Source organism: Phyllostomus discolor, chromosome 6, assembly GCF_004126475.2.
Source record: "Phyllostomus discolor isolate MPI-MPIP mPhyDis1 chromosome 6, mPhyDis1.pri.v3, whole genome shotgun sequence".
NCBI classification, from domain to species: Eukaryota; Metazoa; Chordata; class Mammalia; order Chiroptera; family Phyllostomidae; genus Phyllostomus; species Phyllostomus discolor.
The window spans coordinates 159105931-159220110 of NC_040908.2; the positions used below are offsets into that span (position 1 = coordinate 159105931).

The following is a 114180-nucleotide window of genomic DNA, read 5'->3' on the forward strand; positions in this document are numbered from 1 at the left end:
TTACCTTAAGAACATGGCTAATGATTTAATCAAAAATTGTATGACAGTTTGTGTGTCATTCAGTTGGTTTTCAAGTGTTCAGCATTATAATTGTCCTTTTGGGGCAAGTATTTGTTCCTTTGTATTCTTTTTGGAAATCTAAATTCTTAATACATGTTCATCTACTTTCGCAAAATTCTGTAACCTAAAATGAAGAAATGATATGAGATGACAAGGAATATAATTTTTCTTTTAGAGTATTTCACTTAGATAATGTTGATTTTGGTCAGTGAAATTACAACTGGATAAAAGTTGCCGTTAAGTTCAGAAAGATCAGTAACTAAACATATAAGAGTAAGAAATAATCATCACACCTAGACAGAAAACTTTTATTTAAAAGTAAATGAACCCAGGAAATCAGCTAGAAGTTATAGAAAAAAATATTTGCTTCATGGGCCAATGTTTGTTTAAACATGAGTCAGTGTGATACAGGAACCTGAACTGATGGTGTCATTTTTAGCCCGTAATATAACACCAGTGGAAGGGTGCATTTCGTTCAAGTGTGTTATCACATTCATTTATTTAATTTTTTATATCCACCCCTAGAAAATCTGAGTCAGTCTGAAGGACACATAATCTGCTGCTAATTATATTTTGTACATTATTTTAATTCAAGCTCCAGTTTCAGTATGTTAACATGAGCCCATTAATGAGAGAGGGAACCATTTGGAATCAAAGACTGAGAAATCCTACTACCTTTTCCTAGAAAACTCTGGTTGTTAAAACACTGCATTCACTTCAGTAAAGTTGTTTTCACTGTTCATATTGCTCATTTACATATTTGTCTATTTATTATATTTTCAAAAGTATACATTGTAAGTAATATATAAATCTTTGCTTATAAAACAATTCCCCAAGTGCAGAAATACAGAGAGCAAAACATGACACTCTCCTTCCAGTTCCTCCTTCCACCCGATTTGCTGTCTCCCCCAGAGATAACTGTTGCTCTGGTGGTCCTTCCACTCTGTGCCTTTTCCTATACACTTATGTGTTTTGTCTATGTATGCTTAAGAATTAGTAAAGTCATCCTTTGCAAAAAAAAATAGAGAACAAAGCACATACTAACAATCTTCTGGGAAAGATCAAGTCAGGACTACCTAGAAGAATTCTCAATAGCAGGAGAAAACATTATCATATAATTATTGGGAGATTAAAAGAAAGGAAACAGAAACTACTCATATCAAACATCAGAGAAGGCAGAATTTAGTGTGAATCCTGTGTCCTGAAACAAAACTATGGAACATAAGTTGGAGTACTTTAACCACTCTCCCGATGAACTGAACATTTTTGAGCTACTCTGACACAATAAAATCCTTTCAATACTTCATTTCATTTTTAAAATCTTTTTTTTAAATCTCAGTTTTGCTGCTTTATTTAAAATTGAAATTCTGAAATTCTGAAAGATTTTGTTGTGTATGAATCTGTCTCTCACTGTTTGGAAAGCATTTGACATTTTCTGTGACTTGAAGTGCATCAGCATTTAAAAATATTGCTCCCCAAAGAAATTACATGTGTGATTCTTCAATATACTATAATAGTAATTGCTTTGGGGATGACCTAAACATATTACTATATAAACTTGCTGTTTTCTTCTTTGTAATTATTTTATTTTATTTTTATTGTTGTTCAAGTACATTTGTCTCCATTCCCACTTTCCATTCTTACAAAATAGATTGTAAAAAACACAGTTTCTTTTAAATGTAAGGAATGCCATGGTGAAGGATGACATGACAATTGATCAATGAGAGGGTCTGGTGAAGAATTGTGTAGGTGAGGTCAGAACAAAAGAGACAAAAGTAACAAAACAAACTTTGATAAATGTGATGCTGTCAATCTGTGTTTGTAACGCTGTTAAAAATTACTAGGAAAAGCTCCACCCCAAAACAGCTCTTTTCATCAATTCGATTGAAAACCCCGGTACAAGGAAAATGACATAATATCTGAAATTTGAAAGTGTTGTGCTCAGCTCCATCATTAAAAGTCATGTGTGATGTTTTAGCTTCCCTCCACAATTACTCCTTCTTAAAGAGCAGTAAATTAAATGGCGAGCAGATGCAATAATGCACAGACACAGATGAATTAGATAGGACTTAAATATGATTCATATAATTAAATGTGATTTAAATATGATTCATTATTAGATATTAATTAAAACAGTATTTAAAACAAGTTTAAAAAATATGTCAATTTTTATTATAATTTAGCATGCACATGTAAGTGAAGTTGTCACTACATATATTCACTTTTAAAATTAGCTAATATTGGTCCACAACACTAATGACATAACTACATCATTGGAAAACAGAGGTGACCAGAGCTTTGAACTAGATATCTTGTTTTTATCTACATGTAATATTTTAATTTTGGTGATGATTACTTTGCACTTGAACATTTCTCTATTGGATAAGTCTAATGAATTTTACCATAGTTTTAGTTTTTCCTCTGTGCATTTTTCTTTGTCTGGATTAGAACATAAAGAGGATTGTGAATTGTATAATTTATTAAAACAACCGCAAAATACACACAGGTCACCATGACATATTTTTCTACACTGAAGTGGGCTTCATTTTGCACTGAGTAAATAAGATAATGAAAAGTACCATTGTAAATACTTTCCTTAAATGTATCTCACAACCATCATTTTCTGACAGATGGGTATGAATGAAATTCATAGGACATAAGGATAGGGCTCAGAGTTATAATGAGAAAATTACCATGTCATTAAAGAGTTTAGTAATATAATATCAACTTTTATGAATGAAGGTAAACCACTTCCAAAAATAGAACATTAATACTTGGCAGAATACTACAGAATCCTAGGCTCAGTATTGAGGCACCGAGCCTTCCACAGGAGAGAGAGAATGCCAGCAGCCACTGCCAAGCTGAGGGAGAGGACTTCAGCACACACCACTGTCTCACCTGTGTAGCAACTCCACTTGAGAGAGTACCAGAGCCTGAGTCACTCCTAGTCACCCTCAGGGGGAAGGCACTTTTCACTGTCCCCCGTACACCCATGGCTTCATTCTGCAACTGACCTCCCCGCTCTCCCCCAAAAGAAATACTCAGCACATGGACTTGATGTATTTGGGTTTTTTTAAGCTATTAAGACTACTGAAACCTTAGGAAATAAGTTAGTGATCTGAAGTGGCTTCTACATTACATAGATACCTAAAGAAACCTACAGAATTATTATTTTCCTCATTATATGAAAATAATACCCAGCTAGGGAATGCATCAAATATTTTCTTGCCTTTTATTGGGAAATTTACTGTTTTGGTACTTCATGGTGCTCTGACATTCTTTCATCAGAATAATGAAAATATGTACTCTATTGGGAACATTCTCAATTTCCTTAAGAAATAAATTCATTGCTTTTTTTATTCTAGGAAGCATTGTCGCTCAATTCTTAGTCTCTGCAATCATCAGACTGTGATGGACTCAATTGTGCAATCAATAGGCAACAACTAAAGGGCTTAGCACTGAGATTCATAACATATATTTGACCCATTAATTTAGATCTTACCTATTAAAATATTCTGCATACTTTCTGAAACTGCCTCTTACCTGTAGAACAAACAGCAAATGCATGTTAGGTACATTACAAATATGGTTTATTTAGATCGCTTATATCAACCTGTTTCAACTTTGATAAAACCCACAGGAGATGCCCCAATGGGAATACACCCCAATTACCTTCTGGCTTAAAATAACAACATGATAATTTATTCAATACAGAAAATAAGCAGGTCTGGAGTATTGTACTACATGTTGATATTTAGAAAATCAATACAGATATTTTTGGTTTTGATCAACTAATACATATGCACACAAACAGTAAACACCCATAGGCAAACCTAGGACCAAAATAGAAAATTTTAACATAGGTAGAGAGGGAGGCCCAGTAAACATTTTATTTTTCTTCAGTTTTCCAGAAGCACTCCACCTTTACCCAGGCTCAATCAGAGTGTCACAAAAGGACAGTGACAGAATGATGTAGTGTGAGAGGTCCCTGAGGACCTCTGAAGCAGGTGGTTCATGCTCCTGTTAAGAAGGTCAGGCCTTCACCTGGAGGGAAAAAGTGCCCAGAAGAGTAACAGTTAGTAGGGCAGGTACAGCAGGAAGGTGAGGGTTCAGCAGGGAGGGGAGCTTCTGGAAGATGTAGGACTGAGAAAGTTGTTACACGTCTTCTTGGAGAAATGTCTGTTCAGGTCCTACACCCATTTTTAATTGGATTGCTTGTTTGGGCTTGAGTTAAATAAGTTCTTTATGTATTTTGGATTTAACCCTTTATCATAGCTGTTGTTTGCAAGTATCTTCTCCTATTAGCTGGTTGCTTTTGTGTTTGTTGGCAATTTTTTTGTTGCTGTGCACAATCTTTTTAGTTTGATATAGTCTCATGCACTGGTTTTATGTCCTTTCTTCCCTTACCTTTGGGGTCAATTTCATAAAAATACTCCATAAGAGTAAGGTCCATAATTTTATTACGTATGTTTTCTTCTATGTAATTTATTGTTTCAAGTTTTACATTAAGGTCTTTGATCCATTTCAATGTAAAACAGCACATTAACAAAATAAAGCATATAAATCACATGATCATATTAAGAGATGCAGAAAAAAAGCTTTTGACAAGATACAACATCCATTTATGATTAAAACACTCAATAAAATGGGTATGGAATGAAAGTATCTAAACATCATAAATGCCTTGCAGGACAAACCTTCGTCTTATATACTACTCAATGGTGGAAAACTGAGAGCTTTCCCTCTAAGATCAGGAACAAACAAGGATAATCCACTCTCCGCCACTGTTTATCCATGTATGACTATGACTAGGTTCCTCACCACAGCAATCAGGAGAGAGAAATAAATAAAAATCATCCAAATTGAAAATGAAGAAGTGAAATTGTCACTTTTTGCACATTAAATGATTATTTATATAGAAAATCCTGAAAGACTCCACCAAAAAGTGCTTAGAAACTATATAACAGCAGTACAATTTTGCAGATACAAAATCACTATGACAACTCAGTTCATTCTTATATACTAACAATGAAATTTAGAAAAAAGAAATGGAAAGGCAGATCCATTTGCAATTGCAAAGAAAAGAAAAAATACTTGGATAAAACTTAACAAAGGATATGAGGAGTACATACACTAAAAATTACAAAGCACTATTAAGAGACATGGGAAAAAGACAACAAAACAGTGGAAAGTTATTGAATTAACATAGTTAAAATATCCTATTACCCAAAGTAATATACAGATTAATGCAATTCCATCAAAATCTCAATGACACTTTTAAAACAAAATAAAAAGAAATCATAAGACTTGTAGGAACAAAAAGTACCCCAAATAGGCAGGGCAAACCCTTAGATAAGGAACAAAGTCACAGGTAGCACCCTTTCTGACTTCAAATTATACTACAAAGTGGCAATAGTCAAAACAGCAAGCTAAGTGAATGAAGCCAGTCAGTGAAAGACAAACACCACATGGTCTCACTTGTATGTGGAATGTAATGAAGACAACAGTAACAAATGCTTAAACACATGAAACATAGTGACACCTGCTGGCAAGGAAGGGGGATGAAATATGGTGAAGTATTAACCAAAGAGCATTTATGCACAACACATGGGCAAGAACAACAATATGGGCATTGACTCAGAAAGAGGAGAGTGTGGGGTTGGGTGGAGAAGGGAAAGGGAGAGAAAGCAGGAACTACTATAACAGCATAAACAATGAGAAATAAATAAACTTTTAAAAAAAACACAGTATTAGCAGAAAAACTGACCCACAGAACAATGGAACAGAACTGAGAGCTCAGAAGTAATCCCAAATGTGTGTAGTCTAATTATTTTTGACAAAAAGCCAAAAACATACATACAATGAAGAAAGGAAAGCCTCCCCAATAAATGTTGCTGAGAAAATTAAAAAGCCATACACAAAGAATGAAAATAGATTGCCATTTGCCTACATACACAAAAATTAACTCAAAATGGACTAAAGGCCTAAATATAAGACTTGAAATAATAAATTTCATAGGAGAATTCACAGGTACTAAACTTATAGACATTAGTCTTCCAGAATATTCCATGAATATGACCCCAAAGTCAAAGGGACATACATCAAAGGCCAACAGATATATGAAAAGGGCTCAACTTCACTAGCTATTAGGGAAATGCAAATCACAGCTGCAATGAGCCCCCACCTGGCACCTGTCAGAATGGCTATCATCAACAAGATTAGTAATAACAAGTGTTGGAGAGGTTGTGGTGAAAAAGAAAAGCTTTCATTCCCCGCTGTGGAAATGTAAAGTGGTACAGCAGCAATGGAATGCAGTGTGAAGGTTACTCAGAATTTAAGAATAGAGTTACCATATGACTCAGCAACTCCTCTTCTGGCTATATCTACATGGATATTTGAAAACACTTATTTGCAACAATATATGCGTCCCCTGTGTTCATTGCAGCATTGTGCACAGTGGCCAAATCATCATAAGAACCGAAGTGTCCTTTGACAGGTGATATGATAAGAAGGTGTGATACATCGGTACAATGGGACACTGCTCAGACAGGAGGAAGGACATGACCCTGCCATTTGTGTCAATATGGAAGGATCTTGAGGACACCATGCTGAGCCAAATAAGTCAAATAGAAAAAGTCAAGAACCATATGATTTCACTCATGTAGAATGTAACACTGAAAACAATAAACAAACAAATTAGAAAAACAAAAACTCACAGATACAGCAACAGTATGGCAGTTACCAGCTTAAAGGGGGGTGGGATGTTAAAGGGAAAAGGGGTCAAATATATGGTCACAGAAGAATATTTGATGTTGGGTGGTGAGCACACAATTCAATATGCAGATGATATATCATAGAATTGTATACATGCAACTTACCTAATTCCATTAACTAATGTCACCCCAATAAATTTAATTTTAAAAAGTGTATAGCCTAGTGCTAGTCTGTAGACTGGTGCATTGGGTCCTTAAGACAAGTCCTCATGCAAATCAAATTTTGATCTTTGTCTCTGCCTGTTGTCTATATTCTAATGTTCTATTAAACAGAATGCTACCATTATCTGTACACTGTCCCATCTCTGCTGTCAATAATCATGGTTCAGGTATTCATATCTTATCTCCTCTACTAAATGCCAATCATCTTAACTGTATGTCCCATACCACTTAGAAGTGTAGTCCATTACTTTAAAAAGTGATAATTTTTATTAAATCACTGTGAATTCATTTAGAGCTTAGGCTTTCAGATTATTTCATTATGTACTTGGTTAGAGGATTCTGAGACAAGTAAAGAGCTTATATTCCCAGAGGAGCCTGATTTCAGAGAATTTAAGTCATCAACCCATGGCACAGAGCTATTGTGTATCAGAGCTACAGATCTTTGTTCTGTGTATTCAATTTCTTTTCCAGTCTTGCTCAAATTTTTTTTCCAGTGAAATGTCAGTTTATACTATAGTCCAAAGTGCATTTATGTAATCATTTGATCATATTGCTTATTGTTCCACAATTATCCTCTTGTTTACTAGGTAACACAACAGTGATCTTGATACATTTTCTGTCCCAGAGGAGAATTAGTGTCTTTTCTCTGTGGAGTGTCTCTGTGGACTTCAAGAAGAGCTTGAGAACCTGGCATAGAAGAATCCAAATGCTTCGTGCTCATACACATCCTCACTGAGTGAGCAGTTCATGTCCACAGGTAAGAGGAGGGGTTTTCCATCGTCTAAAAATGTCAGGTGTTACAATCCTGAATCTCAAACTAGATTATCTGCTTTAATATGTAAGTCTGAGGTCAAATTTCTAGTTAACTTAGAGCTCAATTTAAAATTGATGGACCAAATTGGGAAATACAGGGAGACTAAGAAAGGTAGAACATATTATGTCAATCAATTTGTAAATTAGAAATCAGATTTAATTTTCTTGATGGAAGATAACAAATTAAGGCAATAGAAATAAGGGACTATTTTTTAAATGTATGAAAATTATTAAATGAAGAAAAAATTACCTATCAACTAACCATTGGGTATATAACATTGTGAAATCATATTTTTTTCTCATGAAAGGACATAAATGAATTAAACTCATTTTGCTAGGTTGCTAATTGATCTAGAAGCCATTTAATTTGTTTCTTTTTAATAAATATATAACGTTTACTTGAGCTTGTGATTTTGTAAATGAACTCAGATACAAGAGGATGTTATTTTGCCTTGTTTCTGGGGGGTAACATTTCCAAATTACAGCATTTCACAATGAGACCGTTTCATGGTCACCTGAAAAGAGCTTAGTTGGAAGACAGAAACCCCTGGGCTTGAATCCTGGCTGTGCTAGTAGCTGTGAGCATGATCAAGTTATACGTCAAGCTGGTTCCCAGTTTTCTCATCTATAAAAGGGTTTTGAATCAGTTTGCAGGTTGCTGTACAAAACATAAGGTAATGTGCACGAAAATTCTACCACCCGCAGCCACTTCATGACGTGTTGTAGCTCTATGATAGCTCGGCTTTGTCTCAGGCTTAGTGTTTGTACCACCATTCTCAGGGCTGGATGGTGACGTTTGCTTGCTGACTGGGTGAGGGGTGAGGAGCTCATTCGACTTTAGTTTTCCAGAATGATCGTGTTTTTGTTAAACTTTGAAATCTCACCTATGTCTCTCTAATGTCTATCTCTTCAAGTGAAATTAGTTGATGTAAACACAATCAGTTCTAATGTCCTTAAACATCAGTTGACAAAATGCCTGTTTGAAGAGTATCCTCAATGAAGTAGATGAACCTCACAATCTTGTCTATCATCCCTCCCATTCCCTACAGTGAGGAAGCTAATTGCTCTAATGGAACATAATTTAGATTAAAATATACTTTCATTCATAAACCACTACCTTGCACTACAGATGAACTCAGAGAAATCAAGTTATGAGAATATTATTATGCCCAATTATGAAGAATGTAAGCAAACATGTTGTTCTTTTACTGTGCTGCTTAGAGTCAAAATACAATAACAAAATGTATTTTAAAGTTCTATCTTTTTAAGGGTCTTGATACCATAGAATATTGGGGCTCACTGGATATAATCTCATGAGGAAGGTATTTAAATATATCTTAAGTACCATAATGAAAAGCATATGTATAACTAAAAGAAGAATACTTAGCTTCTGGTCTGGTGATCAGTCACTGCTCAAGACTTTGAAGAAAAACTAATTTCATAACTCCCTGTTCACATGTTTAGTTAAATAAAATTTGGAAGCCATGTATCCATGGATGTATCCTTCACATAAAATAAACACACTTCAATATGCATTGTAATGCATCTCATAAATAACACTCTGGAATCACACCATGTTCAAGTTGTTGAACAAGATATTCCTGAAAATTTGAATCTTAGTTATTCTCCAGTTTGGGGAAATAAAGTACCTTTTTCAAGGTTATGCTGTCACTAGATGCTAATCTGAAATTTTTAATACAAGGTTTTAGAGTACAAATATAATGTTGTTAAACTTACACAATTGCATCACTCAGACACATCATTAATAAAGGTTAGAGCTGTGCTGTTGCTGAAATTTCTCCTGTGTGTAACAGTCACTGTGTATTTTGTAACGGATACCTTTCATATACTACATATTGATACATTTTCTAAAGTTGCTTGCACACTTTCTGTTGTTTTCACTGTGCTTCCTCTGATCTGCCTGATGCCTGTTTTGTCCCTGAATCTGTCCAGGCAAACATGGGTGAGAGAGAGAGAGGGAACAAGAAATTTTGTTAAACAGAAATAAATTTGTTTAATTCTCAAATAATATACTAATACATAATTATATTATTAATTGATTTTATCTTACTTTAATATTTCAAAGTAAACTAAAATTACTATAGACATCTGTGTGTTTGTGTTTTCAAGAGTATAGTGGTCTGTTTTACACAGAAGTTGAAATTTAGTTTAGTTGTATTTTTTTACTTTAGAATCTCTAAGGATTAAATGAGCATTTTGTGTGGGGGGCGCGATTTGTATCCCCACATTTAAAAAGCTATTTAGTCTTGATTTAAAGTATTCCACATGGATCTGGGAAGACCTTTCTGGAAAATAAAAATATGCAGATTTCTCATTTTTTTTCTTGATGTGTGAGCATTGACAAAATGTTCTGCATCACATGTGTAAGTCACTGGTATGTCCCTGGGCCCACACACTGCGGTTTTTCACTCCTTCCACCTGTGACACGCTGAAGGGAAACAAGAGCCACACTCCCGAAATCTTGCTCCTAGATGTGGAATGCTGCCTTTCACTGTGTTTAAACTGTGAGAATTCAGCCCAGGTACAGGTATGCTTCCCTTTTTTGATGTACTGTCTTCCTTTTCACATTTTGCTGAATGAGAAATGTGTAGAGGCAAAGGGAAACATGCTAGAAATAAAACACTACCTTGTGGCTCTTGTTGTAATTTTGCTTTTATAACCTAGCTTTTATAAATGTTATAAGCTATTATTGGGTAGTTTTTCCTTTATAATAATTTTAGTGACTCCTTAAGAAACTGCAATATATTGAAACTGTCATGATTTATTTGTGACATACATAAGTCTTAAAAGTGCACCCAAGCATTTTACAAGACCAATGAGTATATAAATAGAAACACCTTTCACTGGCATTAACTTAAATTGGAAAACTATTGACAATGTAATAAACGGTGCAGTCCTAAATAGACAACTTGGTGATAGGTGTACCAACAAAGAAAACTGAACAACCAAACCAAACAAACCAACGTTCTATGATGACTTGTGTACAAGGTGCCTCCCCAGTGTCAGGAAGGACTAGTGGAATGGATTCCAGTCAAAAGAGGATATACATGGCTTGGTGGGAAAAGGCTGGCCCAACATGACAAGTTGAAATGTAAGTCTAATGTTACTCATTTTCTACTCATCTGGAAATAATCTAAAATAATTTTACATTTTTCTCATGCAAATACAATACAATTCCAATTGATACACAATCTTGCCATATAAGTGCAGTTGCTTTCCTTTTAACAGTTGTAAATGTTAAGGAAAGGCATCTCAAACACAATGTAGGAAATCTAGAGTTCTTTCAGATGTATCCTTTCTATTACAATTGTGGATTAAATCTTCTGTATTTGTTCATCTTGTGAATGTTAAAATGATGGGATATGAAACTAGGTGGAAGTAAATTTGACAGAAAATAAATTGGAAATTAAACACATAACTTGAGATTTTTAAAAACATGACAAATTTATCCAATCATTTAACCAAAATTTCTTGAATTTAACAGGGTAATGCATTTAATGGCCACAACTTCTTCATCACTGGTATTCCCTCACCACCAAGGATTTCGTAAGCCCTTTAAGAAAAATCAAGGGGATAAAATGCAGTACATGTATTTTTAACAATACTGCTTTAAAATCTAGAAATAAAAACAAAATGTCACAGTTGACTTCAAATTTTGATTTACGCAAGATTCACACTAAAAATGTCACTGAAGTCACTATGTTTATATTGACGGGATTCACAGGTGATTTTGAGGTGCAAGTCCTTCTGTTTTTACTCTTTCTAGCTATCTATCTTTTCACTCTGATAGGCAATTTGGGAATGGTCATATTGGTCACTATGGACTCTCGGCTGCACAACCCTATGTACTATTTTCTGACTGTGTTGTCCATTTTGGATGCCTGTTATTCTTCAGTGGTTACACCCAAAATGTTGGTCAATCCTGGATGAAAACAAAGCCATTTCTTATTTTGGGTGTGTAGCACAAATGTTTTTCTTTGCTACATTTGGGACCACGAATGCTTTCTCTTGGCTGCAATGGCATATGATCGCTATGTGGCAATCTACAACCCTCTCCTGTATACAGTTAGCATGTCACCCAGAGTCTATGTGCCACTCATCATTGCTTCCTACATCGCAGGCATTTTGAATGCCTCTGTACACACAGTGGCCACCTTTAGCCTATCTTTCTGCGCCTCCAATAAATCAGACATGTCTTTTGTGATGCCCTCCTCTCCTTGCTATTGCCTGTTCTGACACTCACATAAACCAGCTTCTACTCTTCTACTTGGTGGGCTCCATTGAGGTGGTCACCATCCTGATTGTCCTGATCTCCTATGGTTTAATTCTGTTGGCCATTCTGAGGATGCATTCTGCTGAGGGACGGAAAAAAGTCTTCTCTACCTGTGGCTCCCACCTAACAGGAGTGTCAATTTATCATGGAACCATCCTCTTCATGTATGTGAGACCGAGTTCCAGCTATGCTTTGGACCATGACATGATAGTGTCAACATTTTACACCATCGTGATTCCCATGCTGAATCCCCTTATCTACAGTCTGAGGAACAAAGATGTGAAAGAGGCAATGAAAAGAGTGTTTGGGAAAAATAGGAGTTTCAATAAAGTATCTTTTCACAGTTAAAAATGAATTAAAAAATTGAAAGTATGTTCTATGCCTCAATATTGAAAAAGATATGATGAACATGTTTGTTTTTCTTGCCAGAATGGTTATCATCAGTAGATCAACAAACAATTGTTTGCTAAGATGAGGAGAAATGGAAACCCTCGGGCACTGTAGATGGGAATGCAGGTTGGTGCAGCCTCCGTTCAAAGCATTATGTAGTTAATAAAAAATGTAAAGATGGAGCCCTGACCACTGTGTCTCATCTACTTGGGCATCACCCCACAGACTGAACAGTCTCCAGTTAGGTTCCCTGCCCCGTCACGTGCCTGGGTTATAGGTTCCATCTCTGGCTGGGACATTAAAAAGAAGCATCCAACTAATCTGTGTTTCTCTTTTGCTTCAATGTTTCTTGCACTGCCTCTCTCACTCCCTTCCCCTCTCCTAAAAAAGTAATAAATAAAATCTTTTTACAATCTAGCTTTACAAAAACTTAATATTAGAACTGCAAGATAAAGCAAGGATAAGTGGTAATGGAAGAAAACAACGTGCAGTGATGAACACACAATCCAATTTACAGATGATGTAGTGTAGAGCTGAATCCTGAAGTATATTTAACTTTCTTAAACAATGTCACTCCAATGAATTCAATGAAAAATAAATTAAAATTTTTAGAAATTGAAAAATATTTTTAAAATATAAAAAGGGAGCTGCCTTAAGACCCAACAATTCCACTTCTGGAAATATATCTGGAGAAAACTAAAATGCTAATTTGAATAAATGCACCTCTAATAATATATGCACCTCTATGTTTATTGCAGAGTTATTTAAAGAGCCAAGTTTTGGAAGCAGCCAAAGTGCTTATCAGTAAGTGAGTGGATAAAAAGTTGTTTTAGTTTACACAATGGAATACCACTTGGCCATAAAAGACAAACAAATCTTACCTTTTGCAGCAGATGGATGGGGACTGAGGGTATTATGCCAAGTGAAATAAGCCAATCAGAGAAAGACAAGTACCATATGATTTCACTTTTATCTGGAATCTAATGAACAAAATAAGGTAACAAACAAAGTAGAAACAGATTCATAGACACAGAGAACAGACTGACAGTTGTCAGAGGAGAGAGAGGTTGGAGGAATGGGTGGACAAAGTGAAGGATTAACCACTACAAATTGGTAGTTACAAGATAGCCAAGAAATGTAGATTACAGCACAGGGCCTATAAGGTCTGCTCAGAAAGCATCCATCCATGTAAAATTTAAAAACAGAGACATTTATTGACAAAGATACAAGATAGAAGAAACATTGTAGGTAGGACAATGATGTCTCAATCCTCTTCAAAGGAGGCACCTTGGAACCTTACACAATTCTCCCAGTGGCCATCAGCCATCCCCTCATATTTTCCTGAGTCTCATCAATGGTCTGAAACCTCTTCACTTCCATAGGTGATTTTAGTTTTGGGAAAGCCAGAAGTTGCAAGGTGCCAAATCTGGGTGGTAGGGCTGAGTCACTTGGGTGATTAGATGTTATGCAAAAAAACTCTGCATGATATGTGATGCATGAACAGGAATCATCTTGAGATGAAGCTGCCAATCACCAGTTCCCAATCACCAGGTAGCCATTTTGATCATATTGCATCTCTCAACCAATGAAGAATTTTGATGCACTACTATTTATTCATTGTTTGGCCTGGAGAGTATACACATGATGGAGAATGCTTTCAAAATCAAAAAACAAAGTGAACATGGTCTTGATATTGCTGCAGCTTTTCTGCTCCTCTTCTTGGACCATGGAGAACCAAGTGACTTCCATTGGGATGACTGGTCTTTTGTGTCTGGATCATAACAATAGACCCATAGTTCATTTCTGGCTGTGCTTTTCTTGAGGACATCTGGTTCATTGGTAGTGGTTTGAATCAAGTCATTAGCAACTTCAGCACAATGTTCCTTTTGTGTTGGTAGCAGAAGCCATGGAACAACTTTTGCCACAACAGGTTTCATGGCAAGATCTTGTGTCAAAATCTAGATGCAGTAGTTTTTGGAATCCCCAGGTCAACTCCTAGTTCTTGCACTGTCAGTCCCAATCTTTATTGATTGCAGCTCAAACACATTCAACATTTCAGGCGCTGTGCTTGTTGCAGGCCTCTCAGAACACAGGTCACTTTCAACAGATTCCCAACCATCTTTGAATCCTTTGTGCCTCACTTTCCTTTGTGCAGCAGTCATCGCATCCTCCCCAAAAGCCTTCTGAGTCATCTGAGTAGTTTTTGGAGAGGAATGTTCAAATTTCATGCAAAATTTGATGCAAATTCATTGCTCTACTCAGTCATTTTTTAATGAATTGGCCACACAGAACACATGCTCACTCAATGGGGTCTACAATGCCCACTGACTAGTGCAGTGAGGTCATCACTATTCACACATGCACCTTCCAGTCCACTCTCCTTGGCTGCCAGGTTACATCAATGTCATAAACTATTCTTGTTATAGTAACAATGGCTGTACTTTTTCCAGACAGACCTCAAACAGTCAATGACACTGAGATAAATATTTACAGAGTCAGGTGGGTACATGAAGCTGAAAGGACCACTCTGTCAAGTACATGATTGTCTAACCACTTTGCTGTACATCTCAAACTACAGCAGAATAATCTTAAGTATAAATGATAGTTGAAAATTAAAGAAAAAGAAAGAAAAAATGTGAGAAAAATTATAATGTAGCAACAGAAAAAGAACTCACTAAGAAGACACACTTAAAGGAGGGAAATAAGTGAATAGCGAGGTGAGAATTCAAATAGGAAAAAAGAAATGTAAGAAAACTGGTGGGGGGAATATATTGTGAAAAGAGATGCTTTGTGTTTGTTCTGCAAAGGGGCTTTGGATTTAATAATTCTACTTTAGAGAAATATTTTTGTTCTATGGTCTAGGGAGATTCTTTTGTTGAAAGTAAAAGGGTTTTCACCAAATAAAAATAAATTAAAATATCAATTGTAATATTGGTGACTGTAGTAATCACAAAAACAAAAGGAAAGAATAAAGGAAAAAAGAAAGAAGGAAGGACAACTGCCACTTAAAATTTTTCTTGAAGGACACACACTTGCAATGAAAGTGAGGTCTGTGGGCAGCAGGGCCACAAATGAGCAGAGCAGGTATGCTTTTCTGTATCTTGGCTCCTGGGTCCGGGGACTAAGGAGTGGGAGCACCTGCATGGGTAACAGAGGGTGGGAGGGGTCAGAGTAAAACAGAACCAGAGCTGGGTCAGGACCAGGCCTCTAGGGAAAAGTGTCAAGATGAACTGGGGCTCAGTTGTGGGAAGAGCTCAAACTGCACGCTTGGTGTGCCTTACCCTCCAAATTGTGCTTATTTTTTGTCATGTTTGAGTTCAACTATGATCTTCATAAATGTTCATGTCACTCTTCATATTGTGAGAATGAAAGAATGGATTCTGTTTGTGCTTTTGATGGAATAATAAAAGACAGTGAAATGCACCATCACAGAAAGCATGGTAATGACACCAAGAATTCGCAAACATTATCTGTGGTCTCCAAACCACAGGCTGTACTTAGAATTGCTGCCAACACATAAACCTAAGGAGGGAGCAGAGTGCTTTGATCCGGGGTCAGATACCAATAATTCTGTGGTAAGTGTTATATGAACTATAGTTTCGGTGTCAAGCAATTTATAGATTCAATACAATCCCTATTAAAATACCAGTGACATATTTCACAGGTATAGAACAAACATTTCAAAAATGTATATGCAACCAGAAATGACCCTCCATAGCTTCAGCAATTTTGAGAATGAAAACAAAGTAGGAGGGATCACAATACCTAATACCAATCTACATTACAAGGCCACTGTAATCAAAACATTCTGGCGCTTGCATAAGAACAGACACATAGACCAATGGGACAAAGTAGGGAGCCCAGAAATAAACCCATGTTTCTATGGTCTACTAATATTTCACAAAGGAGCAGAAGCATACAGTGAAGTAAAAATAATCTCTTAAAAATAGTGTTGTGATATCTGGACAGCCACATGTAACAAAGTGAATCTCAATCACCAACTTACACACCAATAAACTCAAGATGGATAAAAGACTTAAATGCATGTCACAACTCCATAAAAATCCTAGAGTAGAACACAGTAAGGATAATCTCAGATATCCCATACAGCAATATATTCACTGATAAGTCCACTACAGCAAGAGACATAAAGGAAAGAATAAACGAACGGGATCTCATCAAAATAAAAAGCTTCTGCATGGCTAATGGAAACAGCATTAAAATGAAAAGAGAACCAACTGTATGGGAAAACATATTTGCCAATGATACCTCTGAAAAGGGTTTGATCTCCAAAATATATACAGAACTCTCATGACTCCACTCTAAGAAGACAAGCAACCCAATTAAAAAGTGGGTAAAGGACTTGAACAGATAGTTCTCCAAGGAGAATATGCAGAGGGCCCAGAGACATATGAAAAGATGTTCAGTATCGCTAGCTATCAGAGAGATGCAAATTAAAACCACAATGAGATGCCAATTCACACCAGTCACAATGGCCATCATAAACAAAGCAACGCACAACAAATGTTGGAGAGGTTGAGGAGAAAAGGGAACCCTAGTGCACCGTTGATGGGATTGCAGACTGGTGCAACTACTGTGGAAAACAGTATGGAATTTCATCAGAAAATGAAAAAAGGAAGTTCCTTTTGACCCAGGTATTCCACTGCTGGGGTTATACTCTAAGAATGCTGAAACAGCAACCCAAAAGAACCTATGCACCCCAATGTTCATAGCAGCACAATATACAATAGCCAAGTGCTGGAGGCAACCTAAGTGCCCATCAGTAAATGAATGGATCAAAAACCTATGATACATTGACCAGATGAAATTCTATGCAGCAAAAGAAAGAAGGAGCTTCTACCCTTTGCAACAGCATGAACAGAACTGGAGAGCATTATGCTAAGTGAAATAAGCCAGATGGTGAAAGACAAATACCATATGATCTTACCTTTAACAGGAACCTAATCAACAACATGAACAAGTGAGAAAAATATAACCAAAGGCACTGAAATTGAGAACAGGCTAACAGTGACAGAGGGGAGAGGAGAGGGGATTATAGGGGAAATGGGTGAAGAGTTTACAGGAACAATTTTAAAGGGCACATGGACAATAATAACGGGGAGGTGGAAACAGGGGAAGGAGGTGGGAAGACTAGGGTGGTGGGGAGGGGTGGAGGGAAAAGGCAGAAAACTGTACTTGAACAACAATAAAAATATTAAAATATAAAAAGTAAATAAAATAGTTGGCCTTCTGGAAAAACTGATTCCAAAGACACAAATAAAAATATTTTTAAAGTAAACTCCCAAAAGAAAACTAAGGAAAAGCTAGACTTTGGACATGACAATGATTTCATGGTTGTGATACCAGGACACAATAAACACAGTCATCAAAAGCAAAGTTAGTCCTGGCTGGCGTAGCTCAGTGGATTGAGCACGGGCTGGGAACCAAAGTGTCCCAGGTTGGATTCCCAGCCAGGGTACATTCCTGGGTTGCAGGCCATAACCCCCAGCAACGAACATTGATGTTCTGTCTCTCTCTCTCTCCCTCTCTCTCCTCTCTCTATCTCTATCTCTATCTCCATCCCTTCCCTCCCTAAAAATAAATAAATAAAATCTTAAAAAAAGAATAGATGTATAAAAAAATTTAAAAAGCAAAGTTAGTTAAGTGAGAATAATGAACTAAAAACCTGTACAAAAAAGGAAAAAATGGAGTGAAAAGGCAAACTACAGAATGGGAGAAAATATTTGGAAACCACTTGAATAGACATTTCTCAAAAAAAAGACACAAATGGCCACAGAGAAATATGAATACAATATAAGATCTGACATAATAAATTGCACAGAAATAATCATAGGTACTAAACTTATGGACCCTGGCTTAGAGAATATTTTATGAACTTGACCCCAAAGGCAACGGAAATAAAGGCAAGTATATATAAATGAAAGTATATCAAAGTAAAAAGCTTCTACACAGCAAAAGAAACCTCCAAAAAATAAAAGGGAGTAAGCTATATGGAAGAAGATATTTGCAAACAATGTTTCCAAAATAGATTAATATCCAGAATATAAAGAATTCATACAACTCAACACATAACAAACAATCCAATTAAAACATGGGCAGAGGACTTGAACACACACTTCATCCCAAAAAACATCATACATACATACATTCATACATACAGACAACAGAAATATGAAAAGATGTTCAACTTCACTAGCTATTAGGGAAGTGCAAATCAAAACTACAATGAGATACCACCTCACACCTGTTAGAATGGCTATTATCATAATTAAGAGAAAAATTAACAAGTGTGGAGAGGTTGTGGAGAAAAAGAAACCCCCATTCACTGCTGGTGGGAATGGAAACTGCTAGTCACTACAGAGAACATTATGGAGGTTCCTCCACAAAGTAAAAGAGAGTTATCATGTGACTCAGCGACCTTTTTTCTGGGTATCGACCTCCAGTATTTGAAAACATTATTAGCAAAAATATATGTACCCCTATGTTCATTGCAGCACTATTAACAGTGGCCAGGACCTGGAGACAAACCAAGTGTCCTTGGAGAGATGAGTGGATAAAGAAGATGTGGTACATAATACAATGGAATACTACTCAGCCATTGGAAAAAATGAAATACTGCCATTTGTGACACTATGGATGGACCTTGAATTATTAGGCTAAGTGAAACAAATTGCTCAGAAAAGGCTAAGAACCCTGTGATTTTACTCAAATGTGGGACATAAAACTGAATCTTATAGACCCAGAAAACAGTATTGTAGTTACCAGAGAGATGGGAATTAGGGGAGAATAAAGGGATAAAGGGGGCCAAATCTATGGCGACATGTAGGAGACCATACTGCATCGCATGGGCCCAGCTCGCACTCAGAGATGCACAGGATCCATGCCCACAGACAGGTTCTCCCATGGAGAATCAGGCCTGCAATGTGCCTAGGCCACTTTGAGTCTTGCTCTTGCTAAAAACCTCCCTCACCCTGAATTGAGGACATTTACTGCAAAGTAACTTCCTAAAATCCATACTAAACCTTCCAAAGATGAGTGTAACCCATTCAACCTCTTTTGCCTTTTCATTAGCAAGTATCCCTCTTCTGTGATGTGATTAGTGGCATTGGCTCCTTGGTTTTCTGTAAAAGATAATCACCTAAAGTGAACCTGTGCATAGTAAATAAGGACCATCATGTAATGTGCCGAGAAACCAAATAAAGGCCAGCCACAGCAACGCTCAAGGCTTTTGCTCCCCTTGAGAGAAAAGGCATGCTGTCCCTTGTCCTCCCAGTAGTCTGTGTGAATGTCACATTTCATCCATAATGACATGAACACTGCGGGCCGGTGTCTGCATCAGTGACAGAAGATGATTTGACTTTGGACAGTGAGCACACCATGCAACATTCAGTACATGTTTCATAGAAATGTACACTTGAAACCAACATAGTCTTATTAACCAATGTTACCCTGATAAATTTAATAAGAAAGAAAACAAAAAGAAATACAATACATACAGATGCAAGTAAGAAAAAACTTAATGTCACTAATCATCTGGAAAATGCAAATCTATAGCACAATTGTACTCAGAGGCCAAAAGACTCTGATTATTAAATAAATATCAACATGCAGTAAAGTATTCCATAACCATTTTCTTTTTAATTACCAAGTAAGTCATCATGTTGCTCTCTTGAACCAGAAGATAATTGGAGCCTATTCCCCTTGGGGAAATTCTCGTGGTTTTCATTAACAGTTGAGTAAGGGAATATAAATGATCTAAATTACTGTGTTCATAGTGTATCTAAACCCACATTTGCTGATACACAGGTAAGAAGAGAAAAATTTATGTCACTTGAAAAATAGTTCATGAAGTGTGGCATAAAATTTTAAGGTCAAATGTTAGAAAATCTCCAGTACTAAACACTTCAGTTGCTGCCTACTGCAACTATTGAATTTGTCGAGTTAAGTAAGAGTTTAACAAATTGAGTGTATGTTTTCATTTTTATGATGGAAAAAGACAGATCAGATTAAAGCAAAAATAAAGAAAACATTAGACCTCTTCAACTACCTGGAGGCTTGTATTTGCTCTAATGAAGAAACAATCTACTAGCCTTTATTTTCCCAGAATTGTGATACAGAATTCATTTTAAGATAATGCTATTTCATAATGTTTGTCTAGTCTTAATGTTTAAAATTCATCTAAATATATATCACAAATGATATTTTATTTCACTGGGAGTGAGAATAGGAGAGGCCAGCTACAAATGAGGCCATGATACTACAGGAGACAGTGTAACACTGAGAAATGAGCACACACTCTGAGGGAGATGCAGGGTTGATTGCTGGCTCTGGTACTACTTAGCTGTGAGAGTTGCTAGAAAGGTGCATAACCCCATGTTCACAAAGCTCCATTTCCTGCTGCTATGTACTCAGTACATGGCTGTATTTTTTCTTTTGTTTGGCCCACGTAGTGTTCAGTGCTGAGGCAACGACTATACTAGGATTTTTTTTTTTGCCTTCTTTAAAACTTTGTTTTAGATTGTTCCATGTATCTATCTATGCACTCTGTTTTTATTTTGTTAATTAGTTTATTTTGTTCATAGATTTCACATATAAGGGAGTTCAATGATATTGTCTTTCATTGACTGGCTTATTTCACTAGCATACTAATCTTAGGTCCATCTATGCTGCCTCAAACGAGGTTGGAGATCTTTCTTTCTGTGGCCCATGTAGTATTCCACTGAGCTTTTTTATCCACTCATCTAATGATTGGAACTTGGGCCATTTCTGCATCTTGGCTATTGCAAATAACACTGATATGACCATAGTGGGGGCATATACACTGTTGAACACTGGTTCGGTACTCCAGATATATTTCCATAAGTGGGTTTTACTTGTTGAAAAGGCAGACTGACAGCTGTCAGAGGGGAGCAGGAAGGGAGGGACTGAATGGGAGAAGGTGAAGGGATTATCCAACAACAGACATGCATAACCCATAGACACAAACAGCAGTGCAGTGATAGCCTGGGGGAAGGAGGGGCCAGGGCAGGGTGAGGTGTCAAAAGGGGGAAAAATGGGGACAACTGTAATAATCTAACAATGAAAAATAAAATTTAAAAAAAATTAGAAAACTGGTTTTGCATTAATTTTAAAAGGCAATGCTTTGTTACTAAATTCTCCAAGAATCAGACATCTTCTCTTTATACCTCTAAGTGCTTTCAACATATTTTAATATTGACTTAGCTATGCCCAGTATAGGTTTTATTTTGGCATCTAATTAAATGTAGCTGAAGTATTTAACACTGTAGTCTTTCACTATCTTACCCAAAGTGAAATCAAGCTCACAGTAATGTAGCAAATGGAATGGTGAGCTGTGTGGGTAGAGAAAATAATTATAATCAAAATATAATTTGTTGAATTTCATCCTGAAATAATATTTCAGTGTGTGGCAATAATCACACAACAAATATATTAAATGGAGACAAAAAGGAACTATCTGGCTCAAGGCTCTGGTCATATATTTTTATGGGTTAGGCAAAGTATTAGTTTTGGGACCTGGTATTTGCTGTTTTAAAAATAAATACATCTGATGACAAAAGATCAATTATACAGTCATGTTAAATTTGCAAACAAAGATGATGTATTTAGAAGAAATTGTTTCATACATTTATTGCTCCACTCATTTGATTAATGTACCTGGCTGTATACTATCCTATCTGCTTGCTCATTCAAACATATTGCTATTTGAAAGAAGAGTGAACTTTGAAGAAAAAGCCTACACTGGACACATGAGTTGGACATTGAATTGTGAACCTGGCCAGTGAACACATACTTTGAGATCAAAATTTTTTGTCATATGTCTTGCATCACTGAATTGATGACAGGAATTGTATTGAGGCTAATTTTGTCCTGTGACTCTTGTTCATATTTTTAAAAAATAGATTTTATCTTATACACCAAAGTTTACTTTTATTTCTTAAGTTTGTTTAATTCACTCATGGGACATCATCGTTAAATAAATAAATAAATAAACCTTGATTCATTCTTTGTATGGATCCAAGAAGATATAATAGAGTTAGAAAATTTTAGCAATTAACTCATTAACAGTAACATTCCAGGACACATCTACTCTATAGAATCCAAGCTAATTCAATAATTCTCATCTTTACAGAATTGTCAAGAATCAAGTTTATTAACATATTTTGTCTTTTAATTTTACTCCAATATTATACCATAAGTAAATATTAACATTCTCATTCTAGGAGACCAGCTTAGATCATTCACTTTACACCATTACTGAAAAGTCTAGTATGCTGACACCTCTAGTCCAATGCTCTGGACACTGATGCTACCTCACGTGTGTCATTGTCAAAAAAATTATTTTTAAAAAATTTATTTTATTGTCATTGTTGTTCAAGTTGAGTTTTCTGCCTTCTACTCCAGCCCCAGCCCACCCACCCAGTGCTTCCCCGCCTCCCTCCCATTACCAACCCCCTTAGTTTTTGTCCATGTGTCCTTTATACTTGTTCCGTAAACCCTTCCCCTTTTCCCCTGAAATACTCTCCCTTCTCTGCTCTGGTCATTGTCAGCCTGTTCTCTATTTCCAGTGTCTTTGGTTTATTTTACTTGTTTATTTGTTTTGTTGATTAGGTACCAGTTAACGGGTGAGGATCATATGTGGTAAGGGGAAATTATTTTTAGACAATCACATTGTGTTTTAATGTGACTTAATATGACAAACAGCTTTAAAAAGCAGTTGTAAACTAACCAGTTGACCTGATGGTTTTGCAAATGACATGGGTTCACACACTGAGTGGACACCCATCTTCTCTATTTAATTTTGCAGTGAGTGGCATGGACACTTGACCCACTGTCTTGTCAATGTCTTCTTATGTGTAAGTGGCAATTTTTACATTGCAAAAACATAAATATGAGAACATAGCTCATGTTCCCTTGTGTCACTCAGTCAAAGTTCTATTTATTCTTTTTGTAGTAAAGAGTCGTAATTGTACAAATATCTTTACATTTTTTGTGAGGTTTCAACATGAAGAATGTTACTGAAGTTACTACATTTGTACTGAAGGGCTTCACAGACGATCTTGAACTGCAAATTCTCTTCTTCTTTCTTTTTCTGGTAATTTACCTGTTTACTCTGATGGGAAATTTAGGGCTGATTGTATTGGTCATTGGGGATTCCCGGCTCCACAACCCCATGTACTATTTTCTGAGTGTGTTATCATCAGTGGATGCCTGCTTTTCCTCAGTAATTACTCCAAATATGTTAGTAGATTTTCTGTCAAAGAATAAAGACATTTCACTCCTTGGATGTGCAACACAGATGTTTCTTGCTACTACTTTTGGGACCACAGAATGTTTCCTCTTGGCTGCAATGGCATATGATCGCTATGTGGCAATCTATAACCCTCTCCTGTATACAGTTAGCATGTCACCCAGAGTCTATGTGCCACTCATCATTGCTTCCTACTTCAGTGGCATTTTGAATGGCTCTGTACACACAGTGGCCACATTTAGGCTACCCTTCTGTGCCTCCAATGAAATCAGACATGTGTTTTGTGACATCCCTCCCCTCCTTGCTATTGCCTGTTCTGACACTCATACAAACCAGCTACTACTCTTCTACTTGGTGGGCTCCATTGAGATGGTCACTGTCCTGATTGTCCTGATCTCCTATGGCTTCATTCTGTTGGCCATTCTGAGGATGCGTTCTGCAGAGGGGCGGAGAAAAATCTTCTCTACGTGTGGCTCTCACCTAACTGGAGTGTCAGTTTTTCATGGAACCATCCTCTTCATGTATGTGAGACCAAGTTCCACCTACGCGTTGGACCATGACATGATAGTGTCAACCTTTTTACCATCGTGATTCCCATGCTGAATCCCCTCATCTACAGTCTAAGGAACAAAGATGTACATAAGGCAATGAAAAGAGTGTTTGGGAAAAATACGTTTATCAGTTAAGTATCTTTTTATAGTTGAGAACAAATGGAAAGAAGAGTGATTACCTGTGTTCAATATTCAAAAGATATTTTGGAAATGTTTTGTGTTTGTTTGTTAATGTATTACTGTCTTCTTGCATATTTTATAATAAAGATCATAGTCAATCTTCTGCCTATTCTGTCTTTAGTTTAAACAAGTTATGCTCTATTTTCTTCTTAATATGTTCTTGCTGATATATGCATTTACACATATATGTATGTGGATTTTGATCCTGCCAATATAATACAAAAGCAAAACCAGCATATATGTATGTAATCATTACTTTAGAAAGTTGTAAATTGTTTTTTCTCCCCATGTAACATAGAGGCTCTAATATGTGCAATTTAAATACTATTATGATTTACCTGACTAACTTGATCACATACCACCTAATAAGTAGTAACACCACAGCTAACATTAGCCCAGACCACTTTCCAGGAAATCATTGGTATCTGATTGCAGTTTAAAGCACTCTGCTCCATCCTTATGTCCATGCATTGGTAGCTGTCTAATCACAGCCTGTGATTTGGGGACCATAGAAAATGTGTTCAAATTCTTAGTGTCATTGCCATATTGTTTGTGAAAGTGCATTTCTCCCCATTTTGTTCTTTCATGCAGACCATAGATATTAAACCCATCTTTCATATCATAGAGAAGACAAAGTCTAAGCATTAGCATTCATCAAGATCATACTTAAATTCAAAAATGACAAAAGAAACACAAGTCAAAGGAAGGTGCTACTTGCTGGCAGATTGGGTCTCTTCCCAGAACTAAGCCCTAGCCCACAGTGGGATTTCTTACAGGCCTGGTTTCTGACTCAACTTTCAGCTCTCTTTTATTCACTTCTGTCCCTCAGTAATGTCCTTGCATGTGCCACCATTAGTCCAGGCTCAAGAACCAGTGTACAAAGTAAATCTTTCCTATGCTCATGTTTAGCCAGCTTCCAACAGACCTTGTTTTCATTGCAAAAGTATGTCTACATCAAAAAAAAAAATAAGTTGTAGTGTTCTCCCTTCCTTCCTGCCTTTATACAAATTTTATATCTATTTTTAATGATTATCTTGTTAAAACATTCTCTTCCTAAAGAGGTGTCTTTAAAAAAATAAGCAAAATAATCTCCTAGAATTATAGCCCAACCTAAGAATATTTCCCTAAGTGGAATAATTATGTTTAAATAACACCTCAACAATCATGCATGATATGTTCTCATTTGTTGTCCCTCTTAGAAGGCTCACTCTACATGCATCCCTCCTTAAAATGTCAAAACTAAACCATAGTCACTGATACTCATTATCCTCACATATCTAAACCATGCACATGATAATGAAGTTGACTCTCAGTGTGTGTGTTGTGTGTGTGTGTGTGTGAGAGAGAGAGAGAGAGAGAGGAGAGAGAGAGAGAGATTTAGCACTGAAAGGATCCTTAAACACAGTTAAAATCACAAAGATGGATAAATTTTTGCTTTACAATTGTAAATGACTGAATAAAAATAATCACAAATACAGCAAAAGAATTAGCCATAGAAAGAGAAAATAGATACAAGTATTCTTCTGTTAAATTAAAAAATAAGTTAAAACTTTATAGACTATGGGTAAAGATGCTCATGGACATTTCATAAAAGGAGCAACCTATAGGCCAATGAATATATTTAACATTAATAATTATTTGGAAAATATGAATATAAAATGATGTAAAACACTCCACATTCATAACACTGGCAAAAATTGAAAAGTTTAGGACTATCAAGTGAGGAATAAAAATATGCAAACTTTATTATTATTCATACAGAGAAGATTTAGAAGCAACTAAAAATTCCCCTCTACTCTAAATGCTTTAACTAAATATAGCAATGAAGATAATTAAATCTGAAAATAGGATGACTGAGAAATATATATACCAAGCACAAAATGATGTAAACATTTTAAATCCAGATATAAATTTTAAAATCCAATTAAATACATTTTAGAACCATATAACTAACAATTATATGTTACATGTGCATACATTATATGTACATATTCATGCATACATTATATTCATTTATATGTATATACATTATATAATGCGCATATGTGTATATTGTATATACCAATGTATCCAAAAGTAAGAGTATTTCAATAATGTAATGTATTTACACAAGAGTAAATACATTCTACTTAAAAATTATGCATAAACCTTAGGACATATAGTAGGTGAAATAGCTAGTCGTGGAAATACAAATACTGCCTGAAACCTTTTACATGAGGCATATCAAACAATCAAATATAGAAGTGGAGAGTAGGATGGCAGTTGCCAGGGAGTGGGGGAAGGAGAATGGCTGTTGCTATTCAACAGGCATAGTAGTGAAAGAGCTGTCTCTAGATTACATCTAGAAATATGTATGCAATGGTGTGCCTATAGTTCACATTACTGTATTTGATACATAAAAATTTTTGTTAAGAGGGTAGATGTCATGTTAAGTGCTTATACCACAATAACACTAAATAAAATTATTTGGAAACAGAAAAAGGTTGAAATTGTTAATAGCTGTTGCCTCTAGATGGGTTGAGGGAATGGAACAGGTGAGTTTGGGTCAATAGAAATTTAGCTATATGCAGCTGTGTATCACTTTAAAATAATGAATCTTATAAGATAAAACTATTGCTTAATGTGGGTGATAAAAACATGATATTTATAAGGTTATTTTTCTGTGTGTGTGTGTGTGTGTGTAGACATGTGTCTGTTTCTTAAACATATTTTGAAGGTGAATCTTGTGATCCAATTGTAGTACTATCTTTGAGTTTTGTGTGCTTGACCAAGGTAAATTTATTAAATAGCCTAATCAAGACTTAGGAAATGGAAAATAAATAGTAAGACTTAAATGAGAGATCAAGTTGTAAAATGAAGCATCGGTAGAGCAACAGAAAGCATAAAAGAAATAGTTTGAAAAAATCTTCACAATGTTATAGGAATGCTAAATAGATGGGAAGTTGGCAGAGCTGATGAGGAATGAAAGTCGCGCTAACTGAGAAGAGTACAGACTGTGCCTGTGGTCCAGGAAAGGCAATATCCAAAGGACATTGGAGAGGAAGCCACCATACAGCCTTCATGGGGCTATCAGAGCCTGGAAAGAACCCCAGTTTAAATGTATATGAAAACTTGAAGTTGGTAAAAATCTTCATAATTTCCTCTGTATTGGTCACAACTTGTCCCTTCCTTTATTAATTCTAAAGCTTAGAATGTGCCATAATGTCTTAAATATACCAGCGTGAAGAAAGATCAATTGTGTCCTGCCATAAAGAACAGAATGTTCTAGAGAATGGCATGCATGTTATCACTGCTTCTTTACCGAAGTTAAACTTATATTAAAAGTAGATTATGGCTCTGAAAATGAAAAACTCAGTTTTTATTTCACAGTTTGTAGACAGCTGTTGTATTTATTCATTGACTATTCATCATTTCATTAGTCAGTCTTTTGAAATATCTTTGGAACATACACTTTTTTCTCAGTATTTTGGCAACTGTTAGTACAAAGGCAAACTATTTAGACTTATGGGCTAGGAAATTTTACACAAAAGAACATAAAAATATTATAATATTTAATTACAATATTTATATATGCTTGAGGAATGATCACTGGATTATATAAAAACACTTTCATTTTAAATAATTTAATCAAAAACTGGAAATAGATCAGGTTCCTGATGGATGCCTTATTAATTTCAATAAACATTAAACTCAGTCTTCTTATAACCATTCATATTTTTAATTTATGTCATATACCAAGTGATATTTATGGCAAATATACCAGGCTTGTTTTAGACACAAGAACAAAGGCTTTGCATTCATCTACTCCAAACATTTACACTATAATTGGACTTTGGGGCCAGAATCCTGTGTTTACTAACTGCTGGATTTTTTCCCTTCCCAATGGCCAGGAACACTTCCCAAAGATAGGGGCGCAATTCAAAACAGAGGGTGGAATCATTACATGTGATTATCATTCAATATGATTATCTCAGTCCCTAGGCTATCTCCACATTTTTTATTCTTTGGGTGAAAGTTTTGCATAGAGACCTGTTTAATGAGCTTTTTACTTGTCTTCCCTTCCAGGGGAATCAGGACTTTATCTGGGAATTCTGGTTCTCATGTTTGGGGACTGGGACCATACACAAACATACTTCAGTGTGAAGATCTGCAGGGACTTCAGACACTTGTAAAGCCTGTTAGCATGCTTCCTGCAACAACCTTTAAAGGGAGTCTCAGCAGATCTCTGTAAATTGGTAGGTAAAGCTGAATACTATTCTTATTACTAATTCTGGATGTGTGGAGCAAGCATCTCGGAAATTTGCTAATTCAAATCAGACACAGGACTGAAACGATACCTGCTCTGTTCTCTTTTCTCATCTCGCCCACTGATTGCCAAGTGGAAGTGATGGTAATAGACTTGTGAAATAGTGTCCAGCATCCCTACTGATAAATTAGACTGCATGAGCATTTATAGAGAGTGATGAATAGTCATTACAGAGAGTAAGTTTCACCTTAATATAATAAGAAACGTTTTTTTACCATAGAACTGGCAGAATTGATGGATGTGTTAGAGGGCACTCTATCATAAAAGCAACTGCCTTTACAATATGTCTTCAAGGAAGACTAATCCACTTACTTAACATTAATAAAAACCAGTTTGTCTCCCTTTCCTGCTTTTTGCATTGCCCAGGGCATAAACCTTAGGATGGAAAGATTCACTGATGTTCACAGTCTCTGTATTGCTGGTGAATATGGAGAGCTCAAATCACACTGCTCAGTTTTAAAATCATATCAGATGCTGTTTAGAGATTAATTTGCACTATTCTTTATTATAATTACAGGATAAAATTATTAAAATTAGGTATATTTTAAATATTTTATTTGCCGCAAATATATTGTCTTGGTAGACCTATAAGATGTTCATATTAAAAACAAATTAGAAAAAAAACATTTGTAAAGAAGTAAAATTTCCTTTTTCAGGAACACTGGTGTATCAAACAAGATTCTGAAATAAGAGAGAAAAATGACAAATGGTCACCAAAATAAGGAACAACACTGTGTAGCTTTGCCTTCAGTTATATTGCAGTAGAAGAGGAAATACATAACAGGTAGGATATACACATATTCTCCATTTCAAAAGTTAATTGCACAAACTCATAATAGATAATCAATCATTGCTATTGTCGATGCTCTTTTTTTGGTTTTTTAAATTAAGGGTAAGTATACTGAATATATTATCTCAAAGTAAAATATGTATGAGTTACTTGATTTGTAAAAGAAACAATTATTTTTTAAAGATTTTATTTTTTTCTTTTTAGAGAGAGGTTAAAGGAGGAAGAAAAAAAGGAGAGAAGCCTCAATGTACAATCAGTTGGTTACCTCTCACACACCCCTAACTGGGCAACTGGCCTGCGAGCCAGACATGTGTCCTCTCTGGGAATCTAATTGGTGACGTTTCAGTTCACAGACCAGTGTTCAATCCACTGAGCCACACCTGCCAGGGCACAGATGATATATTTTGATGAGGGAGTGTTACTACAGTGTTTTCCACCAAAACTTACCTATGCAATTCTTCTTGAATGCAGTAGTAGGAGTCAAGATATGGGACTGCTGGTTCAACAGCATCAGATTAGCACATTAGACATGTAGCTGATGGATGGGAGTAAGCATCTTTAAAACAAATAAACACCAGAGTTTTAGGAAAATGAAATTGTGGGAGAGCACAGCCTGACTTTCTTGTCCACTACATAGCTGGGTATCTTGTGATCCAGTTTATTGAATATGCAAAATTATAATTCACTTGCTATTTCTATGTCAATGATAAAAGCCCTCAGTAAGGTAGGATGAGTTTCCAGGGCTGAAATAAGAAACCACATTTGAAAAATCATTCAAAACATGTTAATAACATTAACTACTGGTAAGAATTAATGTGCATGTGTGGCAGGAAAAGAAACTGCTCTCTGTAACACTTGCAAGTTTTGTCGGTACAAAAGCTGAGTAAAAGTTATTTTTAGGTAAGGAGCAGGCTAGCAGACATTGCTATGTAATGTTATCTGAAGGCCACTAACCTTGCTCCTGCTTCTGAACGCTTGCTTTCAGCAGCTGGTTCCCCCTCCCTTTCTGCCTGTGTAACTAGTATATAAAAGGACTCCAAACCCAGCTTTTTCGGCTCAGGATTTGGGAATTAACCCCCTTTGATCCCCCGGGGAATAAAGTTTGTGCTTCGTTATCTCCCCGCGTGCGGGTGGATTTTCCACAACATTTTGGTGCATTGGCCGGGAAACCCCTCAGGCGAGTAGGTATTTTGCCTCCAGTGAAGGCGATGGGGGAGTTGGTGGGGGAGCCCTGCTGCAGGTGAGGAGCACATGCCCTGGTGATTCCAGGCTTCCCAGAGCAGAGACTCCCGTGCCTCGTCCCGACTGATCTAACACCCAGGCCTAAAGGAGAGACGAACCACGAACTGTCGGAGGCACCAATCAGGAATCGGTGAGCCCTGGAGACTGGACCCAAGTACCCGTGGGGGGGCACTGATCACCCCCAACCAGAAAATTCAGGAGTCTGGGCCAAGACCCAGACCATCGGACTCCTACTCGGGGGAGAACTGTGTGACTGACTCCGTGTGAATGTATTTGTAACTCTACGGGCCAGCTAGGCTTACGGAGTCTGATTGGGCCACCCTCCTGTGGCAGGCATGTGAAAGATCCCCTTTTCCTTCATTTGTCTGCATCAGTTGGGAGAATTCATCATGGGTTGGGGGACTTTCTGCCACAGTACTATATTGCATGTATGTGGGAGCACTGATATTTTGGATAAAATGGAGGACGAGCCAGGTGAATTTCCCCCCCCCCCCCCAGGGTGGAGCGTGTATCGTTGTCGTCACCTTGGATGATGGGTCACGTGAGAGCCCCTCCATCTTGGAACTGGGCAAGGTGCCAGGCCAAGGGCTCTCTCCAGACTGCATCCATCTAGTTCTCTGTGTAACTGGTTCTGATAAGAATGGTTCTGAAGGACATGTACTGAAGTTTAAGGAAAACATCTGGCCTGTAGGGTGTTTGCAGGGTCTGAGCTTCAGAAAACCACAGAATGTCCCTAAAAATCTAGGCAATTTTAGTGGAAGGTACCTGCAGTGCCAGGGACTTTCGGCTGTCCTTCCTAAAGTGGGAAAGGAACCAGGATTAAAAGAATAATGGTTAAATCTGAATAAGTAAAATCATGTATAAAGAATGTAAAGTTTTAAACCTGGAGTAAAGGAAACCTCAACTATATGTTTTCTGGTTTTGTGGGGGAAAAGAGCAGTGTTGTTTCTGATCAAAAACCCTCTGTACTTAAAATCTGTTTAAGGTTGCCTGTAACCGGTTGGGGAGGATGCCTTTGCCACTTGGGACCCAGGAAGGGTCATTTGGGGCTGATGGGTGCTTCAGCCAGAGGCAAAGCAGCATGTCTCTGCCAAAAGACGGGGCCTGAGGAAGCATGTCTCTGTGCGAGAGAATGCCTCTACCTGTGTACTGTTCTGGAAACTCTGTGTTTTGCGTTTTGCTCTGCATCTGCTCTGAAAAGGAAATGAAGGATTCCAGGGAAGATTAAAACTTCACACTCTGTAGAAAAGTAAATAATTTATATATTTAATATATATAAATGAAGAAGGTCTGTGGGAACTGTAAAGATAAATAGAAAGTAAGAGTTTTTGAATTATGTGGTATTAGTTAATAAAAAAGTATAAGGCATGGAAATACACTCTTGGTGGATGTCAGAAAATGTATGAAAAAATAAAAGGATTGTAAATGTTGCAAAAGTCTGTAGAAGTAAAGGTTTTAAGAAGCCCAGTAAATATCAGAAGGGAAAAGATTTTCCTTCATGCTTTGTGTTTTTCTCCCTACCTGATCCCTCCAGAACTTGGCATTCTGAAGGAGTAAGCGAAAACATAAGGTTTCTTTGCATAAGACCAATAAGACCAGTAGTTAATAGTGGTTTTGTTAACCAAGACTTTGACTGGAACGTCACATCTGATGGAGGCACGTATGGGTTCTGGTCGTCACCAGAAAGCCCTAAGGAACTGGGATTGACTTGTGAAACTAGAGTAAGCCCACGAGAAAAAGCCTGGTACTTTGATTGCTTGTGCAGTTCATGGCAGCCTTTCCAGGGAAGGAACGAAGGTTGCTTTCATGAAAGATGGCCAAAAAGGAACCTGTAAGCACAATGAAAACTTCAAGGATCTGAGTGAAACAACTGGTACAGGCGAAGCCAGATGGCGGATGTGTGGCTCTGCTTCTGTGCCCTGAGGGGCGGACTGAGGAGTCAATCTGAAGGTTCCCTGTGTGAGTTCCAGCAAAGCAGAATCAAGAATCATAAGTAATCCAGGCTGTTCTTGATGAGTTTATGCAAACAAACAGTCAAAATAAAAAAAAACAGAACTCAAAGTAGTCCCTTTAATAACAGTGAGGGTGATCTTAAGGAGAAAAATTATGGTTCAAGGAAAATCACAGTGCTCAGTATTAAACATTAGTATAGCCCAGCTAACTGTCTTAACAGTTTGTTTTCATTTGAAGGTTAAAACTGGTTTTGTAATATCATCAAAGATGTACAATTTACAGGTATGAAGGACCTGTCAAATTGCCATTGCTGAATGTCATTGCAGGAAAGACCTTGCAACTGAATGCCTTCCCAAAGACAGTCTCACAAGCACAGAGACTGGTTTGGGGACTATTGTGTAAATTAACCTGTGTGTTCTTCTGTTTTCATAGGACATATGCCTATGACTTCATTGACTGAGTGACTGGTTGCAATATAGGCCTCACTTAAGGAGCCCATTTTTCATCATCGCCCCCTGGAGCTCAATGGTTTGGCTAAACTAAGTGGTTGGGTTAGTAAGCAGTTTAAGCGATCTGTGGGCTTCACTTTAAAACTGATTTTCCCTTTTCTGTCTTAGTGGCTTGAACAGGAAAGGTTTAGATATCTGTAAGGAGGGAAATCATAATATATTCCCTTCAGCCTGAGTAAAGTATAATGGACCACAAAAGCTTTGGATAGGTGTAGCATGTCTTGTACACCTTCCTCCAGATAAGCCATGCCTAAGCCCATGCCTTTGTCATTTAATAGTTATGATTTAATTGTGCCTTCCAACTCTTTTCAAATCTGTCACCGCCAGAATATAACCAGGATGCCAACGGTCCAGTAATGCCAGCCTTTGGACACCAAGCTTGTGACTTCCTGGTAACAGCCAACTGACCAGTATTCTGTAAGGTCCTTCCCCTTACAGAAAGGACTCCCTCCGTGCTGCACCCCCTTTCAGGGCACCCCAGACCCACGGGTAGGTAAAACAATGACCATTTCCAGCCGGAAGCAGTTACAAGAAGATGAGCCCTTCATCCATTGTCCTTTGAAAGAATTTAAAGTGGGTGTATATCTAAAATGAAAAATTGTTACAAGGTGCAGCTAAGGGGGGGGGGACCCCAAATGGGCATTTGGGACGGGGTCCAGAACTCAAGGTGTCTAGGAAATTTTAGGATGTCTTCACCCCTTCCCCATAGGTGTAAGTTGGGGGAGGGACACACAGAGCAAAATATGCGGGGCTGTTTTGTACAGCACCAGCTTTGCAGTTGACCCATGGCATGGTCATTTAACATGCCTATAGCCTGCGGCTGGTCACTTGGATATACTAAATGGCTGTGGCCATGCTCTGGGCCAGGGAGATAAAAAAGACTCCCCTGCCTAGGATATGACTGGGAGGCAGGTCCCCTGAGTGGGAGCTTGAAGAAAATTGGCTCCATAACATGAGGCCACACCTGCCCAGACCCATGATAACAGCCAGACGGGAGCGGGTACTGGCCTGTCCAGGATCTGTGGGCTGTCTATGAAGCAGCTGACAGCCACTGTCAGTGGTCCCGAACCCATGCACCCTCCCGAGCCAGCTTCCCCCAACAGCAACGTGGTTTACCTGCCTTAATCTGAAGGATGCCTTCTCCTGCATTCCTGTGGCACCTTCCAGCCAACCCATTTTTGCCTTTGAATGAAAAGATCCACACACAGTGGTCAAGACTCAGTTGACCTGGACTAGACTGCCCCAGGAGTTTAAGAACTCCCCAACCCTATTTGGGGAAGCCCTAGCAGGAGACCCCTCGCTAAAGGGGGATGGACCTGACGATTCTGAAGTACATGGATGACCTCCTCCTGGTGGCCCCATCCCAGCAACGGTGCTGGGGGGGCATGCTCTGTGTATCTGAAGTGCCCCTACAGGCATGTGCGCAGTCCTCTGTCATGGCCCTTCACGTAGCTCCGTCAGGTTCGCCTACCCCAGTAGCCTACAAGCTCCCCTAGGGCTCCGGCAATGTCGCCAGGTGCAGAGCTCAGCAACCAGGCTTGCCGGAAGTACTCACAGTGTGATCAGGGGCGAGGACAGAAAATGACAGAGTTGCCAATGCCCTCCAGAACCTTGTCTGATTTCTGAGGAAAATGCTCATTCTCCTGAGGAAAAACCAGCCTGCACACTGTGGCTGTGAAACTTGGCCCTACTACCAGGCTTTGGAGGGTCCGGACATTAAGAAAAGGCCTTCCAAAATATTAAAAGGTGCCTCAGTAATGTTCCTGCCCTTGAACTGTCAAAGCCGGGGCGGCCTTTTAATCTGTACACCCACAAGAGAGACAAGGTAGCCCTTGGGTCCTGACCCAGCCTGTCGGACCATGGCAACACCCGGTGGCTCACCTGTCTAGGCAGTTGAACCATGACGCCACCGGCTGGCTACCTCGTCTGAGGGCAGTCACTGTTGCCATAACCCTCTTGCAAGGGGCATAAGTGGCTGTCAAAACCCAGACTGACTCAATAGCAAGGCATCCTCCAAGGAAGCCCGAGGATGCATGTTAAGACCGTGAAACAAGTCAATCCAGCTACCTACTTACCGGCAGAACTTGGAGAGCTGGACCATGACTGTCTTAGAATAACTAAAGAAGTCCACGCCAGCCGGCCAGACCTCCAGGACCAGCTCCTGGCCCAATCTGATGTTGATGTCACCCACTACATGAATAGAAGCAGCTATATGGTTGAGGGCAGGAAAGTCGCCAAGTATGCAGACCAGAAAACTGGACTGCCCTGGACAAACTTACTGCTGCAGGAGTCACCCATTGGATCTACTACAGCCGGGCCAAGACAGCAGCAGATGCCAAAGACCGAGGACTAGGCCTGTGCCAAAAACCAATGCTAAGACACTGGAGGATGCCAACCATTAAAAAAAAAAGGACACCAAGAAATAGACCATTGTTCCACAGGGTACGTGACTTTAATTGGCACCTTCGCAGGAGCATTGACAATTGGACTAGTGACTGTAGCCCCTAAGGAATGGAATCCCTGCAAATTGGGTCATCCTAGAAATAGTTTGTCTCTGTTTAATCTCTGTATTTGGGTTTATTGTATGCTTTGCTTGCAATCCCTCTGCACTTAAGGAGGAAAGGTATACCAGACTGGAGTAACATCCAGGACCATAAAGTACCAGACACGGAGGTGTCAGGCATATAGGACCCTGCATCCTCCGGACCTTAGTCCAACACCTAGGGCTACAGTGACTAATAGGGCAGCCGCCACAGTGCTAGCCCTCCAGTGGTTCCAACACCAGTATCAGCAGTTGTAACCCTCCCAAGGACCTCAGCCTTATAGCCAGGTATTAGTGATGCTAAAAGGGATACAACACCTTATAGCATCAAAGGGGGGAATGTGGCAGGAAAAGAAACTGCTCTCTGTAACACTTGCAAGTTTTGTCGGTACAAAAGCTGAGTAAAAGTTATTTTTAGTTAAGGAGCAGGCTAGCAGACGTTGCTATGTAACGTTATTTGAAGGCCACTAACCTTGCTCCTGCTTCTGAATGCTTGCTTTCAGCAGCTGGTTCCCCCTCCCTTTCTGCCTGTGGAACTGGTATATAAAAGGACTCCAAACCCAGCTTTTTTGGCTCAGGACTTGGGAATTAACCCCCCTTGAGACCCCAGGTAATAAAGTTTGTGCTTCATTATCTCCCCGAGTGTGGGTGGATTTTGAACAATACATGTATTGTTATTGAGAGCTGTGCTACCTAACCTATATCTGTGCATTATTTCATGTAATTCACATAGTACAAGAATAGAAACACTTGGAAAAAATCACACAGCTAACAATTACAGACCCAATAGTCAACAAGCCAACTCACCAACAAAACAAGCAAACAAAACACATTAAAGGTAAACCATAAAACTCTACCATTAACCAAAATCTTATACATGATGCGTGGGTCACTGGCCAGCAGTGATCACGGAACGCTGCGGATGGCTCGTCGAAACATGAGAAAAACATACACAGAGACAACCAGGTCCTGTGGGGGAATAGGAGCAGCAGGGCCACTCCTCATGTGGGGAGCACCTTGCCCACCCTCTCTCCTGGAGGGTGCTGGTTGGCCACCCTCCCTGGTAGGGAGAGCGTGCCGTTCCCACTCCAGAGAGGCTTTTTATTGGCTTCATTTGAATAAGAATTCAGGTAAAAGCTCATTACTCATTGCTCATTGCTAGGAAGTAAGGATCAAACAATAGATAACAAGGAAGTCTGAGGGCCTATTTTGAGTCAGGGTCAAAGAGCTGTAAGACTTTTAAAAAACTAACTTCCTCCTTGGACCCTTCTCATTCAACTGAGAGCATTCTAAACAAAGAAGGTTTCACAGGATGTTACATGTTCTTTCTTACGCCTGATCACCGGGGGAACCCGCTCTTTTCGGCATGGAGATGCACCACCCTGTCATTGTTTCAGGCTTAGGTGGAGCTACGGAACTAAGGCAACCAAGAGATAAGGAGATTTTCTCCCAGACATTGAGAACTCAGGCTATGTCAAAGTCGAGGAGCAAGGGTCCATCACCCTCTTTTGCTGTAGCTCCCAAAGTGCTTCTTGGGGGCCTCTCAGGTGATCGTGCCTGTCTTAGGTCATGCCCCCTTGGGGAATCTTACCTGTCTCTGGCTAACCGACCAAGCTTTGGGGTTCAGTTATGAATGAAGCAGCAGAAGCAGTGCTCCTGCCAGGGAAATAAGCTTTCTCCTTGCTGGCTTACAGTTCCAAGGGTGTTCCCTTAGCCTTAGCCTAGGCGGGGGTTTCAGCTTCTGATACCAGGCAGGGCGGTTCCCAACATAAACAGACTCTTTGTTTAACCTAATCCCATTAAACCTCAGTAATATTTCCATTAGACATAGAAATAATTACGTCTGTTCTCTAGGACTCTCCTGCAGAATAATGAGATCACTGCTTCAGAACGCCTAGCACCACTCTGGGCACAGAGTAGGTGCACACTAAATAATGCCAGTGCTCTCCCGCATTCACTTCTCTATCCAACTAAAACACACTGATCAACCTTTAACAAATCAAAACTGTAAGTAATAACCAAAAAAATCAAAACATGCTTTAAACTATTTAAAGAAAAGAAGTATAAGCTGAAAAGGAAAGGAAGGGCTACCAGAACCAAAGAGTAGAGAAAAGTCTGAATGGCCAGAAGTTAGAGTGATAGCACAGGAATGGATTATTTGGTAAAAGAAAGGAAGCGGGATTCAGTGACAAGCACACAGTTTCTGACTGACACTGAGCAGAAGCAGCACTGAGGTGTAGTCTGTCTGTGAGCAGCTGAAGCAGAGCAGTGCAGTGGAAATTGGTGAGGAAAAACCCAGGAGACTAACAGGTTCACATGGAAATATTGAAATTTCCAAGGATGATGTTGATGAGATATGGGGTGGAGAGGAGGTCTGTGGCAGCTAAGGAAAAGTACATGGAAGTCACTCTGGCTCACCTGGTTCTTATAGGTAACTGTGTTTTATCTTTGGAAACATAAACATACACACACTCAGAGGCATGTGTACGTAAGTGAACATACATAGGAATGTATATACTCAAGAAATCACAAATATTAATATAATTAATATATGCATATCAATATTAATACATATAATGAAATAATGTGCATTCACCCAATACAAACTCTAGCCAGCAGTGAATAATAAACCAGTGCCTTACTCAGACAGTTCTAAGAGTCTGAAATTGGTCTCGGGAGAGTTCGTGTTTTAGGATTTTGTGAAAAGATTGAGAAAAACAAGATGTGAACAAAAAAGCTGATAAATACACAGATGGCATATGACAGATTCATATACTTGAATCATATATAACTTTATAAACCAATGTCACCCCAATCAATTTAATACAAATTTTATAAAAACACATAAAAGCCAATGACAAACAACAAAAAAATCAAGAAACAAACTGATTTTAAATGAACCTTTTAACCAGCTGGCATCAAACAGAGAAAGCACCTTACTGTCTCTTCATCTCTTCATTGTCCCCATTCACTGATGAAAGCAACAAAATCAATGTCACCAGGGAATCTCTCACAGGTGACTGAGTTCATTCTCATGGGCAATTCAGACAGCCCAAAGCTCCAGATCCCACTGTTCTTTGTTTTCCTGGTCATCTATGGGCTGACCGTGGCATGGAACCTGGGCATCATCACCCTCACCACTGTCGGCTCTCGACTTCAGACCCCCATTTATTTTTTCTTCCAGCACTTGGCTGTGGTCAATCTTGGCAACTCTACTGTCATTGCCCCTAAAATGCTGGTTAACTTCTTGGTTTCCAAGAAAACCATCTCCTACTATGGGTGTGCAGTGCAACTGGGTGAATTCATACTTTTTGTTGGGGCTGAGATTTTCACACTTGCTTCAATGGCCTATGACCACTACGTGGCCGTGTGTAACCCCCTGCACTACATGGTGGTGGTGTCTCCACAGGTCTGCCTTCTGCTGGTGTTCCTTATACACTTCTGCAGCCTGACCACAGCACTGACTGTCTCTTCCTGTGTGTTCTCTGTGTCCTACTGCTCTTCCAATGTGATCAACCATTTTTACTGTGATAATGTCCCTTTATTAGCAGTGTCGTGTTCTGATACCTACATTCCAGAAACTGCTGTGTTTACCTTTTCAGGAATCAATTTGTTTTTCTCTGTGATTATTGTTCTGATATCCTACTTTAACATCATCCTTGCCATCTTGAGGATCCGTTCCTCTGAGGGGCGACACAAAGCCTTTTCCACCTGTGCTTCTCACTTGATGGCTGTCACTGTGTTCTATGGGACTCTCCTCTTCATGTATTTGCAGCCAAGGACCAACCACTCACTAGATACTGATAAAATGGCCTCGGTCTTCTATACCCTCATGATACCAGTGCTCAATCCCATCATTTACAGCCTAAGGAACAAGGATGTGAAGGACTCATTGAAGAGGTTCCTATGTAACCCATTGCAATCACTCAAACTAACGTAAATGTAAAACTATCTTCATGAAGGGTTTTCTTTAGCTTCTGACAATCCCACTGTTCAGAGGCAACTACTAGTTTAAAATTCCATGAATTTTAATGGGAAAATCATTATCCCTTTTCTTCCAACCTCAAACACCCAATTTTTCCTTTAGAAAAATGTATTAGTTGACACAAGAAAACATAGTTATGTAAGCAATACACAGTAATATTAAAATGAACACACTTTGCAACACAGTTACACTTATTAAACGGTTTTTATAATTTCTAAACAAGGAAGAGCAAGCCTGATAGCTAGTGGTGAAGGCGCACATGGGTGACTTCTCAGAAAGTGATTGAATGAGACCATCTTTCCTGCCACAGGTATCTTTTGTTCAGCTGTTAAAAGTTTTATTGTTTTTGTAGCATTTTTCCTTCAATTTCTCAACTTTTTGCAACCATTTTTGTCTTGAGCTCAAAAGAAATTTGTATCACAGAGAAAAAATGAACCTTTAGAACAAAATAAAACTGAACAAAAATGCTTCAGTAGACATGCAAACAAGAAACAGGACATGCGGCTAAACAAAAAAAATATGTAAAAGGGGATTTTACCTTTTTAAGCCTTTCATTTTATCTCTTCATTTGGGGGATGTACACAAAAGTGAAGTGTTGCTATTTATCTTTAAGTAACATATACTCACTCTTTCCAAATTAAACTCTTATACTAAATGCTGTTGTGTTGAATTTTAAGCAATCATAACAATAAACACTTCAGCATTTTTATCACTGTCGTTTGGAGTGAAATGTTAGTAAACAAAAAAAGTTGTCCTCAAAGTGACACCAATTCTTAAGGGCACCCATCACCTCCACCACTGCCCCCACTGTAGACCCTCAATACCTGCCCTACCTCTGTACATGCAACACATTACTCACATTTAGTAAAGAGAGTGGGCGTGACATATAAGTCAAGATGATAGAATTTGTACCAGTTCAGAACCTTTTCTAATTGAAAAGTAAAACTGAGAAACTTTAAGGTTTTCCATGGAGATTTTCTACTCCAGAGCCCCTTAAGCTCTGGATGAATTTGGTTGGAGCACTGATGGTTTCTCACTGGAAGTCCACAGGACTTCGTATCAGGTGTCCAGTTGTCCTAATTTGCATAGATCATGGCTGCTTTCTGAAGGGTGGGTTCCACTACCACCTCCGTGAAAAAAAAAAGTCCTTTCACAGAAATCATTTGAAAATGAAGGAAACTCACTGCAGATACAGTGGAAGAAGGCCAGGTAGAGGTTATGGGGTTGCATCAGGCCTCCTGCTCAGAGAAACTGAACTCCTGAATTTCCCAGTTGCCTATCCTTGTTCCCCAGCCTTACAGAGGAACCACTGTGCTGGCTCTCTCTCTCCTCTCTCTCTCTCTCTCCTCCTTCTTGCCTCTCCTTTCTTTTTTTCTCTATATTTCAATTATGGCATAATTTTTTTCTATCCCTCTTACAAATAGAGCTATTACTTTATGGAGCTTGAGATCCTCCTATAAATTATATCCCCAGTTGTGACTTTCTATTATTCCAAGCTTCTCTACAGGATTGGTTTTCTCCTTTCAATACTATAAAGACATTTGTATAAACAACCACCATTATCTATGTTGGAGCAATATTACTGAAAAAAGGGGTTGTGAAAACAAGTCTTTACTTCATCTCATAAAATGTACATGAATTGGATTTAACAATAATGTTGAACTAAATTCTAAAATATTTATTTCTAAATAAATATCAGAATATATATTATTACGTCAGTCTAACTACAATAGCATTTTGGGTTACAATGGTCAGAGGAGGTTACTAACAATAAAAAAACACCACTTTAGAAAATATCTCTCTCAAAGATCCAATACAATATAAAACTGAATGATAAAGGTAATTCATGTTTCCACAATCATAAAACATGATTATATTAAGAAATGGACACATGATATTTATTTTATTAATTTAAACCCCATTACGAAATAAACTGAGTAAGAAACTTGAATGATAACATATGGATACTTAAAATATTGCTTCTTAATCTCTGAATAATCAAAATAGCTGGTTATTAAGTTAGAATGCAGTGTTTGGGTGGTCCCTTATCCAATAAGACTAGTATGTTTATAAGAAAGGATAATAGCACACAGACACTCAGAAAACAATATGTGAAGACACAGGGGGAAGATGGGTTGTGTATGAACCAAGGAGAAAAATCCCAGAAGAAATCAACCAGCTTTAACTTGATCTCAGACTTCTGCATTACCAAATTCTGAGAAATAAATTCATGTGGTGTAAACCACTAACTAGTCTATTGTACTTTGGACTGCTGAGCTGAAAAACTAATGCAGTCACTATCAGTGTATATGTGAATATATGTGTGTGTGCTGTGTTTCTGAGAACGAATTAAGAAACAAATGGATGATATAGTTTTCCTGCTTGTGTAGAAACTGCACAGATGGAAGTTTCACTGTGAACTTAAAAAGAAAAGGTGTATGAATAAGAAGACACTAGTGTGCTAAAACAAAAAATTTTATTGTAACTTTTTGAGAAGACAAAAAATATCATTCTTATTTTATTTATATTTAATGGTTAGAGAGAAAATGTACTTTATTCATACACCCATTTTTCCCAAACACTCTTTTCATTGCTCTTTCACATCTTTGTTCCTCAGACTGTAGATTATGGGATTCAGCATTGGAATCACAATGGTGTAAAATATCGACACTATCATGTCATGGTCCAAAGCGTAGGTGGAACTTGGTCTCACATACATGAAGAGGATGGTCCCATGAAAAACTGACACTCCAGTTAGGTGAGAGCCACATGTAGAGAAGACTTTTCTCCGCCCTCTGCAGAATGCATCTCAGAATGGCCAACAGAATGAAGCCATAGGAGATCAGGACAATCAGGATAGTGACAATCTCAATCGCGCCCACAAAGTAGAAGAGAAGAAGCTGGTTTGTGTGAGTGTCAGAACAGGCAATAGCAAGGAGGGGAGGGACGTCACAAAAGACATGTCTGATTTCATTGGAGGCACAGAAGGGTAGCCTAAATGTGGCCACTGTGTGTACAGAGGCATTCAAAATGCCCCCAGTGTAGGAAGCAATGATGAGTGGCACATAGACTCTGGGTGACATGCTGACTGAATACAGGAGAGGGTTATAGATTGCCACATAGCGATCATATGCCATTGCAGCCAAGAGGAAGCATTCCGTGGTCCCAAATGTAACACCAAGAAACATCTGTGATGCACATCCAAGGAGTGAAATGACTTTATTCCTTGACAGAAAATTTACTAACATATTTGGAGTAATTACTGAGGAAAGCAGGCATCCACTGATGACAGCACACACAAAAATAGTACATGGGGTTGTGGAGCCGGGAATCCCCAATGACCAATACAATCAGCCCTAAATTTCCCATCAGAGTGAACAGGTAAATTGCTAGAAAAAGAAAGAAGAAGATAATTTGCAGTTCAAGATTGTCTGTGAAGCCCTTCAGTACAAATGTAGTAACTCCAGTGACATTCTTCATGTCGAAACCTGATCAAAAGAACTTGAAGATATTATAACATTACTATTCATAGTGTTCTGATCAAATGAACAAATTTGAGACTCAGTTAAATGACCTATGTCTTCACATTGCTCTCTTTTTTAAAAATTTATTTTAATTGTTGTTCAAGTACATTTTCTGTCTTTTACTCCCATATTTATTTTTTCAGTGAATAATTTCTCATCTGCTCTTCAAAACCAGGACCATGGCCAAGGGTCAAAGGTTGATGCCACTCACTACAGAATCAACTGGAAAATGTGGGTTTTAAACTCCCAGGTTCAACTCATGTTATTTAAAAACTGTGAAGTCAAATTGGTAATTCACCAATGAATTCCATTAGTTGTTTTCCTTCTAAGAGACACTGAAACACAAATAAACAACTAAAAAACATTTTATATCACTATGGCATTATTTTTATCTCAAAACAAAATAAATATTGAAAGTGAACTTATATTACTAAAAGTGAATCTTTAAAATAAATTTAAATATAGAATGTTAAATCAGTTTGACACACTAACAGCATAATGAATTATATTTCATGAGTTACACTCTACAATCTTCACACTCCCTTATGTTATTGAATAAAAGATAACTCCTATGTGGAATCTAAGGAACAGACTGAACTGACAAGAAGACACAGATAGTCTCATAGATGGAGAGCAGATGACAAGTAGTGTGGGTGGGATATTAGAGGGTGCAGGGATTGAGGGTAAAGGGAAAAGGGCTCATGGACATGGTCAACAGTGTGATGATTGCTGGGGGAGAGGATATAAGGGAATGAAGTGGTAAAGGAAAAATAGATAAAGATTAAATTAAAATAATCCATATTACCTTAAGAACATGGATAATGATTTAATAAAAAATTGTATGACAGTTTGTGTGTCATTCAGTTTGGTTTTCAAGTGTTCAGCATTATATTGTCCTTTTGGGGCAAGTATTTGTTCCTTTGTATTCTTTTTGGAAATCTAAATTCTTAATACATGTTCATCTACTTTCGCAAAATTCTGTACTCAAAATGAAGAAATGATACGAGAAGACAAGGAATATAATTTTTCTTTTACAGTATTATACTTAGATAATGTTGATTTTGGTCAGTGAAATTACAACTAGATAAAAGTTGCAGTTAAGTTCAGAAAGATCAGTAACTAGACATATAACAAGAATAAGAAATAATCATCGCACCTAGACAGAAAACTTTTCTTTAAAAGTAAATGAACCCAGGAAATCAGCTAGAAGTTATAGAAAAAATCTTTCCTTCATGGTCCAATGGTTGTTTAAACATGAGTCAGTGATACAGGAACCTGAACTGATGGTGTCATTTTTACCCGTAATATAACACCAGTGAGGATGCATTTTGTTCAAGTGTGTTATCACATTCTTATTTAATTTTTTATATCCACCCTAGAAAATCTGAGTCAGTCTGAAGGACACATAATCTGCTGCTAATTATATTTTGTACATCATTTTAATTCAAGCTCCATTTTCTAAATGTTAACATGAGCCCATTAATGAGAGAGGGAACCATTTGGAATCAAAGACTGAGAAATCCTACTACCTTTTCCTAGAAAACTCTAGTTAAAACACTGCATTCACTTCAGTAAAGTTGTTTTACTGTTCATATTGCTCATTTACATATTTGTCTATTTATTATATTTTCAAAAGTATACATTGTAAGTAATATATAAATCTTTGCTTATAAAACAATTCCCCACGCGCAGAAATACAGAGAGCAAAACATGACACTCTCCTTCCAGTTCCTCCTTCCACCCGATTTGCTGTCTCCAGAGATAACTGTTGCTCTGGTGGTCCTTCCACTCTGTGTCTTTTCCTATACACTTATGTGTGTTTGTCTATGTATGCTTAAGAATTAATAAAATCATCCTTTGCAAAAAAAAAACAAAACTAGAGAACAAAGCACACACTAACAATCATCTGGGAAAGATCAAGTCAGGACTCCCTAGAAGAATTGTCAATAGCAGGAGAAAACATTATCATGCAATTATTGGGAGATTAAAGAAAGAAAACAGAAACTACTCATATCAAACATCAGAGAAGGCAGAATTTAGTTTGAAACTGTGTCCTGAAACAAAAACTTTGGAACATGTTGGAGGACTTTAACCAATTCTGATGAACTCAATGTTTTTGAGCTACTCTGACACAATAAAATCCTTTTCAATACTTCATTTCGTTTAAAAATCTTTTTTTCAAATCTCAGTTTTGCTGCTTTATTTAAAATAAAAATTCTGAAAGTTTTTGTTGTGCATGAATCTGTCTCTCACAGTTTGGAAAGCATTTGACATTTTCTGTGACTTGAAGTGCATCACATTTAAAAATATTGCTCTCCAAAGAAATTACATATGTGATTCTTCAATATATATAGTAATATAGCTTTGGGGATGACCTAAACATATTACTACATAAACTTGTTGTTTTTCTTTTTATAATTATTTTATTATATATTTAGATGTTGTTCAATACATTTGCCTCTATCCCCCCTTCCATTCTTACAAAATAGACTTAAAAAACACAGTTCTTTTAAATTTAAGGAATGCCATGGTGAAGGATGACATGCCAATTGATCAAAGAGAGGGTCTGATGAAAGAATTTATGTAGGTGAGGTGAGAACAAAAGAGACAAAAGTAACAAAACAAACTTTGATAAATGTGATGCTGTCAATCTGTGTTGTAATGCTGTTAAAGATTACAAGAAAAAGCCCTGCCCAAAACAGCTCTTTTCATCAATTCCATGAAACCCCCGGTACAAGGAAAATGACATAATATCTGAAATTTGAAAGTGTGTGCTCAGCTCCATCATTAAAAGTCGTGTGTGTTAGCTTCCCTCCACAATTTACCCTTCTTTAACTAGCAATAAATTTAAATAGCAGAGCAGATGCAATAATGCACAAACACAGATGAATTAGATATGTAAAATGAGCATTTAAAACAAGTTTTTAAAATATGTCAATTTTTATTATAAATTTAACATGGACATGTAAGTGAAGTTTGTCACTACATGTACTCACTTTCAAAAATTAGGTAATATTGGTCCTCAACACTAATGGTATAATGACATCACCGAAAAACAGAGGTGACCAGAGCTTTGAACTAGATATCTTGATCTTATCTACATGTAATATTTTCATTTTGTGATAATTACTTTGCACTCAAACATTTCTCTATTGGATTAAGTCTAATGAATTTTACTATAATTTTAGTTTTTCCTCTGTTCACTCTTCTGTGTCTGGATTAGAACATAAAGAGGATTGTCAGCTGTATAATTTATTAAAACAACACCAAAGATACACACAGGTCACCATGACACATTTTTCTACATTGAAGTGGGCTTAATTTTGCACTGAGCAAATAAGATAATGAAAAGTACCATTGTAAATAATTTTATTAAATGTCTCTCACAACCATCCTTTCTGACAGATGGGTATGAATGAAATTCATAGGACATAAGGATAGGGCTCAGAGTTATAATGAGAAAATTACCATGTAACTTAAAGAGTTTAGTAATATAATATCAACCTTTATGAATGAAGGTAAACCCACTTCCAAAAATAGAACATTAATACTGAGCAGAATACCACAGAATCCTGGGCTCAGTATTGAGACACCGAGCTTGCACCGGAGGAGAGGAATGCCAGCAGCCACTTGCCAAGCTGAGGGAGAGGACTTCTGCTCACACCACTGTCTCACCTGTGTAGCAACTCCCACTTGAGAGCGTACCAGAGCCTGAGTCACTCCTAGTCACCCTCAGGGGGAAGGCACTTTTCACTCACCCCCGTACACCATGGCTTCATTCTGCACCTGACCTCCCCGCTCCCCCCCAACAGAAATACTCAGCACATGGACTTGATGTATTTGGGTTTTTTAAGCTATTAAGACTACTGAAACCTTAGGAAATAAGTAGTGATCTGAAGTGGCTTCTACATTACATAGATGCCTAAATAAACCTACAGAATTATTATTTCCCTCATTATATGAAAATAACACCCAGCTAGGGAATGCATCAAATATTTTCTTGACTTCTATTGGGAAATTTACTGTTTTGGTACTTCATGGTGCTCTCACAATCTTTCATCAGAATAATGAAAATATGCCTTCTATTGGGAACAGTCTCAATTTCCTTAAGAAATAAATGCAATTCTTTTTTATTCTAGGAAGTATTGTCACTCAACTCTTAGTCTCTGCAGCCATCAGAGTGTGATGGATTCACCTGTGCAATCAATAGGCAACAACTAAAGGGCTTAGCACTGAGATTTCATAACATATATTTGACCCATTATTTTAGATCTTACCTATTAAAATATTCTGATACTTTCTGAAACTTCCTCTTACCTGTAAAAAAAACAGCAAATGCATGTTTAGGTACCTTACAAATATGGTTATTTAGATCGCTATATCAACCTATTCAACTTTGATAAAACCCAAAGGAGATGCCCCAAGGGGAATACCCCAATTACCTTCTGGCTTAAAATAACAACATGATTTATTTAATAACAGAAAGTAAGCAGGTCAGGAGTACTATACTACATGTTGATATTTAGAAAATCAATAATAATACTTTGGGTTCTTTGATTAGCTAATACATATGCACACAAACAGTAAACATGCATAGCAAAACTAGGACCAAAATAGAAAATTTTAACATAAGTAGAGAGGGAGGCCCAGTAAACTTATTTTTTTCTTCAGTTTTCCAGAGGCATTCCACCTTTACCCAGGCTCCATCAGAGTGTCACAAAAGGACAGTGACAGACTAATGTAGTGTCAGAGGTCCCTGAGGATCTCTGAAGCAGGCAGCTCATGCTCTATTGAAGGTCAGGCCTTCACCTGGAGGGAAAAAGTGCTGAGAAGAGTATCAGTTTGTAGGGCAGGTACAGCAGGAAGGTGAGGGTTCAGCAGGGAGGGAGCTTCTGGAAGATGTAGGACTGAGAAAGTTGTTACATATTTTCTTGGAGAAATGTCTGTTCAGGTCCTCTACCCATTTTTTGCATTGCTTGTTTGGGTTTGAGTTAAATAAGTTCTTTATGTATTTTACATTTAACCCTTTATCATAGCTGTTGTTTGCAAGTATCTTCTCCCATTTAGCTGGTTGCTTTGTTTGCTATAGTCTCATTCACTGATTTTGTGTCTTTTCTTCCGTACCTTTGTGGTCTTTCATAAAACTCTCATAAGAGTAAGGTCCATAAGTTTAGTACCTATGTTTTCTCTATATAATTTACTGTTTCAAGTTTTTACGGTCTTTGATCCATTTCAATGTAAAACAGCACATTAACAAAATAAAAGATATAAATCACATGATCATATTAAGAGATGCGAAAGAAAAAAGCATTTGACAAGATATCATCATTTTTGATTAACACTCAGTAAAATGGGTATGGAATGAAAGTACCTCAACATCATAAAGGCCTTACAGGACAAACCCTCGTCTCATATCATCCTCAATGGGGAAAAACTGAGAGCTTTCCCCCTGAGATCAGGAACAAGACAGGGATGTCCACTCTCGCCACTGTTATTCAATGTATGACTAAGTGTCCTCACCACAGCAACCAGGAGAGAGAAAGAAATAAAAAGCGTCCAAATTGGAAATGAAGAAGTGAAATTGTCACTTTTTGCACATTACATAATTCTTTATATAGAAATCCTGAAAGACTCCACCAAAAAAGTGTAGAAACTATAAACACAGTACAATTTTGCAGGATACAAAATCACTGTGGCAATTCATTGCATTCCTATATACCAACAATGACATTTCAGAAAAAGAAATGGAAACAGCAGATTCATTTGCAATTGCAAAGAAAAGAAAACAAACTTTGGAAATAAACTTAACAAAGGATATGAGGAGTATATATACTAAAAATTACAAAGCACTATTAAGAGACATGGAAAAAGACACAAACAAGTGGAAAGGTATTGAATTAACAAAGTTAAAATATCCATATTCCCCAAAGTAATATACAGATTTAATGCAATTCCCATCAAAATCTCAATGACACTTTTTAAAGACATAGAATGAAAAAGAAATCATAAGACTTGTATGAAACAAAAAGTACCCCAAATAGGCAGGGAAACCCTTAGATAAAGGAACAAAGTCACAGGTAACACACTTCCTGACTTCAAATATACTACAAAGTGGCAATAGTCAAAACAGCAAGCTAAGTGAATGAAGCCAGTCAGTGAAAGACAAACACCACATGGGCTCACTTGTATGTGGAATGTAATGAACACAATAGTAACAAAGCTTCAACACATGAAACACACTGACAGCTGCTGGCAAGGAAGGTGAATGAAATATGGTGAAGTGTTAACCAAAGAGCATGTATGCACAACACATGGGCAAGGACAACAACATGGGCATTGACTCAGGGAGAGGAGAGGGTGGGGTTGGGTGGAGAAGGGATAGGGAGAGAAAGTGGGAACTACTATAACCGCATAAACAATAAAAAGTAATAAACTTTTTTTTTAAAAATAACACAGTATCGTCAGAAAAACTGACCCACAGAACAATGGAACAGAATGGAGAGCTCAGAAGTCATCCCAAATGTGTGTAGGCTAATAATTTTTGACAAAGAAGCCAAAAACATACATACAATGAAGAAAGGAAAGCCTTCCCAATAAATGCTGCTGAGTCAATTAAAAAGCCACACACAAAAGAATGAAAATAGATTGCCATTTGCCTACATACACAAAAAAACTCAAAATGGACTAAAGGCCTAAATATAAGACTTGAAATAATAACTTTCATAGGAGAATTCACAGGTACTAAAGTTATAGACATTGGTCTTCCAGAATATTCCATGAATATGACCCCAAAGTCAAAGGGACACACATTAAAGGGCAACAGATACATGGAAAGGGGCTCAACTTCACTAGCTATTAGGGAAATGCAAATCACAGCTGCAATGAGCCCCCACCTGGCACCTGTCAGAATGGCTATCATCAACAAGATTAGTAATAACAAGTGTTGGAGAGGTTGTGGTGAAAAAGAAAAGCTTTCATTCCCTGCTGTGGAAATGTAAAGTGGTACAGCAGTTATGGAATGCAGTGTGAAGGTTACTCAGAATTTAAGAATAAAGCTTTCCTATGACTCAGCAACCCCTCTTCTGGCTATATCTACATGAATATTTGAAAATACTTATTTGCAACATATATGCGTCCCCTGTGTTCATTGCAGCATTGTGCACAGTGGCCAAATAATCACTTAACCAAAGTGTCCTTTGACAGGTGGTAGGATAAGAAGGTGTGGTACATCGGTACAACGGGACACTGCTCAGACAGGAGGAAGGACATGACCCTGCCATTTGTGTCAATATGGAAGGATCTTGAGGATACCATACTGAGCAAAGTAAGTCAAACAGAAAAGGTCAAGAACCATATGATTTCACTCATGTAGAATATAACACTGAAAACAATAAATAAACAACAAGGAAAACAAAAACTCACAGATGCAGCAACAGTATGGCAGTTACCAGCTTAAAGGGGGCTGGGGTGTTAAAGGGAAAAGGGGTCAAATATATGGTCACAGAAGAATATTTGATGTTGGGTGGTGAGCACACAATTCAATATGCAGATGAGGTATCATAGAAGTGTATACATGCGATTCTGGGGAGCCAAGAGCGAACGTCACTCCAGCGTCCCGCGCGCCTCCTCCTCGTTGCCCACCGCAGCATTCCGGAGCTTGTTTGTACCTGGCGCGCCCGTTTTGCTGCGGCCAGGACTCGTGGTGGACAGTATGTCCTCCTCGGGCCTTGCTGTGGAGGAGGAGGAAACAACTGACCATCCTGCATTCGAGAATGTATCCGAAATTTCAGGCCCCAGAGAGGAAAGTGAGGACGAGGAGGAGGACGGGGTCGAAGAAATGGAAAAGAGTCTCCTTGTGGAAGGCAAGAGGGAAAAGAAAAAAGTTGAGAGGTTGACAGTGCAAGTCTCTTCTTGACAAAGAGAGCCATTTGCAATTGCACAAGGAAAGGGGCAGAAACTTTGTGAAACTGAAAGGATACATTTCTTCCTGAGTAAGAAGAAAACAGATGAACTTAGAAATCTACATAACTGCTTTACAACATGACAGGCACAGTGTCCTCATTAAAGAAGAATGTGGGTCAGTTCAGTGGCTTTCCATTTGAAAAAGGAAGTAGTGAATATAAACAGAGGAAGAAATGTTGAAAAAATGTAGAAATGCCATGCTAAAAAACAGCTGTGAAGTTCTTGATTTGGAGAGATCAGGTGTAAATAGTGAACTGGTGAAGAGGATCCTGACTTTCTTAATGCCTCCAAAGCCTTCTGGCAAACCATTGCCAAAATCTAAAAAAGCTTCTAACAAAGGCAGCAAAAAGAAACGGAGCAGTTCTGGAATGTCAAGGAAAGCGAAGCGAACCAAATGTCCTGAAATTCTGTCAGATGAGTCTAGCAGTGATGAAGATGAAAAGAAAAACAAGGAAGAGTCTTCAGAGGATGAAGATAAAGAAAGTCAAGAGGAGCCACCAAAAAAGGCATCTAAAAGAGAAAAACCTAAACAGAAAGCCACTTCTGCGGGTAAAAAGTCTGTAAAGAATGCTAATGTGAAAAAGGCAGATAGCAGCACCACCAAGAAAAATCAAAGCAGTTCCAAAAAAGAAGTGAATCTGAAGATAGTTCAGATAATGAGCCTTTAATTAAAAAGTTGAAGAAACCTCCTACGGATGAAGAGTTAAAGGAAACAGTAAAGAAATTATTGTCCGGTGCTAACTAGGAGGAAGTTACAATGAAGCAGATTTGCACAAAGGTATATGAAAATTACCCTGCTTATGATTTAACTGAAAGAAAAGGTTTCATAAAAACAACTGTAAAAAGCTAATTTCTTGAGATAGAGGACCGAGACAGATGACTTGTTCCATGGACTGAAAGATCTGATTTATACCATTATACCAGCAAAGAGAATGTATTTCCTTTTATAATCCTTGCAAGCATTGTATTGATAGAACTTTCTGATTTTTTTTGTCTTGAGTCTTACGTAAATTTGAGTTTGCCATTTTAAATTGCATTTCTGTGCAGTTTTTAGTTTAAAATTTTGCATGGTAGTTATTGTTCCTTGCTTTTATAGTTGTATTTTGTACATTTGGGGTTTCTTCATATAAGATTCATAGATTCTTGAACTGTTGTAGTTTTCACTGCAGTTAATATTAGCTTGTTTGGGACATGCTTTTAATTCAAGTAGAACAGAAACTATTATAACTGACATTTATATATGCAGACACCAGTGCAGTATTTAGTATATGAAATATTTTGAATAACACATCTGTCAGTGTAAAACTTCAGCGGCAGTGTATTCATCAGTTGTATCAGTATACAACTTCAGTTGTCCAGATGACTAAACTGGAACTTCTTCCTGCATGTACATATGTGTCAATTTGTCAGCATGACAAAAGCAACAGATATTATTTTTATATTTTGAAAAACAAATTTGTTGTATATAATTTTTAAAAAAATTTCTTTGTGTGCAGATCAATTTTTAAACATACATGGGTAGGTATCTTTACAGTTATAAATTGTGAAATGTCAGTGTTCAGCCAGATGGTATCACGGAGCAGTAAAAGTCAGAAATCAGAAGAGAAAACACCGAAGGAACAGATAATTGTCTGCTTTGCCGGGAAAGTGTCATCCGTTTGTAGTTTTAGTGTCGACTCTGCAACAGTGTCTGTGGACGTATATTAAGGACAGCCCAAAATCAGAACCTGAGAAATTTGGAAAAGGGTGGGATTAAGTACACATTAGGCTCATAATATATGACTGATTTTTATTAACTGCTTTTGCCCATATGAAATGCCGGTATTCACAGGAACCCTGGACCTTTTAATTATGACAGTAAGTACTCAATGTTAATGCCAGAAGATAATGTGTAGGCAGTAGTGCGTTTCTCTGAAAAGTATTTCTCAAAAATGATAATAGGCTTGCTTTTAACATTAAAGAAATTTAATGTATTTGTGCAATTAGAGCTGCTGGGTTTTTTGGCTAATCAGGATTCTAGGTGATCAACACATGCGGACCACCCCTGAATGAAACTAATTTGTTTTTTAAATGGTCTTACTCGGTTTATTAAGTAATCTTTGAATTTTAAAATAAAATGCTGCTTATGAGAGGATTAGGTCTTTGATAAACAGTTGAGTGTTTAAAATAAAATTATCTTTGCATCAGAGAACAGAAATAGTAAAAATCTGTTAACTGTTAATAGGTATTTTCACAGTTTTGACTTGTTTCCTGATAAAGTTGTTGAAACATTAAAAAAGGTACAAATGAGTGGAATAAACTAAATGAGACCTAAGGATTTGCTTTTGATTTTAAATATTTAATTCTTATAAACTTTGTCAATAAAAATATAAACAATGGAAAAAAAGAATTGTATACAGGCAACTTACCTAATTTCATTAACCAATGTCACCCCAATAAATTTAATTTTAAAAGAGGTATAGCCTAGTGCTAGGCTGTAGATTGGTGTATTGAGTCCTTAAGACAAGTCCTCATGCAACTCAAATTTTGATCTTTGTCTTTGCCTGATCTCTGTATTCTAATGTTCTATTAAACAGAATGCTACCATTACCTGTACACTGTCCCGTCTCTGCTGTCAATAATCCTGGTTCAGGTATTCATATCTTATCTCCTCTACTAAATGCCAATCATCGTAACTGTATGTCTCATACCACTTAGACTGTAGTCCATTAATATAAAAAGCACGATAATTTTTATTAAATCACTGTGAATTCATTTATAGCTTAGGCTTTCAGATTATTTCATTATGTACTTGGGTAGAGGATTCTGACACAAGTAAAGAGCTTATATTCCCAGAGGAAACTGAATTTCAGAGAATTTAAGTCATCAACCCATGGCACAGAGCTGTTGTGTATCAGAGCTACAGATCTTTGTTCTGTGGTATTCAATTTCTTTTCCAGTCTTCCTCAAAATTTTTTTCCAGTGAAATGTCACACTATACTGCAGTGCAAAGTGCAATTATGTAATCATTTTGATCATATTGCTTATTGTTCCACAATTATCCTCTCATTTACTAAGTAACACAACAGTGATCTTGATACATTTTCTGTCCCAGAGGAGAATTAGTGTCTTTTCTCTGTGGAGTGTCTCTGTGGACTTCAAGAAGAGCTTGAGACCCTGGCGTAAGAAGAATCCAAATGCTTCGTGATCATAGCACATCCTCACTGAGTGAGCAGTTCATGTCCACAGGTAAGAGGAGGGGTTTTCCATCGTCTAAAAATGTCAGGTATTACAATCCTGAATCTCAGACTAAATTATATGATTTAATATGAAAGTCTGAGGTGGAAATTTCTAATTAACTTAGAGCTGAATTTAAAATTGAAGGACCAAATTTAGGGAAATATCAGGGAGACTAAGAAAAGTAGAACATATTATGTCAATCAATTTGTAAATTAGAAATCAGATTTAATTTTCTTGATGGAAGATAACAGAATTAAGGCAATAGAAATAAGGGACTATTTTTTAAGTTTAGGAAAATTATTAAATGAAGAAAAAATTACCTATCAACTAACCATTGATATAACATTGTGAAGTCATATTTTTCTCATGAAAGGACATAAATGAATGTAAAACTCATTTTGCTAGGTTGCTAATTGATCTAGAAGCCACTTTAATTTGTTTCTTTTTAATAAATACATAACGGTTTACTTGACCTTGTGGTTTTGTAAATAACTCAGATACAAGAGGATATTATTTTGCCTTGTTTCTGGAGGATAACATTTCCAAATTTGCAGCATTTCATAATGAGACTGTTTATGGTCACCTGAAAAGAGCTTAGTTGGAAGACAGAAACCCCTGGACTTGAATCCTGGCTGTGCTAGTAGCTGTGAGCATAATCAAGTTATACGTCAAGCTGGTTCCCAGTTTTCTCATCTATAAAAGGGTTTTGAATCAGTTTGCAGGTTGCTGTGTACAAAACATAAGGTAATGTGCACGAAAATTCTACCACCCAGCAGCCACTTCATGACATGTTGTAGCCGCTATGATAGCTTGGCTTTGTCTCAGGCTTAGTGTTTGTACCACCATTCTCAGGGCTGGATGGTGACGTTTGCTTGCTGACTGGGTGAGGGGTGAGGAGCTCATTCGACTTTAGTTTTCCAGAATGATCGTGTTTTTGTTAAACTTTGAAATCTCACCTATGTCTCTCTAATGTCTATCTCTTCAAGTGAAATTAGTTAGATGTAAACACAATTCTAATGTCCTTAAACATCACTTGACCAAAATGCCTGTTTGAAGAGTATCCTCAATGAAGTAGATGAACCTCACACATCTTGTCTATCATCCCTCCCGTTCCCTACAGTGAGGAAGCTAATTGCTCTAATGGAACATAATTTAGATTAAAATATACTTTCATTCATAAACCACTACCTTGCACTACAGATGAACTCAGAGAAATCAAGAGTTATGAGAAATATTATGCTCACAATTATCAGAAGAATGTATGCAAACATGTTGTTCTTTTACTGTGCTGCTTAGAGTCAAAATACAACAACAGAAATGTATTTTAAAGTTCTATCTTTTTAAGGGTCTTGATACCACAGAATATTGGGGCTCACTGGATATGATCTCATGAGGAAGGTATTTAAATATATCTTAAGTACCGTAATGAAAAGCATATGTATAACTAAAGAAGAATACTTAGCTTCTGGTCTGGTGATCAGTCACTGCTCAAGGCTTTGAACAAAAACTAATTTCATAACTCCCTGTTCACAAGTTTCAGTTAAACAAATTTGGAATCCATGTATCCATGGATGTATCCTTCACATAAAATAAACACACTTCAATATGCATTGTAAGCATCTCATAAATAAGCACTCTGGAATCACACCATGTCAGTGTTGTTGAACAATATGCCTGAAAATTTGATGAATCTTAGTTATTCTCCAGTTTGGGGAAATAAAGTAACTTTTTCAAGGTTATGCTGTCACTAGATGCTAATGTGAAATTTTTAATACAAGGTTTTAGAGTACAAATATAATATTCTTAATCTTACACTATTGCATCATTCAGACACATCATTAAGTAAAGGTTAGAGCTGTGCTGTTGCTGAAATTTCTCCTGTGTAACACTCAATGTGTTTTGTAACAGATACCTTTCATACACTACATATTGGTACATTTTCTAAAGTTGCTTGCACACTTTCTGTTGTTTTCACTGTGCTTCTTCTGATCTGCCTGATGCCTGTTTTGTCCCTGAATCTGTCTGGGCAAACATGGGTGAGAGAGAGGGAGGGAACAAGAAATTTTGTTAAACAGAAATAAATTTGTTGTAATGCTCAAATAATACACTACATAATTATATTATTAATTGATTTTATCTTATTTTAGTAATGTAACTATTGAAAGTAAACTGAAAATTACCATAAGACATTTGTGTGTTTGTGTTCTCAAGAGTATAGTTGTCTGTATTTACATAGAAGTTGAAATTTAGTTTAGTTGTATTTTTTTACTTTAGATTCTAAGGATTAAATGAGCATTTTGTGTGTGGGGGAGCGATTTGTATCCCCACATTTAAAAAGCTATTTATTCTTTGATGTAAAGTATTCCACATGGATCTGGGAAGACCTTTCTGGAAAATAAAAATATGCATACTTTCTCATTTTTTTCTTGATGTGTGAACATTGACAAAAATGTTTGTTTGTGTTACAAATGTGAGTCACTGGTATGTCCCTGGGCCCACACACTGCGGTTTTTACTCCTTCTGTCTGTGACACGCTGAAGGGAAACAAGAGCCACACTCCCGAAATCTTGCTCCTAGATGTGGAAGATGCTGCCTTCCATTGTGTTTAAACTGTGAAGAATTCAGCCCAGGTACAGGTACGCCTCCCTTTTTCTATGTACTGTCTTCTTTTTCACATTTTGCTGAATGAGAAACAGTCTAGAGGCGAAGGGAAGCATGCTAGAAATGAAACACTACCTTGTGGCTCTTGTTGTAATTTTGCTTTTATAACACTAGCTTTTATAAATGTTATAAGCTGTTATTGGGTAGTTTTTCCTTTATAATAATTTTAGTGACTCCTTAAGAAACTGTAATATATTGAAACCATCATGATTTATTTGTGACATACATAAGTCTTAAAAGTGCACCCAAGCATTTTACAAGACCAATGAGTATATAAATAGAAAGACACCTTTCACTGGCGTTAACTTAAATTGGAAAATTTGACAATGTAATAAACGTGTGGGCCTAAATGCACAACTTGGTGATAGGTGTACCAACAAAGAAAACTGAACAACCAAACCAAACAAACCAACGTTCTATTATGACTTGTGTACAAGGTGCCTCCCCCAGTGTTAGGAAGGACTAGTGGAATGGATTCCAATCAAAAGAGGATATACATGGCTTGGTGGGAAAAGGCTGGCCCAACATGACAAGTTAACATGTATGTCTAATGTTACTCATTTTCTACTCATCTGTAAATAATCTAAAATAATTTTACATTTTACTATGCAAATACAATACAATTCCATTTTACAAACAATCTTGCCATATAAGTGCAGTTGCTCTCCTTTTAACAGTTGTAAATGTTAAGGAAAGGCATCTCAAACACAATGTAGGAAATCTAGAGTTCCTATTCAGATGTATCCTTTCTATGACAATTGTGGACTAAATCTTCTGTATTTGTTCATCTTTGAATGTTAAAATGATGGGATATGAAACTAGGTGGAAGTAAATTTGACAGAAAATAAATTGGAAATTAAAACACATAAGTTGAGATTTTTAAAAACATGACAAATTTAGCCAATCATTTAACCAAAATTTCTTGCATTTAACAGGGTAATGCATTCAATGGCCACAACTTCTTCATCACTGGTATTCCCTCACCACCAAGGATTTCGTAAGCCCTTTAAGAAAAAATCAAGGGGATAAAATACAGTACATGTTATTTTTAACAACTGCTTTAAAATCTAGAAATAAAAACAAAATGTCACAGTTGACTCAAATTTTGATTTACACAAGATTCACACTAAAAATGTGACTGAAATCACTATGTTTATATTGACGGGATTCACAGGCATTTTGAGGTGCAAGTCCTTCTGTTTTTACTCTTTCTAGCTATCTATCTTTTCACTTGATAGGCAATTTGGGAATGGTCATATTGGTCAATATGGACTCTCGGTGCACAACCCTATGTACTATTTTCTGAGTGTGTTGTCCATTTTGGATGCCTGTTATTCTTCAGTGGTTACACCCAAAATGTTGGTCAATTTCCTGAATGAAAACAAAGCCATTTCTTATTTTGGGTGTGTAGCACAAATGTTTCTCTTTGCTGCATTTGGGACCACAGAATGCTTCCTCTTGGCTGCAATGGCGTACGATCGCTTAGTGGCAATCTACAACCCTCTCCTGTATACAGTCAGCATGTCACCCAGAGTCTATGTGCCACTCATCATTGCTTCCTACATCGCAGGCATTTTGAATGGCTCTATACACACAGTGGCCACCTTTAGCCTACCCTTCTGCGCCTCCAATGAAGTCAGACATGTGTTTTGTGATGTCCCTCCTCTCCTTGCTATTGCCTGTTCTGACACTCACATAAACCAGCTTCTGCTCTTCTACTTGGTGGGCACTGAGATGGTCACTCTGCTGATTGTCCTGATTCCTATGGTTTAATTCTCTTGGCCATTCTGAGGATGCATTCTGCTGAGGGACGGAAAAAAGTGTTCTCTACATGTGGCTCTCACCTAACAGGAGTGTCAATTTATCATGGAACCATCCTCTTCATTATGTGAGACCAAGTTCCAACTATGCTTTGGACCATGACATGATAGTGTCAATATTTTATACTGTTGTGATTCCCATGCTGAATCCCCTCATCTACAGTCTGAGGAACAAAGATGTGAAAGAGGCAATGAAAAGAGTGTTTGGGAAAAATAGGTGTTTCAATGAAGTATCTTTTCACAGTTAAAACTGAATTAAAAAATTGAAAGCATGTTCTATGCCTCAATATTAAAAAATATGATGAACATGTTTGTTTTTCTTGCCAGAATGGTTATCATCAGTAGATCAACAACCAATTGTTTGCTAAGATGTGGAGAAATGGAAACTCTTGGGCACTGTAGGTGGGAATGCAGGTTGGTGTAGCCTCTGTTCAAAGCAGTATGTAGCTAATCAAAAATGTAAAGATGGAGCCCTGACCACTGTGTCTCATCTAGTTGGGCATCATCCCACAGACTGAACAGTCTCCAGTTAGGTTCCCTGTCCCGTCACATGCCTGGGTTATAGGTTCCATCCCTGGCTGGGGCATTAAAAAGAAGCAGCCAACTGATCTGTTTCTCTTTTGCTTCAATGTTTCTTGCACTGCCTCTCTCACTCCCTTCCCCTCTCCTAAAAAGTAAATAAATAAAATCTTTTTAAAGTCTAGCTTACAAAAACTTAAAATTAGAACTGCAAGATAAAGCAAGGATAAGTGGTGATGAAAGGAAACATAACTTGGAGTGATGAACTCACAATCCAATTTACAGATGATGTAGTGTAGAGCTGAATCCTGAAGCATATTTAATTTTCTTAAACAATGGCAATCCAATAAATTCAATGAAAAATAAATTTAAAAATTTAAAAATTTAAAAATATTTTTAAAATATAAAAATGGAACTGCCTTAAGACCCAGGGATTTCACTTCTGGAAATATATCTGAAGAAAACTAAAACGCTAATTTGAAAAAATATGTACTTCTATGTTCATTGCAGAGTTATTTAAACAGCCAAGTTTTGGAAGCAGCTAAAGTACTTATCAGTAAGTGAGTGGATAGAAAGGTTGTGGTAGTGTACACAATGGAATACTACTCAGCCATAAAAGAGAAAGAAATCTTAACTTTTGCAATAGGTGGATGGGCATCGAGGGTATTATGTCAAGTGAAATAAGCCAATTAGAGAAGGACAAGTACCATATGATTTCTCTTTTATCTGGAATCTAATGAACAAAATAAGGTAATAAACAAAGTAGAAACAGATTCGTAGACACAGAGAACAGACTGACAGTTGTCAGAGGAGAGAGAGGTTGGGGGAATGAGAGAAAAAAGTTAAGGGATTAACCAGTATAAATTGGTAGTTACAGGATAGCAACAGAAATGTAGATTACAGCACAGGAACTATGAGGTCTGTCCAGAAAGTATCCATCCATGTAATATGAAAAATAGAGGCATTTATTGAAGAAGATACAAGAAACATTGTAGATAAGACAATGACATCTGAATGCTCTTCAAAGTAAGCACCTTGGAACCTCCCCCAGTGCTCCCAATAGCCATCAGCTGTCCCCTCATAGTTTCCAGAGTCTAACCAAGGGTCTGAAACCCTTCACTTTCAAAGGAGATTTTAGTTTTGGGAAAGCCAGAAGTTGTAAGGTGCCAAATATGGGTGGTAGGGCTGAGTCACTTGGGTGATTTGATGTTATGCAAAAAAAGTCTGCATGTGATTTTATGCATGAACATGCATCATGTTTTGATGAAGCTGCCAATCACCAGTTGCCCAAAATAGCAGCCCTTTTGATCATATTGCATCTCTCAACCAATGAAGAATTTTGATGCACTACTATTTATTCATTGTTTGGCCTGGAGAGGTATACACATGATGGAGAATGCTTTCAAAATCAAAAAACAAAGTGAACATGGTCTTGATATTGCTGCAGCTTTTCTGCTCCTTCTTGGACCATGGAGAACCAAGAGACTTCCATTGGGATGACTGGTCTTTTGTGTCTGGATCATAACAATAGACCCATAGTTCATTTCTGGTTGTGCTTTTCTTGAGGACATCTGGCTCATTGGTAGTGGTTTGAATCAAGTCATCAACAACGGCAGCACGATGTTCCTTTTGTTTTGGTAGCAGAAGCCTTGCAACAAGTTTTGCCAAAGCATATTTCATGCTAAGATCTTGTGTCAAAATCTCAGATGCAGTAGTTTTTGGAATCCCCAAGTCAACTCCTAGTTCTTTCACTGTCAGTCGCCAATCTTTGTTGATTGCAGCCTGTACACATTCAGCATTTCAGGTGGTGTGCTTGTTGCAGGCCTTCCAGAACATAGGTCACTTTCAACAGGTTCTCAGCCATCTTTGAATCTTTTGTGTCTCACTTTCATTTGTGCAGCAGTCATTGCATCCTTCCCAAAAGCCTTCTGAGTCATCTGAATAGGTTTTGCAGAGGAATATTCAAGCTTAACACAAAATTTGATGCAGATTCATTGCTCTACTCAATCATTTTGAATGAGATGACCACACAGAACACATGCTTATTCATGTCTACAACACTCACTGACAAGTGCAGTGAAGTCATCATTATTCACACATGCACCTTCCAGTCCACTCTCCTTGGCTGCCAGGATACATCAATGTCATAAACCATTCTTGTTATAGTTACAGTGGCTGGACTTTTTCCAGACAGACCACAAACAGTCAATGATATTGAGAAAAACATTTACAGAGTCAGGTGGATAAATGAAGGTGAGGGGACTATTCTGTGAAGTACGTGATTGTCTAACCATTTTACTGTACATCTGAAACTACAACAGAATAATCAATTATAAATTATAATTGAAAATTAAAGAAAAAGAAGGAAAAATTGTGAGAAAAATTATAATGTATCAACAGAAGGAGGGAACTGCACGAAGAAAAACACTTAAAGGAGGGCAATGCGTGAATAGCCATGGGACAGATTTCCAACAGGAGAAAAGAAATGTAGGAAAATTTGGGGGGAATATATTGTGAAAAGAGATGCTTTGTGTTTGTCCTGCAAGGTGTTATTTAAATTTAATAATTCTGCTTTAGAGAATATTGTTAGTGTTCCATGATCTAGGGAGATTCTTTTTGCTGAAATTAAGAGGGTTTTCACAAAATAAAAATAAATTAATAACAATAGTAACATTGGTAACTATAGTAATCAGAAAAACAAGAGGAAAGAATAAAGGAAAACAAAAGGGAAGAAGGAAGGACCACTGCCACTTACAAATGCAAGTGCATTTGTTCTTGAAGGACAAATGCACTTGCAATGAAAGTGAGGTCTGTAAGAAGCAGTGCCGAACATCAGCACAGCAGGCATACTCTTCTGTATCTTGGCCCCTGGGCACAAGAACTGAGGAGTGGGAGCATCTGCACAAGCATCTCAGGGTGGGAGGGGTCAGAGTAAAACAGAACCAGAGCTGGGTCAGGACCAGGCCTCTAGGGAAAAGTGTCAAGACGAGCAGGGGCTCAGATGTGGGGAGAGTTTCATCTGCAAACTGGGTGTGCCTTACCCTCCAGATTGTGCTTGTCTTTTGTCATATTTGAGTTCAAGTATGATCTTTATAAATGTTCATGCCTACTCTGTGTATATTGGGAGAAATGAAGAATGGATTCTGTTTGTGCTTTTGATGAAAATAAAAGACTGTGAAATGCACGATCACAGAAAGCATGGCAATGACACCAGGAATTCACAAACATTACCTGTGGTCGCCAAACCACAGACTGTACTTAGAATTGCTGCTAATGCATAAACCTAAGGAAGGAGCAGAGTGCTTTGATCTAGAGTCAGATACCAATGATTCTTTGGTAAGCTGTATGTGAGCTATAGTTTTGGTGTCAAGCAATTTATAGATTCAACACAATCCCTATTAAAATACCAGTGACATATTTCACAGGTATAGAACAAACATTTCAAAACTTTATATGCAGCCAGAAATGACCCTCCATAGCTTCAGCAATTTTGAGAATGAAAACAAAGTAGAAGGGATCACAATACCTAATACTAACCTACGTTACAAGGCCACTGTAATCAAAACATTCTGACACTTGCATAAGAACAGACATATACCAATGGAACAGAATAGAGAGCCCAGAAATAAACCCATGTTTCTATGGTCAACTAATATTTGACAAAGGGGCAGAAGCATACAATGAAGTAAAAATAATCTCTTAAAAATGGTGTGATCTGGACAGCCACATATAACAAAATGAAACTCAATCACGAACTTACACACAAATAAATTCAAGATGGATAAAAGACTTAAATACAAGTCACCACACCATGAAAGTCCTAGAGGAGAACACAGTCGGGAAAATCTCAGGTATTCCATACAGCAATCTTTTCACTGATATGTCCACTACAGTAAGGGACATAAAGAAAAGAATAACCAAATGGGATCTCACCAAAATAAAAGCTTCTGCATAGCTAAAGGAACAGCATTAAAATGGAAAGAAAACCAATTGTATGGAAAACATATTTGCCAAAGATACCTCAGACAAGGGTTTTGATCTCCAAAATATGTAAAGAACTTAGACGACTCCACTCTAAGAAGACAAGTAACCCAATTAAAAAGTGGGCAAAGGACTTGAACAGATAGTTCTCCAAGGAAAATATGCAGAGGGTCCAAAGACATATGAAAAGATCTTCAGTATCACTAGCTATCAGAGATTCATATTAAAACCACAATGAGATGCCAGTCACAATGGCCATCGTAAACAAAGCAATGTACAACAAATGTTGGAGAGGTTGAGGAGAAAAGGGAACCCCAGTGCACTGTTGATGGGATTGCAGACTGGTGCAACCACTGTGGAAACAGTATGGAATTTCGTCAGAAAATGAAAAAGAGAACTGTCCTTTGACCCAGCAATTGCACTGCTGGGTCATACCCTAAGAATGCTGAAACAGCAATCCAAAAGAGCCTACGCACCCCAATGTTCATAGCAGCACATTTACAATAGCCAAGTTTTGGGATAAACCTAAGTGTCCATCAGTAAATGAATGGATCAAAAAACTATGATACATTGACCAGATGGAATACTAAGCAGCAGAAAGAAAGAAGGAGTTCCTACACTTTGCAAAAGCATGGACAGAACTGGAGAGCATTATGCTAAGTGAAATAAGCCAGATGGTGAGAGACAAATGCCTTTAACAGAAACCTAATCAGCAAAATGATCTCACCTTAACAGAAACCTAATCAGCAAAATGAACAAGCGAGCAAAAATAATACCAGACACTGAAATTGAGAACAGGCTAACAGTGACCGAGGGGAGCAGGGATGGATTGATTATAGGGGAAAAGGGTGAAGGGTTTGCAGGAACAATTATAAAGGAAACATGGCAGTAATAAGGAGGGGTGGAAACAGGGTAAGGAGGTGGGAAGGTTGCGGTGGTGGGGAGGGGTGGAGGGAAAAGGGCAGAAAACTGTACTTGAAACAACAATAAAAAATGTTAAAAATAAAAATAAATAACTAGAGGGCCATTCTGGAAAAAGTGATTCAAAGAACAAACAAACAAAAAATTTTTAAGTAAACTCCCAAAAGAAAACTAAGGAAAAAGCTAGACTTTGGACATGACAATGATTTCATACATGTGATACCAGGACACAATAAACACAGTCAACAAAAGCAAAGTTAGTTAAGTGAGAATAAATGCCACTAAAAAATCTGCACAAAAAAAGGTAAAAAATGGAGTGAAAAGGCAAACTACAGATGGAAAAAATATTTGGAAACCATTTGAATAGACATTTTTCAAAAAAAAAAAAAAAAAAGACATGAAGATGACCACAGAGCAAGGATGAATAAAATACAAGATCTGACACAATAAATTACACGAAAAAATCATAGGTACTAAACTTATGGACCCTGGGCTTAGAGAATATTTTATGAATTTGACCCCAAAGGCAAGGGAAATAAAGGCAAGTATATATAAATGGAAGTCTATCAAACTAAAAACTTTCTGCACAACAAAAGACACTCCAAAAAATAAAAAATAAAAAGGCAGCAAGCTACATGGAGAAGATATTTGCAAACAATATTTCCAAAATGGATTTAATATCCCAAATATATAAAGAACTCATACAACTCAACACATAACAAACAACCCATTTAAAACATGGGCAGAGGACTTGAACACACACTTAGCCCAAAAAAGACATACATACGGCCAACAGAAATACGAAAAGATGTTCAACTTCACTAGTTATTACGGAAGTGCAAATCAAAACTACAATGAGGTACCACCTCACACCTGTTAGAATGGCTACTATCATAACTAAGACAAAGATTAACAAGTGTTGGAGAGGTTGTGGAGAAAAAAGAAACCCCATTCACTGCTGGTGGGATGGAAACTGCTAGTCACTACAGAGAACATTATGGAGGTTCCTCCACAAAGTAAGAAGAGAGTTACCATGTGACTCAGCAACCTTTTTTTCTGGGTATCTACCTCCAGTATTTGCAAACATTATTAGCAAAATATATGTACCCCTATGTTCATTGCAGCACTATTAACGGTGGCCATGAGCTGGAGACAAACCAAGTGTCCTTGAGAGATGAGTGGATAAAGAAGATGTGGTACATATATACAATGGAATACTACTCAGCCATAGGAAAAAATGAATACTGCCATTTGTGACAGTATGGATGGACCTTGAATGTATCAGGCTAGTGAAACAAATTGGTCAGAAAAAGCTAAGAACCATGTGATTTTACTCAAATGTGGGATATAAAACTGAAACTTACAGATGCAGAAAACAATACTGTAGTTACCAGAGTGATGGGCATTAAGGGAGAAATAAAGAGATAAAGGGGGGCCCAATCTATGGTGAGATGTAGGAGACCATTCGGTGAGGCATGGGCCCAGCTCCCACTCGGAGATGTACAGGATCCATGCCCACAGACAGGTTCTCCATGGAGAATCAGGCCTGCAATGTGCCTAGGCCACTTTGAGTCTTGCTCTTGCTAAAAACCTCCCTCACCCTGAATTGAGGACATTTACTGCAAAGTAACTTCCTAAAATCCATGCTAAACCTTCCAAGGATGAGTGTAACCAGTTCAACCCCTTTTGCCTTTTCATTGGCAAGTATCCCTCTTCTGTGATGTGATTAGTGGCATTGGCTCCTTGGTTTTCTGTAAAATGTAACCCCTAAAGCGAACCTGTGCATAGTGTATGAAGACCATCATGTAATGTGCCAAGAAACCCAATAAAGGCCAGCCACAGCAAGTCCCAAGGGTTTTGCTGCCCTTGAGAGAAAAGCCATGCTGTCCCTTTTCCTCCCCATAGTCTGTGTGAATGTCTCATTTTCTCCATAATGACATGAACACTGCGGGCCGGTGTCTGCATCAGTGACAGAAGATGATTTGACTTTGGACAGTGAGCACATGATGCAATATTCAGGTCATGTTTCATAGAAATGTACACTTGAAACCAACATAGTCTTACTAACCAATGTTACCCCTGATAAATTTAATAAGAAAGAAAACAAAAAGAAATACAATATGTATAGATACAAGAAAGAAAAAAAACTTAATGTCACTAATCATCAGGAAAATGCAAATCTATAGCACGATTGTACTCAGAGGCCAAAGGACTCGATTATTTAATAAATATTAACATGCAGTAAATTATTCCATACCATTTTCTTTTTAATTACCAAGTAAGTCATCATGTTGCTCTCTTGAACCAGAAGATAATTGGAGCATGTTCCCCTTGGGGAAATTCTCGTGGTTTTCATTAACAGTTGAGTAAGGGAATATAAATGATCTAAATTACTGTGTTCATAGTGTATCTAAACCCACATTTGCTGATACACAGGTAAGAAGAGAAAATTTATGTCACTTGAAAAATAGTTTAGGAAGTGTGGCCTAAAAATGTGAAGGTCAAATGTTAGAAAATCTCCAGTACTAAATACTTTAGTTGCTGCCTACTGCAACTATTGAATTGTTTGTAGAGTTAAGTAAGAGTTTAACAAATTGAGTTTATGTTTTCAGTTTTATGATGGAAAAAGACAGATCAGATAAAGCAAGCACAACAAAGAAACATTAGACCTATTCATCTACCTGGAGGCTTGTATTTGACCTAATGAAGAAACAATCTACCATCCTTTATTTTCCTAAAATTTTGATGTAGAATTCATTTTAAGATAATGCTATTTCATAATGTTTCCCTAGTCTTAATGTTTAAAATTCATCTAAATATATATCAGGAATCATATTTTATTTCATTGGGGGTGACAATAGGAGAGGACAGCTACAGATGAGGCCATGATACTACAGGAGACAGTGTAACACTGGGAAATGTGCATGTACTCTGAGGGAGATGCAGGGTTGATTGCTGGCTCTGGTACTACTTAGCTGTGAGAGTTTGCTAGAAAGGTGAAATAACCCCATGTGCAAAAAGCTCCATTTCTGCTGCATGTGCTCAGTGCATGGCTGTTATTATCTTTCTCCTTCCTTGCCCACTTATTGTTTCAGTGTTGAAACAAAGACATCTGGCATATTTTTCCTTCTTTTAAAACTTTATTTTTAGATTGTTCCATGTATCTATACCTCTGTTTCTACATTGTTAGTTTATTTTGTTCATTTGATTTCACATATAAGTGAGATCATATGGTATTTGTCTTTCACTGAGTGGCTTATTTTATTCAGAATAATACCTCCAGGTCTATCTGTTTGTTATTTAGCCTGATAATCTCCGAAGCTGTCTAAAAGGTAGGAATTATTTTTATGGCTGCATAGTATTCCATTTTGTAAAGCACCACAGCTTTTTTATTCACTCATCTGCCGATGGGTACTTGGGCTGTTTCCAGATCTTGGCTATTGTAAGTAATATCAATATGAGCATAGCTGGGTGCATATATTCTATTGAACTGGCATTTTGGTATTCTTAGGTTATATTTCCAGAAGTAGGATCGCTGGGTTAAAAGACATACTGACAGCTGTCAGAGAGGATGGGTGAGGGGATGAAAGAAAGTGAAGAGATTATCCAGAGAACACATATGCACAGCCCATACACACAGACAGCAGTGTTGCAATGGCCTGAGAGAAAGAGGGGAAGGGCTGGGTGGAGGTGTCAGAAGGAAGAAATGGGGAAACTGTAATAAAGTGAACAATAAAAAATAAAATACAAAACTGTATTTTTGAAGTGGTTTTGCATTACTTTCAAAAGCTTAAGCTACATTACTAATTCTCTATAAATTACTTATAATTCTACATGCTTTCAATATGTTTTAATATTGACTTAGCTACACTTAGTATAAATTGTATTTTGGCATCTAGTAAAATTTAGCCAAGGTTTTCACATTGTAGTCTTCACTGTTGTACTTACCCAAGTAAAACTAAGTCCACAGTAATGTAGCAAATGGAATGGTGGTGAGCTGTGTGTGAGTAGAGGTGAAAAATCACAATCAAAACACAATTCACTGGATTTAATCCTGAAAGAATAATGTTTTAGTGAATATTGTTAATCACAAAATAAATATATTAAATGTAGACAAAGAAATGTCTGGCTCAAAGCTCTGCTCATATATTTTTAGATGATTAGTTAAAAAATTAGTTTTAGGACCTAACATTTGCTACTGTTTTGAAAATAAATACTTCTGATGACAAAAGTTCAATTATTTTGGCATCTTAAGTTTATAACCAAAAATTGACTCATTTAAAGGAAATTGCTTTATTTATTGCTTTACATATTTAATAGTCTGTCTGGCTATATGCAGTTATGTCTGCTTGGACACTCAAATGTATTACTGCTTTAAAGAGAAGTAAATTTTGAAGAGAAAGCCTAGTCAGACACCTAAAATTTAACCATGAACCTGGGAACACACACTTTCAGATCTAAATCCTATGTCATTTATCCTCAACAGGCGTATCTTTAAATTGATGTCAAGAATTGTATTCAGGCTGATCCTTTCCTTGTGACTCTTGATAATACTTCAATATCTACTTCAATATTGAAGTAAATGTTAATGTTCTCTTTCCAAGGAGACTAGTTGATAGCAAATCACTTTACAGTATTACTGAAAGGTTGAGAATGCTGATGTTCTATTTCAATGTTTTGCACACTGATATGATACATCATATGTGTCAACATCAAAAAAAGTGATTTTTTAACCAGTCACTTGGTGTTCAATGTGATTTAATAAGAAAAGATCTGATAGTTGCAAACTAATGAGTTAACCTGATGGTTTTGGAAATGACATGGATTCATATAGTAACTGGACACCCCTCTTTTCCATTTAACTTTGCAGTGAGTGACGTGAACACTTGACCCATTGTCTTGTCACTGTATTACCTGAAACAGGAAATTGTATGTTGCCAAAAAATAATTATGAAGACATATCTCATATTCCCTTGCATCACAATATTGATTCACAATTATGCTTATTTTCTTTGTAGTAAATGAAGTATAATTGTATGAATTTCTTTATGTTTGATTCATGAGCGAGGTTTCAACATGAAGAATGTCACTGAAGTTTACTACATTTGTGCTGAAGGGCTTCACAGACAATCCTGATCTGCAAATTATCTTATTCTTCCTGTTTCTAGCAATTTACCTATTCACTCTGATGGGAAATTTAGGGCTGATTGTATTGGTCATTGGGGATTCTGGGCTCCACAACCCATGTACTATTTTCTGAGTGTGTTATCATCAGTGGATGCCTGCTATTCTTCAGTAATTACTCCAAATATGTTAGTAGATTTTCTGTCAAGAATAAAGTCATTTCGCTCCTTGGATGTGCAACACAGATGTTTCTTGCAGTTACTTTTGGGACCACAGAATGCTTCTCCTCTTGGCTGCAATGGCATATGATCGCTATGTGGCAATCTATAACCCTCTCCTGTATACAGTCAGCATGTCACCCAGAGTCTATGTGCCACTCATCATTGCTTCCTATGTCAGTGGCATTTTGCATGCTTGTGTGCACACAGTGGCCACATTTAGGCTACCCTTCTGTGCCTCCAATGAAATCAGACATGTCTTTTGTGACATCCCTCCTCTCCTTGCTATTGCCTGTTCTGACACGCACACAAATCAGCTTCTACTCTTCTACTTTGCGGGCGCCATTGAGATTGTCACTATCCTGATTGTCCTGATTTCCTATGGCTTAATTCTATTGGCCATTCTGAGGATGCATTCTGCAGAGGGGCGGAGAAAAGTCTTCTCTACGTGTGGCTCTCACCTAACAGGAGTGTCAGTTTCTCATGGAACAGTTCTCTTCATGTATGTGAGACCAACCTCCAACTATGCTTTGAACCATGACATGATAGTGTCGATATTTTACAGCATTGTGGATTCCTATGCTGAATCCCATCATCTACAGTCTGAGGAACAAAGATGTACATAAGGCAATGAAAAGAGTGTTGGGAAAAATACGTTTATCAGTAAAGTATCTTTTTATAGTGAGAACAAATGGAAAGAATTAAGAGTGATTACCTGTGTTCAATATTCAAAAGATATTTGAAATGTTTTGTTTTAGTTTATTAATGTATTACTGTCTTCTTGCATATTTTATAATAAAGATCATAGTCAATCTTCTGCCTATTCTGTCTTTAGTTTAAACAAGTTATGCTCTATTTTCTTCTTAATATGTTCTTGCTGATATATGCATTTACACATATATGTATGTGGATTTTGATCCTGCTCAATATAATACAAAAGCAAAACAAACATATATGTATGTAATCATTACTTTAGAAAGTTGCAAATTGTTTTTCTATCCATGTAACATAGAGGCTCTAATATTTGCAATTTAAATACTATTATGATTTACCTGACTAACTTGATCACATACCACCTAATAAGTAGTAACACCACAGCTTACATTAGCCCAGACCACTTCCAGGAAATCATTGGTATCTGATTGCAGTTTAAAGCACTCTGCTCCATCCTTATGTCCATGCATTGGTAGCTGTCTAATCATAGTCTGTGATTTGGGGGACCATAGAAAATGTGTTCAAATTCTTAGTGTCTTGCCATATTGTTTGTGAAAGTGCATTTCTCCCCATTTTGTTCTTTCATGCAGACCATAGATATTAAACCCATCTTTCATATCACAGAGAAGACAAAGTCTAAGCATTAGCATTCATCAAGATCATACTTAAATTCAAAAATGACAAAAGAAAGCACAAGTCAAAGGAAGGTGCAACTTGCTGGCAGATTGGGTCTCTTCCCAGAACTAAGCCCCAGCCCAGGGTGGGATTTCTTACAGGCCTGGTTCTGACTCAACTTTCAGCTCTCTTTTTATTCACTTCTGTCCCTCAGTAATGTCCTTGCATGTGCCACCATTAGTCCAGGCTCAAGAACCAGTGTACAAAGTAAATCTTTCCTATGCTCATGTTTAGCTCAGCTTCCAACAGACCTTGTTTTCATTGCAAAAGTATGTCTACATCAAAGAAAAAAAATAAGTTGTAGTGTTCTCCCTTCCTTCCTGCCTTTATACAAATTTATATCTATTTTTAATGATTATCTTGTTAAAACATTCTCTTCCTAAAGGGGTGTCTTTTAAAAAAATAAGCAAAATAATCTCCTCAGAATTATAGCCCAACCTAAGAATATTTCCCTAATGTGGAATAATTACGTTTAAACAACACCTCAACAATCATGCACAACAGTATGTTCTCATTTGTTGTCCCTCTTAGAAGGCTCACTCTACCATGCATCCCTCCTTAAAATGTCAAAACTAAACCATAGTCACTGATACTCATTATCCTCCCATATCTAAACCATGCACGTGATAATGAAGTTTGACTCTCAGTGTGTGTGTGTCTGTGTGTGTGTGTGTGTATGAGAGAGAGAGAGAGAGAGAGAGAGAGAGAGATTTAGCACTGAAAGGATCCTTAAACACAGTTAAAATCACAAAGATGGATAAATTTTTGCTTTACAATTGTAAATGACTGAATGAAAAATAATCACAAATACAGCAAAAGAATTAGCCATAGAGAAGGGAAAATAGATACAAGTATTCTTCTGTTAAATTAAAAAATAAGTTAAAACTTTATAGACATATGGGTAAACAATGCTCATGGACATTTCACAAAAGGAGCAACCTATAGGCCAATGAATATATTTAACATTAATAATTATTTGAAAAATATGAATATAAAATGATGTAAAACACTTCCACATTCATAACACTGGCAAAAATTAAAAAGTTTAGGATTATCAAGTGAGGAATAAAAATATGCAAACTTTATTATTACTCAATACAGAGAAGATTTAGAAGCAACTAAAAATTCCCCTCTACTCTAAATGCTTTAACTAAATATACAACAATGAAGATAATTAAATCTGAAAATAGGATGACTGAGAAATATATATACCAAGCACAAAATGATGTAAACATTTTAAATCCACAGATATAAATTTTAAAATCCAATTAAATACATTTTAGAACCATATAACTAACAATTATATGTTACATGTGCATACATTATATGTACATATTCATGCATACATTATATTCATATTTATATGTATATACATTATATAATGCGCATATGTGTATATTGTATATACCAATGTATCCAAAAGTAAGAGTATTTCAATAATGTGAATGTATTTACACAAGAGTAAATACATTCTACTTAAAAATTATGCATAAACCTTAGGACATAATAGTAGGTGAAATAGCTAGTCGTGGAAATACAAATACTGCCTGAAACCTTTTACATGAGGCATATCAAACAATCAAATACATAGAAGTGGAGAGTAGGATGGCAGTTGCCAGGGAGTGGGGGAAGGAGAATGGCTGTTGCTATTCAATAGGCATAGCAGTGAAAGAGCTGTCTCTAGATTACATCATAGAAATATGTATGCAATGGTGTGCCTATAGTTCACATTACTGTATTTGATACTTAAAAATTTTTTAAGAGGGTAGATGTCATGTTAAGTGCTCATACCACAATAACACTAAATAAAAATATTTGGAAACAGAAAAAGGTTGAAATTGTTAATAGCTGTTGCCTCTAGATGGGTTGGAGGAAATGAGAACAGGAGAGTTTGGGTCAATAGAAATTTAGCTTATGTAGCTGTGTATCACTTTAAAATAATGAATCTTATAAGATAAAACTATTGCTTAATGTGGGTGATAAAAACATGATATTTATAAGGTTATTTTTCTGTGTGTGTGTGTGTGTGTGTGTGTAGACGTGTGTCTGTTTCTTAAACATATTTTGAAGGTGAATCTTGTGATCCAATTGTAGTACTATCTTTGAGTTTTGTGTGCTTGACCAAGGTAAATTTATTAAATAGCCTAATCAAGACTTAGGAAATGGAAAATAAATAGTAAGACTTAAATGAGAGATCAAGTTGTAAAATGAAGCATCGGTAGCAACAGAAAGCATAAAAGAAATAGTCTTGAAAAAATCTTGACAATGTTATAGGAATGCTAAATAGATGGGAGGTTGGCAGAGCTGATGAGGAATGAAAGTCATGTGAACTGAGAAGAGCACAGACTGTGTCTGTGGTCCTACGAAAGGCAATATCCAAAGGACATTGGAGAGGAAGCCACCATACAGCCTTCATGGGGCTATCAGAGCCAAGTATGAAAACTTGAAGTTGGTAAAAATCTTCATAATTTCCTCTTTATTGTTCACAACTTGTGTCTTCCTTTATTAATTCTAAAGCTTAGAATGTGCCATAACGTCCTTAAATATACCAGCGTGAAGAAAGATCAATTGTGCCCTGCCCTAAAGAACAGAATATTGTAGAGAATGGCATGCATGTTATCACTGCTTCTTTACCAGAGTTAAAATTATATTAAAGTAGATTATGGCTCTGAAAATGAGAAAACTCAGTTTTTTTTCACAGTTTGTAGATAGCTGTTGTATTTATTCATTCACTTATTCATCATTTCTTAGTCAGTCTTTTGAAATATCTTTGGAACATACACTTTTTTTCTCAGTATTATTTTGGCAACTGTTAGTACAAAGGCAAACTATTAGACTTAGGGGCTAGGATATTTTACAAAACAAGAACATAAAATATTATAATATTTAATTACAATATTTATATATGCTTGAGGAATGATCACTGGATTATATAAAAACACTTTCATTTTAAATAATTTAATCAAAAACTAAAATAAGACCAGGTTCCTGATGGATGCCTTATCAATTTCAATAAAACATTAAATTCAGTCTTATAAACATTCATATTTTTAATTTATGTCATATACCAAGTGATATTTATGGCAAATACATCAGAGCTTGTTTTAGACACAAGAACAAAGGCTTTTCATTCAGTCTACTCCCAAACATTTACATTATAATTGGACTTTGGGGCCAGAATCCTGTGTTTTCTAACTGCTGGATTTTTTTCCCATACCGATGGCCAGCAACACTTCCCAAAGACAGGGGTGTAATTCAAAACAGAGGGTAGAATCATTACATGTGATTATTATTCAATATGATTACCTCAGTCCCTAGGCTATCTCCACATTTTTTATTCTTTGGGTGAAAGTTTTGCATAGAGACCTGTTTAATGAGCTTTTTACTTGTCTTCCCTTCCAAGGGGAATCAGGACTTTATCTGGGAATTCTGGTTCTCATGTTTGGGGGTTGGGGCCATACACAAACATACTTCAGTGTGAAGATCTGCAGGGACTTCAGACACTTGTAAAGCCTGTTAGCATGCTTCCTGCAACAACCTTTAAAGGGAGTCTCAGCAGATCTCTGTAAATTGGTAGGTTAAACTGAATACTTTTCTTATTACTAATTCTGGATGTGTGGAGCAAGCATCTTGGAAATTTGCTAATTCAAATCAGACACAGGACTGAAATGATAGCTGCTCTGTTCTCTTGTCTCATCTCTGCCCACTGACTGCCAAGTGGAAGTGATGGTAATAGACTTGCGAAATAGTGTCCAGCATCCCTACTGATAAATTAGACTGCATGAGCATTTATACAGAATGATGAATAGTCATTACAGAGAGTATGTTTCACCTTAATATAATAAGAAACTTTTTTTTTACCATAGAACTGGCAGAATTGATGGATGTGTTAGAGGGCACTCTATCATAAAAGCAACTGCCTTTACAATACGTCTTCAAGGAAGACTAACCCACTTACTTAACATTAATAACAACCAGTTTGTCTCCCTTTCCTGCTTTTGGCATTGCACAGGGCAGTGAACCTTAGCATGGAAAGATTCGCTGATGTTCACAGTCTCTGTATTGCTGGTGAATATGGAGAGCTCAAATCACACTGCTCAGTTTTAAAATCATATCAGAAGCTGTTTAGAAATTAATTTGCACTATTCTTTATTATAATTACAGGATAAAATTATTAAAATTAGGTACATTTTAAATATTTTATTTGCCAAGAATGTATTGTCTTGGTAGACCTAGAAGATGTTCATATTAAAAACAAATTAGAAAAAAAGCATTTGTAAAGAGGTAAAATTTCCTTTTTCAGGAACACTGGTGTATCAAACAAGATTCTGAACACATAAGAGAAAACTGAGGCTGTTCCAGAGAAACTTTATTTCAATGACAAACAGTTACCAAAATAAGGAACAACACTGTATAGCTTTGCCTTCAGTTATATTGCAGTAGAAGAGGAAATACATAACAGGTAGGATATACAAACATATTCTCCATTTCAAAAATCAATTGCACAAATTCATAATAGATAATCAATCATTGCTATTGTCGATGCTCTTTTTTTGGTTTTGTTAAATTAAGGGTAAGTATAGTAAACATATTATCTCAAAATAAAATATGTATGGAGTTACTTGATTTGTAGCAAAGAAACAATTATTTGTTTTAAGATTTTATTTTTTTCTTTTTAGAGAGAGGTTAAAGGAGGAAGAAAGAAAGGGAGAGAAGCCTCAATGTACAATCAGTTGGTTACCTCTCACACACCCCTAACTGGGGATCTGGCCTGCAAGCCAGACATGTGTCCTCACTGGGAATCTAACTGGTGACCTTTCAGTTCATAGACCAGTGTTCAGTCCACTGAGCCACACCAACCAGGGCACAGATGAAGTATTTTGATGAGGGAGTGTTGCCACTGTGTTTTCCACCAAAACTTACCTGTGCAATTCTTCTTGAATGCAGTAGTAGGAGTCAAGATATGGGACTGCTGGTTCAACAGCATCAGATCAGCACATTAGATATGTAGCTGATGGATGGGAGTAAGCATCTTTAAAACAAATAAACACCAGAGTTTTAAGAGAATGAGATTGTGAGAGAGCACAGCCTGATTTTCTTGTTCAATACATAGCTGGGTATCTGTGATCCAGTTCTTGAATATGTAAAATTATAATTCACTTGCTATTTCTATGTCAATGATAAAAGCCTTCAGTAAGGTAGGATGAGTTCCCAGGGCTGACATAAGAAACTACATTTGAAAAATCATTCGAAACATGTTAATAACATTAACTACTGGTAACAATTAATGTGCATGTATTTTTTATGGGGAGCTGTGTATCTGCCTAACCTATGTATTGCACTATCCCCAAGAATAGAAACACTTGGAAAAAAATCACACAGCTAACAATTACAGACACGACAGGCAACAAACCAACTCACCAACCAAACAAGCAAACAAAACACATTAAAGGTAAACCATAAAACCCTACCATTAACCAACATCTTATACAGACTCTTTGTTTAACCTAATCCCATTAAACCTCAGTAATATTTCCATTAGACATAGAAATAATTACAACTGTTCTCTAGGACTCCCTAAAGAATAATGACATCACTGTTTCAGAACGCCTAGCCCCACTCTGGGCACAGAGTAGGTGCACACTAAATAATGCCAGTGCTCTCCCGCATTCACTTCTCTATCCAACTAAAACACACTGATCAAGCTTTAACAAATCAAAACTGTCAGTAATAACCAAAAAAATCAAAACATGCTTTAAACTGTTTAAAGAAAAGAAGTATAAGCTGAAAAGGAAAGGAAGGGCTACCAGAACCAAAGAGCAGAGAAAACTCTGAACGGCCAGAAGTCACAGTGATAGGACCAGACTGGATTATTTGGTAAAAGAAAGGAAGTGGGATTCAGTGAAGAGCACACAGTTTCTGACTGATACTGAGCAGAAGCAGTACTGAGGTGTAGTCGGTCTGTGAGCAGCTGAAGCACGGCAGTGTGGTGGAAATTGGTGAGGAAAAACCCAGGATACTAACAGGTTCACGTGGAAATATTGAAATTTCCATGGATGATGTTGATGAGGTATGGGGTGGAGAGGAGGTCTGTGGCAGCTAAGGAAAAGTACCTGGAAGTCACTCTGGCTCACCTGGTTCTTATAGGTAACTGTGTTTTATCTTTGGAAACATAAACATACACACACTCAGAGGCATGTGTACGTAGGTGAACATACATTGGAATATATATATTCAAGAAATCACAAATATTAATATAATTAATATATGCATATCAATATTAATACATATAATGAAACAGTGTGCATTCACACAATACAAACTCTAGACAGCAGTGAATAATAAACCAGTGCCTTACTCAGACAGTTCTAAGAGTCTGAAATTGGTCTCGGGAGAGTTTGTGTTTTAGGATTTTATGAAAAGATTGAGAGAAAACAAGATGTGAACAAAAAAAGCTGATAAATACACAGATGGCATATGACAGATTCATATACTTGAAATATATATAACTTTATTAACCAATGTCACCCCAATCAATTTAATACAAATTTTATAAAAACACATAAAAGCCAATGACAAACAACAAAAAAATAAAGAAATAAACTGATTTTAAATGAACCTTTTAACCAGCTGGCATCAAACAGAGAAAGAACCTTATTGTCTCTTCATCTCTTCATTGTCCCCATTCACTGATGAAAGCAACAACATCAATGGCACCAGGGAATCTCTCGCAGGTGACCGAGTTCATTCTCATGGGTATTTCAGGCAGCCCAGAGCTCCAGATCCCACTCTTCTTTGTTTTCCTGGCCATCTATGGGCTGACCGTGGCATGGAACTTGGGCATCATCACCCTCACCACTGTCGACTCTCGACTTCAGACCCCCATGTACTTTTTCCTCCGGCACTTGGCTGTGGTCAATCTTGGCACCTCTACTGTCATTGCCCCTAAAATGCTGGTTAACTTCTTGGTTTCCAAGAAAACCATCTCCTACTATGGGTGTGCAGTGCAACTGGGTGAATTCATACTTTTCGTTGTGGCTGAGATTTTCACACTTGCTGCGATGGCCTATGACCGCTATGTGGCCGTGTGTAACCCCCTGCACTACATGGTGGTGGTGTCTCCACAGGTCTGCCTTCTGCTGGTGTTCCTTATACACTTCTGCAGCCTGACCACAGCACTGACTGTCTCTTCCTGTGTGTTCTCTGTGTCCTACTGCTCTTCCAATGTGATCAACCATTTTTACTGTGATATTATTCCTTTATTAGCATTGTCGTGTTCTGATACCTATGTTCCAGAAACTGTTGTGTTTACCTTTTCAGTAATCAATTTGTTTTTCTCTATGATTATTGTTCTGATATCCTACTTTAACATCATCCTTGCCATCTTGAGGATCCGTTCCTCTGAGGGGCGACACAAAGCCTTTTCCACCTGTGCTTCTCACTTGATGGCTGTCACTGTGTTCTATGGGACTCTCCTCTTCATGTATTTGCAGCCAAGGACCAACCACTCACTAGATACTGATAAAATGGCCTCGGTCTTCTATACCCTCGTGATACCAATGCTCAATCCCATCATTTACAGCCTAAGGAACAAGGATGTAAAGGACGCATTGAAGAGGTTCCTGCATAACCCATTGCAATCACTCAGACTAACGTAAATGTAGAACTATCTTCATGAAGGGTTTTCTTTGGCCTCTGACAATCCCGCTGTTCAGAGGCAACTAATAGTTTAAAACTCCATGAATTTTAATGGGAAAATCCTAATCCTTTTTCTTCCAACCTCAAACACCCAATTTTACCTTTAGAAAAATTCATTAGCTGACCCAAGAAAACACAGTTATGTAAGCAATAAACAGCAATATTAAAATAAACACATTTTAAAACACAGTTAAACTTATTAAAAGACTTTTATAATTTCTAAACAAGGAAGAGCAAGCCTGATAGCTGGTGGTGAAGGCGCACATGGGTCACTTCTCAGAAAGTGGTCGAGTGAGACCATCTTTCCTGCCACAGATATCTTTTGTTCAGCTATTAAAAGTTTTATTGTTTTTGTAGCATTTTTCCTTTAATTTCTCAACCTTTTGCAACCATTTTTTGTCTTGAGCTTAAAAGAAATTTCTATCACAGAGAAAAAATGAACCTTTAGAACAAAATAAAAACTGAACAAGAATGCTTCCGTAGACATGCAAACAAGAAACAGGACATGCGGCTAAACAAATAAAAAATATGTAAAAGGGGATTTTACCTTTTTAAGCCTTTCATTTTATCTCTTCACTTGGTGGATGTACCCAAAAGTGAAGTGTTGCTATTTATCCAAAAGTAACATATACTCACTCTTTCCAAATTATACTCTTACACTAAACACTGCTGTGTTGACTTTATATGCAATCATAACAATAAACACTTCTTATAGCATTTTAATTACTGTCTTTTGGAATGAATTGTTATTAAACAAAAAAAGTTGTCCTCAAAGTGACACCAAATCTTAAGGAGACCCATCACCTCCACCACTGCCCCCACTTTAGACCCTCAATACCTGCCCTAGCTCTGTACATGCAACACATTACTCACATTTAGTAAAGAGAGTGGGTGCAACATGCAAGTCAAGATTACAGAATTTGAACAAGTTCACAACCTTTTCTAATTCAAAAGTAAAACTGAGAAACTTTAAGGTTTTCCATGGAGATTTTCTGGCCCCTTAAGCTCTGGATGAATTTGGTTGGAGCACTGATGCTCTCTCACTGAAAGTCCTCAGGACTTCGTACCAGGTGTCCAGTTGTCCTACTTCACATAGATCATGGCTGCTTTCCGAAGGGTGGGTTCCACACCTCCATGAAAACAAAAAAGTCCTTTCACAGAAATCATTTGAAAATGAAGGAAACTCACTGCAGATACAGTGGAAGAAGGCCAGGTAGAGGTTATGGGGTTGCATCAGGCCTCCTGCTCAGAGAAACTGAACTCCTGAATTTCCCAGTTGCCTATCCTTGTTCCCCAGCCTTACAGAGGAACCACTGTGCTGGCTCCTCTCTCTCTCTCTCTCTCCTCCTTCTTGCCTCTCCTTTCTTTTTTTCTCTGTATTTCAATTATGGCATACATTTTTTTTCTATCCCTCTTACAAATAGAGCTATTACTTTATGGAGCTTGGGATCCTCCTATAAATTATACCCCCAGTTGTGACCTTCTATTCCAAGCTTCTCTACAGGACTGGTTTTGTTCTTTCAATACTTATAAAGACATTTGTATAAACAACCACCATTATCTATGTTGGAGCAATATTTTTGAAAAAAGGGGCTGTGAAAACAAGTCTTTACTTCATCTCACAAAATGTACATGAATTGGGGTTAACAATACTATTGAACTAAATTCTAAAATATGTATTTCTAAATAAATATCAGAATATATATTTCTTATTAAGTCAGTCTAACTACAATAGCATTTTGAGCTATAAAGGTCATAGGAGGTTACTAACAATAAAAAACACCACTTTAGAAAATAGCTCTCTCAAAGACCCAATGCAATATAAAACTGAGTGATAAAGGTAATTCATGTTTTCACAATCATAAAACATGATTATATTAAGAAATGGACGCATGATATTATATTTTATTAATTTAAACCCCATTATGAAATAAACTGAGTATGAAACTTCAATGATCAGATATGGATACTTAAAATATTGCTTCTTAATCTCTGAATACTCAAAATACCTCGTTATTAAGTTAGAATACAGTATTTGGGTGGTCCCTTATCCAATATGACTAGTATGTTTATAAGAAAGGATAATAGCACACAGACACTCAGAAAACAATATGTAAAGACACAGGGGGAAGATGGCTGTGTATGAACCAAAGAGAAAAATCCCAGAAGAAATCAACCTGCTTTAACTTGATCTCAGACTTCTACACTACAGAACATTGAGAAATAAATTTGTGTGGTATAAACCACTAACTAGTCTATTGTACTTTGTGACAGCAGACCTTACAAACTAATGTAGTCACTATCAGCGTATATGTAAATATGTGTGTGTGCTGTGTTTCTGAGAATGAATTAAGTAAGAAACAAATAAATGATACAGTTTTACTGCTTGTGTAGAATATGCACAGGTGGAAGTTTCCCTGTGACCTTAAAAAGAAAAGGTGTAAGATGAATAACAAGACACTAGTATGCTAAAACAAAACATTTTATTATAATTATTGAGAAGACACCAAATATCATTCGTATTTTATTTATATTTAATGGTTAGAGAGAAAATGTACTTTATTCATATACCCATTTTTCCCAAATGCTCTTTTCATTGCCTCCTTCACATCTTTGTTCCTCAGACTGTAGATGAGGGGATTCAGCATGGGAATCACAATGGTATAAAATGTTGACACTATCATGTCATGGTCCAAAGCGTAGCTGGAACTCGGTCTCACATACATGAAGAGGCTGGCTCCATAAAATACTGACACTCCAGTTAGGTGAGAGCCACATGTAGAGAACACTTTTCTCCTCCCCTCAACAGAATGCATCCTCAGAATGGCCAAAAGAATGAAGCCATAGGAGATCAGGACAATCAGGATAGTGACCATCTCAATGGTGACCACCAAGTAGAAGAGTAGAAGCTGGTTTATGTGAGTGTCAGAACAGGCAATAGCAAGGAGGGGAGGGATGTCACAAAAGACATGTCTGATTTCATTGGAGGCACAGAAGGGTAGCCTAAATGTGGCCACTGTGTGTACAGAGGCATTCAAAATGCCTCCGATGTAGGAAGCAATGATGAGTGGCACATAGACTCTGGGTGACATGCTGACTGAATACAGGAGAGGGTTGCAGATTGCCACATAGCGATCATATGCCATTGCAGCCAAGAGGAAGCATTCTGTGGTCCCAAAAGTAACTGCGAGAAACATCTGTGTTGCACATCCAAGGAGTGAAATGACTTTATTCCTTGACAGAAAATCTTCTAACATATTTGGAGTAATTACTGAAGAAAAGCAGGCATCCACTGATGACAGCACACACAAAAAATAGTACATGGGGTTGTGGAGCCGGGAATCCCCAATGACCAATACAATCAGCCCTAAATTTCCCATCAGAGTGAAGAGGTAAATTGCTAGAAACAGGAAGAATAAGATAATTTGCAGTTCTCGATTGTCTGTGTAGCCCTTCAGTACAAATGTAGTAACTTCAGTGGCATTCTTCATGTCGAAACCTCATCAAAAAAACTCAAAGATATTATAACATTACTATTCATAGTGTTCTGACCAAATGAACAAATTTGTGACTCAGTTAAAGTGACCTATGTCTTCATATTTCTTTCTTTTTTAAAATTTTATTTTAATTGTTGTTCAAGTACAGTTGTCTGTCTTTTACTCTCATATTTGTTTCTTTCCAGTGAATAATACCTCAGCTGCAGTTCAAGAACCAGGACCACAGCCTAGGTCAAAGGTTGATGCCGTTCACTACAGAATCAAATGGAAAATTTGGGTTTCAACTCATGTTATTTAAAAACTGTGAAGTCAAATTGGTAATTCACCAATGAATTCCATTAGTTGTTTTCCTACTAAGTGACATTGAAACACAAATAAACAACTAAAAAAACATTTTATTATTTTATTATGACATTACTTTTTATCTCAAAACAAAGTAAATATTGAAAATGAACTTATATTACTAAAAGTGAATCTTTAAAATAAGTTTAAATATGGAACATGTTAAATCAGCTTTGTTTGACACACTAACAGCGTAATGAATTGTAATATTTTGTGAGTTACACTCTACAATCTTCCCACTCTCTCATGTTATTGAATAAAAAAGAACTCCTATGTGGAATCTAAGGAACAGACTGAACTCACAAGTAAGACACAGATAGTCTCATAGATGGAGAGCAGATGACAGGTAGTGTGGGTGGGATATTAGAGGGTGCAGGGATTGAGGGAAAAGGGAAAAGGGCTCATGGACATGGTCAACAATGTGATGATTGCTGGGGGAGAGGGTGTAAGGGAATGAAATGGTAAAGGAAAAATTATGATAAAGATTAAAATAAAATAATCCATATTACCTTAAGAACATGGATAATGATTTAATAAAAAATTGTATGACAGTTTGTGTGTCATTCAGTTTGGTTTTCAAGTGTTCAGCATTATATTGTCCTTTTGGGGCAAGTATTTGTTCATTTGTATTCTTTTTGGAAATCTAAATTCTTAATACATGTTCATCTACTTTCGCAAAATTCTGTACTGAAAATGAACGAATGATTTGAGATGACAAGGAATATATTCTTTCTTTTAGAGTATTATACTTAGATAATGTTGATTTTGGTCAGTGAAATAACAACTAGATAAAAGTTGCAGTTAAGTTCAGAAAGATCAGTAACTAGACATATAACAAGAGTAAGAAATAATCATCACACCTAGACAGAAAACTTTTATTTAAAAGTAAATGAACCCAGGAAATCAGCTAGAAGGTATAGAAAAAAATCTTTCCTTCATGGTCCAATGGTTGTTTAAATAGGAGTCAACATGATACAGGAACCTGAACTGATGGTGTCATTTTTAGACCATAGTATAACACCAGTGAGAGGATGCATTTTGTTCAAGTGTGTTATCACATTCATTTATTTAATTTTTTATATCCACCCCTAGAAAATCCGAGTCAGTCTGAAGGACACATAATCTGCTGCTAATTCTATTTTTTACATTATTTTAATTCAAGCTCCATTTTCTATGTGTTAACATGAGCCCATTAATGAGAGAGGAACCATTTGGAATCAAAGACTGAGAAGTCCTACTACCTTTTCCCTAGAAAACTCTGATGGTTAAAACACTGCATTCACTTCAGTAAAGTTGTTTTCACTGTTCATATTGCTCATTTACATATTTGTCTATTTATTATATTTTCAAAAGTATACATTGTAAGCAATATATAAATCTTTGCTTATAAAACAATTCCCCAAGCGCAGAAATACAGAGAGCAAAACATGACACTCTCCTTCCAGTTCCTCCTTCCACCCGATTTGCTGTCTCCTCCAGAGATAACTGTTGCCCTGGTGGTCCTTCCACTCTGTGTCTTTTCCTATACACTTATGTGTGTTTGTCTATCTATGCTTAAGAATTAATAAAATCATCCTTTGCAAAAAAACAAAACTAGAGAACAAAGCACATACTAACAATCTTCTGGGAAAGATGAAGTCAGGACTCCCTAGAAGAATTGTCAATAGCAGGGGAAAACATCATATAATTATTAGGGAGATTAAAAGAAAGGAAACAGAAACTACTCATATCAAACATCAGAGAAAGCAGAATTTAGTTTAAATCCTGTGTCCTGAAACAAAAGCTTTGGAACATAAGTTGGAGTACTTTAACCACTCTCCCGATGAATTGAACGTTTTTGAGCTACTCTGACACAATAAAATCCTTTTCAAAACTTCATTTCATTTTAAAAATCTTTTTTTCAAATCCCAGTGTTGCTGCTTTATTTAAAAAAGAAATTCTGAAAGATTTTGTTGTGTATGAATCTGTCTCTCACTGTTTGGAAAGCATTTGACATTTTCTGTGACTTGAAGTGCATCAGCATTTAAAAATATTGCTCCCCAAAGAAATTACATGTGTGATTCTTCAATATACTATAATAGTAATTGCTTTGGGGATGACCTACACATATTACTACACAAACTTGTTGTTTTTCTTTTTCTAATTATTTTATTTTATTTTTTATTGTTGTTCAAATACGTTTGTCTCCATTCCCACCTTCCATTCTTACCAAATAGACTGAAAAAACACAGTTCTTTTAAATTTAAGGAATGCCATGGTGAAGGATAATATGACAATGATCAAAGAGAGGGTCTGATGAAAGAATCTGTGTAGGTGAGGTCAGAATAAAAGAGACAAAAGTAACAAAACAAACTTTGATAAATGTGATGCTGTCAATCCGGGTTGTAACGCTGTTAAAAATTACAAGGAAAAGCTCCACCCCAAAACAGCTCTTTTCATCAATTCCGTGAAACCCCCAGTACGAGGAAAATGATAGAATATCTGGAATTTGAAAATATGTGCTCAGCTCCATCATGAAAAATCATGTGTGATGTTAGCTTCCCTCCACAATTTACTCTTCTTTAAAGAGCAGTGAATTTAAATGGCAGAGCAGATGCAATAATGCACAGACACAGATGAATTAGATAGGATTTAAATATGATTCATATCAGTAGATATTAATTAAAACAATAAGTATTTAAAACAAGTTTTTAAAATATGTCAATTTTTATTATAAATTTAACATGCACATGTAAGTGAAGTTTGTCACCACATGTATTCACTTTTAAAAATTAGCTAATATTGGTCCACAACACTAATGGCATAACTACATTATCAAAAAACAGAGGTGACCAGAGCTTTGAACTAGATATCTTGTTTTTATCTACATGTAATATTTTCATTTTGTGATAATTACTTTGCACTCAAACATTTCTCTATTGGATTAAATCTAATGAATTTTACTATAATTTTAGTTTTTCCTCTGTTCACTCTTCTGTGTCTGGATTAGAACATAAAGAGGATTGTCAGCTGTATAATTCATTAAAACAACACCAAAGATACACACAGGTCACCATGACACATTTTTCTACATTGAAGTGGGCTTAATTTTGCACTGAGCAAATAAGATAATGAAAAGTACCATTGTAAATACTTTCCTTAAATGTCTCTCATGACCATCATTTCTGACAGATGGGTATGAATGAAATTCATAGGACATAAGGATAGGGCTCAGAGTTATAATCAGAAAATTACCATGTAACTTAAAGAGTTTAGTAATATAATATCAACCTTTATGAATTAAGGTAAACCCACTTCCAAAAATGGAACATTAATACTGGGCAGAATACCACAGAATCCTGGGCTCAGTATTGAGACACCGAGCTTGCACAGGAGGAGAGGAATGACAGCAGCCACTTGCCAAGCTGTGGGAGAGGACTTCTGCACACACCTTTGTATCTCACCTGTGTAGCAACTCTCACTTGAGAGCGTACCAGAGCCTGAGTCACTCCTAGTCACCCTCAGGGGGAAGGCACTTTTCACTGTCCCCCGTACACCATGGCTTCATTCTGCACCTGACCTCCCTGCTCTCCCCCAACAGAAATACTCAGCACATGGACTTGATGTATTTGGGTTTTTCAAGCTATTAAGACTACTGAAACCTTAGTAAGTAAGTAGTGATCTGAAGTGGCTTCTACATTACATAGATACCTAAAGAAACCTACAGAATTATTATTTTCCTCATTATATGAAAATAACACCCAGCTGGGGAATGCATCAAATATTTTCTTGCCTTCCATTGGGAAATTTACTGTTTTAGTACTTCATGGTGCTCTCACATTCTTTCATCAGAATAATGAAAATATGTACTCTATTGGGAACATTCTCAATTTCCTTAAGAAATAAATGCAATGCTTTTTTATTCTAGGAAGTATTGTCACTCAATTCTTAGTCTCTGCAGTCATCAGACTGTGATGAACTCAACTGTGCAATCAATAGGCAACAACCAAAGGGCTTAGCACTGAAATTTCATAACATATATTTGACCCATTATTTTTGATCTTTCCTATTATAATATTCTGCATACTTTCTGAAACTGCCTCTTACCTGTAGAGCAAACAGCAAATGCATGTTTAGGTACATTACAAATATGGTTTATTTAGATTGCTTATATCAACCTGTTCAACTTTGATAAAACCCATAGGAGATGCCCCAAGGGGAATATACCCCAATTACCTTCTGGCTTAAAATAACAACATGATAATTTATTTAATAACAGAAAGTAAGCAGGTCTGGAGTACTGTACTACATGTTGATATTTAGAAAATCAATACAGATATTTTGGGTTCTTTGATTAGCTAATACATATGCACACAAACAGTAAACATGCATAGGCAAAACTAGAAACAAAATAGAAAATTTTAACATAGGTAGAGAGGGAGGCCCAGTAAACATTTTATTTTTCTTCAGTTTTCCAGAAGCACTCCACCTTTACCCAGGCTCAAGCAGAGTGTCACAAAAGGACAGTGACAGACTGATGTAGTGTCAGAGGTCCCTGAGGATGTCTGAAGCAGGTGGCTCATGCTCCTGTTAAGAAGGTCAGGCCTTCACCTGGAGGGAAAAAGTGCTGAGAAGAGTATCAGTTAGTAGGGCAGGTACAGCAGGAAGGTGAGGGTTCAGCAGGGAGGGAGCTTCTGGAAGATGTAGGGCTGAGAAAGTTGTTACACGTCTTCTTGGAGAAATGTCTGTTCAGGTCCTCTACCCATTTTTACATTGCATTCCTTGTTTGGGCTTGAGTTAAATAAGTTCTTTATGTATTTTAGATTTAACCCTTTATCATAGCTATTGTTTGCAAGTATCTTCACCCATTTAGGTTGTTGCTTTTGTGTTTTGTTGGCAATTTTTTGTTGCTGTGCACAATCTTTTTAGTTCGATATAGTCTCATGCACTGGTTTTATGTCCTTTCTTCCCTTACCTTTGGGGTCACTTTCATAAAATACTCCATAAGAGTAAAGTCCGTAAGTTTAGTACCTATGTTTTCTTCTATATAATTTATTGTTTCAAGTTTTACATTAAGGTCTTTGATCCATTTCAGTGTAAAACAGCACATTAACAAAATAAAGGATATAAATCACATGATCATATTAAGAGATGCAAAAAAAAGCATTTGACAAGATATAACATCTATTTTTGATTAAACACTCAGTAAAATGGGTATGGAATGAGAGTACCTCAACATCATAGAGGCCTTACAGGACAAACCCTCGTCTCATATCCTACTCAATGGTGGAAAACTGAGAGCTTTCCCTCTAAGATCAGGAATAAGACAAGGATGTCCACTCTCGCCACTGTTTTTCCATGTATGACTAAGTGTCCTCACCACAGCATCCAGGAGAGAGAAAGAAATAAAAAGCATCCAAGTTGGGAATGAAGAAGTAAAATTGTCACTTTTTACACATTACATGATTCTTTATATAGAAATCCTGAAAGACTCCACCAAAAAATGTGTAGAGTCTGTAAACACAGTATAAAGTTGCAGAATACAAAATCACTGTGGCAATTCATTGCATTCCTATATCCCAACAATGACATTTCAGAAAAAGAAATGGAAAAAGCAAATTCATTTGCAATTGCAAAGAAAAGAAAAAATACATTGGAATACACTTAACAAAGGATATGAGGAGTATATACACTAAAAATTACAAAGCACTATTAAGAGAGATGGGAAAAGACACAAACAAGTGGAAAGGTACTGAATTAACAAAGTTAAAATATCCATATTTCCCAAAGTAATATACAGATTTAATGCAATTCCCAACAAAATCTCAATGACACTTTTTAAAGACAAAATAAAAAAGAAATCATAAGACTTGTATGAAACAAAAGTACCCTAAACAGGCAGGGCAACCCTTAGATAAAGGAACAAAGTCACAGGTAGCACACTTTCTGACTTCAAATTATACTACAAAGTGGCAATAGTCAAAACAGCAAGCTAAGTGAATGAAGCCAGTCAGTGAAAGACAAATACCACATGGGCTCACTTGTATGTGGAATGTAGTGAACACAATAGTAACAAATGCTTAAACACATGAAACACACTGACAGCTGCTGGCCAGGAAGGGGTATGAAATTTGGTGAAGTATTAACCAAAGAACATTTATGCACAACACATGGGCAAGGACAACAACATGGGCATTGACTCAGGGAGAGGAGAGTGTGGGGTTGGGTGGAGAAGGGATAGGGAGAGAAAGCGGGAACTACTGTAACAGCATAAACAATAAAAAATAAATAAACTTTTTTTTAAAAAAGTAGTATTGGTAGAAAAACTGACACACAGAACAATGGAACAGAACTGAGAGCTCAGAAGTCAACCCAAATGTGTGTAGGCTAATAATTTTTGACAAAGAAGCCAAAAACATACATACAATGAAGAAAGGAAAGCCTCCCCAATAAATGTTGCTGAGAAAATTAAAAAGCCACACACAAAGGAATGAAAATAGATTACCATTTGCCTAGATACACAAAAATTAACTCAAAATGGACTAAAGGACTAAATATAAGAGTTGAAATCATAAACTTCATAGGAGAATTCACAGGTACTAAAGTTACAGACATTAGACTTCCAGAATATTTCATGAATATGACCCCAAAGTCAAAGGGACACATATTGAAGGCCAACAGACATATGGAAAGAGGCTCAACTTCACTAGCTATTAGGGAAATGCAAATCACAACTACAATGAGCCCCCACCTGGCACCTGTCAGAATGGCTATCATCATCAAGATTAGTAATAACAAGTGTTGGAGAGGTTGTGGTGAAAAAGAAAAGCTTTCATTCCCTGCTGTGGAAATGTAAAGTGGTACAGCAGCAATGGAATGCAGTGTGAAGGTTACTCAGAATTTAAGAATAGAGTTACCATATGACTCAGCAACTCCTCTTCTGGCTATATCTACATGGATATTTGAAAACACTTATTTGCAACAATATATGTGTCCACTGTGTTCATTGCAGCATTGTGCACAGTGGCCCTATCATCATGAGAACCGAGGTGTCCTTTGACAGGTGATAGGATAAGAAGGTGTGGTACATCGGTACAATGGGACACTGCTCAGACAGGAGGAAGGACATGACCCTGCCATTTGTGTCAATATGAAGGATCTTGAGGATACCATGCTGAGCCAAATAAGTCAAACAGAAAATGTCAAGAACCATATGATTTCACTCATGTAGAATGTAACACTGAAAACAATAAACAAACAAATTAGAAAAACAAAAACTCACAGATACAGTAAGAGTATGGCAGTTACCAGCTTAAAGGGGAGTGGGATGTTAAAGGGAAAAGGGATCAAATATATGGTCACAGAAGAATATTTGGTGTTGGGTGGTGAGCACACAATTCAATATGCAGATGATGTATCATAGAATCGTATACATGCAACCTACCTAATTTCATTAACTAATGTCACCCCAATAAATTTAATTTTAAAAAGTGTATAGCCTAGTGCTAGTCTGTAGATTGGTGCATTGGGTGCTTAAGACAAGTCCTCACGCAACTCAAATTTTGATCTTTGTCTCTGCCTGATCTCTATATTCTAATGTTCTATTAAACAGAATGCTACCATTATCTGTACACTGTCCCATCTCTGCTGTCAATAATCGTGGTTCAGGTATTCATCTTATCTCCTCTACTAAATGCCAACCATCTTAACTGTATGTCTCATACCACTTACAAGTGTATCCCATTAATTTAAAAAGCACGGTAATTTTTATTAAATCACTGTGAATTCATTTAGAGCTTATGCTTTCAGATTATTTCATTATGTACTTGGTTAGAGGATTCTGAGACAAGTAAAGAGCTTATATTCCCAGATGAAACTGAATTTCAGAGCATTTAAGTTATCAACCCATGGCACAGAGCTGTTGTGTATCAGAGCTACAGATCTTTGTTCTATGTTACTCAATTTCTTTTCCAGTCTTGCTCAAAATTTTCTTCCAGTGAAATGTCACCTTATACTACAGTCCAAAGTGCATTTATGTAATCATTTTGATCATATTGCTTATTGTTCCACTATTATCCTCTTGTTTACTAGGTAACACAACAAAGTCATCTTGATACACTTTCTGTCCCAGAAGAGAATTAGTGTCTTTTCTCTGTGGAGTGTCCCTGTGGACTTCAAGAAGCGCTTGAGAACCTGGCATAAGAAGAGCTCAAATACTTCATGCTCAAAGCACATCCTCACTGAGTGAGAAGTTCATGTCCACAGGTAAGAGGAGGGAGTTTCCATCATCTAAAAATGTCAGGTGTTACAATCCTGAATCTCAAACTAGATTATCTGCTTTAATATGTAAGTCTGAGGTGGAAATTTCTAATTAACTTAGAGCTGAATTTAAAATTGAAAGAGAAAATTTAGGGAAATATCAGGGAGACCAAAAAAAGTACAACATATTATGTCAATCAATTTGTAAATTAGAAAACAGATTTAATTTTCTTGATGGAAAATAACAGAATTAAGGTAATAGAAATAAGGGACTATTTTTTAAATTTATGAAAATTGTTAAATGAGGAAAAATTACCTATCAACTAACCATTGGGTATATAACATTGTGAAATCATATTTTTTTCTCATGAAAGGACATAAATGAATGTAAAACTCATTTTGCTAGGTTGCTAATTGATCTAGAAGCCACTTTAATTTGTTTCTTTTAATAAATATATAACGGTTTACTTGTCCTTGTGGTTTTGTAAATGAACTCAGATACAGGAGGATGTTATTTTGCCTTGTTCTGGGGGATAACATTTCCAAATTTGCAGCATTTCACAATGAGACCGTTTCATGGTCACCCGAAAAGAGCTTAGTTGGAAGACAGAAACCCCTGGGCTTGAATCCTGGCTGTGCTAGTAGCTGTGAGCATGATCAAGTTATACGTCAAGCTGGTTCCCAGTTTTCTCATCTATAAAAGGGTTTTGAATCAGTTTGCAGGTTGCTGTGTACAAAACATAAGGTAATGTGCACGAAAATTCTACCACCCGGCAGCCACTTCATGACGTGTTGTAACTGCTATGATAGCTCGGCTTTGTCTCAGGCTTAGTGTTTGCACCACCATTCTCAGGGCAGGATGGTGACGTTTGCTTGCTGACTGGGTGAGGAGCTCATTCGACTTTAGTTTTCCAGAATGATCTGTTTTTGTTAAACTTTGAAATCTAATCTATGTCTCTCTAATGTCTGTCTCTTCAAGTGAAATTGTTAGATGTAAACACAATCAGTTCTAATGTCCTTAAACATCAGTTGACCAAAATGCCTGTTTGAAGAGTATCCTCAATGAAGTAGATGAACCTCACACATCTTGTCTATCATCCCTCCCATTCCCTACAGTGAGGAAGCTAATTGCTCTAATGGAACGTAATTTGGATGAAAATATACTTTCATTCATAAACCACTACCTTGCCCTACAGATAAACTCAGTGAAATCAAGAGTTATGAGAATATTATTATGCTCACAATTATCAGAAGAATGTAAGCAAACATGTTGTTCTTTTACTGTTCTGCTTAGAGTCAAAATACAACAACAGAAATGTATTTTAAAGTTCTATCTTTTTAAGGGTCTTGATACCACAGAATATTGGGGCTCACTGGATATGATCTCATGAGGAAGATATTTAAATATATCTTAAGTACCATAATGAAAAGCATATGTATAACTAAAAGAAAAATACTTAGCTTCTGGTGTGGTGATCAGTCACTGCTCAAGGCTTTGAAGAAAAACTAATTTCACAACTCCCTGTTCACAAGTTGTAGTTGAATAAAATTTGGAAGTCATGTATCCATGGATGTATCCTTCACATAAAATAATCACACTTCAATATGCATTGTAATGCACCTCATAAATAAGCACTCTGGAATCACACCATGTTCATGTTGTTGAACAAGATATGCCCGATAATTTGATGAATCTTAGGTATTCTCCAGTTTGGGGAAATAAAGCAACTTTTTCAAGGTTATACTGTCACTAGATGCTAATCAGGAATTTTTAATACAAGGTTTTAGAGTACAAATATAATGTTCTTACTCTTACACAACTGCACATCATTAAGTAAAGGTCAGAGCTGTGCTGTTGCTGAAATTTCTCCTGTGTGTAACAGTCAATGTGTATTTTGTAACAGATACCTTTCATACACTACACAATAATCCATTTTCTGAAGTTGCTTGCACACTTTTTGTTGTTTTCATTGTGCTTCCTCTGATCTGCCTGATGCCTGTTTTGTCCTTGTCCAGGCAAACATGAGTGAGAGAGAGAGAGGGAACAAGAAATTTTGTTAAACAGAAATAAATTTGTTGTAATGCCCAAATAATACACTAATACATAAATATATTTTTAATTGATTTTATATTATTTTAGTAATGTAACTATTCAAAGTAAACTGAAAATTACTATAAGACATCTGTGCGTTTGTGTTCTCAAGAGTATAGTTGTCTGTATTTACACAGAAGTTGAAATTGAGTTTAGTTCTATTTTTTTACTTTAGAATCTAAGGATTAAATGACCATTGCGTGTGGGGGGCGGAACAATTTGTATCCCCACATTTAAAAAGCCATTTATTCTTTGATGTAAAGTATTCCACATGGATCTGGGAAGACTCTTCTGGAAAATAAAAATATGCAGAATTTCTCATTTTTGTTCTTGATGTGTGAGCATTGACAAAAATGGGTTTTCCGCATCACAAATATAAGTCACTGGTATGTCCCTGGGCCCATACACTGCGGTTTTTCACTCCTTCCATCTGTGACACGCTGAAGGGGAAACAAGAGCCACACTCCCGAAATCTTGCTCCTAGATGTGGAAGATGCTGCCTTTCATTGTGTTTAAACCGTGAAGAATTCAGCCCAGGTACAGGTACGCCTCCATTTTTCTATGTACTGTCTTCTTTTTCACATTTTGCTGAATGAGAAACAGTCTAGAGGCGAAGGGAAGCATACTAGACATAAAACACTACCTTGTGGCTCTTGTAATTTTGCTTTTAACAATAGCTTTTATAAATGTTATAAGCTATTATTGGGTAGTTTTTCCTTTATAATAATTTCAGTGACTCCTTAAGAAACTGTAATATTTTGGAACTGTCATGATTTATCTGTGACATTCATAAGTCTTAAAACTGCACCCAAGCATTTTACAAGACCAATGAGTATATAAATAGAAAAATACCTCACACTGGCATTAACTTAAATTGGAAAACTATTGACAATATAATACACGGTGCAGGCCTACATGCACAACTTGGTGATAGGTGTACCAAGAAAGAAAACTGAACAACCAAACCAAACCAAACCAACGTTCTATGATGACTTGTGTACAAGGTGCCTCCACCAGTGTCGTGAAGGACTAGTGGAATGGATTCCAGTCAAAAGAGGATATACATGGCTTGGTGGGAAAAGGCTGGCAAAACATGACAAGTTAACATGTAAGTCTAATGTAGCTTTTTTTTTAGTCATCTGGAAATAATCTAAAATAATTTTACATTTTTCTCATGCAAATACAATACAATTCCAATTTATACACAATCTTGTCATATACGTGCAGTTGCTTTCCTTTTAACAGTTGTAAATGGTAAGCAAAGGCATCTCATGCACAACGTAGGAAATCTAGGGTTCCTCTTCAGATGTATACTTTCTATTATAATTTGGATTAAAACTTATATATTTCTTCATCTTTGTGAATGTTAAAGTGATGGGATATGAAACTAGGTGGAAGTAAATTTGACAGAAAATAAATTGGAAATTAAAGCACATAGGTTGAGATTTTTAAAAACATGACAAATTTATCCAATCATTTAACCAAAATTTCTTGAATTCAACAGGGTAATGCATTCATTGGCCCCAGCTTCTTCATCACTGCTTATTCCCTCACCACCAAGGATTTCATAAGCCCTTTAAGAAAAAATTCAAGGGGATAAAATACAGTACATGTTATTTTTAACAATACTGCTTTAAAATCTAGAAATAAAAACAAAATGTCACAGTTGACTTCAAATTTTGATTTACGCAAGATTCACACTAAAAATGTCACTGAGGTCACTATGTTTATACTGACAGGATTCACAGGCAATTTTGAGGTGCAAGTCCTTCTGTTTTTACTCTTTCTAGCTATCTATCTTTTCACTCTGATAGGCAATTTGGGAATGGTCATATTGGTCACTATGGACTCTCGGCTGCACAACCCTATGTACTATTTTCTGAGTGTGTTGTCCATTTTGGATGCCTGTTATTCTTCAGTGGTTACACCCAAAATGTTGGTCAATTTCCTGGGTGAAAACAAAGCCATTTCTTATTTTGGGTGTGTAGCACAAATGTTTTTCTTTGTTACATTTGGGACCACCGAGTGCTTCCTCTTGGCAGCAATGGCATATGATCGCTATGTGGCAATCTACAACCCTCTCCTGTATTCAGTCAGCATGTCACCCAGAGTCTACGTGCCACTCATCATTGCTTCCTACATTGGAGGCATTTTAAATGCCTCTATACAAACAGTGGCCACATTTAGCCTATTCTTCTGTGCCTCCAATGAAATCAGACATGTCTTTTGTGATGTCCCTCCTCTCCTTGCTATTGCCTGTTCTGACACTCACACAAACCAGCTTCTACTCTTCTACTTGGTGGGCTCCATTGAGGTGGTCACTGTCCTGATTGTCCTGATCTCCTATGGTTTAATTCTCTTGGCTATTCTGAAGATGCATTCTGCTGAGGGGTGGAAGAAAGTGTTCTCTACATGTGGCTCTCACCTAACTGGAGTGTCAATTTATCATGGAACCATTCTCTTCATGTACGTGAGACCAAGCTCCAGCCACGCTTTGGACCATGACATGATAGTGTCAACATTTTACACCATCGTGATTCCCATGCTGAATCCCATCATCTACAGTCTGAGGAACAAAGATGTGAAAGAGGCAATGAAAAGAGTGTTTGGGAAAAATGGTTTTTTCAAGAAAGTATCTTTTTACAGTTAACAATGAATTAAAAAATTGAAAGGCATGTTCAATGCCTCAATATTAAAAAAGATATAATGAACATGTTTACTTTTCTTGCCAGAATGGTTATCATCAGTAAATCAACAAACAATTGTTTGCTAAGATAAGGAGAAAAGGAAACCCTTGTGCACTATGAGTGGGAATGCAGGTTCGTACAGCTGCTGTGGGAAGCAGTATGGAGTTAATAAAAAATATAAAGATGGAGCCCTGACCACCATGTCTCATTTGGTTGGGTATCATCCCACAGACTCAACAGTCTACAGTTAGGTTTCCTATCAGGGCACGTGCATGGGTTATAGGTTCCATCCCTGGTTGGGGCATGTAAAAGAAGCAGCCAACTGATCTATGTTTCTCTTTTGCTTCCATGTTTCTTTCACTGCCTCTCTCACTCCATTCCGCTCTCCTAAAAAACTAAATAAATAAAATCTTTTTGAAATCTAGCTTACAAAAACTTAAAATTAGAACTGTAAGATAAAGCAAGGATAAGTGGTGATGGAAGGAAACATAACTTGGAGTGATGAACTCACAATCAAATTTACAAGTGATGTAGTAGAGAGCTGAACCCTGAAACCTATATAATTTTCTTAAACAATGTCACTCCAATAAATTCAATGAAAAATAAATTTTAAATTTTAAAAATTGAAAAATATTTCTAAAATATAAAAATGGAACTGCCTTAAGACCCAGTGATTTCACTTCCAGAAATATATCTGGAGAAAACTAAAAAGCTAATTTGAAAAAATATATGTACCTCTGTGTTCATTGCAGAGTTATTTAAACAGCCAAGTTTTGGGAGCAGCTAAAGTACTTATCAGTAGGTGAGAGGATAAAAAAGTTCTGGTAGTGTACACAATGGAATACTACTCAGCCATAAAAGAGAAAGAAATCTTACCTTTTTGCAACAGATGGATGGGCATCAAGGGTATTATGCCAAGTGAAATAAGCCAATACAGAGAAAGAGAAGTACCATATGATTTCACTTTTATCTGGAATCTAATGAGCAAAATAAGGTAACAAACAAAGTAGAAACAGATTCATAGACACAGAGAACAGACTGACAGTTGTCAGAGGAGAGAGAGGTTGGGGGAATGAGTGGAAAAAGTTTAGGGATTAACCAGCATAAATTGGTAGTTATGGGATAGCAACAGAAATGTGGATTACAGCACAGGAACTATGAGGTATGTCCAGAAAGTATCTATCCATGCAATACGAAAAATAGAGGCATTTATTGAAGAATATACAAGATACAAGAAACATTGTAGATAAGACAATGACATCTCAATCCTCTTCGAAGTAAGCACCTTGGAACCTCACACAGTTCTCCAATAGCCATCAGCTGTCCCCTCATAGTTTCCTGAGTCTCATCAATGGTCTGAAACCTCTTCACTTTCAAAGGTTATTTTAGTTTTGGAAAAGCCAGAAGCTGCAAGGTGCCAAATCTTGGTGGCAGGGATGAGTCACCTGGGTGATTTGATGTTATGCAAAAAAAGCCTGCATGTGATTTGATGCATGAACATGCATCATGTTTTGATGAAGCTGCCAATCACTAGTTGCCCATAATGGCGGCCATTTTCATCATATTGTATCTCTCAACCAATGAATGAATTTTGGTGTAGTACTATTTATTCATTGTTTGGCCTGAAGGGGTATACTCATGATGGGCAACACCTTCAATATAAAAAAGTTAACATGGTCTTGGTATTGCTGCACCTTGCTGATCCTTCTTGGGCCATGGAGAAGCAAGAGACTTCCATTGGGATGTCTGGATCTTTCTGTCTGGATCATAGTTGTAGATCCATGATTCATCTCTGGTTATGGTTTTCTTGAGGACATCTGGTTCATTGGTAGTGGTTTGAATCAAGTCCTCAACAACTGCAGCACGATGTTCCTTTTGTTTTGGTAGCAAAAGCCTTGCAACAAGTTCTGCCACAACATATTTCATGCTAAGTTCTTGTGTCAAAATCTCAGATGCAGTAGTTTTGGGAATCCCCAAGTGAACTCCTAGTTCTCCCACTGGAAGTCATCAATTTTTGTTGATTGCAGCCTGTACACATTCAGCATTTCAGGTGTTGTGCTTGTTGCAGACCTTCCAAAACATAGGTCACTTCCAACAGATTCTCAGCCATCTTTGAATCATTTGTGTCTCACTTTCATTTGTGCAGCAGTCATTGCATCCTTCCCAAAAGCCTTCTGAGTCATCTGAATAGGTTTTGCAGAGGAATATTCAAGCTTAACACAAAATTTGATGCAGATTCGTTGCTCTACTCAATCATTTTGAATGAGATGACCACACAGAACACATGCTTATTCATGTCTACAACACTCACTGACAAGTGCAGTGAAGTCATCATTATTCACACATGCACCTTCCAGTCCACTCTCCTTGGCTGCCAGGATACATCAATGTCATAAACCATTCTTGTTATAGTTACAGTGGCTGGACTTTTTCCAGACAGACCACAAACAGTCAATGATATTGAGAAAAACATTTACAGAGTCAGGTGGATAAATGAAGGTGAGGGGACTACTCTGTGAACTACATGATTGTCTAACCACTTCGTTGTACATCTGAAACTACAACAGAATAATCTTAATTATAAATGAAAGTTGAAAATTAAAGAAAAAGAAAGAAAAATTGTGAGAAAAATTATAATGTAGCAACAGAAAGAGAACTCACTAAGAAGAAACACTTAAAGGAAGTCAATGGGTGAATGAGGATAGAATTCCAAGAGGAGAAAAGAAATGCAGGAAAATCATTGGGGGGAATATATTGTGAAAAGAGATGCTTTGTGTTTGTCCTGCAAAGGTGTTATTTAAATTTAATAATTCTGCTTTAGAGAAATATTGTTAGTGTTCTATGATCTAGGGAGATTCTTTTTGCTGAAATTAAAAGGGTTTTCACAAAATAAAAATAAATTAATAATAACAATAGTAATATTGGTAACTATACTAATCACAAAAACAAAAGGAAAGAATAAAGGAAAACAAAACGGAAGAAGGAAGGACCACTGCCACTTAAAACTATTCTTGAAGGACACATGCACTTGCAGTGAAAGTGAGATCTATGGTAAGCAGTGCCAAACATGAGCACAGCAGGCATACTCTTCTGTATCTTGGCTCCTGGGCCCAAGACCTGAGGCGCGGGAGCATCTGCACAGGCATCACAAGGTGGGGGGGTCAGAGTAAAACAGACCCAGAGCTGGGTCAGACCAGGCCTATACAGAAAAGTGTCAAGACGAGCAGGGGCTCAGATGTGAGGAGAGTTTCATCTGCAAGCTGGGTGTGCCTTACCCACCAAATTGTACTTGTCTTTTGTCATATTTGAGTTCAAGTATGATCTTCATAAATGTTCATGCCTACTCTGTGTATATTGGGAGAAATGAAAGAACGACTTCTGTTTGTGATTTTGATGAAATAATAAAAGACTAAGCCCTGGCTGGTGTAGCTCAGTGGATTGAGCGCGGGCTGGGAACCAAAGTGTCCCAGGTTCGATTCCCAGCCAGGGTACATGCCTGGGTTGCAGGCCATGACCCCCAGCAACCGCACATTGATGTTTCTCTCTCTCTCTCTCCCTTCCTTCCCTCTCTAAAAATAAATAAATAAAATCTTTAAAAAAAAAGAAATAATAAAAGACTGTGAAATGCACTATCACAGAAAGCATGGCAATGACACCAGGAATTCACAAACATTACCTGTGGTCTCCAAACCACAGGCTGTACTTAAAATTGCTGCTAACACATAAACCTAAGGAAGGAGCAGAGTGCTCTGATCTGGAGTCAGATACCAATGATTCTGTGGTAAGTGTTCTATGAGCTATAGTTGGTGTCAATCAATTTATAGATTCAACACAATCCCTATGAAAACACCAGTGACATATTTCACAGGTATAGAACAAATATTTCAAAAATTTATATGCAGCCAGGAATGACCCTCCATAGCTTCAGCAATTTTGTGAATGAAAACAATGTAGAAGAAATCACAATACCTGACACCACACAATATTATAAGGCCACTGTAATCAAAACATTCTGATACTTGCATAAGAACAGACAAACAGACCAATGGAACAGAACAGAGAGCCCAGAAATAAACCCACGTTTCTGTGGTCAACTAGTATTTCACAAAAGGGTAGAAGCATACAATGAAGAAAAAAATAATCTCGGAAAAATGGTGTTGTGATATCTGGACAGCCATATGTAACAAAATGAATCTTAATCACAAACTTACACACAAATAAACTCAAGATGGATAAAAGACTTAAATACAAGTCACCACACCATAAAAGTTTCAAAGGAGAACATAGGCAGGAAAATCTCGGGTATTCCATACAGCAGTATTTTCACTGATATGTCCACTACAGTAAGGGACATAAAGAAAAGAATAAACAAATGGGATCTCATCAAAATAAAAAGCTTCTGCATAGCTAAGGGAAACAGCATTAAAATGGAAAGAAAACCAACTGTATGGGGAAAACATATTTGCCAATGATACCTCAGACAAGAGTTTGATCTCCAAAATATATAAAGAACTTACACAACTCCACTCCAAGAAGACAAGCAACCCAATTAAAAAGTGGGTGAAGGACTTGAACAGGTAATTCTCCAGGAAGAATATGCAGAAGGCCCAGAGACATATGAAAAGATGTTCAGTATTGCTAGCTATCAGAGATTCAAATTAACACCGCAATGAGATGCCACTTCACACCAGTCACAATGGCCATCATAAACAAAGCAACGCACAACAAATGTTGGAGAGGTTGAGGAGAAAAGGGAACCCCAGTGCACTGTTGATGGGATTGCAGACTGGTGCAACCACTGTGGAAAACACTATGGAATTTCATCAGAAAATGAGAAACGGAACTGTCCTTTGACCCAGCAATTGCACTGCTGGGTCATACCCTAAGAATGCTGAAACAGCAATCCAAAAGAACCTACGCACCCCAATGTTCATAGCAGCAAAATTTACAATAGCCAAGTTTTGGGATAAACCTAAGTGCCTATCAGTAAATGAATGCATCAAAAAACTATGGTACATTGACCAGATGGAATACTAAGCAGCAGAAAGAAAGAAGGAGCTCGTACCCTTTGCAAAAGCATGGACAGAACTGGAGAGCATTATGCTAAGTGAAATAAACCAGATGGTGAGAGACAAATGCCATATGATCTCACCTTTAACAGAAACCTAATCAGCAAAATGAATAAGCAAGCAAAATATAACCACACACTGAAATTGAGAACAGGCTAACAGTGACCGAGGGGAGCAGGAATGGATTATAGGGGAAAAGGGTGAAGGGTTTGCAGGAACAATTATAAATGACACATGGACAATAATAAGGAGGGGCAGAAACAGGGGAAGGAGGTGGGAAGGCTGGGGTGGTGGGGAGGGGTGGAGGGAAAAGGCAGAAAACTGTACTTGAACAACAATAAAAACATGTTAAAAATAAAAATAAATAAACTAGAGGGCCATTCTGGAAAAAGTGATTCAAAGAAACAAACAAACAAAAATTTTTTAAAGTAAACTCCCAAAAGAATACTAAGGAAAAAGCTAGACTTTGCACATGACAATGATTTCATGGATGTGATACCATGACATAATAAACACAGTCAACAAAAGCAAAGTTAGTTAAGTGAGAATGAGTGCAACTGAAAATCTGCACAAAAGAGGAAAAAAATGGAGTGAAAAGGCAAACTACAGAATGGGAGAAAATATTTGAAACCATTTGAATAGACATTTCTCAAAAAACAAAAGGCATGAAGATGAACACAGAGCAATAATGAATAAAATATAGGATCTGACACAATAAATTACACAGAAAAAATCATAGGTACTAAACTTATGGACCCTGGGCTTAGAGAATATTTTATGAATTTGACCCCAAAGCAAGGGAAATAAAGGCAACTATATACAAATGGAAGTATATAAAACTAAAATCCTTCTGCACAACAAAAGAAACTCCAAAAAAAAATTAAAAGTCAGCAAGCTACATGGGACAACATATTTGCAAACAACATTTCCAAAATGGATTTATATCCCAAATATATAAAAAACTCTTATAACTCAACACATAACAAACAACCCATTTAAAACATGGGCAGAGGACTTGAACACACACTTAGCCCAAAAAAGACATACATATGGCCAACAGAAATATGAAAATATGTTCAACTTCACTAGTTATTAGGGAAGTGCAAATCAAAACTACAATGAGGTACCACCTCACACCTGTGAGAATGGCTATTATCATGATTAAGACAAACATTAACAAGTGTTGGAGAGGTTGTGGAGAAAAAGAAACCCCCATTCACTGCTGGTGGGAATGGAAACTGCTAGTCGCTACAGAGAGCATTATGGAGGTTCCTCCACAAAGTAAGAAGAGAGTTACCATGTGACTCAGCAACCTTTTTTCTGGGTATCTACCTCCAGTATTTGAAAACATTATTAGCAAAAATATATGTACCCCTATGTTCATTGCAGCACTATTAACGGTGGCCCGGACCTGGAGACAAACCAAGTGTCCTTCAAGAGATGAGTGGATAAAGATGTGGTACATATATACAATGGAATACTACTCAGCCATAGGAGAAAATGAAATACTGCCATTTGCGCCAGTATGGATGGACCTTGAATATATCAGGCTAAGTGAAACAAATTGGTCAGAAAAAGCTAAGAACCCTGTGATTTTACTCAAACGTGGGAAATAAAACTGAAACTTACAGACAGAGAAAATAGTATTGTAGTTACCAGAGAGATGGGAGTTAGGGGAGAAATAAAGGGATAAAGGGGGCCAAATCTATGGCGACATGTAGGAGACCATTCTGCATCGCATGGGCCCAGCTCCCACTCAAAGATGCACAGGGTCCATGCCCACAGACAGGTTCACCCATGGGGAATCAGGCCTGCAATGTGCCTAGGCCACTTTGAGTCTTGCTCTTGCTAAAAACCTCCCTCACCCTGAATTGAGGACATTTATTGCAAAGTAACTTCCTAAAATTCATGCGAAACCTTCCAAGGATGAGTGTAACCAGTTCAACCCCTTTTGCCTTTTCATTGGCAAATATCCCTCTTCTGTGATGTGATTAATAGCATTGGCTCCTTGGTTTTCTGTAAAATGTAACCATCTAAAGCAAACCTGTGCTTTATGTAAATGAGGATCATCATGTAATGTGCCGAGAAACCAAATAAAGGCCAGCCACAGCAAGGTTGAAGGCTTTTGCTCCCCTTGAGAGAAAAGGCATGCTGTCCCTTTTCCTCCCCATAATCCATGTGAATGTCTCATTTCATCCATAACGACATGAACACTGCGGGCCGGTGTCTGCATCAGTGACAGAAGATGATTTGACTTTGGACAGTGAGCACACCATGCAATGTTCAGATCATGTTTCATAGAAATGTACACTTGAAACTAACATAGTCTTATTAACCAATGTTACCCTGATAAATTTAATAAGAAAGAAAACAAAAAGAAATACAATAAGTATAGATGCAAGCAAAAATACTTAATGTCACTAATCATCAGGAAAATGCAAATCTATAGCACAATTGTACTCAGAGGCCAAAGGACTCTGATTATTTAATAAATATCAACATGCAGTAAATTATTCCATAACCATTTTCTTTTTAATTACCAAGTAAGTCATCATGTTGCTCTCTTGAACCAGAAGATAATTGGAGCATGTACCCCTTGGGGAAATTCTCGTGGTTTTCATCAACAGTTGAGTAAGGGAATATAAATGATCTAAATTACTGTGTTCATAGTGTATCTAAACCCACATTTGCTGATACACAGGTAAGAAGAGAAAAATTTATGTCACTTGAAAAATAGTTTATGAAGTGTGGCCTAAAAATGTGAAGGTCAAATGTTAGAAAATCTCCAGTACTAAACACTTCAGTTGCTGCCTACTGCAACTATTGAATTGGTTTGTCGAGTTAAGTAAAAGTTTAACAAATTGAGTGTATGTTTTCATTTTTATGATGGAAAAAGACAGATCAGATTAAAGCAAGAACAATAAAGAAAACATTAGACCTCTTCAACTACCTGGAGGCTTGTATTTGCTCTAATGAAGAAACAATCTGCTATCCTTTATTTTCCCAGAATAGTGATATAGAATTCATTTTAAGATAATGCTATTTCATAATGTTTCTCTAGTCTTAATGTTTAAAATTTATCTAAATATATATCAGGAATCATATTTTATTTCATTGGGGGTGACAATAGGAGAGGCCAGCTACAGATGAGGCCATGATACTATAGGAGACAGTGTAACACTGGGAAATGTGCACACATTCTGAGGGAGATGCAGGGTTGATTGCTGGCTCTGGTACTACTTAGCTGTGAGAGTTGCTAGAAAGGTGAAATAACCCCATGTGCACAAAGCTCCATTTCTGCTGCATGTGCTCACTGCATGGCTATTATTTTTCTTTTGTTTGCCCACTTAGTGTTTCAGTGTTGAGGCAAAGATATCTGGGATATTTTACCTTCTTTTAGAACTTTCTTTTTAGATTGTTCCATGTATCTATGCCTCTATTTTTATTTTGTTCATTAGTTTATTTTGTTCCTTAGATTTCACATATAAGGGAGTTCATATGATATTTGCCTTTCATTAACTGGCTTATTTCACTAGCATAATAATCTCCAGGTCCATCCATGCTGCCTTAAAAGGTCAGAGGTCTTTATTTTTTATACCCCATGTAGTATTCCATTTTGTAGAAGCAACACAGCTTTTTTATCCACTCATCTAATAATGAGAACTTGGGCCATTTCTAGATCTTGGCTATTGCAAATAACACTAATATGAACATAGTGGGTGCATATATACTGTTGAATCACTGGTTTGGTACTCCAGATACATTTCCACAAGTGGGATTGCTTGGTCACAAGGCAGACTGACAGTTGTCAGAGGGGAGCAGGAAGGGAGGGACTGAATGGGAGAAGGTGATGGGATTATCCAAACAACAGACATGCATAACCCATAGACACAAACAGCAGTGCAGTGAGAGCCTGGGGGAAGTAGGGGCAAGGGCAGGGTGAGGTGTCAAAGGGGGAAAAATGGGGACAACTGTAGTAATCTAAACAATAAAAAATACAATTTAAAAACAATTAAAAAACTGGTTTTGCACTAATTTTAAAAGGCAATGCTTTGTTACTAAATTCTCCAAGAATCAGACATCTTCTCTTTATCCCTCTAAGTGCTTTCAACATATTTTAATATTGACTTAGCTATGCCCAGTATAGATTTTATTTTGGCATCTAGTAAAATGTAGCTGAAGTATTTAACACTGTAGTCTTTCACTATCTTACCCAAGCGTAATGAAGCTCACAGTAATGTAGCAAATGGAATAGTGAGCTGTGTGGGTATAGAAAGTCATCATAATCAAAATATGATTTGTTGAGTTTCATACTAAAATAATATTTCAGTTTGTGTCAATAATCACACAACAAATACATTAAATGGAGACAAAAATGAACTATCTGGCTCAAGGCTCTGGCCACATATTTTTATATGGTTAGGCAAAGTATTAGTTCTGGGACCTAGTATTTGCTGATGTTTTAAAATAAATACATCTGATGACAAAAGAACAATTATACAGTCATGTTAAATTTGCAACCAAAAATGATGTACTTAAAAGAAATTGTTTCATACATTTATTGCTCTGCTCATTTGATTAGTGTGCCTGCCTGTATACTATCATATCTGCTTGCTCATTCAAACACATTGCTATTTGAAAGAAGAGTGAAGTTTGAAGAAAAAGCCTACACTGACACACGACATTTAATTGTGAACCTGGCCAATGAACACATACTTTGAGATCAAAGTTTTATGTCATATGTCTTGCAGGTGTATCACTGAATTGATGTCAAGAATTGTATGGGGGTAACTTTTTCTTGCAAACCTTGCTTATATTTTTTGAAAATAGATTTTATCTTATTCACCAAAGTTTACTTTTTATTTCTTCATTTTGTTTAATTCACTCATGGGCCATCATCCTTATAAAAAAATCTTGATTCATTCTTTTGGATGGATCCAAGAAGATATAATAGAGTTAGAAAATTTTTAGCAATTAACTCATAAACTGTAACAGTCCAGGACACATCTATTCTACAGTACCAAGGTAATTCAACAATTCTCTGTTTACAGAATTGTCAAGATTCAAGTTTATCAATGTATTTTTGCCTTTTAATTTTTACTCCAATATTATAGAATAAATAAATATTAATGTTCTTATTCTACAGGAGACTAGCTTAGAACATTCACTTACACCATTACTGAAAAGTCTAGTATTCTGACACTCTATTCCAATGCTCTGGACACTGATATGCTACCTCATATGTGTCATTGTCAAAATGAATTTATTTTATTTTTTAAATTTTATTTTATTGTAATTGTTCAAGTACCATTTTCTGCCTTCTACTCCCATCCCAGCTGATCCGACAGTGCTCCCTGCCTCCCTCCCATTACCAACCCCCCTTAGTTTTTGTCCGTGTGTCCTTTATACTTGTTCCTGTAAACCCTTCCCCTTTTCCCCTGAAATTCCTCCCCTCTCTGCTCTGGTCATTGTCAGCCTGTTCTATATTTCAGTGTCTTTGGTTTTATTTTACTTGTTTGTTTGCTTCATTGATTAGGTTCCAGTTAATGTTGAGGTCATATGCGGTAAGGGAAATTTATTTTTAAACCATCACCCTGTGTTTTAATGTGACTTAATATGACAACAGCTTAAAAAAGAAGTTGGAAACTAACTGGTTGACCTGATGGTTTTGGAAATGACATGGGTTCACAAACTGAGTGGACACCCATCTTTTCCATTTAATTTTGCAGTGAGTGGCATGGACACTTGACCCACTGTCTTGTCAATGTCTTCTTATGTGTAAGTGGCAATTTTTACATTGCAAAAACATAAATGTGAGAACATAGCTCATGTTCCCTTGTGCCATTCAGTCAAGTTCTGTTTATTCTTTTGGTAGGAAATGAGTTTTAATTGTACAAATATCTTTACATTTGTTTTGTGAGGTTTTCAACATGAAGAATGCCACTGAAGTTACTACGTTTGTACTGAGGGCTTCACAGACAATCTAGAACTGCAAACTATCTTCTTCTTTCTTTTTTGGCAATTTACCTGTTTACTCTGATGGGGAATTTAGGGCTGATTGTATTGGGTTATTGGGGATCTCAGGCTCCACAAACCCCATGTACTATTTTCTGAGTGGTTATCATCAGTGGATGCCTGCTATTCTTCCGTAATTACTCCAAATATGTTAGTAGATTTTTCTGTCAAAGGAATAAAGTATTTCACTCCTTGGATGTGCAACACAGATGTTCTTGCTACTACCTTTTGGGGACCACAGAATGCTTCCTCTTGGCTGCAATGGCATATGACGCTATTGTGGCAATCTAACACCCTCTCCTGTATACATTAGATGTCACCCAGAGTCTATGTGCCACTCATCATTGCTTCCTATGTCAGTGTCATTTTGCATGCTGTTGTGCACACAGTGGCCACATTTAGGCTACCCTTCTGTGCCTCCAATGAAATCAGACATGTCTTTTGTGATATCCCTCCTCTCCTTGCTATTGCCTGTTCTGACACTCACACAAACCAGCTTCTGCTCTTCTACTTGGTGGGCTCCATTGAGGTGGTCACTGTCCTGATTGTCCTGATCTCCTATGGCTTCATTCTGTTGGCCATTCTGAGGATGCGTTCTGCTGAGGGAGGAGAAAAGTGTTCTCTACATGTGGCTCTCACCTAACTGGAGTGTCAGTTTTTCATGGAACCATTCTCTTCATGTATGTGAGACCAAGTTCCAGCTATGCTTTGGATCATGACATGATAGTGTCGATATTTTACACCATTGTGATTCCTATGCTGAATCCCATCATCTACAGTTTGAGGAACAAAGATGTGAAGGAGGCAATGAAAAGAGTGTTTGGGAAAAATGGGTGTATCAATACATTTTCAAACTAACTATTAAATTGAATCAAATTAAAACTAATGTACATTGTCTTGATATCAAAATGAGAATTTGTTCTATTTATTAGTGCTTTTCTCTTCTTCTTAGACCTTTTTGTATAACGATCATAGTCATACCTCCACCTCTGCTGTTTCCACACAGGCTAAAAAAACGATTCATTTGCCTTTTAAATCATTCTCAGGCATACACACACACACACACCACACACACACTGATACTGATTGTAGTAATTTGTCAGGCTGTCATAGCAAAGCACCACACACTGGTGGCCTAAACAACAGAAATTTATTTTTCACTATTCTGGAATCTAAGAACCTTAAAACAAAGTAAATCTAGGGCAGCTTTATCTGGCCTTTTTTCTTCACTAGTAGATGGTTGTCTTTTTCCTCCCTCTTCACATCATTTCTCTGACCTTTTCTGTGTCTTATCTACTCTTCTTATAAGGAAACCAGTCATATTGGATTAAGGACCAATCTAAAGATTTCATTTTAATTTAATACTTCTACAAAGACCCTATCACCAAATATAATCACATTCTAAGGTCATATATCAACATATGAATATTGGTATATAGTGCATATATTTACACACACACTCATGCACTTAATATTTACCTTGAACTATAATATGACTTTATTCTCATATTACCTAAATCATATGAGTTCCAATCATTGTAATTATGAGTGACTTTATAATTCTACCTGGCTATCTTGTGGAAATACCACCCAATCAATAACAAATCACATCTCACATATTTCCATACCACTCTCCATGGAATCACTGGCTTAGATCACAGTTCAAAGTATTGTGCCCCATCCTTAGGTCATGTCCTGGCAGCAATGCATAGTTCAGAGGTCACAGATATGTTTAAATTTATGCTGTCATTACTATGCTGATATGTGAGGGTGTATTCTTCTCCCTTTTATTATTTCATCTACAGCATGAATAAAAAATCATTCTTTAATTTTTCACGAATACAGTGACTATGCATTAACACTTATGAAAATTATGCTTAAACTCAAAAGTGACAGAAGAGAAGCACAATTCAGAGAGTCAGTACTTTGGCTGGCAGATTGGGCTATTCCCACACCTGAGCCCTAGCCCATCTTTATGAGTGAAGAAGAAAACACAGACTTGCACAAAATATGTGCTAAAGATCTATCCAATAGAGAACATGTATCTAGAATATATAAAACATCTAAAACAAAATATAAAAAACTCATAATAAATGGCCATACTCTTAATAAATGTACACAGATGGTTAATATGTCCATGGAAAAGTGCTAAATAGATCTTAAGTTAGGGAAAGAATTTCAACTGAATACTGTGATCAAATATATCTGTTAGAATGAGTAAAGTTTAAAAGTACAATAATAACTGACAATATAAAGGTGTTATTAAAGATGCCGAGAAACTGGAACTCTCATCCACTGCTGGTAGGATGCAAATGGGACAGCCACTTTAGCAAACCATCTGACAGTTTCCTAGGATGTGAAACATACACCTACCATATGAACCTGAGATCTGATTCAGCCATTTATCCAAAAGAAATGAAAACATAGATGAACACAATGACCTGGGTTCCAGTTTTATAGTGGCTGTATTCATCATATTTCCAAAGTGAAAGCAGTTCAAATGTCCAACAAATAGAGAATAAGTAACTAACTGTGCTGCATCCTTAAAATGGGATACCACTCAGCAATTTAATAGCAATAACACTATTGGTATATTCAGGTACACAAATGAATCCCATATATCCTGTGCTAAGTGGAAGGATACAAGTTCAAAAGATGACATTGTGATTACACTGTTATCACATTCTGGAAAAGGTGAAAATATAAATATGGAGAACCCACTCATGGTTGCCAGACTGACTACATAGTGATATGATGGACTTTTTAGAATGGTGCAAATGTTCTCTAATTTGATATTAATTATACAATTCGATGTGTTTTACAACATTCATATAACTTGCACCTATAATTAGTGGAGTTTTATTAATTGATATTAATATTTAATAACTCTAACTTTAAAAAACTTGGTATTATATAAGTTAATCTTTGCATTAGAATATTTGCTTTTAGAGGAGATATGATCAGAGAAATGTGTAGGGAGACATCTGAGTACTATCAATATTTTACTCCTTACACTTAGTTTTCGTTAAAGGATTACAGTCAGATTGTGAAAATTATAGGATTATGGTCATATGGTGAAAATTCATCAAGCTATACACTACATAAAAATACTTTTCTACATGTACATTTTCTTCCTTAAAAGAAACAAACCCTCATTTTGTTGCATATTTTCTAGTAAACTCAATAAGCCCTTGATACATAAATGTCCTTTGAATGTCTTATCTTGTAACTAATTGTCCTATTATTGAGAAAGTTAACAAATTTTTGCTATAGAATTTTATATTGGTCTAAGTTTTGGGGACATTTTGGAAATTACAGTTTGTGATTTTTCTCAGTTTCTCTCAGTCTCTCTCAAACTCTTTCTTCATTTCAAATTGGTTTTTCTCCACACTTGCTTTTTTCGTCTTTTCTTTAATCATGCTTTCAACAGTTGCCACTCACACTCTTCTATTTTAATAAAGTATGCCTGATTTATACATTTTTTTTTCATTTCTAGTTAATTTCTGTGTTCTCTTTTTCCCAAGGTTCATTGAGAAATAATTGACATTTATCAGTATATCATTTTAGAGTGCATAGAATAATGTGTGCTCTCCTACTCTGTTTTCAAATCCTTCTGATGTCTAGCTGCTCATATCTACTAACATGTTTTATTATTCTGATAAAACATAAGAATTCTATTAAATTTTCTTTACTATTATGTTAAGATACCAAATTGTCATATTAGTTTGCATGGGTTTGCATAAGTTTTCAACTCCTTTGGGAGTCCATACTAGCCAAAATGATCTAAAGATTCAATGGAATCCTTACCAAAACACCAATGGCATATTTACAGAAAAGAAAGGACTTCCTAACATTCTTGTGGTACTCCGGATATGTTAAGAAAGACCAAAACTGGAAAAACACTTCCACCTTTAAAAAAGATTACAAAATTACAGTAACTCAAGAATATGGTATTGCTACAAAAACAGATATGTAGACCAATGAAACACAATAGAGAGACCAGAACTAAACCCACCTATTTATGGTCAATTGATCTTTGACAAGGGTGTCAATATTACATTATGGGGAAAGGATAGTCACTTCTTAAAAAATGTGTAAGGAAACCTGGATGTCCACATGCAATGAATAAAATTTGACCCTTATCTTACAGCATAAAAAAATCAACTAAACACTTAAACAGAACACCTGAAACTTTTAAACTCTCAGAAAAATCAAAGGAAAAATCTTGACATTGGACCTGCCAATGATTTCATGGACACACACCAAGAAACAATAAGCACAGCCAACAGAAGCAAAATTAGTTAAGTGAGAATAAATACAACTAAAAATCTTCTGCAGAACAAAGGGAAAAATCAAGACAGTGAAAAGGCAAATTACAAAATGGGAGAAAATATTTGGAAACCACTTGAATAGATATTTTCCTCTTTTTTTTTAATTTTAATCATTGCTTAAGTAATTTTCCCCTTTTACTCCCATTCCAGTGCAACCACCCAACCCTCCCCACTTCTCTCCCATTACACCCTACCCCTAGCTTTTGTCCATGTGTCCTTTCTATTTGTTCCTGTAAACCCTTCCCATTCTCCCATGAAATTCCCTCTTCTCTCCCCTCTGATCACTGTCAGCCTGTCCTCTATTTCAGTGTCTTTGTTTATATTTTGCTTGTTTCTTTGTTTTGTTGTTTAGGTTCCTGTTAAAGGTGAGATCATATGGTATTTGTATTTCACTGCCTGGATTATGTTGCTTAGCATACTGCTTTTCAGCTCCATCCAAGCTGTTGCAAAGAGTAGGAGCTCCTTCTTTCTTTCTGCTGCATAGAATTCCATTGTGTAAATGTACCATGGTTTTTTGATCCATTCATTTACTGATGGGCAACTTGGTTGCTTCCAGCACCTAGCTATTGTAAATTGTGCTGCTATGAACATCGGGGTGCAAAGGTTCTTTTGTATTGGTGTTTTAGTGTTCTTAGGATATAGACCCAGCAGCGGAATTGCTGGGACAAAAGGCAGATCCATTTTTAGTTTTCTGAGGAAGTTGCATACTGCTTTCCATAGTGGTTGTACCAGTCTGCAGTCCCACCAATAGTGCACTAGGGTTCCCTTTTCTCCATATCCTCTCCAACACTTGTGGTTTGTTGCTTTATTTATGATGGTCATTGTGACCGGTGTGAGGCGGTATCTCATTGTGGTTTTAATTTGCATCTCTCTGATAGCTAGCAATATTGAACATTGTTTCATGTGTCTTTGGATCTTCTTTATGTCCTCCTTGGAGAATTGTCTGTTCAATTCCTTTGCCCATTTTTAATTGGGGTGCTTGTTTCTTAGAGTGGAGTCATGTAAGTTCTTTATATATTTCGGAGGTTATACCCTTGTCTGAGGTATCATTGGCAAATATGTTTTCCCGATATATTTCTAAAAAAAGAAAGACGTACAAATGCCCAACAGAGCAATATTAAAAAATGTAAGATTTGACACAATAAATTAAATAGAAGAAAACATAAGTACTAAACCTATGGGCCTTGGTCTTAGGGAATATTTTATGTATTTGACCCCAAAGACAAGAAAAGAAAAGGCAAAAATAAATGAATGGGACTATATCAAACTAAAATGCCTTTGCACAGGAAAGGAAACTGCCAACGAGAAAAGCAACCATCCAAATGGGAAAAGGTATTTGCAAACTACAGCTGTGACAAGGACTTCATTTCCAAAATATTTAAAGAACTTATACAACTCAATGTCAAACAATTGTGTTAAAAATTGGGCAGAGGACCTACAGACACTTCTCCCAAGAAGACATACCAATGGCCAAAAGAAATGTGAAAAGATGATCAACTTCACTAGCTATTAGGGAAATGGATATCCAAACTACAATGAGATACCACCTCACACCTGTTAGAATGAGTACTATCATCATGCAGACAAAAAATAACAAGTGTTGGAGATGTTGTGGAGAAACAGGAGCCCTCATTCACTCTTGGTATAAAAAACTATATGGAGGGTCCTCCACAAAGTAAGAAGAGAGTTACCACATGACTCAGCTACCTTCTTTTGGTTATCTACCTCCAATATTTGAAAACATTATCAGCAAAAACATATGCACCCCTATGTTCATCGCAGCACTATTACTGGTGGCCCAGACCTGGAGACAAACCAAGTGGCCTTCGAGAGGCGAGTGGATAAGGAAGATGTGGTACGTATGTACAAGGGAATGGTACTCAGCCATAGGAATAAATGAAGTACTGCCATTTGTGACAATATGGATGGGCCTTGAGAATATTGTGCTAAACAAAATAAATCAGTCCTAAAAAACTAAGAACCGAATGGTTTTACTCAAATGTGGGATATAAAACTGAAACTCATACACACAAAAACAGTATTGTGGTTACCAGAGGGATGGGAGTTAGGGGAGAAATAAAGCAGCCAAGGGGGCCAAATCCAGGGTGACAGAAGATGTTTTGACTTTGGGTGGAGAGCACATGAAGCAATATTCAGATCCTGTTTCATAGTAATGTACAATTAAAACTGACATAGTCTTATTAACCAATGTTACCCTGATAAATTTAATAAGAAAGAAAACAAAAAGGAATGCAATAAGTATAGATGCAAGTAAAAAAAACTTAATGTCACTAATCATTAGGAAACTGCAAATCTAAAGCATGATTGTACTCAGAGGCCAGAGGACTCGGATTATTTAATAAATATCAACATGCAGTAAAGTATTCCATAACCATTTTCTTTTTAATTACCAAGTAAGTCATCATGTTGCTCTCTTGAACCAGAAGATAATTGGAGCATGTTCCCCTTGGGGAAATTCTCGTGGTTTTCATCAACAGTTGTGCAAAGGAATATAAATAATCTAAATTAATTGTATTCATAATATACCTAAACCTACCTTTGTTGATACGCAGTTCAACAAAGAAAATGGTAGGCCATTTGAAAAATATTTTATGAGGAGGAGCCTAAAAATGTTAAGGACAAATGTTACAAAATCCCCAGTACTAAACCCTTTATTTGTTGCCTATTGCATAGGTAAGTAAATACAACAAAGAAAAATGAACTATTGAATTTATGTTTGTAGAGTTAAGGAAGAATTTTCCAAATTGAATGTATGCTTTCATTTTTTTCTGATAGAAAAAGGTCAGAATAAAGCAAGAACAGTAAAGAAAACACGACCTATTCAAATACCTGGGGGCTTTCATTTTGCTCTAATCAGGAAGAAATCATCTTTTTTTTTTGCCAGCTTTGTGATATAGAAGCCACTTCATGTGAATGCTCTTTTGTAATGTTTCTCTAGTCTTAATGTTTAAAGTTTATCTAAATGTTTTCCTAGTCTCACCATTTAAAATTCATCTAAATATATATCAGGAA

General features: G+C 36.9%; 4 protein-coding genes and 7 pseudogenes across 4 annotated transcripts; 9 read left to right on the forward strand and 2 right to left on the reverse strand.

The window, feature by feature from the left end:
* The first annotated feature begins 9074 nt into the window (after positions 1-9074).
* On the forward strand, positions 9075-95711 carry LOC114500564 (olfactory receptor 1094-like). Its single transcript, XM_028517282.2, has 2 exons — positions 9075-9130; positions 94550-95711. Exon 2 carries the CDS (start codon positions 94703-94705, stop codon positions 95693-95695), a length of 993 nt encoding a protein of 330 aa, XP_028373083.1. The 5' UTR covers positions 9075-9130; positions 94550-94702; the 3' UTR covers positions 95696-95711.
* Positions 11396-12450, forward strand: LOC114500572 (annotated as a pseudogene).
* On the forward strand, positions 23537-24500 carry LOC114500590 (annotated as a pseudogene).
* LOC114499072 (olfactory receptor 8J2-like) lies at positions 29532-39795 on the forward strand. The gene is made up of 2 exons (XM_028515027.2): positions 29532-29603; positions 38837-39795. Exon 2 carries the CDS (start codon positions 38848-38850, stop codon positions 39793-39795), a length of 948 nt encoding a protein of 315 aa, XP_028370828.1. The 5' UTR covers positions 29532-29603; positions 38837-38847.
* LOC114500579 lies at positions 42369-43320 on the reverse strand (annotated as a pseudogene).
* LOC114499658 lies at positions 50981-52182 on the forward strand (annotated as a pseudogene).
* On the forward strand, positions 54503-59274 carry LOC114499073 (annotated as a pseudogene).
* LOC114499074 lies at positions 69030-70551 on the forward strand (annotated as a pseudogene).
* On the forward strand, positions 75487-79512 carry LOC114499075 (olfactory receptor 8J2-like). The gene is made up of 2 exons (XM_028515029.2): positions 75487-75640; positions 77878-79512. Exon 2 carries the CDS (start codon positions 77889-77891, stop codon positions 78834-78836), a length of 948 nt encoding a protein of 315 aa, XP_028370830.1. The 5' UTR covers positions 75487-75640; positions 77878-77888; the 3' UTR covers positions 78837-79512.
* On the reverse strand, positions 81411-82476 carry LOC114500555 (olfactory receptor 1086-like). The gene has a single exon (XM_028517271.2). The coding sequence runs from the start codon at positions 82365-82367 to the stop codon at positions 81411-81413; it is 957 nt and encodes a 318-aa protein (XP_028373072.1). The 5' UTR covers positions 82368-82476.
* Positions 95712-106731: 11020 nt separating the features above from the next.
* LOC114499076 lies at positions 106732-107674 on the forward strand (annotated as a pseudogene).
* Positions 107675-114180: the final 6506 nt, after the last annotated feature.

What these genes read in the sequence shown, in the direction of transcription:
- LOC114499072 (XM_028515027.2), top strand. Translation starts at nt 38,848, where the DNA reads ATGTCACCAGGGAATCTCTCACAGGTGACTGAGTTCATTCTCATGGGC.
- LOC114499075 (XM_028515029.2), top strand. Translation starts at nt 77,889, where the DNA reads ATGGCACCAGGGAATCTCTCGCAGGTGACCGAGTTCATTCTCATGGGT.
- LOC114500555 (XM_028517271.2), bottom strand. Translation starts at nt 82,367, where the DNA reads ATGAAGAATGCCACTGAAGTTACTACATTTGTACTGAAGGGCTACACA.
- LOC114500564 (XM_028517282.2), top strand. Translation starts at nt 94,703, where the DNA reads ATGTCACAGTTGACTTCAAATTTTGATTTACGCAAGATTCACACTAAA.